At 38.9% G+C, this 144,179-nt stretch overlaps 1 protein-coding gene and 1 pseudogene across 7 annotated transcripts; both read right to left on the bottom strand.

The window, feature by feature from the left end:
* Positions 1-5,132: 5,132 nt before the first annotated feature.
* On the bottom strand, positions 5,133-14,527 carry LOC131275051 (protocadherin beta-9-like; annotated as a pseudogene).
* An 18,695-nt stretch (positions 14,528-33,222) lies between these two features.
* Positions 33,223-117,811, bottom strand: MAP3K1 (mitogen-activated protein kinase kinase kinase 1). 7 transcript variants are annotated; one of them, XM_071208134.1, is made up of 21 exons: positions 117,478-117,753; positions 68,226-68,376; positions 66,231-66,431; positions 64,447-64,647; positions 63,932-64,048; positions 63,417-63,565; positions 58,215-58,336; positions 57,563-57,644; positions 57,264-57,447; positions 54,989-55,267; positions 50,160-50,281; positions 48,172-48,263; positions 47,711-47,900; positions 46,137-47,418; positions 45,595-45,747; positions 44,219-44,381; positions 42,436-42,567; positions 41,130-41,272; positions 40,298-40,429; positions 35,987-36,024; positions 33,223-35,880 (listed from the first exon to the last, which is right to left on the bottom strand). In XM_071208134.1, the coding sequence occupies exons 2-20, from the start codon at positions 68,367-68,369 to the stop codon at positions 36,016-36,018; spliced, it is 3,897 nt and encodes a 1,298-aa protein (XP_071064235.1). In that variant the 5' UTR covers positions 68,370-68,376; positions 117,478-117,753; the 3' UTR covers positions 33,223-35,880; positions 35,987-36,015. The 7 variants fall into 7 exon arrangements, with proteins under 7 accessions (XP_071064235.1, XP_071064227.1, XP_071064236.1 ...); XM_071208126.1 differs by lacking the exon at positions 117,478-117,753 and adding an exon at positions 116,285-116,772; XM_071208135.1 differs by lacking the exon at positions 117,478-117,753 and adding an exon at positions 115,985-116,162.
* Between the last annotated feature and the right edge of the window lie 26,368 nt (positions 117,812-144,179).

Genomic DNA, 144,179 nt, shown 5'->3' with positions numbered 1-144,179 from the left:
GATGGTGGGCGATCTCTGTGAGGGTTCAGCCTTCCTCTTCCTCTTAAGGCTCTGTGAGCCCCACTTCTTCCAATCTCAGCTGTAGGCTGGAGGGCTCCTCTCTCTTCCAGGGGCCGATTTCTTTCCAGGCTCAGCTGCTCTGGTCTCTTCACAAGGTCCGCTGTGAACTATTTGGCAAATGTCTCATTTCTCTCTGGGGCTCCAGCATGGGAACTAAGTTCTCTCCTCTGCTGTGTCTTTTTCTGTATTCTCCTGTGCATTTACTTCCATGTGAGAGTCTGTTTTATAATTCCATCAAGGGAGCTGGGACTCATTGCTAAGTTCCACTCTAATGATGTGGTTGAATCAAGGCCCCAGTGTTAACATAATTTAATCAGATATCTCAGCCAAATCTAAAACAATGAAAGGGTTATCATGCCCAGAGGAACAGACCAGTTTACAAACATAATCTATACCTCTTTTTGGAATTCATAAATAACATCAAACAGTCACAGTAAGGAGGGTAAGGAGGGGGAAACAAGTATATACAGCCCTTTTATAAGTTTTACTAAAAGCAGGGCAGAGGGAGCAGCTGGACCTCAAGTGGTTGAGTGCCTGCTTCCTACGTACAAAGTCTTGGGTTTGTTCCCTGGTACCTCCTAAAAACAAAGAAAAAAACAAAACAAAGCAACAAAACAGCTTTCATTGGGAAGTGGATATAGCTCAGTGGTTGAGTGCCTACTTCCCATCTACGAAGTCTTGGGCTGAATACCAGGTACCTCCTAACAAAAAAATGTGTGGCAGGTAAAAGAAGTGAAAGGTGGAGAAGAATTTGGCAAGATGAAAGATTCTCTAGCAGATCTGTGTGTTTTGCTGAGAATGATCTAGTAGAGAAAAAGAAATTGATGTGTACGTGTGTGTGTGTGGGGGGGTCATTATTGAGAAGGTTGGAGCTGACCCAGAGCACAAGTGAATTTGTCCTCTGATAGGAGCAAGGATACATCTTAAACTGTAGAAAGAGGAAAGGCCAGGAGTGTGGGCTCAGTGGCATGTGTGTTAGTCGACTTGGCAGAAGAAAAGTGAGGGCTGAGCCTGACAGCAAGTTTCTCAGTGAATTATCAAGTAAAATCTTCAGGTGAGAAGGATTGTGGGGGAATGTTGAAAGTTTGAGGTGAAAAGATAAGATATAAAATAGCCCAGACCGGGAAAGCAAATTTAATAGGGAGATGCAGTAGGGAATTTGCTGAATTGTTTTGAATGAGCCCACCAGTGTTCATCTGCTCCTGGGTAAGCAAGGCAGAGTGTCCTCTCCTCACCTTCAGAGAAATTAGCTAAAGTTTCTTTTCTGTGGAGAATGAAAGAAAGACTGAGTTTATGTTGACAAATTAGCAAATACCCAAACATTTTATGAAATCCTGGTGGTATTTATCCACTTAAAACATAAGCTGTGCTTTTTGTGGGCAGAGTCAGTAAATAAGTTAGAGCTTTGACTTTGTCCAAGAAAGTGTTTTTCAGACTCTATGCTGGAGGACTGGGCTTCCTTTGCCTCAAATCAGATGGTATGTTTTCAGTCCCTTTCCCTGGTTCTGTGAGTGGAATTTTCTTGAGTGTGAGGGCGAAGGCAGAGAAAGTAGGCAGTCGAACTTTGCTTTCTTAGTTCTCAACTGGAAGGTAAATGATATTCAGTGATAGTGGACATTCTGCAGGTTATTTGATATTACGTCATCTAATAACATAACTGACAAATATTTATTCACTGACAACTGCATACCTAAATACAATTTCAAAATATTACAGTCTAGTTGGGAAAACATATTAACTTAGAAATATTAAATATTAATTACCACAGAATTTCATTGTGAGTTACTGGAGTTAGCGAGTGTTTCAAAGAGAAATAGGTAAAATTGAGGTGGAAGGAAAGGTTAACATAAGCCAGCAGCTTTCAAAGTGTGATCTGGGGATTTTTCAAGGGTCTGCAAGGTCAAAACCATTTTCAGAATGGTATTAAGATGTTATTTGCCTTTATTTACTTCCATTCTCTCATGAGGGTACAGTGGAATTTTCCAGAGGTTACATGATGTATGCTATCACAGCGGATTGAATACAGAAGTGATATGTGCTTCTTCTGTTAAGTCAGACATTAAAGAGATTTGCAAAAAAATAAATGCAGTGCCACTCTTCTCTCTCTTTGGAGGGGTATAGTCATTTTTCATAAATATGTGTTATCTATATTAACATGTAATAGGCTTATAATTGCTGTTTTTAACAAATTAATAAGTACAGATTTAAAATTTTATCAGTTTTAATATTGATAGAATAAATATCAATAGATATAGCCCGCATAAGCAAAGGTTCCTTAGAGCTGTCAATAATTTTAAAAAGTGTAATGGAATCCTGAGGCTAAAACATTCGAGAACTAAGTATAGAACCACATATTGTGATTCAAAATTTTGAGAAGCATGTGGCAGGGCATTTCCCTGGATGTTCAGGTTTATGCCAATTCTATGAATTAGTCATATATTGCATATTGATAAAATTAGACCCAAGTATTTTGAAGTCATTTTGTGCTATATTACCTAAAACAGTGCATAAGAAAGAAGAGAAAATATATAGTCCCTGCTAGTCTTTGTGTGAATTGGTAAGTCACCTATTTCTCCAGCTACACTACTGCCATCTACTGGAAAATAACTGTAATATATATACCAAACTATTACAACTCCAATGTTAATGATGGCCCATAGAGTTGAGAAGTATGCAGCTCGTGTGTCAGCCTCAAGTGTCAACTGGAAGATTCTAGGGTAGCAGTTCTCAACTGCTTATGAGACCAAAAAGTTTGAAAACCACTGAGCAAAGGTATGGTGGTGGGATCAAACACAAGAGCAAGAATGTAATGATCCAAGTAAACCAGAAATTATGTGTTAGGCATAAAAGGAAATAAATATTTCAGGCAAATAAGGTAAAATCACTGGAAAACTTTGAGCTTTGAGGTAATAGATTATAGATAGTCACTGAAGGTTGTTAAGCAGAGGATTAGCATAGAAATTAGGCTTGGGAAACCCAAGGAGCAGTGGTTGGCAGGATACATGGATGAATGGATGGGTGGATGGATGGATGATGGCTGGATTGCTGGGTGGGAGATGAATGGATGGCCAGCTGGCCTGGGAGCAGAGTGATCCTGAGAATAGAAGACCAGGAAAAGAGGTATCAAACGACTTGATACAGCCTCTCCTTGTTTGTAACTGTCTGTTGGAAGGGGTGGGGGGATAGGAACATCCTGATAAATAATGGATAAACACCAATTCTACATTTCAGACTGTAAAAATGGTATTGTCAGTGATTTCCTTGAATTTTTTCAATTTTCTTTGAGGAACACTGAGATTTCTGCTTTATTCTTGAGAAAGGGATGAGGTAAAGTATGATTTTTGTTTGTTTAAATAAACTTTCATTATGTGAGAACATGCTGATTACAGTTAAAATCAGACTGACTATTTTTCTTATAGAAAGATATTAGTAAGGGATCCAAACTCTTTATATGGACTTAAATGTCCAAGAAAATATGCCCTTCATGTAAATGTAGTTTTAATAGTCATGGGATCAAACTGGATCAAAGTTTCTTTCCACTCCCATATTTCATCTCTCAGAAAAAATGTTCTTTTTAAGATCACATTTTGAGAAGCAGATGTGGCTTAAGCAATTGGACTCCCATCTACCATACAGGAGGTCTAGGGTTCTATTCCCAGAGCCTCCTGGTGAAGGCATGCTGGCGTGCAAGGAGTGCTGGCCTGCACAGCAAGCTGGCCGGAGCAGAGAGCTGGCACAGCAAGATGAAAAAGAGACACAGAGGAGAGAAAATAAGAGACACGGCAGACTATGGAACTGAGGTAGTGCAAGAGATCGAGCACCTCTCTTTCACTCCGGAAGGTCCCAGGATTGGTTCCCAGTGCTGCCTAAAGAGAAGACAAGCAGACATGGAAGAACGCACAGTGAATGGACACAGAGAGCAGACAACACTGGGGATGGGGGGTGGGGGGGAGGATAAATAAATATTTTTTAAAAAGATCACATTTTAATTTTAGGAAGAAGCTTGAAATTTTTTTCATGACTTTCTAGTAACAGAATGTGTCAATTCAATAATATCACTAATATTGGAATCATAAATCAACTCATGATCTATAAATTAGGATTATATATATATCCAACAGATTTTATATTAAATGATAAAATAATCCTGTTAATACTGAAGTTAATAAACAATTTTAAAAGAAAATCTGTAAAGGAAGATAAGATGATTTTTAAAAAAACAAGTACAGACCCCCAAGAATAATTTCAATGTTACTTTACAAATATTCCTGGGGACACATAAAGTAATGAAGGGTAAACCAAATTGACAACACATCCCATAAAACCCTCTGTAGCACTTAACTGTTGAAAGTTCTCATAAATTGTTCACAAATTTAAATCTTGTAACTAAAGCCTCTAAATAATTAGTTTTCTCTAACCTTACATTTTTTATTCCATTCATTGACTAAGTCAATATTGAAAGCATGCATTATAAGACCTGGGTTTGATGGTATATAGTTTGAATATACAAAGCTCCATTTATAAGTCATGTCTCTTAGTTGCAAGAAATTTCCCTCCAAAATAGGTTAAATAAAAGTTTTATTATTAGGATACTGGAGTTTTACTATAGAATTCAAGGACTATTTATTACATATTGGGAACCTAGGAAGGGCTGGAATCAGATTATTTTAGTTGCAAATTCAGGGGCTGGGAGAATGATTACTCCAGCTTCCATCAGGAGTCCATTGAACCTATTGGAATGACCAGGAGAGGCAAAAAAAAAAAAAAGTAGTGTAAACCAAGCAATAGAGATCACCTTCCTTGGGCAGTACAGGGAAATTCTCAGACAAGGAAAGGGTGTGGGCTGGATAATATACTTCCCTAAGACTCCAAACAAGAATTTATTTTAGCAAAACATCTACCAGCAATCTGTATGCTCAGAAGATATTTACAAAGGGAAAGATCTAAGTGCAGAAAAAAATTTCTGCAATATTTGACAGAAAAGTAGAATGGAAAATTGGTTATACTAAAAAAGAAAAATAAATAAAAGCCCCACCTAAATTGTTAACATCTTAAAAACCAGCCTAACCAGATAACAAAACAAGTATGTTTTTATTCATGTCATGCATTTTCTCTATAATGTCAAACATATAAAAACTGTTTTGGCAGGAGGATCCAGGGCACAGAATACCCAGATATTATGACTGGGTCAAGTGTGCAATTAAGCTTGAAAGGAAAATCCTATATGTCTGAATAAATTATTTGAGGTTGCATTTTGGAGCAAAGACTAAGCAAATCCCAGCTCGCTTGATTTTTTCACAGTAAAATATAAAGAACAGCAGAAAATAAAGACACATATTTGAGGTTTTGAAAACTCCTAAGATGAAGTTACCCAACACCAAGAGTCTAGCACTACAATGAATAAAATTTCAAAGAAATATCACTCATTCTAAGAGTTCTGCGTCATAATCAGATCCCTAGTTGAACTCAAAACCGCTCAGGGATGGAGCTTCCCTCCGTTTCCTTTTCAGTACCCAGGGGTGCGAGGTAGGGGAAAACCGGCTTCGGAAACTTGAACTCACGGGTCTCTGAGCCTCCCGCCAGTTCTATCTCATACTGGTAGTTCCGGGACGGAATCCCGGTGCCGCTCACGAGCATCAAATGGCTCGGAAAGCGGCAGCGAGGTCCCTCTGTTCCTCCTGCATGGCCGCACAGCCCTGTTCCCACTGAACGGCAACACCGAGAACTGGAAGACGAGGAGACTGGAGCCAACGCAACCACTGAGTAGACGGTGAGGAGCTGGGCCTGGGGCCCGTCCGCGGCGGTCTCCGAGTGCGGCAGGCAAGGCTGGGAGAAGCCCACCAGCAGCACGGCAGCGTGACCCAGGCCGAGGCAGCGGCTCGCCGCGGCCCTGGACCAGCACCACGAGTCTGCGCTTGGGCGCGCCGCGGTCGCTCAGCAGCCTGGCGGTGCGCACCTCGCGCTCGGGCGCCACACGCCGGACAGCCCGGGCTCGGCGGCCTGCAGCAGGGCGCAGGACAGCCGGGCGTTCTGGCCCGAGCCGCCGTCCACCGCCATCACCTTGGTCACCAGGTGGGCACCGTGGGCACCAGCTCGGCGCAGAGCCGTTCTGCAGCGGGTACAGCACCGAGGACGGGTTGTCGTGGCACCAGCCGCTCGCTGCTCTGCGCCGGGAAGCCTGCGTCGGCCGCGACCACGCAGAACGCACCAAGGTCCAAGGACCTCAGAGCCATCAGGAGCCGGTTGTGGGCGTTGATGGACACCAAGGAGGCGAGGGGAAATCCGCGTCCTGGGGCGGCAGCAGCTAATAGGTGACTTGAAAGTATGATTTCCAGATATCCAGAAAAGTCAACACACTGTTAAAAAAAAGAACCTTTAAATTAAAGAAAAGCTTTACTGTGCTGCCCTCTTCTGGATGTTGTTTAATTGCCTAAGTAATTCTTGTGGTCAATTCACATAGGCCGAATTTCTATTGAAATACAGGAACTCAGCAGTACATAAAGGAAAGAAAAACCAAACCAACAAAAACGAAATCAAGGTAAAATATAAAAGGAAATTAAGCCAAACAAAAAATATGTCAACTTAGAAATATTTCCCATCGTTTTATTTTGAAAATTTCCTACCTGTAGAAAAGTACAATGAATGACCACGTATCTTTTATTTAGGTTCACCAATTGTTGGACTTCTTGCAACATTCTTTCCCTATATATACACAAACGAATACACATATATACACACATGCATACATGTATATACATATACTTATATCTACACACACTTATATGTAAGTATGGGTTTTTTACTTTTTCATTTGAACGTAAATTCTGGACATCAATTCCCCAAGAATAATCACATTCTTGTACATAGTCCCAACCCCATTTTCACACCTTTAATAATTAACTGTAATTCGCTATCATGACTACACAGTCTATATTCGAATTTCCACAATTGATCCAAAAATGTCATGTCTTTTATAACTGTTTTTCTTTTGTTATTTGTTTTTATAATCTAGGATCAAGGGTCTCACACTACATTCAGTCTATTTTAATCTAGAACAATATCCCCTGCTTTTATTTATCATGATATGAAACTTGCATGGAGAGATCAGGCCAGCTGTTTTGCATAATGTTCCATGTTCAAGACTTTTTTGATTGTTTCCTCATGATTCAATTCCGTTTAAACACTTTCGGCAAAAATATATACATGAGGTGTACTTCTTACTGCATCATATCAGCGGTCACAGGATGCCAGGTTGTTCCACTATTGGTGATGCTATATGTGGCCACTTTGTTAAAGTGGAAACTAACAGACTTACATTGAAAGTTACCTGCTTCCCTTGGTAATAAGTAATTTGTGGAAAGAGGCTCTAAGACCATGTGAATATCCTGTTTCCCACAACTTTTCACCCAATAATTTCAGCATCAGTTGTGATCATTGGTGAGTCAGTTATTACACTGGGGTTTACAAAATGATGAGTTTTTAATTCTACCCTTCCTTCCTTCAGTTGTTTTTGTTTTTGTTTTTTAGGTACTGGGGCCAGGAATTGAACCTGCGGCCTCGTATGTGGGAAACCAGTGTGCAACCACTGAGCCACATCAGCTCCCCGATTTGTTTTTCCATTTGTTTACTTGTTTGTGTGTTTGTTTGTTTTTAGGAGGCACCAGGAACCAAACCTCCCATGTGGAAAGCAGGCACTAAACTGCTTGAGCCACATCTCCTCTTCCTTGAGTTTTAAGTGAATCTTTGAGTAGCTGGCATTCTTCTGTAAAGAATAACCTTTCTTTTCCCGTCTACTTCCTCCTAGTAATCACTGTGGACTCAGATTTTTAAAATTCAGTATATTATAATTCATTACTATTATTATTTCTTTTGATGATTAAATTTTCCCATATTTGGCTTGTAGGAACTCTTTCAACTGTGTGCTTTTCACATGTCCCCAATAGTCTTTGAACATTTGTGCTTTTAAACAACAAAATATACTAGGCTTACTTTCTACCTTCCTGCTCCATAACTGGAACCATTTATTTATATGTTCTTTTTAGTTAGAGAGTGGGTTTTAGAAGCCAAGATCTAGGAGCTAGGTGTGCTCCTTGTTCCTAAAGACTTTGTACTTAAAAAATCACAAGTTCGTCTCCAACCATTTGATTCTTCCCCACCTTCCATTCATATTTGTATCTCCTTTCTCCCACAGTGAGAAACTTGATTCCTGATAACATCAGTACATTTACTTATTTCCTCTATCCTACAATACATAAAATACTTTCAGAATGCCATGGACTGAGTAGGAAGCTCTGACAATAAGCTCGTCCTGCAGGGCAACTAATAATCAACCAAGATCTGTCCAGATCAACTGTTTGGGGGACTCCAGAGACCAGAAGAACACAGCGCACCATCCAGGGAAGAACAGAAAGGGGAGCCTGACCATCTACGGTGAAGATTCATGAGAGGTTTCCTCCACCTTTCTTTTTTTTTTTTTTTTTTTTTTAAGATTTATTTTTATTTATTTAATTCCCCTCCCCCGGTTGTCTGTTTTCTGTGTCTTTTTGCTGCGTCTTGTTTCTTTGTCCGCTTCTGTTGTCGTCAGCAGCAGGGGAAGTGTGGGCGGCGCCATTCCTGGGCAGGCTGCTCCCTCCTTCGCGCTGGGCGGCTCTCCTTATGGGTGCACTCCTTGCGCGTGGGGCTCCCCTACGCGGGGGACACCCCTGTGTGGCAGGGCACTCCTTGCGCGCATCAGCACTGCGCATGCGCCAGCTCCACACGGGTCAAGGAGGCCCAGGGCTTGAACCGCGGGCCTCCCATGTGGTAGACGGACGACCTAACCACTGGGCCAAGGTCTGTTTCCCTCCTCCACCTTTCAGTGGTGGTTGCCCACCCCCCACCAGCAAGGCAGATCACCTCCTGACCCACTTCTTTGCTGGAAGCAGAAACTCTCTTTCCCAAAAGCAGGGGAGAGGTAGTGGCCTGGCACCAACTACAGTTGTTGACTGGCAAATTCGGCTACCTGGATTCCAGTCTTTTTTTTTTTTTTTAAGATTTTTTTTTCCCTTCCCCTGCCCGTGCCCCTGTCCCCACCCTGATGATTTTGCTGTCTGTGTCCATTCACTGTGTGATTTTCTGTATCTATTTCTCTTTTTGTCTTCTCATCTTTCTCCTCTAGGATTCAGAAGGATTTGATCCTGGGGACCTCTGATGTGGAGAGAGGGTCCCTGTCAATTGTGCCACCTCAGTTCCTGGTCTCTGCTGTGCTTCACTTTGACTCTCCCCTTCATCTCTTGTTGTATCATTATCTTGCTGTGTGGCTCACTTGCGTGAGCACTGGCTCACCGCACAGGCACTGGCTCACCATGTGGCATTCATGTGGGGACTCACATAGGCACGTGGCTTAGCACGTGGGTGCTGGCTCACTGCGCAGGCACACTTTCTCTTCTTCTTTATCACCAGGAGGTCCCGGGTATAGAACCTGGGTCCTCCCATATGGTAGGTGGAGGCCTTATCACTTGAGCCACATCCGCTTCCCTGGATTCCAATCTTGAGCACAGCTTAGGTTTAAACCTGCCCAAACCTCCAAGAAGACAGCAGCATCTGTGCTGTCTCCACCCTTGGCAGAAATGGAAGCAGGGATGACTGAAAAACACACTGGTCACCTGGGACAGTAGGGATCAGATCCAGTGTGCCCAGTTTGGAGAGCCTCTGATAATAGGTGACCACCCACCAGGAGTGGAAATTGGGTGCAATTTGAATATTTTCTCAGGGCTGAGCAGGCAGATTCACTCTGGGCCCCAACACCCCCTGGAAGGAGGGGAAGCATGCACTTTCTCCCAGGCAGTGCAGGCATATTCACCCAGCCCACCTTGAAGGGCTGCTGCACACTAGGCCCCAACATGCCCTGGACAGAGAGGAAGCACACACCCTTTAGTGGGCAGATCCACCCCACTGACCTTAAAAGGGCTGCTGCACACTTGGCCCCAATGTGCCCCTGGACAGACAGAAAGTGCACACTCTCTTGGGCAGTGCGGGCAGATTCACCATGCTCACCTTCAAGGACTGCTGCATACTTGGCATCCCTGGACAGAGGAAGTGTGCACTCTCTTGCAGGTAGGGTGGGAAGATTCACCCTCCCCACCTTGCATGGCTGCTGCACTTTCATACCCAAGGTGCCCCAGGAAGGAGAGAAACCAAGAACCATCTGATCATTCTCTCTTAACATAGTGCAGGCAGAGTCACCTGCCCACTGCGGGGAGGGTGGTGGTGGCAGCAGCACAGGGGGTGGTGGTTGATCGGAGAACTCTGATCTCAGGGGCTGGGAGCTGTGCAACAGTTTCACCCTGGGTAGGCTGGCAACCTGAGCCTCAGCCACACCCCCACCAGGGGCTAAGTCAGCTGGGAATTAAAGGCAGAATTACCTTAGGGCAGCAAGGAACAACTGGATAAATCGAGTGTTACCTGTTGGGTAGTTTGGAAAGTCTAGATTGGGGTGGATATAAAAAAAAAGTGGACGCCTTTAGGGTCTCTTCTCCAGAGCACACTGGACTCAATCTATACTCCCCTCATAATCCCCTGAGCCTTTTTTAACTGTGAAACCAGAGCTGGGAAAGTTGTCTCCAGGGGACACTTCTACCAAAATTAGCCCTCCAGGAAATCACAGTGAGAGAAGACAAAAAGAATGTTAAAAATATAGAGAGACAAATAAAAAAATAGAACGACTAACATTCAAAGAAGAGGAATAGAAGAAGCTTTAGTAAAAAGCCAATCAATAAGAAAGCCATAGGCTAAAGAGAAAAATTGAGCACAGAATAAACACATTAAAAAAACAGATGCCAAAGACATCAGCAAAAAATTACAAGCCATACTAAGAAACAGGAAGATATAGCTCAGCCAAAGGAACAAAGTAAATCTTCAGAAGAAATACAGGATTTGAGACAACTAATCACAGATACACAAACAAATTTCCTTACAAAATTCCATGAAATAACTAAAGACATTAATGGTATTAAGATGACACTAGTTGAACACAAAGAAGAATTTGAAAGTTTGCAAAAAAGTAAGAGATATGGGAATGAAAGACAATGGAAGAGATTAAAAATACAGTGGAGGAAGGGAAGTGGCTCAAGTGATTGGGCTTCCATCTACCACATGGAGGGTCCTGGGTTTGATTCCCAGGGCCTCCTGGTGAAAAGCAAGCTGGCCTGCACAGTTTGGAGAGCTGGCTGGCCCTCACAGCCTGGAGAGCTGGCACAACAAGATGACACAACAAAAAGAGAAACAGAGAGACAGTGAGAGACACAAACCAGGGAGCTGAGATGGCTCAGGTGATTGAATGCTTCTCTCCCATGTTGGAAGTTTCCAGGATCAGTTCCCAATGCCTCCTAAAGAGAAGACGAGAAGAGAAGACAAGTAGACACAGAAGAATGCACAATGAACAGACACAGAGAGCAGACAATAAGCACAAGCAGCGGGGGGGGGGGGGGGGAGTGAGGGGGAAATAGATTAAAAAAAATACATTGGAGGCATATAATAGCAGATTTGAATTGGTTGAGGACAGAATAAGGGGGTTGGGGGACAGAGCATCTGAATTTGAAAAGACAGGAGGACAGACAGAGAAAAGAATGGGAAAAATAGAAAAGGGTGGAGGGGATTAAATGGTAACATGAAACACACAAACATACATGTTATAGGTGTCCCAGAAGGAGAAGAGAATGGTAAGGGGCAGAAAAAAATATTTGAGAAAATAATGACCAAAAATTTCCCAACCCTTGTAAAAGACATAAACATTGATATCCAAGAAGGACAACACACCCCAAATAGAATAAATCCAAATAGACCTACCCCAAGACACCTACTGTTTAGAATAGCAAATGCCAGAGACAAAGAGAGAATTCTGAAAGCAGCAAGAGAAACAATTCATCCCATGCAAGTGATGTTCAATAAGACTAAGTACTGATTTCTCATCAGAATCCATGGAGGCGAGAAGGCAGTGGTATGATATATTAAAGGTTCTGAAAAAGAAAAACTGCCAGCCAAGAATTAGCAAAACTATCCTTCAAACTGAGGGTGAGTTTAAAGTCTTCATAGACAAGCAAAAACTAAAGAGTATGTCATCAAGTAACTGGTTCTACAAGAGATATTAAAGAGAGTGCTGTAACCTGAAAGGAAGACTAGAGAGAAAGGCCTGGAGAAGAATGTAGAAATGAAGATAATCAATAAGGGCAACAACAAAAAAAATAAAAAGACAGATAATAATAAGATAGGTCAGTAGAAAGTCAAAAGATGTAATGGATAAAGTAAGTAGTGCCTTTACAATAATAATGTTAAATGTTAATCAATTGAACTCCAATCAAAAGACACAGACTGGGGAGTGGATATGACTCAAGCAGTTGGGCACATGCTTACCACATGGGAGGTCTTGGGTTTGTTTCCTGTACCTCCTAAAGAAGATGAGCAAGACAGCAAGCTGACATGATGGGCTGACATGGTGAGTTGACACAATGAGATGATGCAACAAGATAATGCCTCAAGGCAACACAACAAGGAGACACAACAAGCAGGGAGCAGAGGTGGCTCAAGTAATTCGGTGCCTCCCTCCCATATGGGACATCCTGGGTTCAGTTCCTGGTGCCTCTTAAAAAGAAGATGAGGAGACACAGAGAGCACACAACAGACACAAAGAGTAGAGAGCAAGTGCAGAACAATGCGGGGGGGGGGCGGATAAATACATAAATATTAAAAAAAAAAGACTGGTAGAATGGATTAAAAAAATACAAGCCACCTATATGCTGTCTACAAGAGACTTACCTTACATGCAAGGACACAAATAGACTGAAAGTAAAAGGCTAGAAAGAGATATTCCACACAAACAATAATTGAAAAAGAGCTGGAGTAGCAATACTAATATTGGGGAAAAAATAGACTTTAAATACAAAACTGTTATAAGAGATGAAGAAGGATATTATAACTTAATAAAAGGAGCAATTCACCAAGAAGAAATAACTATAATAAATATTTATGCACCTAACCAGTGTGTCCCAAAATACATAAGGCACACATTTGCAAAACTGAAGGGAGAAATAGATGTCTCTACAATAATAGTTGGAGACTTCAATACAACACTGTCATTTTTGGTTAGAACAACTGGACAAAGGCTCAATAAGGAACCAGAGAACTTGAATAATAAGATAAATGAACTAGACATTATGGACATATATAGAACACTGCACCCCAAAACAGCAGGATATACATTCTTCTCAAGTGCTCATGGATCTTTCTCCAGGATAGACCATGTGTTGGGTCACAAATTAAGTCTCAATAAAATTTTAAAAGATTGAAATTATAGAAAGCACTATCTCTGATCATAATGGAATGAAGTTGGAAATCAACAATAGGTGGAGAAAGGGAAAACTCACAAATATATAGAAGTTAAACAACACACACTTAAACAATCAAAGAAGAAATCACAAGAAAAATCAGTAAATATCTCAAGACAAATGAAAATGAGAACACAACATATCAAAACTTATGGGATGCAGCAAAGGCAGTGCTGAGAGGGAAATTTATAACCCTCAATGCTTAAGTTGAAAAATAAGAAAGAGCTAAAATCAAAGACCTAACTGAACAGCTGCAGGAACTAGAACAAGAACAGCATACTAATCCCAAAATAAGCAGAAGAAAGAAATAACAAAGATTAGGGCAGAAATAAATAAAAGAAGAAGAAGAAGAACAATGACAAAAACAGAATCAACAAAATGAAGCGTTGGTTCTTTGAAAAAATCAACAAAATTGACAAATCCTTAGCTAGACTGACAAAAAGAGAGAAGATACAAATAAAATCCAAAATGAGAGAGTCATTACTACTGACCCCACACAAATAAAGAAGATCATAAGAAGATACTATGAACAATTGTACACCAACAAACTAGATAATGTAGACAAAATGGACAAATTCCTAGAAACACACCAAAAACTTACACTGACCCTAGAGGAAATAGAAGACTTTAACAAACCCTTCACAAGTAAGAAGGTTGAAACAGTCATCAAAAGCTCCCCAAAAGTCCTGCTACATTTTCTAATAGAGTAACAAGAATCTGCTGAGTACATGGCAGTGCCTAGCAAAGAGGGACAGGTCCCTGGTGTTAATGGTTGTACTTATGTTCTTGTGAAATTGTAACTTAGCCTAGTGATATATACTAAGAGTTACCTCCTGAAAGCCTCCCATTTGTTCAAATATGGCCTCTCTCTAAGCCAAACTCAGCATATAAACACACTACCTACCCTTCCTCTCCTGCCAGCAAAGGAAATGACTCCCAGGGATGAGCCTCCCTGACACTGAAGAATTATTACCAAGCACCAACTAATGATTCATTTTGAAAAAGACCTTGACCCAAAGGGGGAAATATTAAATACAAATGAGTTTTTATAGGTAAGAGATTTCAAAGTGACTCGGGAGGTCATTCCAGGGGTTACACTTACGCATATCTCATCAGGATCTCATTGACTGCCACAGTAAATAGTGCCTCAAGCAGCAGGGTTCCTGAGGGCTCCAGAGACATCTAGACACCATAAGCAGGGCAGACAATCATAGGAATTCAGCAACCTGTCAGTGGGCCTTACTTCGGAATATATGCTCACCAATATAACAGAGTTAGACTCATTTATAATTTCCCTACACAGGACTCCTCTGCCCCTTTAGTTTGAACCTATAATTAGTACTATATTTGTTAAATGTATGCCCCAAAGACTTAAATCTTCAGTCTGCTCATAAGCTGTTTGAGCCCTGAATCTCAGCAGAGTTCCAACACATACTTTTGAGTTCATTGGACTCGTGCAGGACAACTAACAAAAGGATGATGATGGACAATGCTCATCCCAAAGAGCAGAGAGTATCTACAACTGCAAGCAAGACAGTTCCATCCATCTCCCTCTCATTCAGAAACAGAGTGGGCATCACTATTTCCAAAACTTCAAGATTGAGGAATGAGCAAACATAAAGGGAGAATGCAACTATGGACTAAAGTAGACTCTAACAATGGAAGAATGTTGGGAGCAGTCAAAATAAAGTACACGCCGAACTCAGCAGAGCCAGCAGCACGGCTGCCAGAGAGGAGCCAACTTTCTCATTTGAGTAAACTATAATTAGTTCACCACAACATGGCGGGTCCCACATCATGGCAGAACTCAAATCTGCCCTGTCACTTCCTTGTTCTTCTCCCTCCCTGCTCCTTGTTCTCCGTTTCCCGCCACTGCCCAGACTGATAAGATAGTGTGCAGGTGCAAGACGTGAAACTGAAGTCCGCCTTCTACCTCAGCAACAGAAGTAGCCAATCCCTAGCTTCCACCTCCACCCACCGCCCTTCCCCTTCCCAAGAGTATATATGCTTTGTTCCCTCAATAAAATTCGCAGCTTGATCAGAACACTGTCTTGCTGTCATTCTTCGTGTCTCTTGGCCCACCATTCTTTCTTGGCAGGTTTCGAGCCCTCGTTGCCGTCCCGTGGGCCAGGACAGAAGAACATGTATCATTGAGATAGTGGACAACAAAGGTTCTGTGGAGAGGAAGAAGGAAGAATACATGTAAGATAGGACTTTTGGGGACATTGGAATTATCATGTATGACATTGGAATGATGGATACAGGCCATTATACATTTTTTCAAAACCTCTAAAATTGTGTGGTGCAAAGTATAAACTATGATGTAAACTATAGACTACAGTTAGTAACAATGCTTCAACATGTGTTTTTCAATTATAATAAATATACCACATTAATTAAAGATGTTAATGTGGGAAAGTGTGGGTGGGGAGGTAGTGGAATATATGGGAATCCCATATATTCTTGATGTAACATTTATGTAATCTAAATCTTTAAAAATAAAAATAACAACAACAACAAAAACCCCAAAACAACAACAACAACAAAACTCCCAAAGAGGGGAAAAAAAAAAACAGCAAAAAAATCTCCCAAAGAGATGCTTTACACCCAAAGCACAATTAATGAAAGAAAAAATAGATAAATGGGACCTCCTCAAACTGAAACACTTTTGTGAGTCAAATAACTTTGTCAAGAAAGTGAAAAGGCAGCTTACTCAATGGGAGAAATATTTGGAAACCACATATCCAATATGGGTTTGATATCCATGTTATACAAAGAGGTCATACAAGCCAACAATAAAAAGACAAGCAACCCATTTTAAAATGGGCAAGACTTCAATAGACATTTCTCCAAAGTGGAAATACAAATGGCCAAAAGCACATGAAAAAATGTTCAACATCATTAGCCAATATGGAAATGAGATCAAAACTACATTTAGATATCATTTCACACCTTATAGAATGCCCATTATTACAAAAATAGAAAGCTATAAATTCTGGAGAGGACATGGAGGAATAGGAACATTTCTTCACTGTTAGTGGGAATGTAGAATGGTATAGCCTTTTTGGAAGACAGTTTGGTGGTTCCTCAAGAAACTGAATTTAGAACTTCTGTATGATTCAGCAGTCCTGTTCCTAGAAATATATTCAGAAAAACTGAAAGCAAGGACATGAACTGGCATTTGCACACTGAAATTAATAGCAGCATTATTCACAATTGCTAAAATATGGAAACAACTCAAGTGTCCATCAATCAATGAGTGGATAAATAAAATGTGGTATATACATACAATGGAATACTATTCTGTAAGAAGAAATGAAAACAGGATACATATGACAACGTGGATGAATCTTGAGAACAAAATGTTGAGTGAGATAAGTCAGACACAAAAGAACAAATATTGTATGGTCTCACTAATATGAATTAAAATGATGAGTAAATTCATGGTGGTAAATTCTGTAGGTTACTAGGAAATTTAATGTGTTTTGAGAATGGCAGCTGATGATTAATCTATGTAGAATTTGTAATAAGGTTTATTATAAATGTGTGGAAATGAATAATGTTGACAGTAATTCAATATAGTGAGTATTACTGACACTGCTGGTTTATAAATGTGATTGTGGCTGAAAGGGGTAGTATGAAGATGTAATATTTCAATTGAAAGGAAGCTAGAGAATAAAGGAGGGACTGTGTAACATAGTGATTTTGGTGGTGCATGAAGATTGTGGTTGATAACATAAGAATGGTCTTCCCCAACAAAGTGTTAAGTATATGGTGATACATGGAGAAATTACAACTAATGTAACTTATAGATTATAATTAACAGTAATATTTTAATATTTTTACAGCAATGGCAAAGAAGATATATCAATTCTAAGGGACAAAAATGGGATAAAAAGAAGTATGGGGTTTTTCCTTTTGGAATAATAAAAAGGGTCTAAAATGGACTGAGGTGATGACAGCACAACTGTGATGAAAATGAGAGCCGCTTTGAATGGATTGTACAAAGCATGGGGCTGTATGACACAACGAATCCTGTGGTGGAAGAGGGACTGTGGTTAACAGAACAAATATGCAAACATTCTCTCATGAATTATAACGAGTATATAATACTAATACAAAGTGTCATTAACAGGGTAGGTTGGGGGAAAATACACCAAATGTAAGATACTGGCAATAGTTAGTAGTAATATTTGATGATGCTCTTTCATTGTTTATAACAATTGTTTCCCAACTGCAAGGTGTTGGTGGTGGGGTAAGGTATGGGTGTCCTGTATGATGGTATGATGTTTGTTTGTTTTGTAGGGTCACAATTTATACTATACATTTAGTGTTTATGGATGTTCATGTATGAATGATAAAATTTCAATATAAAAAGGTTAAAAAAACACCAATGCCATAACCAACACCAAATATTTTTGCATCTTTGCAAATTATTCTTTGCCTTATTTTTTCCTTTGAAAATATCCCACACTAAGAATTTGTCAGAAAACTGTATCATCAGTTACTTAATCTATAAGTATTTTAATGAAATTAGAAATCAACTGCAGTTTTTTATTCTATAGTTTCTCCATCTAGTTCAACAATTAACCTAAGTTAATTATGTTTCAGCCCATGTATTAGTCATGGAGAACACAGAAATAAATAAGACACTGTTCTTACAGGTGCAAAACTCACTGTCTCATAGCATAAAAGAAGTAAGTAACCCAAACATTATAGCATAGTGTGGGAAGGGCCAAAAGAAGTTGAGTCATGGGTGCTAAAGCATTCCAGGAGAGAATCATCTGACTCAGTCTGGGTGAGGTAACTTCCTAGTGGAATTAAGACAAAGTCTTGAAGAACAAGTAGGAGTGAGTCAAAGAGAGGGACAGGATATCCTTGTAGAGGAGTGTGATGGCAAAAAAGACCATACCCTATGCTGGGAAAAAGCAATGGGTGGTAAGTTATCTTGGTCATGCGAAAGTGATAGGTCGGGAGGTGAGCAGAGTAGGGAGGAGCCAGTCCATGCATAGAGCCTTGTAAGTCATGCTAAGCATATGTATTTCCTTATTTGGGACTATATCCCCCTCCAGACTACTTCCCTATGCCAAATTTACTCCTAGAAAACCTTCTTTACAAAATAGGCTATCATCATCTCTGTGTCTACAGGTTCCTTTTTTAAAAAGTTTTAAAAAAAATTTTTATTGAAGTATATCATTCATACATGAACACGCATAAACAATAAGTGCATAGTAAAGATTGTGAGCTTACAAAATAAACATGCATAACATCACACAGGGGTCTCATACATCACCCCTCCACCAATTCTTTGCATTGTTGTGAAATATTTGTTACAAACTATGCAAGAGCATCATCAAAATATTCCTATCAACTATAGTCCTTATCTTATATTTGGTGTATTTTTCCCCCAACCCATACTAGTTTTTAAAATATATTTTTGTTACAGATATCGTGGGCTTGCATAACAATCATTCAGATGTGTAGATTTCCCATACAACTCCACACCCTGGCGGAACATTTGTTACAGATTATGAGACAATAACATCAGACTATTACCACCAATCATGGTCCATAGCATACATTTGGCACACTTTTTACATACATCTCCATTATCACCACAGTACAGCTTTGGCATTTATGCAAGAATATTATAATATTGATGTTAACCACAGTCTATAGGTTGCACCAATTGTAGTGTTCCCATGCTTCTCCATATTCCCATCACCCTGCAAGAGAAGGACCCTCTTGCATTTGTACCCTTAACCACAATTCTCAACTGCCTCTGGGTTGCCTGTGTTATTCACTCCCTAGATTATTCTTCAGCTTTCTTTCTATTGACCTTTACTTTCCCAGACTACCTTTTTCAGCCACAATCCCACTGATAAACCAGTTGCTACTCACTATAATGTGTTACTATCAACTCCATCCATCTCCACACTTTCACAGTCAAGTTAATTAAAATTTCTACAAATATTCAGCATCCATAGTTCTTTTCAACCCTCCTCTTATCTCCTAAGAGCCTATACTCTAAGTTTTAATTCCATGTGTTTATTATTTGTATTTAGTTCATATTAATGAGACCACGTAATATATGTCTTTTTGTGTCTGTTTTACTTCACTTAGTATAATGTCTTCAAGACTCATTCATGTTATCCCATATGTCCCAACTTCATTTTTTCTTACTGCAGCATAGTATTCCATTGTATGTATATACCACATTTTGTTTATTCATTCATTTGTGGATAGACACTTGGGTTGTTTCCATCTTTTGGCAATTGTGAACAAAGCCGCTATGAACACTGGTGTTTAGTTGTCTGTTCGTGTCATAGTTTTTAGTTCTTCTGGATATATTCCTAGTAGAGGAATTGCTGGATCATATGGCAGTTCTGTGTTTAGCTTCCTGAGAAACTGCCAAACTGTCTTCCACAGAGGCTGCACCATTTTACACGCCCACCAACAGTGATGGAATGCTCCTATTTCTCCACATCTTCTCCACCACTCATTGTTGTCTGTTTTTTTAATAATGGTCATTCTATGTGGTGTTAAATGATATATCATTGTTTTAACTTCATTTCCCTAATAGCTAATGATATGGAGCATTTTTTCATGTGCTTTTTGGCCATTTGTATTTCCTCTTTGGAGAAATGGCTATTTAAATCTTTTGCCCTTTTTTAATTGGATTGCTTGCTCTTTTATTGTTGAGTTGTATGATCTCTTTATATAGAATGAAAATCAAACCCTTATCAAATAAGTGGTTTCCAAATATTTTCTGCCACTGACTGTGCTGTCTTTTTACCTTGATGAAGTCATTTGAATCACAGAAATGTTTAAGTTTGAGGAGGTCCCATTTATCCATATTTTCTTTCATTGCTTATGCCTTTGGTGTAAGGTTTAAGAATCCACCACCTCCCATCAGGTCTTGAAGATGTTTCCCTACATTTTCTTCTAGGAACTTTATTGTACTTCCCTTTATATTTAGGTCTTTGACACATTTTGAGTTAATTTTTGTATAAGGTGTGAGATAGAGGTCTGCTTTCTTTCCTGTGGCTATGGAATCCAGTTCTCCTGACACCATTTATTGAATAAATTGTTCTTCCCCAACTGGGAGGGCTTGACAGGCTTGTCAAAATCACTTGGCCATAGATGTGAGGGTCTGTTTCTGAACCGTGAATTCAGTTCCATTGGTCTATGTGTCTATCTTTATGCCAATACCATGCTGTTTTTACCACTGTAGGAAGGTAATATGATTTAAAGTCTGGAAGTAAGAGTCCTCCAACTTCACTCTTCCTTTTTAAGATGTTTCTGGCAATTCAGGACCTCTTACCCTTCCAGACAAATTTGATAATTGTGTTTTCCATTTGCTTGAAAAATGCTGGTGGAATTTTTATTGGGATTGCTTTGAATCTGTATATCAATTTTGGTAGAATTGGCATCTTAATGATATTTAGTCTTTCAATCCATGAGCATGGAATGTTATTCCAATTATTTAGGTCTTTTTAAAATTTCTTTTAACAATGCACTAAAGTTTTCTGAATACAAGTGCTTTGCATCCTTGGTTAGGTTTGTTACTAAATATTTGATTCTTTTAGTTGCTATTGTAAATGGAATGTTTTTCCTGACTTCCTCCTCAGATTATACATTATTAGTGTATAGAAACACCATTGATTTTTGCATATTGATCTTGTATCCTGACACTACTGAAATTATTTATTAGCTCTAGCAGCTTTGTTGTAGATTTTTTGAGAATTTCTAGTTATACAATCATATCATCTGTGAATAGTGAAAGCTTTATTTCTTCCTTTCCAATTTGGATGCCTTTTATTTCTTTTTCTTGCCTGTTTGCTCTAGCTAGAACCTCTAGCACTGTATTGAACAACAGTGGTTACAGTGGGCCTCCTTGTCTTGTCCCTGATCTCTTTGGGAATGCTTTAACTTTTCACCATTGACTGCAATGTTAGCTATAGGTTTTTCATATATGGCCTTAATCATGTTGAGAAAGTTTCCTTCAATTCTTATTTTTTGTAGTATTTTTATCAAGAAACAATGCTGGATTTTGTCAAATGCCTTTTCTGTGTCAATTGATAAGATCATGTGATTTTTCTTCTTTGATTTATTAATGTGGTGTATTATGCTGATTGATTTTCTTGTATTGAACCAGCCTTATATGCCTGGTATAAAACCCACTTGATCATGATGGATAATTCTTTTAATGTCTTGTTGGATTTGATTAGCAAGTATTTTATTGAGGATTTTTGCATCTGTATTCATTAGAGAAATGGGTCTATATATATATATATATATATATTTGTATTATCTTTATCTGGCTTTGGTATTAGGGTGATACTGGCTTCATAGAATGAGTTTGGTAGCATTCCTTCTTGTTGACTTTTTTGGAAGAGCTTTAGTAAGATTGGTATTAAATCTTCTTTGAATGCTTGGTAGTACTCACCTGTGAAACTGTCTGGTCCTGGGCTTTTCATTTTGGGGAGCTGTTTGATGATTGTTTCAATCTCTTTATTTGTGATTGGTTTGTTGAGATCTTCTATTTCTTCTAGCATCAGTGTAGGTCGTTTGTCCCTTCCTAGGAATTTTTCCATTTCGTCTACATTGTCTAGTTTTTTAGCATAAAGTTGTTCATAGTATCCTCTTATGATCTCTCTTATTTCTGTGGAGCCAGTAGTAAGGTTCCCCTTTTCATTTTTTATTTCATTTATTTGCATCTTCTCTCTTTTTTTCTTAGTCAGTCTAGCTAAGGGTTTGTCAATTTTGTTAATCTTCCCAAAGAACCAACTTTTAGTTTTGTTAATTTTCTTTATTGTTTTTTTTTGTTGTTGTTCTCAATTTCATTTATTTCTTCTCTGATCTTTGTTATTTCATTCCTTCCACTTGCTTTAAGATTAGCTTGCTGTTCTTTTTCTAGTTCCTCCAGGTGTGTAGTTAGGTCCTTGATTTTAGTTCTTTCTTCTTTTTTAATGTAAGCATTGAAGGTTGTAAATTTTCCTCTCAACACTGCTTTCACAGCATTCTATAGGTTCTGATACGTTGTATTCTCATTGTCATTCATCTCAAGATATTTATTGATTTCTCTTGAAATTTCTTCTTTGACACACTGATTATTTAAGAATGTGTTGTTTAATCTCCATATGTATGTGAATTTTCCCTTTATTTGCCCCTTGTGATTTCCAACTTTATTCCATTATGATCTGAGAAAGTGCTTTATATAATTTTTTTTAAAGATTTATTTATTTCTCTTCCCTCCCCCCCCCCACCCCAGTTGTCTGTTGTCTGTGTCTATTTGCTGCGTCTTCTTTGTCCGCTTCTGTTGTTGTCAGCGGCACTGGAATCTGTGTTTCTTTTTGTTGTGTCATTTGTTGTGTCAGTTCTCCGTGTGTGCGGCACCATTCCTGGGCAGGCTGCACTTTCTTTCGCGCTGGGCGGCTCTCCTTACAGGGCGCACTCCTTGCATGTGGGGCTCCCCTACGCGGGCAACACCCCTGCGTGGCAGGGCACTCCTTGCCACTGCACATGGGCCAGCTCCACATGGGTCAAGGAGGCCCGGTGTTTAAACCGTGGACCTCCCATGTAGTAGACAGATGCTCTAACCACTGGGCCAAGTCCGCCACCCCTATATAATTTTAATTTTGTGGAATTTATTGAGATCTGCTTTGTGACCCAACATATGGTCTATCCTGGAGAAAGATCCACGAGCACTTGAAAAGAATGTATATCTTGCTGTTTTGGGGTGCAGTGTTCTGTATATGTCTATTAGGTTTAGTCCATTTATCATTTTATTCAAGCTCTCTGTTTCTTTATTGATCTTCTGCCCAGATGTTCTATCCAATGCTTAGAGTGGTGTTTGAAGTCTCCAACTATTATTGTAGAGGTGTCTATTTCTCCCTTCAGTTTTGCCAGTGTTTGCCTCATGTATCTTGGGGCATCCTGGTTAAGCGTGCATATATTTATGATTGTTATTTCTTTCTAGTGAATCATCCCTTTTATTAATATGTAATATCCTTCCTTGTCTCTAATAACAGCTTTGCTTTTAAAGTCTATATCATCTGATATAAGTATAGCTACCCCAGCTTTTTTTGGCTACTGTATGTGTAGAATATTTTTTCCTAACTTTTCACTTTCTATTTATTGGTATCCTTGGGTCTAAGTTGAGTCTCTTATATTTTCTTTTTTTTTTTTTTTTTAAGACTTATTTATTTATTTCTCTCCCCTTCTCCCCAATCCAGTTGCCTGCTCTCTGTGTCCATTTGCTGTGTGTTCTTCTGTGACCGCTTCTAACCTTATCAGTGGCACCGGGTATCCGTGTTTCATCTTGTGTCAGCTCTCCCTGTGTGTGTGGTGCCATTCTTGGGCATGCTGTACTTTCTTTTGCACTGGACAGCTCTCCTTATGGGGCATACTCCTTGCACATGGGGCTCCCCTATGTGGGACACACCCCTGAGTGGCATGGCACTCCTTGCGTGCATCAGCACTGTGCATGGGCCAGCTCCACACGGGGTTTGAACCACAGACCTCTCATGTCCTATCCATTGGGCCAAGTCCACTTTCCTATATTTTCTAATCCATCTGCCAGTCTGTGTCTTTTGATTGGGGAGTTTAATCCACTAACATTCAATGTTATTACTGTAAAGGCAGTTCTTATTTCATCCATTTAGATCTTTGCATTTTATATTTGACACTTTTAGTTACTGTTACTAATGCAGTTGCCATTTCTAGACTCTCTTCCAGGCCTCTCTCTCCTGTCTTTTCTTTTCAGGCTGTACCACTCCTGTACCAATTTGATATGGTTATGAATTCCAAAAATAGATATTGGATTATGTTTGTAATCTGATCTGTACCTGGGCCTGTTTGAGTTATGATTAGGGCTTTAATTGGGCCATGTCATTAGGGCATTGAGTCCCTGCCCCTTGATGGGTGGGGATTCACAGATAAAAGGCATGGCAAAGGACAGAGTTGCAGGTTTCTGATGTTGGAGTTTTGATGTTTGAGTTTGATGCTGAAGTCTTAACCTGGAGCCCCAGGGAAAGAGACAGAGCCATTCACCTGATAGTCTACAGCTGAACTTGTGGAGAGAAGCAAAGCCTAGAGAGCCTCATAGACTACAGCTGACTTTGTGTAGGAAATAGAGGAGCTGAGCCCAGAGGAACCCAGGAAGCCTGCACCTGCACAAAATCAGCAGCCGTCTTGCTCCAAGATGTGGAAATAGACTTTGGTGAGGGAAATAACATGCTTTATGCCCTGGTAACTGTAAGCTCCTGCCTCAAATAAATACTCTTTATAAAAACCAACCAATTTCTGGTGTTTTGCATCAGCACCCCTTTGGCTAACTAATACAACTCCCTTTATTATTTCCTGCAAATCTGGTCTTTGTTTTAAACTCTCTCAGTTTCTGTTTATCTGTGAATATTCTAATCTTACCCTCATTTTTAAAAGATAATCTTGCTGGGTATAAAATTCTTGGCTGGAAGTTTTTCTCCTGCAGTATCTTAAATATATCATACCACTACTGTCTTGCCTCCATGGTTTCTGATGAGAAATTGGCACTTAATCTTATTGGGTATCCCTTATATGTTATGCATTACTTTTCTCTTGCTGCTTTCAAAATTCTCTCTTTGTCTCTGGCATTTGACATTCTGATTAGCATGTGTCTCAGAGATGGTCTCTTTGGATTTATTTGGATGTGTGTACGTTGTGCTTCTTGGACATGGATATCTATATCCTTCAATAGGGTTGGAAAATTTTCCACCTTTATTTCTTTAAATATTCCTTCTGCCCTTTTTCCCTACTCTTCTCCCTCTAGGACACCCATTATACATATGCTTGCACATCTCTTGGTGTCATTTAATTCCCTGAGACCCTGTTCAATTTTTTCCATTCTTTTCTTCATCTGTTCTTTTGTTTGTTTGCTTTTGGAGGCCATGTCTTCGAGCTTGCCAATTATTTCTTCTGCTTCCTCAAATCGGCTGTTTTATACCTCCAGTGTCAGTGTATTTTTAATTTCATTTATTGCACCTTTCATTCCCATAAGGTCTGCTATTTTTCTATGTATGCTTTCAAATTCTTCTTTGTGCTCATTTAATGTCTTCTTAATATCCTTAATCTCTTTAGCCATCTCATTGAATTTATTAAGGAGATTTGTTTGAACATCTAAGATTAGTTGTCTCAACTCCTTTATGTCAGCTGCAGGCTTAATTGGGCCATCTCTTCCTGTTTCTTGGTATGGATTGTAATTTTTTGTTGGTGTTTACGCATCTGGCTTGCTAGATTTTTTTTTTTCTGGGAGCAGTTTCTCCCTTTAGTTTAGGGATTTCTTTCTTTTAAAAAAAAATCATTTATTTATTTATTTATTTCTCCCGTTCCCCCCCTCCCCCAGTTTTCTGCTCTCTGTGTCCATTCACTGTGTATTCTTCTTTGTTTGCTTTTTTATTTTTGTCAGTGACACTGGGAATCTGTGTCTCTTTTTGTTGCATCATCTTCCTGCATCAGCTCTCCATGTGTGTGGCACCACTCCTGGGCAGGCTGCATTTTTTCACATGGGGCGGCTCTCCTTACAGGGTACACTCCTTGCACATGGGGCTCCCCTATGTGGGGGACTCTTTGCGTGCATCAGCATTGCACATTGGCCAGCTTACCACACAGGTCGGGAGGCCCTGGGTTTGAACCCTGGACCTCACATGTGGTAGGTGGATGCTCTATCCACTGAGCCAAATCCACTTCCTGAGTTTAGGGATTTCTTATCTTTTCTCCCTTGCTGGTGGTGTAGTAGGAGCCAAGGATGTAGTTGATGCTGTAAGCTATGGAGGCTGAATCTGCCACGTTGCCCAGGAAATGATGAAGCTTCTCTCACCTTTCCCCTCTGTCAGGGGTAGGGAAAGAGCTGCAGCCATGTATAATAATCCAAGTTGGGCACAACAGGACTGTCTGTAGTCACCCAGAGACACTCATGAAGCTTCACACCCCTTCCTCCCCTACCTTAGGCAGGGATGGAGCTTTGGTTTTGGTCAGCAATCTATGCTATGTGGGTCCAAAATTACCACAATTGCTCAGGTAAACTGATGTAGCACCAGGCTCTCTCCCTGCTGGGGGTGGGAATGGACCCTTTGGAGTGCCCAACAATCTAATTTCTGGGGGCCAAATATGCTTGCAGTTGCCCTGGGAGGCTGAGGGTGTACTGTCCCTTCTGCCCTTTAGGGGTGGGAACAGAACCACAAATGCTCAACAGTTCAGTTCTGTTGCCTGGAGAGGTTGAGGAAGCACTAGCCCCCTCCTACCCTATTGGGTGGTAGTGGTGGTTCTATGGGTACTCAACAGTTTAGTCCCTTTAGGCCGAGAATACCTGCCATTGCCTGGAGGGGCTGAGGAAACAGCAGCCCCCTTCTATCCTCTTAAGTCATGGGGTTGGATCCACAGGCACCCAACAGTTTAGTCCCTATTGGCTGAAAGTACCCACCATTGTCCAGAGATACTGTGGACACACCAGACCCTCCTATCCTATTGGGGGTAAGGGTGGATTCATAGGCATCCAATAGTCCATGCAGGCTGAAGGTCCGCTGTTGCCCAAAAAAGGCTGTCGACAGACCAGTCGCCTTCTTTCCTATTGGGGGGGGTCAGGGTGGGTCCACAAGTATCCACCAGACCAGGCTGTATGGCCCAAAAGCACCTGCAGTTACCCAGAGAGGCTGGGCAAACACAGTCCATCTCTTCTCCTATGGGGGATAGAGGTGGAGCCACAGGTGCCCAACAGTCAGGCTTGTACAGCCCAAAACTGTCTGAAACTGCCCTGAGAGGTTGAGGCAACACCAGCCCCCGCCTATCCTGTGTGGGAACAGAGGTGGAGATGGGCTCATAAGCACCCAACAGATCTGTTAGTGTGGGTTGAAAACTCCTGCCATTGCCTGGAGAGGCTGAGGATGCCCAGCTCCTCTCCTATTCTCTTGGGGTGCAGAGAAGCAGCCCCAGGTGTCCAACTATTCAGCCTGTGCCAGCAGAGAGGACTTGAAGTTGCCTGGAGAGCTTGGTGCAGGTCCCACTAGCTGCCTCTCTGCTGGAGGTGGGGTTGGAGTCTAGGCAAGGGCTGCAGTCAGATCTTGGTGGAAAGAAGCTAGTCCCTAACTTCACTGGATTTCAGTCAGCCAGTCTTCCCCTCATGCCGGGGGCAGAGTCAAAATGGTGGCTACCAGACTCTTTCCTGCTTGGACATGCTCAGACCCTTGCTGTCTCTAAGATTATACTTTAGCCAGCTGAGTCCACTAATCAGTAGCCGAAGTCAGTGGACAACTCTCTCTTCCTCCACCATTTATGGGAAAAGGAGCTTCCAACGCCAGCCATGGAATAGCTCCTGAGGTGGCTTATGCCCCTAAAGTAGGATGGGCACCAGCCTCTGTGGTGTGGCTTGCAGCTTCCCAGAGAGGTGGTGCAGGTTCACCCAGCTTCCTCCCTGCTGAAGGTGGGACTGGGGTTTAGGCTAGACCTGCAATCAAACCTGGGTGGAAGGCAGCCGGTCCTTACAAGTACTATGATTTTCAGTCAGTGCTGCTTCCCCTCATGTCTGGGGCACAGTCAAAATGACAGCCACCAGCTTCCCTCTGACCTGGACAAGCTCAAAGTTTAGTTGTTACTAGGATTCTGCTTCAACCCGCTGAATCCACTGATCAGTAGCTGAAGTTGGTGCCACACCGTGTTTTCCTCCCATTTTTATTGGGGGAAATGGAACTTCCAACTCCAGCCACAGAATAGCTCCCGAGGCTGCTTGCATGCCACGGGCACCAACCTCCGCAGTGTGGCGTGCTCTACTCACGATTCCTCTCTGCAGATGGGTGTCTCCTTCCACACTGTCAAGGATGTTGCAGGATACTCCTCTGGTCTCCTGAGTCCTCCAAACAGGTGCTTTAAGTAGCTCTGGGTGACCACCAACTGTCCTGTTTCATGAGTAGACTCCAGAAGCTCCTTACTCTGCTGCCATCTTGGCTCCACCCTGGTTTACATTCTCTACACGTCCCTTTTACTTCTCATCCAACACAATCTTGCTTCTTTTCAATCTGCTCCACTAGAATCATCCTTGCCATTCAGCTTCTGAGACTTGAGTCCTTATTTTCTCTGATATTTGTGGTTTTTGAAATTCCTGATTTTTAAAAAAACTCTCTCCTGACTTGATTTCCATGACCCCACGCTCTCCTGGTCCTCCTAACGTTGCCTCTTGTCCCCTTCATCTGGTCTGCTACCCCTCTGCCTATGCGTTAAATCTTTGTCTTCATCAGGGTTCTGGTCTTGGCCTTTTCTTCTCATGGACCGTATTCCCCTTGAGTAATCTTACCCATGCCCACTGTGGTAGACACTTTTAGTTGCCTACATGATATGCAGTTCTGGCAGACTCCCTTGCAGCTAGGGAGTTCTGGTCAAATGAGATGCTACTGAAAATCTGCTAAGGGTATTATGGAAAATTTGTATTTTCCTTATACAGATGCTGTCTTTTTTCTCCCTTTTCTTTCTTGGATTATTGATTGGAGACTGGAGGTGGAACCTAAGGATGCAAGCCTCATACTAAGAGTGGTGCTGAAAGATAAAAGTCAGAAAGACCGATGACATCGTGGGGCTAACACAGCAGCTGTGGGCACCCTATTGCTATCCACTTTACCATCAACTCATCTAAGAGAAGACAAAAGTTGGGGGTTCAATTTACCAAAGCTAAAAATTTACCAAAGTTACCAAACTCAATTTACCAAAGTTAAAATTGGCCAGCCAGAGCCAATGTGACTCAGTGGTTGAGTGCTGGCTTCCAGCATGTGAGATCCCAGGTTCAATCCCCAGCCCTGATACCTCAAAAAGAAAAAATAAAGGCCAGCCACAGGCCAAATCCAATTCATTCATTCATTCATTCATTCATTCATTCATTCATTCATTCATTTATTTCTCTCCCCTTACATACCCCCATCCACCCCATTGTCTGTTCTCTGTGTCTATTTGCTGCGTGTTCTTTCTTTGTCCGCTTCTGTTGTTGTCAGCGGCATGGGAATCTGTGTCTCTTTGTTGTTGGGTCATCTTGCTGCGTCAGCTCTCTGTGTGTGTGGTGCCATTCTTGGGCAGGCTGCTCTTTCTTTTGCGCTGGGTGGCTCTCCTTACGGGGCGCACTCCTTGCGCGTGGGGCTCCCCTACGCGGGGGACACCCCTGCGTGGCACAGCACTCCTTCGTGCATCAGCACCGCGTGTGCACCAGCTCCACATGGGTCAAGGAGGCCCGGGGTTTGAACTGCGGACCTCCCATGTGGTAGATGGATACCCTAACCACTGGGCAAAGTCCACTTCCCCACAAATGTGTTTAGTTTAGCCTACTGTTCTTCCTAACATTTTTGAATGTTTCTAATGTCCAAATACAAGGAAAATGCACTTAAAATCCAGATTACAGATTCCTAGCTTCTCTTGAAAATTTAGAGGCTCTGGCAACATTGGATTTTCATTCCCATAAGGCAATCATAGCTTCCCTGGACGTGAACATGGCGTGAACCTTCGGCTCAGCCACAGGCCCCTCCAGGTACACTTCCAGCCTCACAGGCATTTGAATCTGTGACCTTTGAGGCACACATTCATTAATACAAACATATTATGCATCCACTATGAGTCAGGCACTCACTATTCTAAGCCACTTCCATAGGTTTGCTTATTTTTTTTGACTCTGTCACTTTCATTTTATAGAGGTGAAATGGAGGTTCAGAAAATTGAATGGGGATTACATAGCTCAAAAGTTGCAAAGCCAGATTTGATCTTGGTTTTACCTCAGGTTCTGTAGTCACTTGGGGGTCCCATCAACACCTACTTTAAAAGGCTCTTCCTTATACTAATGCAACCTCTGAGATTTATGCTTGCAGCATGCATTTAAAATTGACTAACCTAAACTATGTCGACATAAAAAGATGGCCAGTTGGCTAAGTATCTACTAGTTATACTGTTTTCCCCAATGGCTGCTGAATTTCATACATTTAAAAAAATAGCAATTACTGTAAATGTATCAGTTCACATATGCAGTCACTGGTATTTCCAGTTGGGAGCAACACCCCCAGTTTTTCTAGATTCTAACCTGAAGATCTAGTAATTTTATAAAATTATTGGTACCATTTAATTAGAATCAAAGAGCAATAGAATAAACAATTTCTCAGAGACTAAAAAAGCCTTTCTCAAAGTTAATATTCTTCTGAAGTGACAGTGTGCCTTTTAGCAAAAATATCCAAAACCTCTTTAAAAGATGTACATTTAAAATCAAATTGTACAGAAACTTTAAAACAAATAGAAGACATGAAATGACTTCTGAACTCAACAGTTAAATATTCAGTGATTCTACCTTGGGGAGGTTGCAACATTTAGTTTCTGATTGTTTATGTGAGAAATGACTACAGTTTTAGTCTGCTAGGCTACCAAAATGCAAAATACCAGGAATGGGTTGGTTTTTACAATGGGGATTTATTAGCTTACAAGCGTACAGTTCTGAGGCTGTGAAAATGTCCAAACCAAGGCATCATCAGGTGATGCTCTCTCCGAAGACATGCTGGCAATCCTGGACTCCTGTCACATGGCAAGGCACATGGGAGCATGTGCAGATTTTCCCTTTCTTCCAGGTTTCCTCACTTTCAGCCTCTGGCTTCCATGGCCTTTTCTCTCTCTTTCTCTCCGAATTACATCCCCTCATAAAGGACCACAGTAAGAGGACTAAGACCCACCTAGGACCACGCTAACTGAAGTAACCTAATAGGTTTACACTCACAGCAAGGGATTTGCTTTAAGAACACGATTTTCTGGGGTCCATACAACTTCAAACCATCACAAGTACTGAACAGAAATATGAAGAGTGAAAAGTGGAGGACAACACACACAAGGCAAAATAAGACCAAAACCATGGGAGCAGACCAGGTGAGTTCCTGGTGTAGCTCAAACTGCAGAATGACTCAAATTAATTACCTCCATTCCTCATTTGTAAAATGGAGTATAATCACCATGCCCCAAATTATGTCTGAAAAATAGTAACTGGTGAATAAATCATCATTCTCCTTCCCAATAGTTTAATACAGAAGACAGTTTTTATGCTTTTTACACCAAATGATATAAAGAGCCAAGAAGCAATTAAATTTAATCTATGGTATCAGGGAACAGAAGTATTTACATAGACGTATTTAACATGTCAAATCACGTAAGAGTTTGTTAAAAAGAGGTAAATTATTGTCTAGGATTTTTTTAAAATGTTAATTTAAAAGAAAAAAACTTTCCTTCTTTTTGCCAAAAAGCCACTAGCAGGCTGGAGAGAGGGTGGTTTGGCAGGGATAGGGCCCACAGAAGATAAAACAGCTAGGAAGGGCGGCTGCCTGTGGGGAAAACCGATTACACACAGGAGGAACTGAGCAAGTCAGTTAATATATTGAAGATAATGGGAGCCAGGTTTCTCAGAGAAGGGAGTTACAAATACGTGGAGAAAAGCTTCATGAATGAGGTCTCTTGGTGTTAGATTGGACATGGCAAATTGGTGTGAACTCATGGTTTTATGTATGTATATGAATATTTTGCATATATTCAAGTGGGTATATACCAAGAGGTTCTGGAAACAGTGACACTCAGTAGCAATAAGCATAGCTGGCACCCATATCTTGGGTTTTAAAGTACAGTTCTGGGAAGCAGATGTGGCTCAACCAGTTGGGTGCCTGCCTACCACAAGGAGGTCCCAGGTTCAGGCCCCAGTGCCTCCTAAAGACATGCAGATGCTCGCATCCACCACAGCAAGCTAGATGCCACACCACACCACAACAAGCTAGACGCTCAGGTTCAGTTCCCAGTGACTCCAGAAAGTGATGAAACAATGAGCAAACAGTCAAGAGAACCATCTGGAGGAGGGTGTGGATAAATAAACAAATCTTTTTTAAAAAATGGAAAAATGGCTGATTCCAGGGCTAATGCAGGGAAAGAAGATGGGTCTGAAAGCAAGAAAGTGCTCAAAGAATAGTGGCAACTTGTCAAAGGATAAGAGAAGCCAGTTTGAAGAGGATTCCACTGGTCAAATCTGGGACAATTTGAGCAAAGCAGTAGTAACAGTAACAGCTTATTATCTCAATGAATAAAACAGGACTTCATACCTCCATTTCGATAGAAACGAATAAATGAATAGAAACCACTTCCTTACAGTAAAATGCCAATTAATATAGAAAGAACCCAAGAACTAAGAAAGCACCATTTGGCGACCATCAGAACAATAATTCAGGCAGGAAAGCTAACAGCAAAGAGCTAATGTTGGATGAGGACCAGGGTATTGCCCCCATGAAATATTTATAAAGGGGAAAAGAGTAGTTTAATAGTGGAGAAGCCTACTCAAATGATTATGGTTAATGTCCTCGCCGACAGCACAAAACGACCTCATGTGCCCCCTGGCATGAGGCCTGAGAAGGGCACAGCCTCGCCTCTGTGCTAGTCCTCTTGGTTTGTACTCTCCTGCTACAGAGAAGCGTACTGGCAGTTGGTGAAACCTGAATGGGGGTCTTTGGATGAAAGCTGTATGAGAGCTGTTTTTTTAGATTTATTTATCCTTCCCCCACCCTGTTGTTTTTGCGCTTGCTGTCTGTGCTCTGTGTCTGTTCATTGCGTGCGTCTTCTTTTTAGCAGGCACCGGGAACTGAACCCAGGACCTCCCATGTGGGAAGGAGGTGCACAATGGCTTGAGCCACTTCCGCTCCCATATGGGAGTGCTTTGTAATGTTCTCGCAACTGTTTTGTGAGTTTGAAAATTATTTCAACATTTAAAAAAAGTTAACAAGTAACCTTTGTTCAAAAACTTTTATTTACTATAAAGACAAAACACCCAAATAGGTACAAATACTATAAAATTGGTTCAATGGGGTAAAAATTTTAATTAAAAATATTTTGATATACTTAAAATAACAAAGGATACATTTAAGCCAAATTTTCTTAACCCAGAGATTTTTTTTTTAACATTTGCTTACATAGTAAGGTGCTAATAGAAGTTAGCCCTTAAGCCCTGGAAGTCTTAGGAATCATAGTCACACAGCAAATATAATTTCATTGTGAAAGTGAACTTTGGTAGAAGAAAAATCTATAGGACACCTGAGGTAGTAGAAACTGGAATAAACAGCAGTAGACATTATTTACAACTTGAGTACCAAATAACATTAAGAACACAAAAATAATTACACAATACAATTTTCAGTCCAGCTTTGATCCAAAGAAAATAAGAATATTACATCACATTTGCATTGAAAATAAAAAAAAACAAAAAAAAAAAACAAAAAATACCACAATTACCAGCAAGCTGAGGGAACTGCAAACAAACTCAAACACAATGGATTTTGATATCTAGAGGCAGTTTGAGTTTGAAATGTGGTGGGCATGGTGATCTACAAAGTAATACTGATTAGCTGAGGTTCCTCAGTTTATACAGTTTACATTTCTGCCAGATACTGTATTAATCTGACAAATGATCTTCCAGTACACAAAATGGCAAGAGTGCATCCTTTAAAGCTTGCACATGACAGACTTGGAAACAATCTTAGTAGAACTGTGAAAATTCTAAGTAGTCAAAAAATAAAGAAAATAAAAAGACAGTCAAGTTCAACACATTTAGAACTACCAAACTTCACATTTCGGTACTAGTTTTCTTTTAACTCTTCAAATATTGCCAATCTTTCAAAACAAAGGAATGTAAAATTTCACGGAGAAACACATTCACATAAAAAGAAAAACTGCCTTTTAAAAATTACAAGCAATATATCCCTGTAAACTTATCTTGTAACTTATTTTAATTCCAATTTGTGTTGTACATTTAAACTGTACTCTATATAGCTTATTTAGTTTATCCTGAGTCTTTGAGAATAACCAATTTTATTTTACTCTGCAACAATTCAACAGGCTTCTGAAGAGTTAAAACTTAACATTTCAAAAAGTTGTATATTAAATACTTAATCAGTACTTGATTTAAAAGACTCACAGACACACACAAAAGGATAACAGAGCTGCCATTTTCCTTCAGGATTCCATGCATTTGAATTCAACTCTAGACTAAAACCATTAGGTAATTGTGCAAAATCCAAGGAAATGGTAAACGAAAGCCAATTTCACTTTTCTTCCTGAACACATTTTCCAAGTTCAAAGCAAATTATTTGTTTAAAAACACCATTACTCATTGGTAGTTGAGGAAGTTAATTTTCCTTTTCTATCCAGTAGGCCAGACCTACTGTAAAGAGATGATGCACGGCAGAAGGAAAATAGCAGTTAAATGTTATCAGTGGTGATGGTGAACAATGGATTGTTACAAACAGAGTAAGACTTAAATGGTGTGAAGTTTCCTAATATTTGACAAAAGAAATGGATACATTAAAAAAGTTCAAATAAATTTCATAGTAATCTTGATCTTGGTTAGGAGTTGTATCACAGAGAACAGCTGATTTTCACTTACTGTATATTTAACCTGCACAATAAGAGCAGTAACTGACTCAATGAAGGTAGTATTTTATTATATTCCAATTTAAAAAACAAACAAAATTAAACCTGTGTTTTAAAAACTCTTGCAATAGCAAGATACTTATTGAAATCTACTTCACACCTAGTTCTATTTTTTTTTTCTTGTTTGAAAAGATCACCTTTCCCTGAATATTAAACAAAAATGAAGGTAAAATGAAAATACAGAACCATAATCTCCAAAAACGAAATGAATGGGCCAACAGTAAAATGCACAATGAACCACAATTGCCTGGATATTAAAAAAACATAAAGGTCAATGTGGATCATAAAGAAGTTATCAACTTAAAAATATATATGTATTTACTGCTATTCATAGCATACTCTGACCTAAAAGAGGCAGATATTGATTTTTATAGCCAGTGACAAAAAACTGAACGGAATTGCAGAACCCCCTGCTTGTGATCACAATATGAAATGGAAGAGTAACTGAAACATCAAAATAGATCCTGAGCCCCTCAGCTGCTAATATTGCTGAAAAAGTGCTCCAAAAAATAATAATAAAATTATGCTTCTGTTATTTTGTCATGCAAACTTCATTGCTTTCCTGTTCACCTAGGGCCAGTTCTTTGAAAGGCACAGTTTACAGTTTCTGCACAAGTTGTGGACTTTTGCATACTGAGCTTAGGTACAGATCATGATTTGTCAATCACATACTTAGGTAAGGGTTCCCCACAGGCCTCCTTCTTAGCTGCTTAGTGGCATGAAGGCCAGCAGATTATCAACGTGGTTCCCCACAAAAGTTTTTTTCTCTTGTTGAGCATCCTGTCGCCATTATAGTTTATTTGTAAATTGGCTACCATGTAGTACGGAAGACTGGATGCTTCAGTAGCTCTCGCGATGGAGGTCTGTCCTGAGGTTGAAGTTCTAAGCAACGAAGAGCCACATCTCGTAAACCAGGAGATAGATGTGAAGGGATCGATGGAGCAGTAGTTGCACTAGCAATCTGCAGGAAAAAAACAACAACAAAATAGTTTGAAACTTTCCACATTGGAACTTTTGATATTTAGAAGTACATGTGCATATATTCCATATTCTCTATACAGACTTACTGAAGTAGAAGTGGGTGGACTTTCTGCCATCAGGGAGTCTATGGGAAAAAAAACACATACTAGGTGGGAGGTTTCCTCTAAGAACCCTTCGAATTTTAGGATTTTAGAATTTGAGCAAATATATCCTCCTCAGAGGCATCTACGGTTTTCTGTATTGTCTAAAATGAACAAGGCTAAGTGCATCAAAATGATCAGGTAGGAAAAGTATTTACTACATGAATTCTATTTTCCTCCCTCCTTGCTTCACTGTACATTTTCTTTTTTTCCAGCACAGAGGGCTATTCAGAGTAAGAAAGATTAAACTTGGTCAGTCTATTTAGTATACCAAAAACATAACTGCATTGAGTTTTTTTCTTTCAGTGTTGGATAAATCCTAATTCTTATATCAAATACACTAGAAAGAACTGACTTTTTGATAAAGAGGTTAAGACGAAACTAAACATAATGATTGGAGTGTTGAATGCACAATTATGTGATTATACCAAATACTACTGATTGTATAATACACTCTGGATGGATTTGTTACAAAAAAAAAAAAAGAAATGAAGCTAAATAATTTAAACCCACATATTCATTCCTAATCACAAGGAAGTTCACCCCCTCTTAGCACTCCAGTAACCACTCACACACACGAATGCTTAGATTTAAAAAATGCAAAAGATTACAGGTTAAAATCACCTAAAAAACGCTAGTCTCCATTTTTCCTTATTTATTTATTTTTAAGGAAAAGGCAAGGAGATTGATAATTCGTTAATGTAAAATGGTGGTGTTGCTAATAATTCATATTCCAAACATCAGATAAGCTCAATTTAGTAGATGCAGCAGTTTGATTTACTCACAGTTGCCTATGAATATGGGTTTCAAAACAAAGTCTTAACTTATTCTGTCATCATGTTTTAGAATCATCACTGCCTTAATGTTTAAACATCTATTTAAGCCCTTCTAATAAAGGAGAAATACAAATTTATTAATGGCTTTTTGTAAATATAAATTCAGTGATTTATGGCTTTAAAAAAAACCACACATCATTTCTGTGACAGTGTTTGTTAATCCAACCAATAGAGTTATTTGCAGAAAAATGGAGCATGTAATAGAGTTCTTCTTGTACAAAAACCCCAAAACCTTAGTTACCCGGATTATTCTAAGAGTACTTGTAAAATCTGAAATTAAGTGATTAAAAAGAATGAATTTACAAAAATGCAAAGGGAATATAAAGAAAAAAATTAAAAGGCCCATAATCCTATCCAAGATATACTTATTTGGCAATATACATCTTACACACCCACAAAAAGGAAAAATAAAAATACAAAACTAAAAATGAAACCCCTTCCTTTCCCTCTCCCCAAATGTAATCACTGATAAAATTTCTTGTGTTTCCTTCCATGGGAAAGAAAAAAATATCAACACATATTTGACTTATATTTTCTTTACAAAATGTTTACAAAAGGCATCACTTTATATAACCTACTATTTTTACTTCTTACTATATCTTAGAACACCTTCTAAATCAATACCAATAGATTTACATTACTCTCAAATTTCTGTATAGTTTTACAGCATATGGATAATTTAATGATTCATTGCTGGACACTCTGTTAGTTCAGGTTTTTGGTATATCAAATAATGGTGCAATGGATATCCCTGAACTTCGGAAACTTCTACAGATAAATCTAGAGTAAATTCCTAACAATGGGTACAGCTGGGTCAAAGACACATGCATTTAATTTTTTGACCGATATTGCTAAATCACTCTTGAAAAATAGGTGCCACAGCAATTTACTACAAATGGGGTATTAAAGTGTTTGAGAAAGCTGCTTTTCTATTTATGGTGCTTCCAAAGAAACTCAAGTATTTACTGGAAGTGAAGGAAACTGAAAATGCTGCAGTACAATTCTCTCTAGACTCTACCTATGAACCAAAAGTGCAATGAAATCTGTAAAATTACTGACTGTGCCAATTTGAAACTTAATTCCATTTGTTTTCAGATTTCACCCAAACTCTGAAAATAACTGCAAACTTTCAAAATGATCTTGGCCATGGTTATTTATTGAGCAACCTCTGTGCAAGACTCAGCAGAAGGAACAAAAATGAGTCTGGTCAGAAGCGACCTCAGAGAAACAGAGTTTGAAAAAGGAGGTATGATAAGAACATAGATAACCATGAGACCAGAAAAGAAGATGCCAGACACTGGCCCATCCTGAAGCAATGGGAGTCTGGGGAAGGCACTGACGGGGACTCCAGGAAGGAAGCCTAGACAAGGGAGCAGTAGGCATGGGTCTTGTGAGAATCAAACTTTGAACCCCCTAAAAATAAGGGAGGGGAAGCATGGCAGAGAAGAGGAAAAGAGTGAAAATACAAAAGTGATAATATAAAAGAGATGAGAGAGGCGATTAAGGAAGGTATATAAGTCTGGGGAGGAGGGGGGGTGGGGGAGAGGTCACAGCAGGTGAGACGTACCAAAGGCCCACCTACAGCGCTAAGACTGGCTGCCTTGCACTGGAGATGACTGTGTGCCAAGTGCTTTATTCAGATCCAGGGGCAATTCTGCTTAATCCTCACAACAATCCTATGAAGTAGGTGCTATTATTAGACACATTTTCAAATGAAAAAATGGAGGGTAAAATACATGAAGTAATTTTCCCACAGTCACATGGCCATCAAGGGGATGGGTCAGGATTTGAAACCAGCTAAAAATCTCAACTGTGGTAGAAATGGAGAGAATGGACTTGAGTGATGTCAATAAGGTCAGAGAAGGAATCTGGCAACTAATTTGGGTGTGAGTTTCTACATATAGGAAACAGTAAATTTCATTTAAAAATCTGTGTATTGTGTACAATAAATGAAGGCCTTCAGGTATTTAAGTTTTTCTTTTTAGGAGGTACCAGTGATTGAATCCAGGACCTTGTACATGGGAAGCAGGTGCTCAACCACTGAGCTACATCGGTTCCCCAAAGAGTTGGTTTTCTCTTGTGTTGTTTGTTTTGTTTTTAGGAGGTACCAGGGATGGAACCTGGGACCTGGTACATGGGAAGTAGGCACTCAAACACTTGAGCTACATCTGCTCCCATGAAGATTTTTTTTTTTTTTAATCTTCTCGTCTTTCTCCTCTAGGATTCACTGGGATTCAATCCTGGGGACCTCTGATGTGGAGAGAGGTTCCCTGTCAATTAAGCCACCTCAGTTCCTGGTCTCTGCTGCCCTTCACCTTGACTCTTCCCTTCGTCTCTCTTTTGTTGTGTCATCATCTTGTTGCGTGACTCACTTGTGCCGGCACTGGCTCACTGTGTGGGCACTAGACTTGCTGCGCAGGTACTCAGCTCACCATGTGGGCATTGGCTCGCTGTGCAGGCACTGGCTCACTGCATGGGCACTCACGTGGGCACCGGCTCACCATGCGGGCACGCAGCTCGCTGTGCGGGCACCCATATGGACACTTGGCTTGCCACGTGGGTATTTAGCTAACTGTGTGAGCACCTGGCTTACCACATGGGCACTGGCTTGCTGCACAGGCAGGCTTTCTCTTCTTTTTCACCAGGAGGTCCCAGGGATCGAACTTAAGTCCTTCCACATGGTAGGTGGAGGGCTTTTCACTTGAGCCACATATGCTCCCCCACTTAAAGTTTTAATTTGGTAAATTACATAAGACTGAAGACAAACAAGTCAAATAAAAAAATCTGGGTGGTGGACTTGGCCCAGTGGTTAGGGCGTCTGTCTACCACATGGGAGGTCCACGGTTCAAACCCTGGGCCTCCCTGACCCGTGTACAGTTGGCCCATGCACAGTGCTGACGCGCGCAAGGAGTGCCATGCTATGCAGGGGTGTCCCCCGCGTAGGAGAGCCCTACGTGCAAGGAGTGCACCACGTAAGGAGAGCTACCCAGAGCGAAAGAAAGTGCAGCCTGCCCAGGAATGGCGCCGCACACACGGAGAGCTGATGCAGCAAGATGACGCAACAAAAAGAAACACAGATTCCCGTGCCGCTGACAACAGAGGCAGACAAAGATGACGCAGCAAATAGACACAGAGAACAGACAACTGGGGTGGGGGGCGGAGGGGAGAGAAATAAATAAATAAATCTTTAAAAAAGAATCTGAAGCTTAAATTACGAAAATTTATATACAAAAGTGCTATTTCCATTAAAGTAAATGCTGCCAATGCTCACCACACCATATACACTCTTGGGAGATATATACATATATATTTATTTCAAGGAAGAAACATCTTCATGTTAGATCGATAATTAAAAGGAACCCATGAAAACTTTCCTTCTTTCAATTTTAGTAGAAAGAAGTAATTTTTATCTCATAATCACCTTAAATATCAAAGCAAGATGATTCGAGTGTTTTTCGGCATTCCAGGGTGGTTTAGCACAAGCCATTTCTATGATAGCACAACCAACACTCCATACATCACAGCTCCTACCATACTGCTGACCTCTTAGTACCTAAAACAAAGAAGAAAGTTAATCTGGAAATAAGTCCCATTAAAAAAAGGTAATTCCCTTTTGTAGTAGCTATGGATTTGCAATTATGTGGATTATGTGATGTCTCACTTATTTCATTAAGTTTAACCTCCTACCTGGCACAAAAATATTTTTGGAGAATTGTGAGGTTCTAAGGAAAAATCACATCACAGAATTTCAAAGCAGCCCCTGTGGTCATAGTAAACTCTGGGGCAATACAACATAACCACACTATGTATTATGTGAAGAGCTAAGAACACAACAGAAGAGGCCAGGTTCAGAAGAGCTACACTAAATTAAACTTAGTCAACTATGGGTAAGACCCACTTCTGTGCGGTTCTCTCTCTTTGAAATAAAGACAGCCATTGAATTTTTAAAAAGTTTTATTACATGCACTTTGAGTTTAGTACAATATGACTACTGTAAATTACTCAACAATTCTTTGTTTAGAAACAGATTTTAAGCAAATCTACTAAAATCCACCTTCCTGAATTTTGTCAAGACAAACATAGAAAGGGTGGTATTTAGGGGCTGAAATCTGGGATATTATTAAGAACTTATTTTTAGGATCATGGGTTTCTAACTGGTAAGCACATAATGCATACTACTACAAAAATAATTTGGTATAATGCTATCACACAGAATCAAAATATTTTCTCCCAAACTCAAAGCTGCTTCTTACCTCCGGTGCCATAAATGCAATTGTCCCCAATAACTGTCCCTGAAACTCTCCTGCACCAGTTCCTTTTGATGCCAACCTGGCTGCAGCTCCAAAATCTGCAATTCTCAGTCTCTGACCTGTGCTGTCAATTAGCAAATTGGCACCTGTCAACAAAAACAGCAGATGACCTTGTATGTTAAAAACAAAAGTATGCACATATTAAAAAAAAAAACCAATAAACTACTAATGAAATGAGACAACACAAAACAAAGAAGTGGATTACATATTAGAGGTTCAAAGACATATATTCTCCATCTCATTTCACTTCATTATTGCTTCAAGCACACAGGTCTCTACAGTGTTAAATAAAGAAATCTAAAGCCCTAGAGAGAAATTCTAAAAAAAAAGTATTAAGACATAAGGAGATAAGGTAGAGACTTAGTGAAACTTGAAAGTGTTGAAAATGTCAATATAATAATTCTCAACAAAATCTTTCCCCAAAGTCCAAATTTGAGGGTAGTTTACCTTTCAAGACGAAGTTCTGTTGAAACATCCCAACCTAAACTAATTCAAACTATATACTATGATTTCATAAGTATAGGTAATAAAAATTAATTTTATAAAAGTACTTAAATACATTAAATCAGATACTAACTGAAAAGATTCATGCCAGAAATTCAAAGGTGCTTTCTACTTCTTCCCACATTGGAGGTCCTGGGTTCAGTTCTCAGTGCCTCCTCAAGAAGCAAAAACAAACAACAAGCAAATAAACAAAAAAACCAACTTAGGGGAGCCGATGTAGCTCAGTGGTTGAACGTTGGCTTCCCATACCAGAGGTTGCAGGTTTGGTCCAGTACCAAAAACAACAACAACAACAACAACAAAAAACACATCAAAATAAACCTCCACAAAGGTGCTCTTAAAAATTAAATTGCAAAAAATTTCAAAAGATTTTTCTTTAGAGAAAAGTTTATGGTATCTTAATTTTTCCAAATAAAACTGGCAACAGGAACTTTTGGGTAGGCAACACATGAGAAAGAGATGGGGAATCAGGAGATCTGATTTGTACACTTGGTTCTGCCATTAACTAGCAGTAAGACTATAGAAAAGTCATAGCCGATCTGCAGTCAATATCCTTTTCCAGAAGATGAGAAAGGCGGATTATTTAACTGCTAAGGGTCCCTTCAGTTCTAATTTTATAATAATTTGATTTATTCAGGAGAAACAATCCCCCAGTTGATCTCAAGTTAGAAACTATCAACAAAAGTCCAAGTTTAAAAATTATATTGTTCTTTTGTAGTCACTTGATGGTAATTAAAATTCCTACCTTTGACATCTCTGTGAATGATCTGATTTTCATGGAGATACGAAAGGCCACGAAGTAACTGTTCAGTATAGTTAATAACTACTGATTCCTTGAAGGCTCCATATTTACTCAGCAAATGAGCCACAGATCCCCCTGTAAAACAAATATAAAATAGCAATAATTACCATAAACCTAAGTCATAATTAAAACTGTTTATCACATTTTGGTTACTTAAGCTTACACTGTATGAGAGATTTACATTTACATTTAAAATGCTAAATTCATACCTTACTTCAAAAGTGAAACATTTAAAAATGAACACAATCCTGTATCATCTTAAAAATCTATTAAATAGGAGACATTTTCACAGGACAAATGGAACTAGTTTTCTGGACAGCCAAGATTTCAGAAAGCTTTAAAAGTTAGCAATTTTAGATGGAGCAATTTCTGAAATGTACAATGTCTTTTCAGCCAAAATACATAAAATGTCTTCCTTAATGACTTATATAAACAGTGCTGTAGCAGTTTGATATAACTGATGAATTTCAAAATGAAATACTAGAATACTAGATTATGCTTGTAATCTGATATGTACCTGGGCATGACTGAGTTAAGATTAGGGCATGAGGACTCACAGATAAAAGGCATGGCGAAGAACAGAACTGAAGGCTTTTAATGTTGGAGTTTTGATTTTGGATTTTGATGCTGAGACTTAAATTGGAGCCCTGGGAAGTCAGCACGCAGAGGAAAGAGAAGGCAGCCCCAGGAAGGAAGGAATCTTGAAGCCAGAGTAAAGCAAGTCCCAGGAATGTAGGAACCCAGGAAACCTGAACCCTCGCAGATATCGGCAGCCATCTTGCTCCAAATTAACTTTGGTGAGGGAAGTAACGTATGCTTTATGGCCCAGTATCTATAAGCTCTTACCCCAAATAAATACTCTTTACAAAACTCAACCAATTTCTGGTATTTTGCATCAGCACCCCTTTGGCTGACTAATACGAGTGCTAAGAGTCATTTAGCAGACAGTAAAGAGAAGGGGAGAAGGGATGGAAGATGCAGAGTCAGGCTCCACATCCACTATTTATTATAAAGCTCTGACCCTGGGCAAGTCACAATAAGGCCCATGAGCCTCATTTAAAAACAGTGTTTGCAATAGCCTATCAACTCTGTATATCCTTATGAACAATGACACCAGATAACATGCTGAAGAACTGGTTTGCACATATTAATGTACTAATCAAAAACAAAAAATTTAAGTAAGACATTAAACCAAGCACTTCAACCATGCATCACATCACAAGTCATTGAATTTACTGTATATATTGTATAATACAAAATAAAATTTGGTGTTTGAGAAGATGACAAGGTCAACTTTATACTTCAGCACTAGTTATTTTTAATGTTTTTCAGGTTATATTGTAATCAGCACTTAAATTTTTATATTGCCACATTAAAAAAAAATCTCAATATGCCCAATTAATGATGGCCTGGATAAATAATCGACAATAACTATCAGGTTTGTTTTTGTTTTTTTAAAAATAATTACTCATTAAAAAAACCCACAATGCTATGTAATCACTTTAAAAGAAACAGCAGAAAAATCTAGAAGGTAAAGAATATTGTATTTATATTTAAATGAAAGAAAAAGTATTTATAATTCATACTAATATGTTAGGGACTATTTTTAAGAAACCCAAATTTTTAATAAAAACAAATCTTTGTTAAACTGTTTCTTCTAAATTTAATAACAGAAAGGTAACTCCATGTACCTATTATTTATAAGCTAAATAAAGTATGAACATACCTGCCATCCACTCGATGAAGAGATTATAATTGCTCTTCTCACATGTGGCTCCCAACATCCTAATGATGTTTGGGTGATTCAGGTGACTCATCATTCTTATCTCTTCTCTTAATGCTTCTACTACTTCCTCTTGTTCAGAAGATGTGTTTCTGACATATGTCACCTGTTTCAAATAAATACATTTACAGAAGTTTTGAATTTAATGAGTTTATAATTTATTAACAATCTGATCTAAAACGGGCAAATCCAAATTCGCTTACACATTAATAGCAGTTAGCATTTATGCTCATGGATGCAGTGTAGACATCTACTTTACAAACCAAATCAGACTCTTAAGACAATAATAATAAAGCTTAAAAAAATGATAAACATCTGGGACACAGCCAATATTCCAACTATCTGATGACAGAACATGTGGCAGTTTGATATTATTTATGAATTCCCAAAAGAAGTATTGTTTGTAAACTGGTCTGTTCCTTGGGGTGTGATACCCTTTGTATTAGATTCAGCTGAGATGCCTTTGATTAAATTATGTTAAGATTAGGGCTTTGATTTGACCACATCATTAGGGCAACTCAGTTTGAGTCCTCACCCCCTTAATGGAATAAAACAGACTCACACAGGAGCAGATAGCAGGAATAGAGTGCTCCATAGACATGGCCCGGAAAAAGAGATGAGCCTGATAGTCTACAGCTGACCTTGTGGAGGACTAGAGCAGCTGATAACAGAAAGAAGCTGGACACATGGAGCTTAAGAGGGAAGAGGAAGGTTGAACCCTCGCAGATGTCACCCGCCATCTTGCTCCAACATGTGGATACATAGTTTGGAAAGGAAGTAACCTTGAGTTGGACTCTTTAGGGCCTTGTAACTATAATACCCCAAATAAATACCGTCTTTAAAAGCCAACAGATTTTTGGCACTTTTCAACAGTACCCCTTTGGCTAATACAGAACAAAATGAGAAAAAAACCCAATCATGGGAAAAGAAGGAACATGATTTGAAAAAGCAACTTTTATCATTTTTGTATCCTGCTAAATACACTCATTATAAAAACTAAACCACAGAAATCCTAAGATGGCACTGTACCAGTAATAGGTTGCTAAATGGAGTATGAAACCTTATCTCTATTAACTATAAAAGAGGGAGAAAATCTTTTCTAAGTCCATTCTGATACTGTATCTTAGAATAATCAGGCTTCCAACTTCTAATAATAGAATGTATGATGCTTCCGGTGCTTTGGCAACATCTACTTTGAAATTCAGGCACATCAAACCTGGAAAAACTAAAGTATACACACATGGACCTATCCTATTTACTTGTTCACGTTTCATTTTATAATTTGAATCATTTCATCTATATGCTCACTAGACACTTACCTGTTTAACAGCCATTAAAGTTCCAGTCCCCACATCTTGAGCCTGATAACAAGAAGAGAATGCTCCAAGGCCTATCTGCTGACCTTTCAGCCATTCTGTGTCTTCTCTATAAGGTTGTTTCGCTTTGGTATGTCCTGGTAGAGTCTCTGGTGTCTACATATTAAATGAAAGCAATCTTTTTACTGTTAAGTTAGAATAGTTAAGATTTGGTGAAATTAGCCTGGCAAAACAGTACACTTAGTCCACCTGGCTTTCCAAACCTCCCACAAACTTGACCTGAGTGGACGGTGTTGGTGAACAATGCCAAAGGCAGAGGTATCACCATTAAAGTATCAACTGAAAATGACTTCAAAATAGTCAAGGACCATTTCTTTTCAAACAATAATACAAACACTATTAATGCATGGCTAATAATTTTATTGCTGTATAATAAAGCAGTTGAAAACCTTGCTTGTAACAATTAACTCTGATTAACAGCATTTTAAAAATTAGATTTAGCATAGTCCAAGGAAATTCTTTAACCTTTTAAAGACTGTACTTACATCCTGTTGAATAATGATGATATCTTCTCCATTTTCCACCTGTAGTTGAGGAACCATAGGTAGGGCATCCTGAGATGCTGACATTGCCATGGCAATTGCTAAAGCTGCTTCTTCTTCAGCTTCCATCTTTTCTTTGCACTTCTGATTATGGTTCACATCATCTTTGTAGGTATCGTCATTTTCAGCCTTTTCAGGAGAGAGGACAGCAACTTCTGACTTAAATGTTACTGTTGTGTCACTTGAAGGCATAGATGCTTCAAGAAGGTCCTCAATACTGGAGTTGAGCTCTGTATTTACATCTAACCTGCATTTCTCTTCTACTGGGGTGAACACCGTCTCATCGCTGGGTATAACAGCATTACTACTATTGTTGCTAGTGCCAAAGCTGTCGTCACATTTGGAAGTACTGTTCAGATCAAGTGTCATGCTAGTTTTTGAGGCATCTCCCTGTTTACTTGTATTTCCTGGGGTAGGGCGAGATGGCTTTGGCCTGTGTATATTACTGGAGGGCGGGGGTCTTGACTGAGTAAAGATTGGAGAAAGTTTATCTGAGTCTTTGTTTTCAGAGCAGTTTCTCTGGAACTGTAGAGAAAACTTGCGCTGTGTTTGAGGAGATGCTGAAGGTATTTTGCAGGGAACAAATCCCTGAGGTCTATGCTTAGAGACATCTGTTACAGTGCCAGCTGGTACAGATGGGGCAGATGAAGAAGGGCTTGACAAGGCTGGGAACATTAACTGGGAATGATGAGATAAAGGAGAGGAGTTCAAACACTGACTGTGGGGTCTACCTTTTGTTTGAACCATTGGCTTTGGTTGCTCCGTTGTTGCTGAATTAGGAAGTCCTACTGAAATGCCGGCCAGTCGGTCAGAAATGTCCTCTGAACTGGCACTCAATCTGGTAGCACACAGTCTTTTTCCAGTTTTCTCTAAACGGGCTGTGCGCTCAAGGGAAGAGTTTGCTGTGGCCTCTGGATAGCTGTTAGGAACGGATGCTTGCAAAAAGCCGTCATGTCGACCACCCAAAATGTCTTCTATGCCCAGCTGGATGGCCTCTGCGATCTCAACCTCATCTGCAATAGCCATCAAACGACGACGCATTCTGGTGAAGTGAGTAGAACTGGAAACACTCAACATTTCTAACAGTTTTGAAAACACATGGGGTACTGCAGTAACCATTCTTGCAGAACTCAAATATATCCTTCGGGAGAGTTTACCAACCATTGAGTGGGAATTATCAATGGACTGCAAAGCAAAGGTTAAGAGGGACAGCAGCTTCTTATACCTGAAAGAAAAAAATACATTCGATTATCAGACACATTCAAATTGCTGCAAAATATATGCAAATAAAGAAAATGGTACTAGTTTACAGTTTGTACACTTCAAAAATCATTTCTGTATAAAGGGCCTATAAAATTTTAATTAAATAAAGTAGACTGCAGGTTTTTATTTCAATACCATATTTTAAGTACCTTATTATGCTCTGTAATGTTTGAGTCTTTCATAAATTTGAAGGTACCCTGCTTGGGGGAGTATATAAGAAGAGGAAAGCAATGTATTTTCAGAGGAAAACTTACCTGACTTCAACAGGTTCGGCTTGAGAAACATCAGTACTGACAATATGAGGGTAAAATTCAGCAGGAAATTCCAACAACAGTCTATCTATAAGGCAAAGGCGGCCCAGGAGTTCTTGCCAGTTGTTTGATTCGGTTTGGTTTCCAAGAATACAATTTAAGACATAATCAACACCACCGATACCAATGGATCCTACACAGAGGAAAGTAAAATGACTGAAAAATAGTGACATTTAAATCTAAAACAAAATATGACCAAATGCCCAAGGCCAACAAAAATACTCTGAATTATATTAGTTTTAACAATTTCTCTCAGATGAATTCATATTTCTAATATTAAGTGAATGAGTTTACAAAATTACTTTAAAACCATGTAAACTGACGCATGATAGATTATGACATTAGACAGGCTGCTAGAGGAAATGAGAAAATAGGCTATATTAATTTTAAGTAAAAGTCATTACCAGCTTTAAGTATTTCTCTACCAACTGCCAACTCTCCTGCTTGGCCTTTGCACAATTCCAACAGTGTTGATATGGACAGCTGACTTGTGCGGCTAAAAATAAAAGGAAGGCAACATCAGTCCTGGGATTTTGGATAAACTACACATCAACAGGACGCAAGTAATGTCTTGTGAGACAATGGGGAAAAATGTTTTCAGGAGTGTTTACTCTTCCTTTAATAAAATCACATTGGGGTAGTGGATGTGGCTCAGGCAGTTGAGTGCCTGCTTCCCACATGGGAGTTCCCAGGTCAGGTTTCTGGTGCCTCCTTAAAAAAAACAACAAAAAACCCATAAAAACACCAACAAAAAGTAAACATGAAAAAACTAACTTAGGGGAGCCAATGTGGCTCAGTGGTTGAGTGCTGGTTTCCCATATAAGAGGCCCTGAGGTCTCAGGTTCAATCCCTAGCCCCAGTACCACAAAAAAAAAAAAAAAAAAAAAAAAGGAAAGAAAGAAAGAAAGAAAAAAGCACATTAATGATGTCACTATAAATAGTAATATTATTAGGTTTAATTTCAAAATTTCTACCTTATACTCTATGCTAAGCACAGAATTTTTACTACTAGTCTTAGCAAGTATAGACTTAAATATCAAACTAATCACACCAGATAAAATGCTTATTTCCATTACTATATCTTCATACCATTTTGATTTCTTAATTTTCACAAGAATCTCTTCAACGAAAATATCTAAAACCCTTATTCTCTTATATAGCCAGAGTGAATCAGAAATCATAAATAAAATCTCCATCCAGTATTTCTTATGGTGTTCATCATTCAAGGGGCCAGGGAAGCAACCTAACGTCATAATTTCAGAGAGTGGACAACATAACAAATGCCACAAAAGCACTGAAATGCTCAGAAAAATCAATACTCTAATACTGAAAAATGAAATGATTTTTGCTATGCATTTTGCAGGGTATTTGTGAAGTTTCCTAATGTTTTCCAGTCATTACATTGTTTCCCCCCTAAGCAACAAGAAAAAGTCGAACACTTTCATTTTGCAGGCTTGTATAGAGAAAATAAGAGAGGCAAAAGAGACTTCATGGTGAGAAAGAATAAGTCAATGCTAAGTACCTAATTTCTAAGACTCTCTACGTGCTCCCCTCTACATGCGGAGGAAGAGAAAGACTGGACTGAAGAGCTCTGAATGGGTGTAATGGCAGAGGCACAACAAGGGGTATTCAACTCTTGTTACCAAGATCTGTGGGACATAAAGAGACAGGACTTGCCAAACAACTGTTTATTAATAGTTACTCTTAATGAAAGTGGTCTTTCCTCTTATTTCATGGAAGGAGAAAATAAAAAAGAACCACTGGTCTAATAAAAGCATGGCTGTGCTCATTTTTACTACCATCATATCTCACTTCTGTACCAGAAATCTTTCCTCCAATTAGGGATATTCTTGTTCCTTGCAAATTTTCAAGGATATTGCAAGGATGTAGGCAATTTTTTTTTTAATTAGACAAAAGCTGTCATTTAGAGTAAAACTCTATTGCAAAGAAAACTGGAATGGAGTTGAGGTTTTTTGTTATTGTGGCTATTCTGGTAATAAGGCTTAAGTAGGTATAACAATTTTACTAATTTCTATTCTGTGTAATTCAATCTCTAAAATGAGATTACAATTTATAGATATGTATGTTGCCTACTGCTCTTATCAATTGGATTTCAGATTAAGAATAATATTTTCAAATAAAAAAAGAGTCAGTCACAATACAATAACGTGGAGGTCCACGCAGTTTGTTAATGTGACTTTTATTTGCCATTAGTTCCTTTCTCTATTTCTGAAGATCCTGAAGTGCTACATTTTAATATCAAACCTCACATTAGAGAACAATATTCAAAGACCTCTGAATAAACATGTATTAAATACTCATTAGGTGTGAGGCCTGTGCCAGGCACTTTTAATACAAGATGGTTTGAAGCTGTTCATCAATAAATCCTTACCTATTGGCGTCTGCACACTTCACTAGAATGGTGTCTACAACCGGTCGGAGAAGTCTCTGAAGTTTGATCCTTTCCGCCAAACTATGGCAAGGAGTATATACCAGCATGGCTCTTAATGTTTTCTAGGGGAAAAAACTGGAGGTCAGTTTAACTGCATTTACAAAACATCTGACACAATGGCCTAAAATCTGGGACAATCTGAGCAATAAAATAATGATAGGAAATGGAATATAACCCATAGAATAAAATAAGAATCTATGAATCCATACTGATACAAATAAATAATTGACTAAATAAACAGAGTAAAAAGCAAAGAATTCTTCCATACAGTAGCATACGAACTAATCAACATTTGGCAAACACCATAGTAATAACTCTTTACAGGCAAAAATGAGTCATCAATATATGCTAAAGTTAGTGGGAAAAATTATGATGAGAAACTGGGTATTTACAAAGTCTCATGGTATCTACTCACAGGACAGTCTTTAATTAAAAGGGGCAAAAGAGTAACATTACAGTGGTAAAACTTGAGAGACAATACTTAAACCAAATGATTAAAGTTAACATCATTAGTAATAAGGCAAATCAATCTCATGTGCCTCCTGATATGATACTCTGCATATACACCAATTCTGATATTCTTAAGAAAATAATACATATGCTGAGTATAATCATGAGGAAGCATCAGACAAGCTAAACTGAGGGACATTCTACAAAACAACTGGCCAGTACTCTTCAAAAGTATCAAGTTCAATAAAACAAAGAAAGACTGAGGAACTACTCTAGATTAAAGAAGATTATGGAGACACAGCAATTAATGCAATGTATGATCCTGAATTGGATTCTGGACCAGAAAAAGAACATTAGTGGGACAAATAGTAAAATTTGAACAATGTCTATATATTAGACTGTATCAACGGTCATTGTATTGTGGCTATCTAAGATACATGTGGGGATTCTAAATGAAGGGTATAAGGATTCTCTGAACTATATCCCCAATTTTTAAAAACCTGAAATCATTTTAAAGGAAAAGTTAAAAAAAAACCTCAATTTTTAAAAAAGGAAATGAAGAAAAGGAACCAACTAAAGGGCTCACAATGACCAAGATTATAATAATTTGAGCAAGAAAATAAATTATAGTAATTCTAGATTATTACCCATAGGATAAAATAAATAATCATGAGTACACATAGAATAAATAAATAACTGAATAAATACATAAATGGGAGAGAAGGGACAACTCTTTAGAGAAGAATTCCAAATAATAAAATGTAGAAGTAGGAGTGGGTATAGTTCAGTGGTTGAGCTCTTGCTTTGCATGTATGAGGCCCCGGGTTCAATCCCCGGTACCTCCCCCCAAAAAATGAAATAAAAATGTAGAAGTAATGAGGCTAACAGAAAAGCACAATTAGAACACCACAGTAACTGAAGAATGCTAAAATCAGCAGGCAAAATTTTGAGGAGAAACAGGATATTTGCACAGCTTCAAAGTATCACCCAAAATATTAATAGTAATTTTACACTGTAAACAAAACTACCTGAACAGACACTACCATAACCAAGTGATGACGGATCACACATCACCAGTACTAAGACAATCAGATGTCACTGTGAAGGGCATACTGCCTCTGTATTAATCCTGCAAACAAACACATAACCTCAACCTAATCATGAGAGAACATCAGATAAGCCATACTACAAAAATAATTGATCACTCTTCTTCAAAAGCAGCAAGGTCATGGCAGACAAGTAAAGAAGGAGGAATTGTCACAGATTGGAAGAGGTTAAGGGGACACAATCACTAAATGGAATGTGATATCCTGGAATGGATCCTGGAACAGAAAATGGACATCAGTGGAAAAACTTCAAGTGAAATCTGAATAAAATCTGTGGTTTATCTACAAAGGACATCGCTGGGAAAACTGGAGATATGTATCAACTTTATAGTACATAACACCTTGGTAAATGTTAAATTTTCCAAGTATGTAGATCGTGCTGTGATTTTTTAGAAGAATATATTTGTTCTTAAAAATTACAGGTCCAAGTATTTGATGGTAAAGTCTCATGATGCCTTCAAATAACTCTCAAATGGTTCAGCAAAATATTAAATATGGGAACCGTGTCTCTCTCATTCTGTGTTCCTGTGCCTGGCATGCTAAGTCATTAGAGAGGGGTCACAATCTAGGTTTCTTCACATGGTCCCTGTGCTCTAACTGCTCATAAGCTGCCTGAGAGACAGACTGAACTCTGTATAAGTAATCAGACAGTGAGTCAGCATTTGGTGCATGCAAAAAGAACAACACCACAGAGAAAGGCCATTTCTGGTTGGGAAGATCAGGGAAGGCTTTAAAGAAGAAGGACTGGCAAAAAGAGGATTATTGCACAGGCAAATGTGTCTAAAGGTTTATGTTAGAAAATAGTAAGAAGTGAGAGGGGAAATGTTGGGCAAAGAGCATTGGTCTTTGTAGGCTGGTATTTATTACATAATATTCTACGGTATGCTGGTCTCTCATGAAAAAAATAGGCCACAGTCGAATGAATTTGGGAAATAACATACCCTACCCCCTGAGCTTATAAATTTGCAATGCATATTAGATTACTGAAGGCTCCTAAAAATCTTAAGTGAACAGGTGCATAACCTCATGGAATCCAGCATTCACCAATCTTAAGCTGAAAAGAGAAGTCTTTCTTCAGGAAACTTTTTATAATCCTGCTAAACTTCCACAAACATGCTTTAGGAAATGTTTCTGCAGCAACAGAAACCTCTAAAGATTTCTGAACTATGGAATAATCAGAGTAGTGTTTAAAAACAATGATGGTTAATATATATGAAATGTTCTTACAATGTGCCAGACATTAAGGTAAGAGACTTTTATACAATCTCATTTCAAGCTTCAGAGGTATTTTCATTATTTTACAGTTGGAGAAACTAAAGTTAAAAAGAGGTTAAGTAGCTTTGTTAAAGTCACAGTTAGCAAATGGCAGAACCAGAATTTGAATTAAGGTCCCTATAGTTATGACCACATTTCCAGATTGCCTGCACCTGCTTTCCAGTTTAACCAGAAGATCACTCAGGTGTTTCAGTTAAGATGATAGATTTTAAGGTCACCCAATTCTGACCCCAAACGACCATGCTATATGTGGCAGTCTGAGATTTTATGAATCCCAAAAAGAAAAATATTATGCTTGTAAACTAATCCATTCCTCTGGGTGTGATACCATCTGATTGTATCAAATTCAGCAGAGGGGGCTTTGATTAGATTATTGATAAGATCCCTTTAGGGCTTTTGATTGTCAGTGAGGCGTGACTCAAGTTGAGCCTCTGCCCCTTTGCTGGGTCTGATATAAACAAAAACACCGAGAAAGACTTTGATAGACAAGAGGAAAAAAGAGCTCTGCTATTTTGGTTCTGCATATGACAGAAAGGAGAGGCTCAAGCAGCTGAGGCCTTAGGGAGAGATGAACCATTTTGCCTGACACCTTACAGCTGAACTTGGGAAGAGAGTGAAACAATCAAGACCGGTATAGGAAGCCTGGAAAGAAACAGGCCCTATGCCAGGAGAGAGAGGGCTACAGGTTCACTTAAGCAGAAGCCCCAAGAGGCTGCCCACAGAGTAGCTTCAGAGGAAAGGGTGAGCCTGGAGGGGAGGGCTGAAACTTGGGCAGAGATCAGGAACCATCTAGCTTCACCACGTGGCAACACACCAGGATCAGCAGTAGCCGACTCTGGTGAGAAAACACCTCTGATAGTGCCTTGGTTTGGACATTTCATGGCCTTGGAACTATAAGTTTTTACCCCAAATAAATCTCCTTTTTAAAAGTCAAGAGATTTCTGGTACTTGGCATCAGCAGCCCTTTGGCAAGCTAAAATAATACTTCACAAGAAGATTCAGTAGGTACAGTGTCATAGGATGGATTAGAAAAAGACTGAGTAGAAGCAGAGAAACTAATAAGTTATTAGAACAGACTTGATTTTAGAATTATTCTGAAGGAGTGGTTCTGAACTAGGTCAATTCTGAGTCCCAGGGGACACCTGGCAATGCCTGGAGATATTCTTCATTTTCACAACTGCGGGTAGCTTGCTACTACCCATTAAGAGGGTAGAGGACAGGGGTTCTGCTAAACATCCTACAATGAACAATCTTTTCTTCCCCTTGCCCAACCCCCCACCCCACCCCCAAAAAACACCAAGTAAGTATCTGGCCCAATGGCAACAGTGACGAAGTTGAGAACCCTATTCTAAAGAGATATACACTCAGAAAGGAGAAAGTGGAGGATTACAAACAGAACAGTCTTCTTGGTATTCCATCCCAATTAAGGCAAATTCTAACAGTTAAACTGGAAAAAGAGTTCAGCAGTTTATATCATGGAATCTTCTTTTATGAAAAGCCCCCTGAATTTCCAAGAAGAATGTTTACTAAAAATGGAGCAAAATCTTTATTAAAAAGTCAATTCTCCTTAATGTCTACTGATTAAAAAAAAAATTAGACTAACTTTTATCACTTTGTTATCCCATACAGAGTTTTAAATTTGGTCATGCATAAGGTATCAGCTCAAGAAAATGTAAAGGTATGAACAGTAAGACATTGCTACTTTAAAAGGAAAAATAAATGGCACAAATGGACACTTTGAACAGATAAAATCAATAAAATCCAAATGAACAGATTAAATGGGAAACTGCAATTTACTGGCATTATGGAATAAAAAGAGATGGGATTTTTCAAAATTAAATTAGGTTAAGTAATTTTACTGTATCTTAAAAATATCTATAAAACATTAAAAAAAACAACACTAACAGTAATACGTTTATGGAATAAAACTATACTTACCAAAGCAGCAACGTACACTTTGTAGACAGGGTCAGCACAGACCATTGACAGAATGTTGCAGCACGCTTCCACCACGTCTCCTGAGATACTGGTCTGGGAAGACCCATTGGTGGCTCCAGCACTTGGGCTGCTTCCACTGCTGCCCCCAGAATTTCCAGTGCTCTCCCCATTTGCCAACAGCAGGGCCCCGCTAACATCATGGGAAAGACGCCTGAGGGCCATTTCTCTTACATTCCAGTTTCTGGAAAACAAGCAGCCAACGAGTTCCATTCCAAACACCTACATCAAACAAACAATGAATTCAATGTGAAGAAAAACTAATGAACTCTGAGTATTTTGAGTTAAGCATGATTTTTGATTACTAAAGAAAAACGTTTCATTTCTTAAATCTTCAAATTACACAACTACAAATATATCCAGCTGCTTAAAATGCATAAGGAAGGATTTTATACTCAAGTTTCACGGGTAATTATCAAAAGCCACTAACATTTATTCATCCAAATAAAATGAAGTACAAACTCCATTAAGTAATTAGATGGATATATATACATTTCCATGCCTAACTGCTGACTATATCCCCATGCTTATGGAAATAAAATAAAACAAAACTGTGAAGAACCGCTGCCTTGTATTTATATTAAGATGGTTTAAAACAAAAAACAAAAAACAACCTGGATCAGGATCAAGAAAAGTGACATCAAGAAAGGCACCAAAAGCACAGATGACAGTAGTGAGTTAAAGAAAGAACAAACAAATGAACAAAAAAAAAACACTTGAAAAAAATAGTTGGGACTACAATGAACAGAGAAGTAAAAGTAAAAGACTAAAGGAAAAATTTCCTGTGTTCAAATCAGCAAAGGATAATGCTATACCTATAATTAGCATGCATGTTGTTACAGTCATCATTACCATGCCGGTAAAGTCACAGGGTCCCTGAAGAAAGGAAAGGGTAAACGGTCCTTACATTATTGGCCAATTAACTAAAAGTACATTTAATACCTAAGATAATTTATTATATAAGTATTAGAGATGAATAAAACAATTTCGGAGAAAACAAATTATGCTATATTTATGTGTGTTCTCTTATAAAGTGATAGTAAAGGAGAATAAATCAGTAGAACAAACTGGATATATGCCTGGAACTGTTAAATAGCATACCATTATCTAAGTCTTAATTCTAAGTTACATAAAAACTCAGAACATACAGCCTAATCCAACCTAATGCTTAAGCAAGACAAACTATAGAGCTGTCTTGAAAGCGTGGCATCCCACAGCTCATTACCAACTTGAGAATTCTTTTTAAGAGGTGTCAGGAAAGCAAAGATAAGGGCCTATGTGAAAAATCATTAACAAACTGCATGAAAGAAATGAGACATGCTTATTAAGTTTGCAGATTTTATTAGCTTTGCCATGGGTTGCTAACATGCTCAGAGAAAAGAATTCAAAAGTAAACATTTAAAGAAAAACTTAAGACTAAAATTAACAGAAATAACTGCAAAGACTATAGTGGTCACAAAAAGAAAAAGGAAATAAATCCTACGAATACATGAGTCTAATAAGTTAATGTTTACAAATTTAACAGTACTAGTAAGCAAGATTCTCAAAATAATTATTTTACTTCACAGTGTATACAACAGACATAGTCTGGTTTTACATTCTACATTTTCTAAATAATGGACTAAAAGCAGGTGATGACAAAAGAAATCATTAGAAAAAAACAAACCAAAAACCTATTTAGGATGAAAAAGCATCTAATCAAAAGAAAAGGTAAAAGTAAGGGCAACTATCCATACAAATGAAATGACAAGGTAGATACCACGTATTTTATATAATGGATTTTATATAAATAAATTCCATTCAGTAATTAAAGTACCTATTATATGCCATCAGTATATAAAAAGGAGAAACTGAGTTTAAGTGGCAGCAACCAGAAAAATGACAGAAAAATTCTTAGCAGGAATGGGAATTTAACATTGGAACAATTTAGCATTAAAGGATTCCAGTATCTATCCTTGGATGAACTTTTATGTCTGTAAGGTCAGGAAGAGATATTTCTAGAGATGGGAGTTTAGGCTACAAAGAATTTTTGATGTTTACTTCCAGCTCTATAATAAGTGGCAGGGTAGTTGTAACAAAATAAAATTAAAATTTTCAATAGAGTAAGCATCATGATGGAGGCAAGCCAAAATATTAAATTGTAAATAAAAAGGAGGGGAAAATTCCATTAATGCCTATAAATATTTCCTTGTGAACTGAAGAACAAAGAATTACTTACCTGAATCCATGGCTCAGCTAAATCTTTATAAGCAGGAGGGATCTGCTGAGTTCCATAATGAGTAAGGTTAAAATTGCTCTCTTGAGTCCTTCTTTGTGATCCAGCTAAAGATTGCTGTTGTATGGTTTGTTGCTGTGCAGCTCGGAGAGAAGAAGAGGAATCTACAGGGCTTGACAACTCGTGGCTAAAATGAGAAACGAACAAAGCTTGCTAAAAAAGAAAGTAACAAATATAAATACCACTTTGAGACAACTTTTAAAAAATTAAACACATACGAATCAGTAATTCAAATTGGTTACCTGTAGAAATCATGAGATCTCCACTTAGACCTACAAAGGGGACATATTAGAGGTTCTCTATTTCTTCTACATTCTTCTGCCCCTGCAAAATTAAACAAACAAAAAAACTTACAAGACTGCAAATGCTTAACAAAAGGTATGTAATAACCGTTTATAATTGCTAGTATAGGATTTATATGGAGGGGATCTCAAAAAATAATCTGACGTAACATTTATGCCAAAGAGGCAAACAGCAGGTTAAATTATTCTGATGCTTGTACCTTTTGTGAGTACCATCTGTTAGTTATGATAATCTGTACCTTGCTTGTAATTTTCGATATGTTCTACCCCACTTGTTTATCTGGCAACGTCATTCCAAACCTTACTTTGATGGACCCTCTCTGTCATGTCTGCTTAGCCCTTCTCCCTCCATCCCTCCACGCACTCCTTCTATTACACGTACCTTACTGTACTGCATTTCTTTGCTGAGGTCTCATCTCCTAAAAGGTCTCAAACTCAAATTTGTTGAAAGTTTCACTTAGGGCCTACGTGTAATTTTTTTTCTCTTTTCTCACCAACCTCCCCACAAGCCATGTTAAATTCTTAAGTAATATTAAGTTAACTCATAGAGTAAGTGTGCTGAGTCAGCATAGGGAAAGCAACAGTCACATACAAATTGACATGCAGTGGTGGTGCAGCTTGTTCCTGCAGCCATCTTCACACACGGTAAGGCTTTCTTCATCAAGCATGCCCAGCAAGCAAATAGGACACATCTGTTCCTCTTCGTCTTTTATACTATGAGGAAGGGGAAGCAAAAGCATTAAGCACAAAAATACGTAACACAAAAAATAATGCCATATGCTAAAAACAATTTCTGCTTGTTTAGAAAAAGAACAAATTAACTAGATATTCTTGATTAATAAAGTCTTACCTAACTAACACACAACCGTTAACTACACGGTACCAGATTCAATATTTCAAGTGCTGGAAGGCACTTTAGAACTTATCTATTCAATGTTCTAGATTTGAAGGCCCATCCCAGACACGTTTGGTGTATAAACACCAAACTGTGTCTGGAGTATAAACAAGTACAACTTCCTACCAACAAGTCTAGAAACATGTCACATCTTAAATGTATACATCTTTGATGAAGAAACTACACTTCTAGCAACATAAGGACACAAATATATAAAGATATACATTTAAGAATGTTCACTACAATATTATCTAGCATAACAAAAAATGGAAAACCAAATGAACATCAAAAGGTGGTCAATAAAGAAATTGTGATATACCCATAGCCACCATGATGTCTTTAAAAAAGGATTAAACAGATCCATAAATAATGACAAAGAATGATGTTCCCAAAATACTGCAGGGTGGGGAAAAAGCAAGTAACGGTTTAATATGTACATATAGTGAATGATTCCATTTATAGCAAAATACGGAAAGATATAATAGGTAATGACATTGTATGCGTCTGTATATACCTAATACACAAAACGCTTTTGAAATCAGTAAGAAAAATATTTAGCTCAATAGTAAAATGAGCAAAGCAGATAAAAAGTCCATTGGAATAAAAAAAAATACGAATACCCTATAAACATGAAAAGAGATCTAATTTTACTAAGTACAAAACATTAACAAAGCTCTACCTTATTCAATTTTTTTTCTTTTACTTGTTTGGATAAACTGGCAAAAAGTAAATAGATTGGTAACATTTGGCACTGATAATGGTATAGGAAAATTAGTTCTCATATATATACTGTTGGTAGAAGCAAAAAATGAAAATTTTGGAAGGTAATTTGCTAGTATTTCTTAAAAGAGAAAAGTATAAACCCATGTCCTAAAAAATCCTATTTTCTTGGATGCTATCTTACAGAAATATTATAAGTATGGAAAAAATTAGAAATTTTTTTTCATTTAATGGGCAAACAAAAAACTAGTGATGTACCATATGTCCCTTAATTGAAAAATGGCAAAATTAAACTGTGGCACATCAAAATGATTTTATACCGCCTTGAAAAGAAATGTGTGACTTTTGTATAGCGTTGGGAAAATGTTCTTGATAAAGTTAAAAAAAAAAAAGCAAGTTGCAGACCAGACTTCCTATCTGTTTAAAAAATAAAGACACAAAAAGTACTTGAGTTTTTGGGTGGGCATGTGTGCCTGTGTGTGTATATGTGATGTGTGCCAGCATAAGCATAGAATGACCAAGAGGAGAGTTTATTTCCTTGCTTCATACAATTTTTTAAAGTTTTTTCAAATTGTTAAAGAGTAGTTATTTTGTGTGCATCAGTCTGGATAGGGTTTTTGTTTTCTATTTTATTTTTTGTCTGAACTTTTATGATATAATGAATAGCTTATTTCTATTAAAACATAAAGACAAGGCTCTGAGATGTTAAGTAAATTTCTCCAAATCATAAAATCAGTTTGTGGCAGAGTTGTCATTAGACTATACGATTTGAGAAGAACATGCCATGACCTACATATCCAAAATCCAGATTCTCTGCTAAGCTCAGGCTTTCCCCTGGCCCAATACTGCACTTCTATTACTTAAGCTATAATTCCTGAAAAACAGGTCTGAGTGACTAAAAGCAAAATAATCAGTTCTCCAAGTATACAAAAAGCTGAACAAGTAGGTCAGCAAAGTCACAGCATGGTTCTTGAGATGATGGCACACTTACTAGTTTCTTTGCCTCCTGATTTATCTGCCCTCTTTACATAATTATGGAATTACGAAGAGTAGGGAAAAGCTGACAAAATATACATGTATTAATGACAAAGTGTTAAGAGCAGCATTTCAGAAACAGTTCATACAATAATACATAATAAAAATATTAATGGCAAAAATGATTCAAGGTCAACTAAGTTTTCAAATAATTACACCAAAATTAGCATATTCAAAAGACTTGGGTAGAAGAAAAATAAATTGAAAACTTAGTAAAATTTCATGTGCAAATTATTACTTAAATGCTACATGTGCTAATTATTACTAAAATAATAATAATCTGGGTTATTTTCTGCCCATGTTTTTTCCAAATACTTATTTAACATTCTTCAGATAATTTATCTATATCCATGCAATTTCATACTCCTAAAAAAGTTTATCATATAAGCTCCACTTGTCATTAAATCCTTTATATAATTTTTAATAGCTGCTTAATTTCCCACCAACCACAAAGATCTTAACTACCTAAGTATCCACTTATTGTTGGAAACTTGATTTGTTTCCATATTTTCACATTTTGAGAAACGATTATAAATATCTTTGTGCCCATTTTTTCTATATTTCAGATTGCTTTTTTTTTTAGCTGTTTCTTCGGCAAACTACGAAAGAAGTTGTAGTTTGTCTGCTTTTGTATCATGTCTTATTGGAACACAGCCACCCCCATTCACTCAAATACTGACTAAGGCTGTTTTCAGGCTACCAGGGCAGAGTAGAGAAGCTGGAGCACAGCCATGATGGCCCACAAATTCATTTGCTGTTGGATGTTTAAGTTGGTCCCAATTTCCCCCTATAGTACTGTGAGAAAAAGCCATGTATATCAGTCTTTCAAATACCTGATTAAATCATTTTTTTCTTAAACATTTATTATATTAAAGAATATAAATGTTTTAAAAAGCCACACTGCATATTTTCAGAAAGGTTACACCACTTTATATACAGTGGATCACACCCTTATAAGAACTGAATCTCTCATCATAAAAGTCTCCACAAATCCTGTAAATAAAAACCGGTAATTCTTTTTTAAGTTGACTGGAGAGTTTTCAGATGTTTGCTAGGCCCCTGAAATTCTTCTTTTATAAGGAGTAGTCTCTTCAGGCTCTTTGCCTATTAGTATTGGGACCCTAAGTCCCTGTGTGCAAGGCTTTTTGTGTTTTTTTAATTTGTCTTAATTCTGATTTTATTGTTTCTGACATTCCATTTAAATTTATATGTCATCAGATCTTTAGATAAATTTCTCTTGCTGTCTTTTTACTGGTTTTCATCTTTAGATAGAAAAGCCTGTGATTACATGAAACAAAACCTACCCACCTATACATTACAATCTCCGTATACCAAGACCATGAATTCTGTGGTTTTCATCCATGGACACAGCAATCCAAAGAAATTAATGAAAACCGCACACTCTGGCCAGCCCATATTTGGAAGGTGCCTTTCTTCATCTGAGAGAGAAACTTTCCATTTTAACTTTGGCTACCTGGTTTTAAACATTTATTATTTTTCTCTAGAATAAGTCTGGGTCAGAGAACTGAGAAATAAAGCTCAATTTTTTTCATTCTCTTTAGAGGAGATAAGGTGTAAGAGAAGGAGCCCTGCCCTAGAAGGCCAGATCTACCTTGGTTTAGGTGCTGCCTTCACTCAATGAGCAGCATGACCTCTTTTGGCTTCAGTTACCATCGAGGCATGCTGTGTCCCAAACAACTTACAAAACTCCATGATTCTAAAATCAATTAATTTAACCGAAAATATAAGAATTCAAAGATTTACTTCTTATATACTCCACTCCCCCTTCCCCATTAGCAACATCTTTCATTAGTGTGGTACATTTGTTACACTTGATAAGTATATAACTGAAGCATTAACAGCTCCTTTTTAATTACAATTTCCTCTATTAAGGAGAAAATGCTTAGATTCTCATAGGAGAAAAAGCCTGGTGTGGCAGTTTGAGATTATTTATGAATTCCAAAAAGAGAGATTATGTTTGTAAACTGGTCTGTTCCTCTGGGCATAATAACCTATGACTGATTTAAATTCACAGGCTTTCCATTCACTTGATTAAATTATGTTAAGATCTGGGCTTTGATTCAGCCACGTTATTAGGGCAACTCTGTTTGAGTCCCCACCCCCTCTGTGGGCTATATAAAGGGATAGTCAATCAAGGAGACATGCAGAAGTAGATACACAGAAGAAGATACACGGGAATAGTGAGAGTTCCACAGACACGGCAGAGAAGAGAACTTGATCCTGGGCCCCAGAGAGATGAGCCATTCGCCTGACAGTTTGCAGCTGAAGAGCTAAGAAGGCCCCCAAAAGAAATGAGCCCTCCAGCCTAGAGTTGAGATCTGAAGAAGCTGGGCCCCTGGAGCCTTAAGAGAGGGAGGAAGGCTGAACCCTCACAAACACTGCTCGCCATCTTTCTTCAACTTGTGGCAACGGACTTTGATGAGAAAAGTAACCTTGAGTTGGACTCTTTAGGGCCTTGTAACTGTAAGCTTTTATGCCAAATAAATACCCTTTTTATAAAAGCCAACAGATTTCTGGTACTTTGCTCCAGCACCCCTTTGGCTAATATACCTGGAATGTGAGAATCCCCTGAAGAACTAGGAAAAAAGCACTGATATCATACAATTTAAAAATATGAAATTTGAAAATGATTTTTGGTAAATGGTTTTACCTTATATAGAATTTATTTATGAAATAACTATAGCATTTCCTTCTAACACACAGTGCTTCAGTGTTATAATTTTTAAAGTAGTCATCAAAGTTACCGAATGAGGTTGTTCTAAGAATGGAATGAAACAACATTATCAAGTTCCTGGCATATAATAATGACTGACTGGAAACCACTTATTATTACTAGGAATTTTATACCTGCCACCTGGTTTTTCTTATGAATTATGACAAAAATGAACATTTATTATATTTTGATATTTAATGTGCTATTTTCCAACACCATAGTTTTCAGGCCAAAAATGTCCATTTTATACTCAGAGGATCTTTAATATTCTTTAACTTTGATTTCAACTTGAAAGTCAAGATCCAATAATAAACCATTTGAGTAATTTAACAAAAAGATATATAAAAATTGCCCTAAGATTAAAAAGTTAACACTAAATTAATGCTTTTAATTCCTTAAAAAGTACTAACCTGTTTTCTGAACTAGATGTAGAAGTACTAGATGATGACAATGTATGAGAATTTGACATGCGTGAAACAAACTTCTGGATGGTGTTACGAGATGGAGCTTTGATCCTTGAGCTACGCCTACTGTGATATTTCTGGAACAAACTTTCAACCTAACATTGAAAAAAGACAGTAACAATGATATCTGTGCCATAAGTATACATACGAAGGAGTTTCAGAGGTTGAATTATTTGTAATTTTCATACGTTTTTCACAAAATTTCAAAAATAACACACAGCTTACTAAGGACGACATTTTTATAGCATGTCAGAGCTTATTTTTTTTCAGTCTAGAAGAAAAAATTTATTAGTCAATAAATAATAAGAGAACTACTTATAAAGACCCAAATAATTCTTATATTCCTTTACACCTTTTAAATGACCACCGTCTATTTAAATTTAAGAGTCCATGGAAATGTGGGTGAATATACCATGAACATTTGATGGCAATTTTACTCTAAAGCATTTATCAAGAATTACCTCAAAATTCTTTAAAGTTTTTCTCCATAACATTGGGTCCGAAGGTTCTAGTTGAAACACTCGGAGCATAACAAACAGTAGATGTATACAAAATGTTCCACGCCCACAGCTGCAGTTCTAAAGAGTTAAAAGAGAACCCATGGGTAAATAATCTGTGGGTCTATCAGAGTTTCTAGGTTTATCACATTTTCATATTTCCAAGTTTAATATATCTTTTATTAATTCATGTTCTTCATTGTCCTATATATAAAGCAAGAAAAGTCTATAGGTGTCTCCATGAATTAATCTATTTTCAATGAATTTCTTAAATAGAGCAAATTCATATTCTAAAGTATACTGAAGTCATAGTAAATCTTCACAAATACATTAAACACAAATGTCTACTAGCACATACTCCTTAAACTCACTTTCATTTGCTAAAGGAAATTAACTCACCTAAATTTAAGAACATAATAGAGTAGAAATTTGAGTTAGCACCAGATACTAATAAAATACCAAATGGTGACAAATCCTACCTGAGGCCCAATAAACACCCGGTATTTATTGTCTGGGCTATCACCTCCAATCAGAAAAGAGTTGGGTCCTATTTGCTGCAGTAAATACAGCCTGGCCCGCATCACTTTGTTTACACGGCGGTTTGTTTCCTCAGGGCTATACGGTGAGAAGCCATCTGGAGAAGGGGCTCTTCTAGGTGGTGTGATTCTCCCGCTCTGAAACTTCACAACAAGATTTCTTAATTAGGCAAATGTCTCACTTCTCCTTAAGAAACTATTACCCCTCAAAAAGGACATACCAGGCTATGTAACAAGACTATATTCAGAAGAAACGTTTCAATATAGAAAATACAATGGAACAAAGTTAGAAAAAAATGCTTTTGTCTGACAGGTTTGTTTTGGTCAACTTTCTCAGTCACCCCTAAAAGTGATGATACATCTTTGGCTATGAGAGATAACCATGTACTTTTTCAAATTATGCTATAAACGCTAGTTCCTTAAAAAGTTTTATGTAAACCAAAATAAAAAGCTAAAAAATACACATCATAAATGCAAATGATATGTCTAGTTATAAACCTGAAATACCCAGTTTCCTGGTTCCACTGAAAGCTTTACTAAATACTCTTCTATAACTGGTAATTTACAAACATTGACATGGAACCCCTTCCATGGCACACTCTATAGGGAACTAATGCATGTAGACATTAGCTGGAAAAGGATGGAATATTTTAACAGCTTTCAAAAAATTATGAATATTCCTCTTATGCTAACAAAAGCTCCACAAGTGGTTTCCTAAAGGCAATTGTAATGTAGCATCGAAACCATATCCATAAACTTTTCCTACTCTATTAAATTAAAATCCAAATGGTATATGCTAAACTTTAAATGGATCTTTTATTCATGCATGATTTTGCATTATTATGCACTAGCCATTTGGAAAATATAGGTCTACTATGTTATGTAGATCTTCCAAATGTTGACACACTTCCTTATACAATATTTAAAAAAAACTTATGTGGTATCATCACTGATCTCATCTGAAAAGTCCAAGTACTGGGAAGCTGTCAACTCGCAGTGGTGTATATAAGTTTTCCAAAATTCTAATATTTGCTTGACATCTCAAATTTTATCACTAATTAAAAAAAAATACCATTAGTTATTTTTCTCTAAGTGATAGTCTCTGTTTATTTTCAGGAAAATGTCTGCCAAATACCCATGTTTGAATATCATCATTTGTCAGTTATTCTTTCAAATAAAAATGTTGCTCCATGAAAAAGCCACTGGTTCAATGTACAACTATAACAACCACACAAAGGTTTTTCCTCGACATAACTATCATACTTTGGTGTGTAGCAGAAGTGCTGTATGCCTGTTTTCCATTTCATCACACAGATTATTTAAAAGGAATGCATCAAGAGATGAGATTTAATAAAATTGATTTCTACTGCTTCATTAAAGGCATTCTTACGTGTAACTGGCATTTTTTCTTTAACTGCCAGCATGACAATAAAGAATACATTTTCTATTTTAATAGCCTTGATTTGGGTGAAGGCACCAGCAAGCTTTATTCACCATTGCTTTTGTCCCATCAGTGCATATATCAATGCAAAGAAAAAGACAAAGCATGTTGGTTTTATTAAAAAAAAGTTTTGATTAATGGGACCCTGCCCCACTGCCCCCTGGGATCTGAAGACTTCACTCTGAGAATCACTGCTCTAACCCACGACTGGCCAATCACTTCTGCATTAATTATAATGTAGTCTAAAACTTGTAGAAACAACATATTTCTTGGAACATTAACTTACAGGCACCGGAGATACTCTTTTCCTTCTTACTCCAGGAGATTCTGATTTCACTGTGCGACCTGAAGGGGAGCTGCCAGGTGATGGACTGCGCCGGCCTTTGGGAGCAGATGAAGCGGTGCTTGCCTGGCCCTCTGCCTGAGACTCAGTTGGCAAGTTATTCATTTCAGTTCCATCTCCTTTAATTGGGATTGGTTTTACTACCTGAAACAAAAGTATTGCGATATTTTGATTACTTAAAAATACAAATAAGTAAATTTGGGGATAAGAGAATAGGAAATGAACTCCATGAGTTTTTATTATGAAATAATACACAAATATGCCAGATGATATTCAACTTTAATTTTGCACAACTTTAGGCCATTAATTTAAAAAAGCATTTTTACCTATACAACCTTAGTCGTTTAGGCTTCATCACTAATGAAAATGCCATTGTACATAAAATTTTAGAATTGGTGTTATCTTTTATTAGATACCATCACTCATCTTATCCCCTGAGGCTTTTGCAAATGATTCAGACTCTGAACACCTCCTCCAGCTCAAGGAGCACAGAAAGCAGCACATTCAAACTTCAGATGGCGTTTAAATGTCCAAAGTGCTTCCTTATATTGACTGAACAGATACCTGCCTCTCTAACAGCCAATTTTTGAGGTAGTTCAACAGAACCTTCTCTTCTCCAAGATAAACCCTTAATTTCTTCATCTTCATCCTCTGACCTAGCTTAAATGATGAAGGTTTACATCATACTACCTCTTATCAGGAACAAATGCAAGAACTGGAGAAGCTTAGTTGGAAAGGAGAGGACTCACGTGTTCCAAGGTAGCTAAACAGCCGATATGTAGAGGAACAATTAGATTTATTCTGTATAGCTCCAAGGGTTACAAATACAACCAGTGGGTACAGTGCGCAAATTGCTGCTCTCAATGTTAAAGGAAGTCCAAAGCCTCAGGGGCTATGGAGATATTTAAGTAAGAGGCTAGTCAGTGCTAACAGAACTTTCTGAGATGATGGAAATGTTCTATGTCTCTGCTGACCAATAAACAGCCACTAGCCACATGTGGCTCCTGAGCCTTTGAAATGTAGTGAGTGTGACTGAAGAACTAAAATTTTACTTCTAATTAGTTTAAATTTAAACTTAAATAGGTGCACAGGGTAAGAAGTTACTGTACTAGATAGTACAGGACTACGTGATCGTGGGCAGGACTGTCATGCAGAAGTTTCAAATGTCAAACAAGTGGTTAGTTCAGTAACTTTTAGAATTACTCTTCCTCCTCCCATCACCTCCCCCTACCAAAACCTGAGAGACTTATGCTGCCATCTCTGCATAAAAATAACAAAATAAAGCAAATAAACAAAGAAATACTTGATGGTACAGATTGGTATTGAGCCACTATAACAAATGGAATATATTTATTTCTTCCTTTGAAAGAATGAAGAAGCACATTTCATAATATTCTTACACTTTAAAAGAGAATCATGGCAAAGGACTGAATATGCCTGACTTTCCAAATTCAGGAATCTAAGTTTTCTTTCCTCAAACCCTAAGTGTCTTTTTAATTTATCTCAAACAATCATGGATCTATTTAATTTTAACTGTTTCCCTGGAAGATTTCTGGAAATTAGACCCTTGCATCTTAACTTAAAGAGACAATAAAGACAAAACATCAAAAATAAATGGGAAATTTGCTTTTATTTTAAAGTTAGAAAGAACAATATAAAACCTGAGTAAAATGATTTTAGATGTTGGCATTAGAGGGCAGTGTTGTTTAAGCATTAACCCCACTACAAAACACAGTTCCTTGATCATTTCAGTAAGGGCTATTAGTTGCCTAATGCACATAGTTTTAGCTATGTTTTGTCCCAAGTGGCCAGAATATCAAGCAAATAAAACTATTGCATTTAAAATGAAGAAAAAGAGCTTACAAGGGGACCATATATATGCTTAGTTCTTCACCCCATGCTTTTTTCCTTACAGGAGGTGACCCGCTTACCACTTACCACTGGGCCTCTCCTGTTCCTCCTCTCCAGCCACTCGTGCTTCCAGGCTGGCATACAGGTCGCCTTCAGTTTCTCCCTGATCATTCGTTCTTCTGGGCGATCGTCCATCTTGTGCAACCCCTTGAGAGTTTCTTTATTCTCCATCTCTCGCCTAAACGGAAGGAAAAGAAAGGAGATTGAAAAATTAATACATGAAAAATAATTTCCGAGAACAAAGAGAACAGTACGCTTCAATTTTATACTTCCACAGGGCATATAACTAAAAACAACAAATGGTTTAAGTAAGTAAGAAAACATCATTGTGAATTATATACTACTCTACTGTTGAATTCCACCATACTAACATACTCAAGTATACAAGAGACAAATGTTCAGAAGGGTTTCTTATTACTTTTTGTCCCAGTATTTCCAAGACTCTATTTAAATTAATATAGACAGAATCCAGAGGATATGCTCATTTTCGGAAATGAGCTAATTAAATATTTAACAAGCTACATAAAAAACCTAATTACATCTTCTATGATCCTACAATATTTTTCTAAAGTCAAAATGAGTAAATTGTATTCTCATAGAAGAGTAATTCCGTGATGAAGCAGTTAGGTTCTCCATATCTAATAAGTAAGAATTATCTGGTACAAACATTTTTTAAAAAAGATTTATTTTTATTTCTTTCTCTCCTCTTATCACTGCCTCCCCTTGTCTGCTGTCTGTGTCTGCCTGTATTCTTGCCAGCAGCACCGGGAATCTGTGTCTCTTTTTGTTGGGTCATCTTGCTGCATCAACTCTCTGTGTGTGCGGCGCCACTTCTGGGAAGGCCATGCTTTTTTCACACGGGGTGGCTCTCCTTGAGGGGCACACTCCTTGCGTGTGGGGCTCCCCTACACGGGGGACACCCCTGTGTGGCAGGGCACTCCTTGCATGCATCAGCACTGCACATGGGCCAGCTCCACATGGGTCAAGGAGGCCCTGGGTTTGAACCCTGGATCTCCTATGTGGTAGGCAGATGCTCTATCAGTTGAGCCAAATCCGCTTCCCTGGTACAAACATTTTTGACCTATACTCCATAGTATAGTGTAGAGTCATCAGAATAAAATAATCTGAGCTAATAACTTTTGAGAATTAATTCTACAAAGCCTAATAATAGGTAAAAGCATCAAGCTCAGATATTTCAAAATATATTCCTTTCTGTAAATATGTATATACATGGATTTTAAGACCTAGTTAGTAAGGAAACAGTTAAAGCAACTGCTCTATAAGGTAAGTAACAACTTTAAAAATACTAAGTTAAGGGGAAGCAGCTGTGATTCAATCAGCTGGGCTCCCGTCTACCATATGGGAGGCCCTGGGTTTGCATGCCGGGGCCTCCTTGTGAAGGCAAGTTCACCCACACGCCACGGAGCGCCACCCGGCCCACAGATACCAAAGAGGACTGACTCAACAAGGTGATGCAACAAAAAAGGAGATAAGTAAAAACACAGAAGAGCATGCAGCAAATGGACACAGAGAGCAGACAGCAAGCAAGCCGCAAAGAGGGGAAAGGAAATAAAATTAATAATAAAATACAGACACAGAAGAACGCAAAGCAAATGGACACAGAGTGCAGACAGCACGCAAAAAAAGCCACAAGGGGAGGGTAAAAAAAATACCAAGTTAACATCAATCACTATTTTGGAAAATCTGTAAAGCCATATAGTACAGTGATTTTTCCACATTGATAGGAAAAGGAAATACTCAAGGAAACAGCAGAGATGATAACCTTAAGCTTAATAAAATGTCAAATGCAAACTCCTCTAGGAATTTTCCAGCTAATCATAACTATGAAGCAGTATCTTCAGAGAACTAGCAAAAAACTCTACTCAAAAAAATGAACAAACTAGAAAGGAAACTGAACTAGTTTCACTGTAGGATCAATATTGTGAAGAAAATGGAAATCAGTGTCTCTGTGTCTGAGACATATTTTCAGGAATGCAAAAAATGCATAATATTTTATGTGACTGGATACTTGCAAATGGGCATTAAGACCAAATACTAAAATATTGCTGCCACACAGGTATAAAAAACTGTCACACTGAAGGAAGAGGGTATCGCCGTCAACAAAGGTAAAAAGAGAAAGAAAAAAAAACCCACCCAGATTAACTTACTTAGAAGTGTTTGTTTTTTCCTGCTCTGATTATACTCTAAATTATAAATGTTTAGGGTGTGTGTGTGTGCAGGAGGAAGAAGAAGAAGGGGGAGAGAGAGAGGAAGGAGGGAGGGAGGAAGGAAAGGAAGAGAGACTGAGGGAGGGGAGAACGATAAAGGAGAGAAACAGGGAGAAGGGAAGGAGGGGAGGATTGGAGGGCAGAGAACAAGGAAAAGGGGAGAGGAAGAGTGGGGTGGGTATGGAGAATATGGGAGTAGAGAGGGGGAGGTGGGGAGAGAAATGTTTTCTCAAAAACTCATTGGGCTCAGTTAAAACTTAGTCCAGGAAGTTCAGACTTACAGGCAACAGAATTTATGGCCTGACTGCATACCAAAAATGCACTTACAAGAGTCTTTGAAAGCAAACACATTTCCCCTTCAGAAACAATGTTGCCAGGTATGGTTAGGTTCCCAGACTAGTTCTCAAAAAGTAAGTTACTCAGAGGAACTGCAGAACTGTGCATTTTCACACCAGCAGCTCCTGCCCTTCCTAACAGTGGGGCTTCTTCCCTGGGGTAAGTAACAGAAAATGGCCACTTGCCGGGGGCCTTGCAGGGAGAGCCCTTTCTGAGAAGGGCTTGTCCTGAAGACTAAAACAGCTGGCCTGCAGGGGTTTTCCTAGAAGGTGGAACATATCCTAAGGGGTTGCTGCTAAGCAACACTAGTTAATTAACTAGTTTCTCTCTCTCCGCAAGAGTAGAGGCAGTGTATCAGAATGGGCAAGCATACCATACTAATCAATATATAATTGCTACCCACTTTGCAAGAGTCCCCTACATAAAGTGGAAATTTAAAGTCAGCCAATCGGAACATTCTCTCATTGGCTTCTGCCCTCACCCCTATAGCCCTAGATGAACTTCTTCTTTCCACTGACTTGGGGAGCTCCCTGGGAGGCTGCCCGGTACCTGAATCCTTCAACAAAGCTGTTAGATTCTAAGTTGCATGAAAAGCTTTTCTTTCATCAGTTATCTCTCCCACATTTGCTTCTTTTCTTGTTCTGTATTTCCAAAGTCTCTTTCCCTAGCACCCATACAAACAAGGAGAAGACTCCCCTTGTCTAAACAAATATTCTTGGATGATGTGGCTTCCTTAAAGTCTGCCTGATTTGCCTCTATTCTTTCCCTTGTTTGAAAATACTATAATCTTTTAAACTGCTTTATTTTAATAAATGATATGGGGATAAGCATATGAGTACCTGAACTTTAGTGCACAATCCAAGCTTATCGCTTGAAAAAGTGCCCAGAAGTGGAACTGCCTGGTCAAAAGAGAAGAAAACTTCCATTCACGACCCCCCAGAGATCAAGTTGCCAATTTATTTGGTCTGAAACAGCAACAGACTTTCAATCTTACTCCTATCCAACCCAAGCTTCACAGAGTAGTAAAAGGTCACTTCCCTTCCAGACTAAAATCCAAAATTTCTAATGGTCTATGAGGCTGGCATCAGCAGGTCTCGCCTCAATGCATGTCAACCCGACCTCCCACCCCATTCCCATTCTTCAGCTTCTTTCACTGCCTCAACAACGCAAGATTTTTCCTGCTCAGGGCTGTAGCACAGGCTGGTTCCTACTCTGCTTACTTTTCACCTAGTCAATTTCTACCCATTCTTCTGGTGTTAGTTTAAATCTCGACTTCTCAGACCTTCCCAATCTCAATTAGAAACTTCCATTTTGGTTCTTTCACAGTGCTTGCACTTTTCCTTCAAAGTGTTCACTGTAATTTGCAAATTCATTTTCATTTGTTGTGTGACTATTTAAGACTTACTTCCCCTCATAAACTGTACAGCTCCACTGAGTAGGCACCACACGTTTTATCCACTATATACCCAACATCCAGCAATGTCTGCGTCGTAATAGGTACATAATAAATACAGTAAATGAATGAATGATCAGCTATTAGCATTTCTGACAGCCCTAAGGGTCTTGCTCTTTTAAAAATTTAACTATTCATGTTAATCTTTTTAATAACTTTCTATTTAAATGAAACAATTTAGATGTTATTTAGAACAGGTTTTATGGTTTCTAAATCTGCAACTAGAAATCATAGTGTTCTATTGTCTTCATAAGTAATAAATTATTATACACCAATACTTTAATATTAAAATGTACATTTCTCCCCACATTTTTGTATCTCTGAAATCTGAATTCCTTGTACAATCAAATGTTGTCATTTAATTGGCAGGGTTTTTTTCTTTCTTAGTGGTATATAAAATAATGTTGTAACTTACAATTCATGGGATCTTAGATTCAAAGAAATATACAGTAAATCTTATTCTGCTTGCCAGGAAGAAATAATACCTACTCATTTCATTTGTCTCTGAAATGGAAACCAAATAGGGAAGAAAAAAACAAATTTTTCCTACATACTTTAATTGTTTTGCACATAGTTTTAGCTATTAATCCTAATACAGTCTTCAGAGACCAGACTAGGGTTTTTATTTTTACCTAATGTGTTTGTGGCAATGGTTTGTCATCTTATCCAATTAATATCACAGCTATCGTAGAAAACATCTGTTTATGTTTATTATTACTGTTAACTAAACAGATAGCTGCAAAGTCACTGGGAGATATGAGCCACTTCTAATTCATGCTAAACATGAGTGTTTGGGGGAGATATTTTTGTCATATTTGTTACCTAGAAATAACCTGTTATTTTAACTAAAGTAATAGCGTGTGTATTTCTCAGTGTGGGGCACTACTTTGAAGACTTAAAAAAATAAAATTTTAGCCAAATAAATATGAGAAAAAAGATTGTTACAGATGAAGCTTTACCTTCCTTTCCTGTTGATGCTTTAGAAAACGAAGTTCCTTGCTCTTTTGGTTTCTAAACATTTCCCTAGAATGAATTTGATTTTCCTTGAATTTCAAATACTCTTACTCACCCAAGGTTAGGTTTCTAGTCCTAATCTCTTTCTGTAATGACAGAATTTACCTACTAAAAATAAGATGCCTCAATGGTCCCTTCTTGGTGAAGCCAGTTAGTCTCTCCTTTGACCCACGTGGTGCTCGACACTGGTGACTGTGCTGTCCCTCTGGGAGCTCTCCATTCCCTTGGCTTCTACAAGGTCACTTTTCTCCTAGCTCTGCTTCTAGTTCTGATTAACCCCATCAGTATAGCAAGCTAGACTCTTCCTGGGGCCTTTTAAATTTTCATCACTGCCCTCTTCTCATGGAATTAGAACAGTCCCATCCTGAGGATACCTAAGAGATATTTCACATCTCTCTGCCTTTGCAGATGATTCTGTCCTCCTGCTAGGAATACCCTCTGCCTTCTCATATGCCTTTAGTAAAGAACTTCCTACAGCCACTTCATGGCGGCCAACCAGTCTCTCCTGGGATGCTAAATATGTATTATAATAAAACATAAAATAGTCTCTTTGTTTAAGTATCTGTCTCCTTCACTACATGGAGAGCTCTTTTGTGGCAGGTTAGTAAATCAAACTCATTTTTCTACCATCAGAGCCAAAAGTCCTGCACAGGTCACAATAGGCACCTGATAGGCTGCTCTCTTCTGGGAAGCCCAGAGGCCTCCCCAGCTACAGCCACCTCTCCTTCTGAGGGTTGTGTCTGATGCTCAGAGTGGCATGCTTTATACATCTGAACCCAACCATCAGGTCAGGGCTGGCTGGTCCAGGAATGTGCCCTGGGCCCAAGACTCTCTGTATAGGATGATAATGTACATCTTAATCAGATCTTCTCTCTCTGGGAGTCCACATGCAAGATACCCAAATAGGGTCATTGCAGGGAGAATGGTACTGAAGGAGAGAAACAGAGAAAGGTAGTAAGTAGAAGCACTGAGACAGAAATAAAGGAGAAAGCAGTCAGAAGGAAGATGGTATTAGACTGTGGGATGGGTAGGTGGTGAAGCAATAAAAGTAAACTTTAAGAGTTAAACCTGGGTCCTCTGACATGCTGTTAGATGATTAGACCACGTGGGTGAGGAATGACCAAGTTCTCCGGAGAACGCCTGTGCTACAATGGAGGAAACCCTAACATGTCTTTGTTCTCTGCAGCCCCAAAGAAACAGATTGAAACATCAATTCAGCACAATGCCTGGCAAAAAGACATTAAAAAACAGAATTCTGCCCAGTTCACTGTACGAAAGAAGTATTTCCTAAATGGTTCATCTTTACCAAGGAAATGTTACAATAGTCAACAACTAGTAATATGGAGAAGTAATTGCCAGACTCATGTTCTAATAGAAAACGTTAAGGTTATGCCAGGCAAGGTGTTAGGTGCTTTCTGTGTATTAATTTATTTTACCTTCCCAACAACCCTGTCAGATCATTGCTATCTAAGGCCTGGAGAAGTCAGCTCACATGCCCAGGGCCACACAGTTAGTATGTAAGTAGCAGGACCAGGATTCAAAACCCTTGCTTGACTCTAAAGCTTGTGCTCTTCTCATTGGTATGGTAGGTCACTGCCAACTCTGACTCTGTTTTAACAACAACTAAGGATTGCTGATATCTATATGATGCCAATACAAGGAAGTTTTATGAGTTTTGCATAATTAACTTCTAAAATAAGTTAATTTTATTATAAGAATTAAAGAAGTACATGAATTCTACTCATTAGTAGAGTCCTCCCTCCCTCACTTTCTTCCTTCCGAGGTACCAGTGCCCAGGGATGGAACCCAGGAACTCACATGTGGGAAGCCAGCACTCAACCACTGAGCCACATCAGCTCCCCTGTGTGGGGTTTTTCATCGGCTTGTTGTTTTTTTGTTTTTAGGAGGCACCAGGAACCGAACCCAGGACCTCCCATGTGGGAAGCATGGGTGGCTCAACCACTTGAGCCACATCTACTCCCCAGCACTTCATTTCTAAAAGGAGAAATGACGGCTATAAAGATCATATAAAATCTTTTTGGAAATTAATGGAATTTAACCAAAGTATGAAGACTTCCAGAACAATTTAGCTTATGGGTAATTCTACACAGAGGATCTCAAGGAACGCTGGAAAAGACAATGAATTCTTTGGGATAGGCCACCCAAATGAAGTCCACTGTGAAGTTCACAAACCAGCAGATTCCATGTACTACAAACTCATAAGCTTTGTTACTCAGGGAGGGGAGAGGAACAGGGGAGGAACTGCCTTTTCAAAACAAAACTGGTCCATTGTATAAGTCTTAAAACTTAAGTTTTCAGGTATAAGGCAAAAAAGGGCTGACTTGGATAAAGATGGGGGGTAGGGGGTATGGTGTTAACAGAAAGGCTGACAAGAGAAATTGAGGCCAGGCAATGTGCTAACAGCTTCATGTGGGTTAGCTTGGTCAACTCCCCTGAGACAGGGACTCCTGCTCTCTACTCTCTCTTGTGGATGAGAAAACAGATGGGAAGGTTATATTACATGTTCAAGGGGATAAAGTCTAAATGAAAAGTACAGGATTTAAACTCAGATGTGTGACTCTGGAGTCTGTTACCTACAGAATATGAGCAAAATGAACATTTACAAGTGTTTAATATGTGCCTAGATATGAGGCACTTGAAAATAATAACAGCACCAAAAAACCTATATATCTCATTACTGGAACAGATCTATTCTCCAGTAAAGTAGTCTCTCCAGAGATCGTTATTATTGGCAACTGATGGCCTTTTCTCTATTCTGAGCAAGGACGAGTGAGTAAATCAAACTACTGGAAGCTTTCCATCTTTACATAATGCACCATTTACTACATATATAAAGTTTATATAGGAAGTAACAGTACATAAAAATGGCTCACATTACAAAAATGGGTCCCAAAGGTTATTTTAAGTTACACTCAGTAAAGTTTGACCCTGAGAACTAAAGATGGCACAACTCTTTATTTAAAACAAGACATAGGCAACTACTTTCTTTTCCCAAATAGAGTAAACATCCTCTCTTGAGCACAAAAAAGGGCTGCTGATTTCCTCATATGAGCATGGCCATGGTATAAATCTGTTCTCATAATATGCTGACTCTCTATCAGTAAGCTTTATGGGAGAAGGGAATTATTTCTAGTATTGTGTGCAATCCCCTTTAGGCAGTCCTTGAAGGGATACAGGTACAGCATTCACCCTCAAAAAGCTCACACTCTGGCTGACTATATCAAAAGCTATGGCAGTCAAATATCTCAACAATCAGCAACAATGAATATAAGCAGTTTAATACCACCTTAGTGATTCTGACTGACTCATTTATAAATTGCTCTGAACCGTCATGTGCAGCCTATACATCAATTTCTAAAATCACTGAATAGTTTCTATGAAAATATCATCCCAGGAGTGGATATGGCTCAAGTGGGGCACCTCTCCACATAGGAGGTACCGGGTTCAGTCCCTGGTGCCTCCTAAAAACAAACAACAAGCAAAACAAGTGAAAAACAAAACCAACTCAGGGGAGCCGCTGTGGCTCAGTGGTTGAGTGCTGGCTTTCCACATCCTAAGTCCCAGGTTCAATGCCCAACATCAGTACCTCGAAACAAAAAAACACAAAACAAACCAAAAGGACACATCCTATTTGTTTTTTTGTTTTTTGTTTTTTAAAGATTTATTTATTTATTTAATATCCCCCCCTCCCCTGGTTGTCTGTTCTTGGTGTCTATTTGCTGCGTCTTGTTTCTTTGTCCACTTCTGTTGTCGTCAGCGGCACGGGAAGTGTGGGCGGCACCATTCCTGGGCAGGCTGCTCTTTCTTTTCACGCTGGGCAGCTCTCCTCACGGGCGCACTCCTTGCGCGTGGGGCTCCCCCACGCGGGGGACACCCTTGCGTGGCACGGCACTCCTTGCGCACATCAGCACTGCGCATGGCCAGCTCCACACGGGTCAAGGAGGCCCCGGGTTTGAACCGCGGACCTCCCATATGGTAGACAGACGCCCTAACCACTGGGCCAAAGTCCGTTTCTATTTGTGTTTTAAAATTAAAAGTATTCTTCAAGTAGGATTTGACAAGCAAACTATGGTTTGGAAAATGTTGTATGAATATGAATGAAATTAACCAAAATTAAATCCAAACAAAGCATTTCTAGATAATCACACACAAATGTCCGCTCATTTGTGAACTAGGCTGGTGTAGACAAGGAAAGTATAAGTTCTTGGAAGGCAGCTCAACGCTCACTCACTGACCCCACGTCTGAGTAGTTGGTCATCACTTCTATTCAACTGAGATCAGAAGTACCACTGTGCAGTTGTTTGTACCCATCACACATAATGAACACACACAGACCTTAACAACCCCTAACTTCTACCACAAATTAGTACCTTCTGGAATGTGCTAACAATTTCAAAAAGAAAAAAAGACTATTCAAAGTTTTTCCTACTTCTAAATCAGTAATGTGTAAAAGTTATTTAAACACTCACTGTTCAAACATAATAACAGGGAATTTACAAAAGGCATAAGAGCTACTTGTCAGTATCAAACCTGACATTCTTAAAAGCAGCAATTCCATATGGACTTTGTGTGTGTGTGCAGTCAATTACTTTTGACCTAGTCTAAGAGTAAATTACATGCCCCAAACTCTCCCTTTAGAGAAGAAAAGTTAATCAAAAGAAAACGATTTTAACTGAATACTTCTACCCTATACATTTTTAAATGTACAGTAGAAATGTATGGATATATTTAAAGCAACTGCTATTCTACGGGATACTGAATAAACTCTTAAGAGATTGCTAAATAAAACATTAGTGGCAAGTAGAATTCCATGTGCTACAAATTTCAGGTAACATTAAAAACTTATGAAATAATGTGTGCTTACAATATTGGCAACTGCTGTGTAGGGCACTATTATGCGTAGAAGATATATTATTAAGTAAAGAAATAAAAAAGATTCCTGGTTTTTTCCTTTTTGAACTGCATTTAAGATTATTGTGTGGTTAAAGGCATCTTTGATTTGATTCCTATCAAATGTGAATATCTGACAAAACTGCCTTGGAGGAAAAGTATAATAATAACAAACACTTTAGATGTATTTTTCTGAGAGCTGGTTCCTGGAATGATGAAAGTAATTATTACAGGGAAGTTGGGTGGTAGCTGCTACTGACATTCTTAAGCATGTTTAAGAAATGATGCAGACAGATATAAGGACTGCAAAAGGTGCTTGGGAGGAAATAATTCCAAAGCCAATAGCCTCCGAAGTGTTGAAGGCAAAACACCAAGGCTAGACTTTCAGGAAGACATACTTACTTAGGAGTTCCCTGAGGCTGAGACTCAGATAAGCAAGAAAAAGATAAAACACAAAAAGATTTCCTAAGTTGCCTTTTTACACCTGCCTGGTCCCAGAAGAATATAAAGAAGCAATGAAAAACATGGTTAAGATTTTTCCTTGGTACACCCAAGTATCTCAGAAATGTAGCAGGTAGATTCCATTGAAAGTCATCACATTCAAGTTATTAATGAACCACAAACAAATCAGTCTTTTATGTATTACTGATGCCATCACTCATATTGGAACTAAGATGTTCTTTCCCAATCTAGAAAACTTATTTGCTTCCTACAACAGAAATGAGAAATTAAATATCAATCACTAAAGAATGTGCTATTGACAGGTCAAGAAAATGTCAAACTGCAATTGAAGTTAAAACCTACCAGGAAGGAAAGATAAAGTCAAATACAGGCAGATTTGGGGGTGGGGGGGGGGGGGGAGGTAGGTAGCTGTGTAGAGAAAATCAAGAATATGAAACTATTAACATTGATAATTTTAAAGAAAACAAAAAGATATAAAAGAAATTGAGTTAGTAATCAAATTAGATTGGTGAAAAATACCCTAGAAGACTAGCAATTTGAAATAAAAAAAATAATATTTTAAACAAAAGGAGCCAAGGAGAAAAAGCAGAGAAAGAGAGAGCAGATATCTCTTCAAGTTAACAACCCTTTCATGTGGACATAAAAAAGAAAAGCAAAACAAGTATGTTGTCAGTTCTATAATGACTCAATACTCAAGTTTAATGAAATTCACTGATACGTCACAAATGATGAACTAAATTTTGTTGGTAATATTTATGTAGATATGTGGAAACTGGAAAAAAACGGTCAAAACTGAAGAGAAATCAACTTTGTGATTTTGTAAGATTCATCCTCTCACAAAATATCTGAAAACCCTAATGACAAAACAATTAATGCTGTTCTGCTACCAATGAGCTACTAAATTACTGGCTATCACTGCAACGTTTACCACTTAAAGTATTTTTCAAAAAAACACTTTCTCACTCAGGAGAGGAATCACCTTTGTAACAGTATCTCTAAATACTATTATTAGCCAGAGTGGGTGGTACCATTGGGTAGAGACCCAAGTAGTGAGAGTGGGGGTAGACCCACATCCTGGGGAGGACGAATGCCATCAAATAGAGGGAACTGTATCTCCCGAGAGAAAAAGGGTGGCTCCCAGGGCATTGGGGCAGTTGAGCAAGTCAGGCCCTGAACACTGTTGCAAGTATCTCTGGACGTGGCTCCTCGGGAAACGGAGGTTGGATGTCACTGTGGGCAGCAAGGGGATGGGAAAATGGATGTTAAATGTGTGGAACCAAGGTAAATGTGGGGTAAGAGAGGAGTTTCGCGAGAGTGCACAAGGATGGATATAAAACATGTAATATTACACCATAAACATATAAGGGACGACAGACTGAGAATGTAAACCATAATGTAAACCATAGGATAACTAAAAATTTAGAAAACTGTGTGTCCTAAAGTATGCACCACAATGTAAGCACAGATGTCACCTTGTTTGAAAGCTATTGTCTCAGACTCTGTACATCACTGTAAGTAAATACGATGTGAATAGGTTGTAAGAGTATCGCTGTGGAAGGGAAAAGGTTTTGTGGTGGATGTGTGGGAGTGCTATATATTGTATATATGAATTGCTGTGGTCTAGGGCTCTTGTGAAGAGAAGTTCAATAATTAGGGGGGAAAAAAAAAAAGAAAAAAATAGGATGTAGAATTTTTCCAAGTCAACACATATTCTATGTCTAACCTTTAAACCCATCGCTATATGCCATTTTGCTAGTAAGGGATCCTGACATTATATTGGACTTCAATTTTCAGGAAGTTCTGGATCACAGAGTGGTTCAACAATGGCAGCAGAGGAATACTGGTATAGGATACTATTGACAGGTGATATATGGCTGACAGGGAGCTATGCAGGGCATATGTCCAGGGTGCATGGTAATGTTTGGATATACTCATAGTGGCAACAATTAAAAACTACAGCTGGGGGGGTACTGGGTTCCTGGCCGGGGGTGCTCTGTCGTGGTCCCTAGGGGAGCAGCGGCAGTCCTCCAGGTGCAGCGGCAAGGACTGGGAAGGAATGAGGGTCCAACAGTGAGCCCCTGATACTAATGACTATGCTTGTGAGCCTATATGCCTGAAATAAGAACAAGGCCTAGAGCAGCACTGTGCCTGGAAATTTCCTCCCGACAGCCTTCATGTTACTCAAATGTGGCCAGTCTCGAAACCAAACTCCGCATGTAAATGCAATGCCTTCCCCCCAGTGTGGGACATGACACCCGGGGATGAGCCTCCCCGGCACCGAGGGATCACTATCAACTACCAACTGATGATGCAACTGGAAAATGACCTTGAATTGAAGGTTCGATGCGGATCAGCAGAATATCCCTGTCTACATACAATAACATGACTTTAAAATGCTGTTTGACCTAATGTAAGGGGGAAAAGGAAAGGAGAAATGAGTTTATATGGCTACGAGTCTCTAAAAAAGAGTCTGGAGGCTGTCAGAAGGATTGCCCTTATGCACAACTGAGCAGAGTCTAAGAGACAGATAAAGTAGATACAATCCCCAGGTATTGGTTCCTTGGAGGGCTAAAGAGACCCACGGGTTCTATGGTCATGGCAGATGGGGTTCACTGCCATGTCAAATGGCCCTTCTTTGGAGCTGGTGTTTCTGCGTGATGAAACTGGACTCAGATGGGATCTCTTTTCATAAGACTTTCATGCTACTTTACTGGAATTGTAGTTGGTGTTGGGGTTTAAGATATATTTAGGGGATTTGAATCTCTGGACTCTCAATATGATAGCCAGGCCCTGAGCCTCAACAGACTCCAGCTCCTACAATCTGATTTACTGGACTCACCTCACTCAGCTAAGATGGAGTTGAAGAAGGACAACCACCACACCATGGAGCCTAGAGTGCCTACAGCTGAAAGCAGGAGGATTGCATCCACTATCCATGTGGAATCTGAGCCTCCTCTTGACATAGAGGTGCAATGGACACAACCAATCCAAGGTCCACAGAGAAAAGGTGGCATTGGAGTGGGAAAAGTGGACATGGTGGCTGATGGGTATGGGGAATGGCAGGAAGAAATGAGATGTGGAGGTGCCTTTGGGACTTGGGAGTTGCCCTGGATGGTGCTTCAGGGGCAATCACTGGACATTGTAAATCCTCCCAGGGCCCACTGGATGGAATGGGGGAGATTATGGGCCATGATGTGGACCATTGACCATGAGGTGCAGAGATGCCCAGAGATGTACTTACCAAATGCAATGGATGTGTCATGATGATGGGAGTGAATTTTGTTGGGGGGGGAGTGGAGGGGTGGGGGTGGTGGGGTTGAATGGGACCGCATATTTTTTTTTAATGTAATATTTTTACAAAATCAATAAAAAATAAATAAATACTATTATTACATTTCCATCCATTCTCCTAGGACAGGGAAGGATTCTCGCACTACAGTTTTTCTCATACCCCAGATCTCAGAAAATCTATCAGGTTTAATGCAGACTATTTTCTGAGATCCATGTTTACTGTTCAGGACCTAGATCCCATTTGTTCCTTGCTGACAAAAACTCATGAAAAGCTTCCAATATTTTTAATCCCATAGGCTTATACTCTTTTGATATTCGGTGCTAAAAATTCCAGTGTTTATTCCTTCCTTTGTTGTGTCCTTGATACTTGAAAAAGAACCTTTAGAAGCCTTTGAAAATAAATGACATGTTGTGAGCATCCTCTTCCTTAAATGTTGAATGCAGACCACTAACCAAGGAAAAGGAAGCTTTTTTTTTTTTTTTATTAACAGTATTTAGTTAAATGTGTATTTCCTTTAAAGAATTCCCCTTTTGTGCTAATGATAAATTAGGGTTGGGATGTCTAAAAGACAACTGATGTGTAAACCTCGTATATGTTTTCCTTTGGAACTTTCTCCAAATGGGTGTGTGACTAGATTAAAGCAATTATCTTTGAGGCACTGTGGTGGTTCAGTCTGAGTATTCTTCTAGGAGAGCACATGGACAAAGCTAGACTTGAAGAAGGGTGTCACTGCAGGTATTCCCCTCTCAACATTTTAAGAAAAGCAGTTTAAATACGTAACATTTCAAGTGAGTACTGTCTATAGTAATAAAACCCTTCTTGGATTATTGTTAATGATTTGAGATTAACAAGAAAAGGGTACAGCACTGAATTAGAACACAAAGCCTTACTGCAGCCTTTGCTAGAATACCTTCTTTTAAACACTGTTCAACAACTATACTATTTGTATAGTACTTCCTTCTAGCTGATAGAAAGGCATGTTAACTGGGATGCTTAGAAAGAGGAAGGATGACTTCCTGACAAATGTAGCTTTTCTTCTCTATGCTTCCAATGCTAGAAAACAGCTCTCTTTTCAATGAATGTTGGCGTGTCTACTAAGTGTTGAACACTGGGTTAGGCAACACAGATATAAAGTGGATAAAGAAAAAAGACAAATAAGACAAGGGTCTCTAATCCTCCAGGCACTTAACCTAGCAAAAGAGAATATACAATGCCATCATGCTTAAGAGAAGTATTTAATGCTCCATAAATACTTGCAAGGGTAGAGTAATTTCCATCCTTAATTTTATCTAGAGGAGTCATGGAAAGTGTCACAAAGGGAAGTGATACCCAAATAATTTTAAAGGGAAGAAAAGGACTGGCAGGCATGGAGCTAGTAAATGCTGAATGAGCGTCTAGATGAAGAAACAGCTTTGGCGAAAATAATGTTTTATAAAATATAAAACACCTTATGATTGATTCTGCAGTTTAGGAAACACTAGATAAAGTGAAGTTAAGCAGGTTTGTTTATTGTAGGAATTCTCAGAGCCTCCAATAAAGACCTCTGTGTGCATTATGATTCTCCCAGAAAGTTGCAGAAATCCCTATACTTTTTTTAGCATGGAAGTCCTTTTTAGCAGAACACCTTTGATAGAACAGAGGTCCTTGGAACACATTGTGAGTAATCTGTAATGGACCATCTCTACAGTCTTTTCCGGCTCCAGAAAGTAAAGAAAAATCCAGACAAGAAACCCTCACCAGCTGTCTTAAATATTTTCCTAGATATCACATATTTTAGCATGTGTTCAGTATACTTAAGGGTCCAAGCTCAGGAATCAATAAAAGATATTCAAATACAGGGAAAAAGATTATTTGATAGTCAGAAAGATGGGTAAATCTCCTGGTATGGACCCATCCTAAAGTGGATATCAGATAGTCGAGCTTGGTCCAATCCAACTACTAGCAGAGGTCAGAGTTCTATCACTTGATTTGTCCTTGGCACAGTGTACTCATTCTCTGCCCAGGTCTTAGGTCCGGAGAAAAGACAAAGAAGTCATGGGCAAAAAACACTGGACAAAGCTTTTTCTAAAAATCCCTATATGGCAGAGACTTGGAAAGCTCCAGAATATGAAATAAAAAAGGGACCTGGGGCAAGGTCCTTACTTCACTGCAAGACTCCTGAGCTCTGGCACAGTGGGAACACCTGTGCCTCTTCAGCACCGATGGAAGTAGCACTGGCAGAACATGGCCGGGAAGCAAGTCAGAGCAGATGCAGCATCACTGCCCAGCAGTGGCTGAAAGAGGTGGAGGCCATGTCCAGCAAGGCAGGGCTCTGTAGAGAAAGTTACGGGGAAGCTGCCAATTTATTCACCAGCACATGCAAGACCCATGCCAGGGAGTTTAGGAAGTACTGGAAGGGAGAGGGGACACTGTTGGAGTACTGATAGGGCAACAGCCACCGAAATCATTAAAACCTGAGTAGCTTCCATGAAAGTGGCCTCATTTTAACAGCTAGGGTGAGATGAGGAAACATGAGTTGTATATACAACAAAACCAAAAGGACTTCTTGGTCATCAGAGATCACACACCTTAAGGACACATTCCTAGGATAGGCAGATGAGATAAGAAGTCATACCACACACACAATCAAGAATTACGGCACAGTGATTACGGGTTTGAGCTCTGAGGCTAGACTACCTGGGTTCAAATCCAAGGTCTGCCACTTACTAGCAATGTAGTCCCAAGTTCTTTAACCTCTCCATGTCTCCGTTTTCTCTCTATAAAATAGGATAACAGTACCTTCCATACAGAGTGGCTATTTTAATTGAGTTAGTAGTAAGTGAAGGAAAAGTTAGCTTCCTTAATTTCCTCCCATCTTCTGCAAAACGGAGATAATAACAAGAGGGGATATTTATGATGTGCTTCCTATGTATCACATACTGTTCTAAGCCCTTTGCATACAATTCTTACCTCACAGTTTTGAAATGAAATGAACATGGATAACGGGGTTACAATAGGGCCATGTACATACCAAGCATACAATAAATGTTGCTGTTGTTATTAAAGCTACCCCTTTCTGCAGCCTATCCTCTGTACTAGTTTCACAAAAGGCTACAAGGTAATGCTCATAAGCCCCTTTAAGTGGACGAGAAATAATCGTCAGAAGGTTAAGTATCTTGATTAAGAAATCAGAGTTGGTGAGAATTCTGGTCTTCAAAGCGAGGTGTTTCTGGCTTTTCCCCCTCCTTCTGTACTATGTGCTTCCTAATTTCTTTAAAAATATGTTCTTTAAAGACAGCTCTAAGTAGCAAAATGCAACTATTTCTACTAGTTTCAGGAGGTAACAAAGTTGACTAGAGGTATCTACAGCGAAAACTGCTGTGCAAAGCTCCTATGTGGTCTGTTACCTCTGGGTAGTGGGGAAGAGGAAGGGAGAGGACGGAGGGGAGAGGAACTCGGCAGAGGACAGAGGCTCCAACTGTTTCTCCAATATTCCTTTCTTTAAACATCCACAGGGGAGCACACATACACTCCTGCAGCAAATACGATACAATGTTAACATCTGTTAAATACAGGGGATGGTTTTATGGCTGTTCATTATACTATTCTCTAATATTTTCCCTCTGTATTTTTCTGCAGGGTTGAAGTATTTCTTTGAAAGCAAACACATCCCATAGAACTACTACTCCACTTTGTGGGAGGTCTCATGGAACCAAAGAGAAGCAATAGGATTAGGAGGTTTGGAAAGTCAGAGTCAAGGCCTGACTATGCCATCAGTCAGCTACATGATCTTAAATTAATTCACAACCTTTCTAGAACTCAAGAACCTCATCTGCGAAATCAGATGACACTACTATGAGATGATACTCTTTGTCACTCCTAAATGCTGGTGGCTCTTAGTATCTTCAAACATGAGAATTCTTTCTTAATGTTTCTGCTACCACCTGCTTGGTACCTATGTGAATCTGTAGACCCCTTGTGGGGGCTGGGGAACACTGTTACAAACATTGAGACTCGGTACCCATGACATTAATATTTACTAAAATAAAAGCAATCCAAACTTATTTATTAAAAGGAACAGATATTATGTACAAGGAACTCTATCAAAGCTCTCAGAAAGATCAACTGTCATGATGAACATCTGAGAAAGTAGAGACCATAAAACATGGACTTTTAGGTTGTTTTACACCAAATATATGCCTAGTCTCTTTTTTTTTCATTTCTCTTCCTTGAAAGACAGAACCATTTTGCATATTAAGTCTATGAGTCAAAGAGATGTGAAGTAGCAGCTCAAAACATGAAATGAACCTGGGGGCTCTCTGGCCCATCCATGTCTCGGTTCCAATCAAAATTCTAACTCCCAGTCCAGTGCTCTCTACAGCCATACGGCCTACTTTTTAAACAATCCTCTATAACATGTCCGAAATGCTCACAGGAATTATGGTTTGCTTTACTGGAGAAATGCTGGGATACAATGTTAATATTTAATGAATCACACTAGTCTCGAGGGCTTAATCTGAAAACACAATTATAGCTCAAAAATATTGCTTTTGAATGTAGCATACTAATGCAAGGTCTTAATAAGAGGGTGGCACATGGGAACTCTATTTTATGCATGCTTTTTTCTGTAAACCTACAACTTCTCTGATAAAAACCCCCAAAACTATAAAAAAATTTGCATTTGTATTATTAAAATCTATGTTTTCTGAGAATATTTACCAATCAGTCAATACTCATTATCTAAGGAGCACAGGCGTCAATGCAATTTATACTTAAACTGAAGAAAAAATGACTAACCTTTGGTTAATTATATCTGGTGTTTAGGGCACAACCTCGATATCATTTGGTTTAGAAAAAATAAACACTTGATATAGAATTAATTCTAAAAACTTATATATATATATATATTTTTTTAACTTCAGGATCTTAATGCAAAACTTCATCCCTCAGTGTGCTGTACTGTTAACATGTTTACATCAGCAGATAGAGTCAATCTAGTATATAGTATCATCTTTAAAAGATCTCTTTCCACTTGCATAGGTCAATGAACAAATAGAAGAAGCTGAAGATGACTGATACCAGCAATAAAGTAAGCCAAAACATCAAAAACATGCCAATATACCACCAACGACGGCTACATAAAATCCTCAAACAAAATCCCAGGTTCCTGAATCCTTCTAGTCTGGGGGGCTAGGAAGGATGCACCTGGCAGATACATCTGAAATGACAGCACATGAATGCAAAATTGAGCACCTATTCTAGAGTGTCAATTTTATTCCAAGATTTACAATGATAGCTTTAGATTAAAAAGATAAATGTGACTAAAATATAAAATTCAAATGAACTAAGGTAAAATGAACGTGAAACTTCAATCTGTCCCAAGAAAGCCTTGCCAGGATTGTGGTGGGTTGCACAAGAAGGCAACTGGGTCTTTTCCCTCTTCAGTTTGAACAGAAGTTTGTTGAATGGATGATCCAAATTTTCAACAATAAGTTACATATAGCAGCTGCTTCAAGTTTTCCATTATAGTATGATATTCAAACACACAGGATTTGACAAAACTTCAAAATTTTGTTTGGGAGAAATAATTTATCAATTAGTCACGGGTAAGTAACAGGTCACCCCCTACCTGAGGCACAGAGAAGAGAAACTGCACAAATGCTAAAGTATTGGTCATATTGGTATCATTTTCTACCCAAGAAGGCCCATCAGTTTGTAAAAAAACAAGCAATGGTTACAGGCTACTTTTTTTTTTTAACAAATCAATTTTGATACATATTAATAAAGCATACAATTTATTCAAAGTGTACAATCAATGGTATTTGGTAGATAATCATATAATTGTGCATTCATCCCTTCAATCATTATTAAAGCATTTTCATTATTTCATAAAACAAAAACCAGACAAAGAAAGAAAGAAAGAAAAATTCCTCACCTCTCAATCTCTGTGTTTCCCCTGCTATTCATAGCTGCCATTTCTGGCTATTCTTGCACACTTATTTATTTGTTTATTAAACATTTTTATTGAGATATATTTGTATACCGTATGATCTATCCAAAGTGTATAATCAATGGCTTCTCTTTTTTTAGCTGTTAAAAAGTCCTTTATTACAAAATTGTAAAATAAATAAAAAAATAGATCAAAAATTACAATTTCAAAAGAGTGCAAGGTTGGGTTAGATTTAATATAATCAATTATAAAATATAGAGACCATACTTAAAAATGTAAAATAGAACATTTATAAATGTAAATAATAACAAACATAAGAGAAATTAATCATAATGTAATTCTAATTTTTATCTTACAGGTCTAACTACTGGACATAATAATCTCCAAAAATGAAAGAAATTATTGGTTTAGTTATTTAATTTCCATTTAGGTCATAATTCTTTCTATTTTTTTATTTTATTTTATTTTTATTTATTTTTATTTTTTTAATTTTTTATTTTTTATTGACTTTGTAATAATATTACATTAAAAATATATATGTGAGGTCCCATTCAAATAATTCTTTCTAGATAACCAAATTCCTATTTGGGAATTTTACACATCTTATTGAAATGAATTAAAGCAGATAATAATTGGCCAACTTATAATTTTATGAGGAAGAAAAACTCAAAATCTTGTTCAATAGTAGTCACGCTAAATCATTATTAACCCAGATAGATTATTTTAATTAAAGAGTTAGCAATAAGAAAGGGTTAAAGAAAAATGAAGTATCCAAAAATATATATCTTCTCCAATTAAAAGCAAGTGTTTATTTTGTACGAAAAAAAGTTACAGAATACTGATCACAGGAACAATTTGCCAGTTGCACTGAGTATTCTTCATATATGATAATGTTATTTTATATTTATATGGTCTACTCCAGCTCTTTTTTGGTTATTATTTGCATGGAATACCTTTTTCCAACCTTTCACTTTTAACCTGGTTGTGTCCTTATGTCTGAGGTGGGTCTCTTGTAGACAACATATAGCCAGCTCATATTTTTTTAATCTATCAGCCAATGTCTTTTGATTGGGGTGTTCAATCTATTAACATTCAGCATTATTACTGTAAAGGCATACTTACTTCATCCTTTTTGTCCTTCAGCTTTCTGTTGTCATATCGATATGTTCCACTGTCTATCTTCTTATCCTTTAGTTTACACTTCCTAATAATCTTCAGTTCGAAACTCTTCTCCAAATCTCTCACCCTTGTTTTTTCCTTTCACGCTGCAGCACCACCTTTAGTACCGCTTGTAAATCTGGTCTTTTGGCAACATAGTCTTATCAGTTTTCATCTGTGAAGACTCTGAACTCACCCTCATTTGTGAAGGCAGCTTTGCTGGATACTGAATTCTTGGCTGGCAGTTTTTCTCTTTCACTAACTTGAATAGATGATACCATTTTCTTCTCTTCTCCATGGTTTCTTATGAGAGGTTGGCACTTAATCTTAACTGAGTTTCCCTTGTATGTGATGTTTTGCTTTTCTCTTGCTGCTTTCAGTATCCTCTTTATCTCTGATATCTGTCATTCTAAATAGTAGGTGTATTGGGGTAGGTCTATTCAGATTTATTCTGTTTGTGGTGCGTTGTCCTTGGATATTGATATTTATGTCCTTCACAAGGGTTGGGAAGTTTTCAGTCATTATTTTCCAAATAATCTTTCTGCCCCCTTTCCATTTCCTTCTCCTTCTGGAACACCAATAATGAGAATGTTTGCACGTTTCACATGGTGAAATTAATTCCTGAGACTCTATTCCATTTTTTCCATTCTCTTCTCTTTCTGTTGTCTTTTCCTGTCCAGGTGTTCTGTCTTTGAAATCACTAATTCTGTCCTCAAGTAATTCAGATCTGCTCTTTTGTGCCTCTTAAGTATTTTTAATCTTATCCATCATGTCTTCCATTCCCATAAGGTCTGTTAGTTTTCTTTGCAGGCTTTTAAATTGTTCTTTATGCTATCTCAGTGTCTTCTTAATTTCCTTTATTTTTTTAGTCATATGTTCTGTAAATTCTTTGAAGTAATTTAGGAGAATTGTGTGATTATCAATGATTATCTTAAACCCTGTATCTCTTAAGGATATTTCATTAGTTCTTTTGACTGTGTCATCTCTTCCTGTATCTTAGTATGTCTTGTAATTTTTTGTTGATGTCTAGGCATCTAAATATGTTGGTGAATTTCCTCTGATGGTCAATTTCACTCGTCTATTTTTTTTCTCCCAAAGGTCTTTTTTGATTATCTGGTTCAACTTGTTAGTCTTTAAAATTTCCCAGCTTAAGTTTTCAAAATCAGGCCAGGGACTCTAGGGGGCACAGCTTTTCTCCCAGGGGCTGGATATAGTGTGAATAGTTTTTGTCCATGCAATTTCCAGACAATCCAGCAGATGGCGTTAGTCAGCACACCGTTCCACAGAGGTGTTTCAGTCTCAGCTTTCTGGTGTTTCAGTGTTGAATCTCCAGAACAGAGGTCCAGAGTGGGCTCTGCTGGTCAAATTCATTGAAGAAAAGCCTCCCCTCCAAGCCTCCCCTCCCTTTTCCCTTACAACAGCTTACAGGGAGGGAGAAGGGCTACTTTAAAATATGTCTAAATGATTTTTTGAAAAATGTATTTTAGAACTTTGAAACTTTATTATTACCAAGAAAGAAAATTCTGGATCACTTCAACAGGTGCAGCACTACACCTATGCCTCAGCACCAAAAATAGACTGGTTACCATCAGGTACACACGCAGGCCAAGTTAATGCAGTCAGTGTCAGTATTTTAAAAAGACCATTGGGAACAGAACAGAGAAATGCAACAGATACCCATAGGACTTAGACAGAAACTCATCTTCTGAGTACTGTGGGGCAGGAAAAATCACTTCAAAGGAAGTGTCCATGTAATCCTTATGGCAAAGTGCACAAAACATGGTTAGAAATCATGAAATGGGTTCAGGGTGTATAGGGCCATGCTTTTATTAGAAAGTCATCTCCAGGAGAGCAGGGATTTTTGCTGGTTTTATTCACTGCTGTATGCCTAGTGACTAGAATGGTATCTGGCATATACCCAGCCCTTAATAAATGTGCTGAATGAATATTTTGTTATATCAATAGCTGCACCAATTTAAGTAAAGCAGAAACTCTTGACTATATATTTTATTCTTCATAAGGCAAGCTTTCAATCTCAGATTTGCTTTCATTGACCATCCAATCAACTGGTCTCTAAGACTCCTCAGTGTTTTGGAAATACATGCTCCCTACTTTTGCATAATACAGCCTCTTCCTCCTCTGCTCCATCTTCTCAGCACAAAAGCATTCTGCCCTCTTCTTGTCTTAAAACAAAAACCAATTATACAAAACCCCAAAACACTTCTTTACCTTTGTAAACCCTCTGGCTTCTACGTCTCCCCCATCTCCCTCCTCTGCCCTGCCTCCTTACCTTCCTTCACCCCTTATCCATGGTCACTGGCTCCCCACTCCCTTCACTCCACTAACTCTTTTTTTCCCCCACTAACTCTTGAGATAGTCACTGGTACCCTCTGCATTCCCACCCAGAGGCATCTGCTCCTGCTGCTCACTTTCTCCTTGGAAATGGCCTCTTCCCTGACATACCTGCTTCTTTTATTCTGCAATGCCTCAGGCTTTGCTGGATCCTCTCTGCTCTTTTCTAGAAAACACAAGCACTGCTCAGAGAAAAACCTGAGCAAGAACTCTTGCATCATTCTTTCACGTGTGGATATGAGCCTGGAATGACCCACCATGGAATTAAAGTTGCCAAGAGGAACAATCCTGTCATTCCTCAATTCTCAACATTTGTGCAAGATTCTGAGCAACTCAGAGAGCTCAAATGTGCAAAGTCAGAGAGAAATACTTGTGGCAATCATAAACTTAAATCCTGAAGGCAGAATTATTAATAATGTAATATGATATAAAATTAAATATATCTTACTTTACCTAATTTTTTTTTCAAAGCTGTATATAAATAAAATACACAAAGTAAAAATTATTTTCAAGACTTGATCTTAAAATCATCCTTTCTTGGGGGTGGGTCAATTCATATATTTATTAAAAAGGCTTTCTTAAAGCACAACAGTATTTTCTTTCTTTCTACTCTTCATTTTTTCTTTATTGCCTACATCATTTGTATGCTGAAAAAAGTACAATCACTACTGTTTGTGTTTCCTTTTTGTGTCTTTTTCTTGTGTCATCTTGTTATATTGTCATTGTGTCAGTTCGCCAACTTGCTCATCTTCTTTGGGAGGCACTGGGAACGAAACCTGGGATCTCCCATGTGGTAGGTGGGTACCCAACTGCTTGAGTCACATCCACCTCCTGGAGCACCTACTTTTTGGAGCTATTTGACACCTACCTCACAGGGTGATGGGGAGACAAAGTCTGTGAAATCACTCTCTAAAAACTGAAGCACTCCACACTGATAACAACAACTGTTGTTCTTAATGCTTGTTCCCCCCAAGCACATTTCTGTTTATGCTGGTGAAAATGTGATATTAAGGAAATCTCATATTTGTAACCCAGAGCCTGGTCTCTCTCCTGACCCAGTAAACATACTAAAGCCTAAATTTCTTTATGTTTACACTTCACTTTGATAAGAGCTTCATGTAATATCAGAAACAGTTAAAATTCTTCACTGATGCTCTCTGTACTTTTGGAAAATCTAAACTGATCAATTAAAAAGTTACGACCAGAAATGAATTTTACTTCATCATACACTGCGTAAGGTAGAAATGATAAAAGCCAAGACAAGAAAGTGAATAATAATGAAATCTGTCTTATTGCATAATGCAAATATCCCCTAAGTTAAAAGAAGAACAAAAATCTGCTTAAAAGATAAAGGTTAAAACCACAAGCTTAGAGTCAAACCACCAGGGTTCACATTCTGCCCCCTAGCTCTGTTGCCATTTTGCCCAGTTACTTTACCTCTCAAAGCCTCTGCTTTCTTATTTGTGAAACAGGTATAAAAACAGCACATACATCATAAGGAGGTGTTAGGCTTAAATGAGAATCTATATAATGCACCTTGTGTGACAGATGCAGAGAAAGTGCACATTCAATTATAACTATTACTGTCATTTCAACATAAGGCGTGTTCAGTGGTTTTCAGATGAACCAGGCATGGTCCATTCCAGATCCAGCACTGCACTTGCACGTGCAACCATCCAGCAATGGATGGACCTCTCTAACGCTTACTTCCATTACTTACAGAGTCAAGAGACTTTCCTTTAGAATTCTAAAATGCTGTGACCATAAATGCTACTATTTTGTATTTACCCTTCTGAAAGCACTTTCATATCCATCAGCTCATTTGATCTTCCCGAATTCTACAAGTGGGAGAGGTAGCATTATTTCTATTTCACAGAAGAGATCAGACTCAAAGAGGCTGAAGTTACTTTATTCAACACACTGCAAAGGTGGTAAGACAGTAGTGGGTAGAGGTCTCACAGGCCTAACTCAGCACCAACACCACAAGGAGTCAGAAAGCAGGGTTAAAGATCTTCCCAATGAAAGACACCTGGCATCCCCTAGCCAACAACTAAGAGAGAGAAGAGGAAATCAAATATGTACCCAAGGTAAGTCTTAATTTCTTGAACTTGAAATGGAATTTGATTAGGCCTTTAGTTTTATCTGAAACAGCAAAGGAAACGGGAATTTTATGTCAGAATAATTTTGATTTTTAAAGTATTGTCTACAATGACTTACTTTCACATAAAATAGGGCTACTTGACCCTTGAGAAATCAAAGATTTGTTTCTAATTTTTTTCATTAGTCCTAAAAAGCGATCATGGATGTCTTGAAATAAACTAAAATGCTCAAAAGGGTTTCAAAAAGTATTTGAAATTCTCTAAGAATTTTAAATTATTACGAATATCATTTAATAAGTGCAGAAGTTAATAAGCTAGCAATTTTTAAAACCAGCAGCCTCATTGTCCACCAGAGTAGATGGTCTGAAAAAGACCTGAATGACAAAAATGAACAATTAGGAAAACATGAAAAAAAAATTTAGGCATAGGTTCTTTGTGGTCATTCTTCCTTTCCTTTGAATTGGAGCCTGCCTGATTTTTAGTTCACTGATTCTAGCCACCACAGCCACCCTGCCACCCTGCTCTCCATTCCATTTCTGAACTGGTCTACCTAAAAAAGTTCCACTGACTCCTTCCACCAACCAGGCAGTGAAAACAGGTCAAGACCATTCTGAGAAAGTCTTATCCAGGAGGGACTGTGAGAGGTATTTGAAGTCTGTCTGGGCTTCAGCTGCAGCACAGCACCACTCCCTTTGTTGCCTAGAATCCAAGATGAGCCCGGGTGATATTTTCACTTCCTGCAGTTGCAAGAGACGGCAAAAATAGTAACTGGGCTGTGGAGAGAATCTGAAAGTCACAGCGGCTACAAGCACCGCCTGTGCCATTCCCCATCCTCTGCAGTTGCAGGCGACATTCACAATTCTGGAGGAAAGTCAGTGTATTAGGTCTCCACAGAGACCACAGAATCCGAACCCCTAATTCACATACCTGATCCTTATAAAAATGAGAATTTAACCCACTTCATAAGGTAAAAGGGTTATGGAAGATAGAGCTGGAATGTCAAAATGATGTACTTTCCACGACATTTTAATGATTTTTTAGAAAGAACAAGACAATATTGTATCTGGAAAGTTTATGGAAAAGAAGCACTATTCCAGCTTTCATTGTAGGTAATCTCCCACAGTACATTAAACAAATAATCATAGATTAGGTATTAGAAATTCCATAATTGATAATAAAATTTTCTGCTCTGTATTTGGACTTTTTAAAACAGATTTTAAAGCTCTCTGGCTGTGACTAATATAAATGTTAGCTCATGTGCTCTAAATACACAAAAAATAATGTAGGTGGGACAGAGGTTATGCAACAGTACAAGGAAAGGAAGTCCTCTAAGAATAAAAGTACAATATAGGTAATCTGAAGTGCAAAGCAGATGGGTCACATCTGATTGCAAATATAAACCTATCAGTGCTTAATGAACATTTGTAAAATGAGATTTGTTTTTAATAAAACACTGAGATAATACAGAGCAAAGTTTCAGTGCACTGGAAGCTTGCTATAGCACAGAATTCACTATAGGCAGCTCATCAAAGTACCAGAACAACTTGCTTGGTAGCATGGTGTGAAAGCGTAATACTTTAGTAAAACACACACGCCTGTGTTTTGTGCAGGGGGGTTATGTGCTTGTATTTAAGAGAGAGAGAGACAGAGAGAAGAGAGAGAGAGAGAAAGAAAGAAATAAGAAAAAGAAGATACAAAAACTTGAAAAGAAATTCATGTTGCTTCAGGCTGTGACCAATCATATTCTCTACCTGGATCAGAAATTTATATTAATTTGTTTTAATAATTACCATCTGTGACATTCAGTATTTTGGGGGAACCCTCAACAAGAATCAAGCATTATATTACACATTGTAATTCTGAACAGCTTTCTTTAGCAAGGTGCTGGATTCAGAGATAGGCTGAGACTTTAGATACTGATGGTTTTATATCTTACAACCAAAATTTGGCCCAGAAAGAAGGAGAAGAGAAAGCAAGAAGTTCTTGAACACAAACTTTTTCTCTTTGATACCAAAAATGCATTTACAAACCTAAGTCCAAAAAGGGAAGGCTTTGTTCTCATGTGTCTTTGGCACTATTTAGATTCTCTAAAAGAAGCTAATCTTCTTGTAATGGAAGGAATACTTTATTATCCACTTAGAAAACTGCAGGAATTAAGTTCGCAATGTACAGATGAGTGTCTAGCTGCCTTATTTATAGGTGACAAAACCTATAGCTAGTTATCACATTCAGTCCCCATCAGCTAGAAGGGTGATAAGGAGACCAAGATGATGGATTCAAAAGGACTTTGTTCTATTCCTTACCATACTCTTATCTTGAAATTGTATGCAGATAGCAATAGTAAGTGCCCCAAAGTATCTGAATAACTAAACACAACAATGACAAGCAGGGAACTGCATGGGTTGTGACCAGAGTAGGAAGGGTCAAGAGTTCTTCATTAACAGGAATCTAAAACAAATAGAAATTAAAGGTGGATGTTCATGTGGGCAGCAAATTGTGAGCAGCTTCAGATCTCACAGCCATGGGATGTTTCAAGGTCATGTAATGATAATAACTGAACCACTTAAATAGTTCTATTTTAAATCTATCTGAAAACCATAATCTTCTAGAATTTTAGGGCAAATTTACTAGATTAAAAAAAAGGATTCATACTGAAATTCATACTTCGCAATAATTACCAACTCTGTCTAAATTATGAGTCAAGAACCTGAAAAATATAATAAAGTCTGAATTCTTATGACTAGGAAACACAGCAACCAAGAATCACTGAAAATTGCATTTTCCTAAAGTTTTCCAAAAAAAAGAGAGATTTTGTATGTATATATGTATTTACAGAAAAGTCTTTCTCAACATAGAAAACAGCCAAAAGACAGTTTAGAGGTTATCCCTAGGTAACGTTCCTTATTCATACAATTATAAATTGTATGCTGAGGAAAAAATACAGCTTTTAATAGCAAAGTTACCACAAATTAAATTTAAAATTATTTTCAAAACTGTTCTCTAAGTAGGTAGTATTTGTGAAACACAAACATGCTACTTTGCCCTAATTTATTTTCTCTACTTTGTAAAATAATATTCTCCCAATATAGTTATGTTTCTTTTTCAAAAAAATTTTTTTTCTCATCAATTAATATCATTTAGCAATCTAAACCTTGATGACTTTTCATGTGTAGTACTCTAAATTTATAGTTTGACGCCCAGGTTTAAAGTTCCAAAGGTTTTTTATAAGTTTAAAAAACTAACTGCTGTTTCAATATTAGCTAAATTAAGCCACAAGAAATAATTTTCAAATAAAATTTTAGGAAAGCTAGAGTAGAGGTAGACAGTCTCTTCACAGATGAGAAAATGAGACCCAGGAAACCTGCCTTAGGTCACAAATTTGATAAGAATCCTGATCTAACTACTATTTATGAGATACTTTATTCCATATCACAGAATTTTGAAAATGAGTTTTCCATTATTCTATTATTTAATTTTAAAATAGGGAAAATAAAATGCTATCAAGATGATGCATAATCTAAACAAAGTGGCTTTGCTAAACTAATGGTAACTAGAGGGTAACCTTGAGCAAGGCTCAACCTTATCCTCATCTGCACAGTCACAGGTTAAAGTACAAATCCTCATAGATAGTTGCATAGTACTGGCGATTCTTAATATTTACTTTTCTGGATCAAGAACCATATTTTATTATCGCATCCAATTGCCACCACTAACCCCTTTTTAGAGATGAGAAATTTGAGTTTCGGAGAAGTTAAGAGACTTTCACAGACACTAATGGTAGTAAGTAGCTAACAGGTCTGATTCCTAGGGCTAAGGTTCTTTTCTTTTAAAATTTTTTATTTTGAAATAATTTCAAATTCACAGGACAGTTACAAAAATAACATATACCCCAAATAGTAGAAACCCAACATACCCCAGCTCCCTGTACACCCAAGATCTACCAATTTAAACATTTTGCCATTTTTGTCATGTCATTCCATCCATCCATTTATCTATTTTCTGAACATTGGAGAGCAGATTGCCAATATAACAGTCCCTGAACACATAATACTTTCCTGTACATTTCCAATGAACAAGGATATTTACTAAACACCTTAAGTACAGTTACCAAGTTAAAGAAATTTAACAATGATATAAAGTTTAGTCTATATTCCAATTTTTTTCTTATGCCCCAAACAATGTCCTTTTTGACAAAGCCTCTTGTCCTTCATTCTTTATTTTTAATTGGGCAGTTGTAGGTTTACAGAAACAACATGCAGAAAGTACATCCTTAGATCTTCATTCTTAGATCCCATCCAATATCATGTATTGCATTTAACTGTCACTATCTTTTTAGTTTCTCCTTTTTTCTTAAATTCTGGGAACATATACAACATAAATCTTCCCATCTCAACCCTTCCCAAGCATATCTTTCATGATGTGCAGTACCCTCACCACCATCCATTATTAGAACTTTCTCTTCCCCCCAAACAGAAATCCCACACTCATTTTGCATTAACTCACCATTGCCCTGGTAACCTGTACTCTACATTCACACCTGGTAACCTGTACTCTACATTCTCTACGAGTTTGCATATTCTCTTATATTTCTTTCTGGTTACCACGGGCTTATATTTAACATCCTGAATCTGTAACAATCTTACTTGCTTTGATACCAACTTAACTTTAACAGCATACAAAAACCATGTTCCTGTACTCCTCTATACCCTGCTTTTGTGGAGTTGTCACAAATGACATATTTATACATGACGAGTCCAAACCATTGACTAATCGTTACATTACTGTTATTGTTTTTGAGGTACCAGAGATGAAGATTGAAACGAGGACCTCATATGTGGGAAACCGGTGCTCAATGACTGAGTCACAATGGCTCCCAAGTTGTTTTGTTCCTTTGTTTGCTTGTTTTTTGTTTTTTTTTAAGAGGCACCAGGGGCTGAACCTGGGACCTACCATGTGGGAAGGAGGCGCTCAACTGCTTGAGCCACATCCACTCCTCATCATCACATTTTATGCATTTGCCTTTTAGACCCTGTAAGAAGTAAAAAGTAGAGTTATAAATGAAAAATACAATGGTACTAACATTTATATATATTCACCCGATGTCTTTACTGGAGAATATTTCTTCATGTGGTTTCAGTCAATTGTCTAGCGTCCTTTCCTTTCAACCTACAAAACTTCCTTCAGCTTTTCTTATATGGCCAGCTTAGGGACAAGTACCTCTTAATCCCTCCCCTATTTTAAAAGGATAGTTTTGTCAGATACAGAATTCTTTGTTAGCAACTTTTTTGCTTTCAGCATTTTAAATATGTCTTCCTCACTGCCTTCCTGCTTTTCCATGGTTTCTGATGAGAAATTGGCATTTAATCTTTTTTAAAGATTTATTTCATTCCCCCCACCCCGCCATTATTTGTGTTTGCTGTCAGTTCTCCGTGTCTGTTTGTTGTGGGCTTGTCTTCTTTTTAGGAGGCACTGGGAACCAAACCTGGGACCTCCCATGTGGGAGGAAGGCACCCAATGGCTTGAACTACCTCTGCTCCCTATTTGTTGTTTCTCATTGTGTTTCCTTGTTGTATCTCTTTGTTGCATCATCTTATTGTGTCAGCTCACAATAAGTGCCAGCCTGTTGCATCAGCTTTATGCAATATTGTGCCAGCCTGTTGCATCAGCTTGCTGTCTTGTTTGTTTTCCTTAGGAGGAACTGGGAACCAATGCCAGGACCTCCTGTATGGTAGGCAGGAGCCCAACCGCTCTAGCCACACCTGCTTCCCATTGACATGTTGCATCTGTCTTATGGCTTTCAGAATTCTCTTTATCTTTGGCATTCAACAGTTTGATTATAATATGGTATGGTGTGAGTCTACTTGGACTTATTCTGTTTGGACTTCATTGAGCATCCTCGATGTGCATATTTATGCCTTTCATTAAATTTAGGAAGTTTTTAGCCATTATTTCTTTGAGTATTTTCTCTTCTCCTTTCTCTTTCTTCTCCTTCTGGAACTCCTACAATGTGAATATTGCTGTGCTTGGTAGTGTCCAACAGGTTCCTCAGGCAGTTCACTTTTCTTCATTCTTTCTGCTCCTCAGATTGGATGATTTTGACTGTCCTATCTTTAGGTTCACAGATTCTTATGCCAGCTCCAATCTGCTGTTGAACTCCTTGACTTTTTAACTTCTGTTACTGTGTTCTTCTTCATAATTTTCCTATCTCTACTGAATATTCTCTGTGTTCAACTATCATTTCCTTGACTTCCTTTTATTATTTGTCCATGTTTTCCTTTAACTCTTTGAGCATGATTAATATGATGTTTTAAAAGTCTTTGTCTAGAATGCCCTATGTCTAATCCTCCTTATTAATGGTTTCTCGTGCTTTAATTTTCTCCTTTGCCTGGGCCACTGCTTCCTGTTTCTTTGTATGTTTTGTAATCTTTTCTTGAAACATGGGCATTTTGATATTTTAATGTGTTATTGCTGGAATTTAGAGGCACCTGTTCCTTAAGCTTGTATCCATCTAGTGTTATGTCAGAGCTTTTCCTTGAATGCCAGGAGCTAATTTTAAAGAAGAGGAGGAGGAAATAAAGAAACACCTTTCCCAGTCTTTGCAGATGTACCTGTGCAAGTGTTCTCCTTCAGGGCTTATCTATACTCTGAAGTTGGAGAATAGCTACAGGTAAAAGGGTAGGGGCATACCTGATCCTCTCTGCATGTGTCTTGTCTTTAGCATGAGCATGTGGCCCTAGGAATTCCCTCATTTACAGGTTAGAATGTTCTTTCTTCCCTAGGAAGCAGTTTCCTTAAGGTCCCAGGCACTGCACAGTATGTCTTACAGCCAGCAATCCCTTGCCCCAAGCAGCACAACTTAACTGCTCTCCCACAACATTCTGTAGGGGAGCTCTGTGAGCTGCCTTCTACATGTAAGGCAAGTTCTGGGACAGTGAGTCCCTCAGGCCATTACCAAACAGATTGCACCAGATATACCTTACCCCAGTATGTGCATGAGGGTTACTCTACTCCCTCTGGAACTGGGACCAGGGATCTCACTGTGAGCATGGGCTGGCTGTGCTCCAAACCAGTAAGGAAATGGGAGAGGGACCAGAAAGTGCCATAAGATCCTAATGCTTTAAAATAGCCAAATCTTGACTGATTTCGCACTCGCCCTATTACTGCAGTCCTTTCATTGATTTTGGAGCTTTGGGAAGGATGTTTCTACCAGTTCTTCCTGGTTGTTCAAAGCTTCTGTGGGGGGATAGAGCCCTGAGGCCTCTTATTCTGCCATCTTGATCGGGATGGGTTTGGGTACAGGTTCTTAATCACTATACCACGTTGCCTCTGAAGTGTAAATGTGAAATTTCAAAAGCAAATTCAGGGACCAGAGGGGATAGAACTTTGCATGAGAAAATGTCCTTGTCCGTGAATCTCTGAAACTATGGGAATCCATCAGTGCATGAGCCGCTCCCCAGGGATAACCTCAAATAAGACTTGTGACTTCAGACTCTGTCTTGCACCAGCTCTGACGTAACTCCTTTCTTGGGCCCCCTGAACCACTTACTAGTACACATAGTTACCTGTCAAACTACAAAGGCTTTCCAGCCCTGAGATCTAAGGGTTGGCTAGCAGGAGCAATAATGAGGCAGAGTGTTCTGCTTGGTTCACTCTATGGCCAGAGCCAGGAATTCTACCCTCATCTTGGTTCCTGATCCCCATCTGTATCCTGCTCTCCACCCAAACCAAGCTCCTGGAATTATATTTGCAGTTCTCCATACGGTTATACAACCACCACCATCTGGGCCTCTGTGTATTCTGCACCTTCCAAACCATCACTAAGACCACAAAGCTGACCTGGAGGCCCCTTTCACCTGTTTGACTCCTGAACTTGCAGGACTAGAAGTGGCCCTCCCATTTCCCAAAAAACCCTCCCTGACATCTCCCCCACTCTCAGCTGACTGATGGCCAGCACTGTCCTTGCCATCAGGTAAACCATTACCTTGTTAAACAACTCCACAGATTATGTGACGTCAGGATAGACACTTTCTCTGTTGGGTCTCCAGTATCTCGGTGCCTGGCTCACAGCAGCCACTAACAAGGGTTTTCTGAAGGCATGGCCATTCCCTGGGTCAGCAGTGATGACAGCACTGATGATGGACATTTGCCCTGGCATGTTTACTATTATGCCCTTTCATTTCTCTAGAAAGAGGATAGAGTCCACATAAACAGGGTTTTGAAGTCACCCCATACCTGATGTGCTTGTTTCCCTACAACCCATCAGCTACCTGGGACCCTGCACAGGGAAGCGTGGCAGATGACATGAACCTCACCATGTTCAGTTGTTTTACTTGAAGCATTTGAGCATATTGGGTGTCTGACATGTGATGGTCTTTTATTCTAGGGGTAACCAATAGTTTCCTTGGTACCCCAAATTCTTCCCCAAATGAGATTGCACCTCTGAAATTTAACACAAACGGGTAGGGAAAATCTGATTCACTTTAAAGTAATGTGAGCTTCAAAACTACTCTTTGTAAAAAACAGTGTTGTTCAGTAAGACACGACTGCATATACAATAATAGAAGGATAACTGAAAAGGTTTAAAAATGACAAATCTAACTCAGATATTAAGGAACTTTAAAGAGTTCAGCAGAACTCACAGTTCTGATCTCTGCAAATAGCTGTATTTGTTTTTATAATACTAATTCTTTATTATAATTGGAATAAAACACATAAAAATATCTTGTAGAGGCGAAGGAATGAGGATCCTAGATAGAGGAAAGAGCATTCAGCAGACTGAAAGTAAAGAAAGACCAGGAAGGGGAATATGAATATGGGCATGGAACAGAATGAGTGGGAATTCTGCACGGGGAAGCCAAGAGATCAGCTTCTTAGCTACATTACAGAGTCTGTACTTGATTCTGACAATGAAGAGGAAGCAGTGAAACAGTTTCATGCAGGGAAGTGTCAAGATCAGACCTGCATTTTAGAAGGCTCACCCTGACTGCAGTATAGAAAAAGGCCTGGAGAAGGACAGGTCCAAAAGCAGGAGGCTGGTTAGGAATGAGGCTTTGTAAAAATTGGGATGTGGCGACAGTGGCCTGACCCTGGGTAGCAGCCCTGGGGGTGGAAAGAAGTAGGTGGGGTTTTACAGCTACCAGACTATCAAAGCACTGGCAGCAGCAGAGTGGCTCTCTGTGGAGAGAATGAGAAAGTCAGGAGTAAGAACACAGCCTTTACCCAAATGTGCACGTAAGATGACAAGGAGATCTGAGCTGGGCGGGCAGCGAGGCTGGGAGGACAACAGGGATTCAGTTTGGACATGTGGTATCTGCAGTGCCTGGCAGAGCTGTCCCTCCTATTCCGGAAGCAGTTGGATGCAGGGTTCCATCACTGAAGCCAAGATATTTTAGGCACCGAAATATCCAACAAGAACAAGCCAACAAAAATGTAGTTGATAATCTCCTGAGATAGCATTTTCTCTCCAGTCAATGACTGGCTTTGAGTGTACAAAACTTTAACTCTGGTTATTTAGGAATCGAGACCTTTGGAAAAAGAAAAACGATCTGAAATAAAGATATATATTTGGGAATTTCCAAGTAGATTGAAAACTTAATATATGATAAAGGGATACTTCCCATCAATAGATTGCTGGGACACTGAACCAGCCATTTGGAGCAAATAAACCTAGAGGTCTAGTTTACTCCTTAAACTTCAGACAGGTCAGAAATTACAGTGTCTTTAAAAATCCATAAAAATGCTATTAGAAAACATTGGTGAGTTTTTATAATCTTGCCATAGGGAATAATAACTGCTATTATTCTCACAGTGTTTACTATGTACCAAGCAAGCAATGCTTAAGACCTACAAAAATAATTAAGTCTTTCAGTACTCACAACAACTCTTATTATCCCCATTTTACAGGAGGGAAAAGTGTGGTGCAAAGAAGTTAAGTGAGTTCCCTGTCACACTGATAATGGTGAAACACTGACAAGAACCCAGGCATCTGTACTCTTAACCATTACACAGCACCGCCTCTCTGAAAGGTCTTTTAAAGTGACTTAAGGAGGAGGGACAGCGCTGCCACCGCTTCACCTGCAACACCTGCCCTTACGTGCACAACATCACCCGCAAGGTAACAAGTCGGAAGTATCCAAAGCTGAAAGAGGTGGATGATGTGCTGGGGGGAGCAGCGGCCTGGGAGAATGTTGACTCTACTGCAGAGCCGTGTCCCAAATGTGAGCATCCTCGTGCCTACTTCATGCAACTCCAGACCCGCTCTGCAGATGAGCCGATGACCACCTTCTACAAGTGCTGCAGCGCCCAGTGTGGACACCGCTGGAGGGACTAGGGCCGGGCCTGCCTGTCGGCCTCCTGCGCCCAGCTGGGGGCGTGGCCTGTGCCCTGAGGGCCGTGGAAATAAGTGGCCATGCGCCTTGATTGGTGTGCTGGAAAGCTAACCCTGGTGGGGTGGAGGGCCAGGGTGTCTGGAAATGGGGCCCATCTGCCGGTTAGTGTGTATAAACTCACCACTGTGCGGGGAGGAGCGCTTACCGCATGTACTCGACTTACAGCCCCGTTCATTTACTGCCCCATGTACTGAGGCACTGGCATTCCCTTGCCATCAGCCAGCACTCTGAAATGCTAATGCTGTTTGCACAGCTGATGAAGTAAAGCTTATTCAGCTAGTACATTACATGCCTCTAATATTTAAGTGGTAACTGCAAACTTATTTAATTACAATTTATTCTGAATAGTTAAAATGAAAATTCTCATATTCCCTTCTCCATGTTTTAAATACCTTAAGAGGGGAGCAGGCATAGCTCAGTGGTTGAGCGCCTACTTCCCTTCTTCCCATGTACTAGGTCTCAGGTTCAATCCCTGGTGGCTCCTCAAAAAAAAAAAAAAAAGGCAGCATACCCCAAGTCACAATGATTCTAAAATGTACTCTTAGACTGAGGTTAAAACTGGTGACAAAAGCGCTAATGAGATGGATTTACATGTCTTTCTTATTTTCATATTCCACTTTTTAAAGCTTCCCCAATTTGCTTCCTAGGGTTGACTTATTAAATATAAATACTTATTAGATGCTGATTTTATTGGCTTTTTTAGATAGGGTGTTTTTACTGTCTCCCCTGCTCAGACCAGTGCATTGGTTCTTGCTCAGAGCACTGTGTTCACTTGTTTTTCAGAAGGTGGGTCTCTTGGTGACACGAAGTCTCATCTTGCTTATCAGATCACCGGCTTAAGTCTCAGCCTTTGATGCTGGCTTTACCTTTTTTGAAACTTGGTATCTTTTCCAGAAAAGCTGTAATCTGTAAGTTTCACACGATACCCTATTGTTTCGAAATGTGTGGAACAGGTCTTGAGCCTGTTAGCTCTAATTGGCTTGTTTTCAAATTAGTTTTTTCTGGTTTTGGAAATGTAATTTTAGCATGTGGGTATTTTATGTCTCAGTGAGGTTAGTTTTACTTCCTCAGGTGCCAGCTCTTCTAATGGGCTTTTTTTGCCGTCTGACCTTGGTCAAGCTGCTTAAGCTCTGCCTTTGTTTCCTTCACAGTAAAAATGGAAATATTCTGTCTCAGGGATTGGCAGACTTTTTCTACAAAGGATCAGAAAAAGAAATATTTTCAGCTTTGCGAGACAAGAGGCAGAATTGAGAAAATAAACTTTTTATTGCCAAAAAATAAAAAATAAAGTGACTTAACACAGAAGCCATAAAAGAAGTAAAATTTGAGCAAAAAAATGTAGACTCTTAATGGAAAAATACTATAAACAAATTCCTAAGTCATAAGAAAAAAGTGGAAGAAAACCTTAGTAACAAATGTCAGATGGCTAATCTTCCTAATATGCAAAGAATGCTCAGAAATCAATAAGAAAAAGACGAACAATTCTCTTTAATGGTTCAAAGAAAATATATAAAATAAATACTAAATTGTCAATAAATATGATAATATGCACAAGGACACTGAAAAGCTTAGAAATGTACATTGAAATGAGAAACCATTCACCAAATTGGCAGAAATAAAAGACTGATAATATCCAATGTAGGCAAGAATGTGGGGCAATGAGAACTCTCACGACCTGTGAGGTAAATGTATACTGGCACAATGTTTTATAGGGCAATTTGACTATAAAATTAAATTTTAAAATATGTATAGCCTTTGACTCAGCAATTCCACTTCTGACTATTTTCTTACAGAACTAAATGCACATCTAGACAAATGAGAGTAGTCACTGAAGCTGAGTATCACAACAAAAAACCAGACAATATAAATCCTAAAAATAGGAAACTGGTTAATTAACCCATATGATGAAATAATATACAGCCATTAAAAAGATGAGTCCATCTTCACCATAACTAAAATAAATTATAAAAATACTACTAAGATAAAAATAAATTATGTAACAGTATGCACAGCATGACCCTTTTCGATAAACCACAAAGATATACCTATTATTAAAAATAAATTGTTCTGTTGCTTTCAAAAAGGCTGTCTTATCAGTTTACTGATGAAGTTTAACGTTCTTATAAACTACAAAGCCTAGAAATACCATAACGACCTTGTTGTAAGAGCCAAATAACATGGAGGTGCCCATATACTGAAATTATTGAAATATATTTTAAAATTCAAAATAAATTTAGATTAAAATAGTAAAAGTATTTCAGGAACATTTGTATCTATAGCAACCTGCCATATATATATTTTTTCTTTCTTTGTTCACCATTTGTTCATTTCTTCTTTAGGAGGCACTGGGAACTGAACCCAGGACTTCCCATGTGGGAGGCAGGCACCCAACTGCCTGAGCCATATCCACTCTCTGTCACATCCTTTTAAATTTCTAAGGCTCAATGAAAATAATATAATTTATTATTGTGGCAGTCTGAGATTATTTTATCAATCCCCAAGAGAGAAAGATTACGTTAGTAAACTAATCTATTCCTCCGGGTATGACACCCTTTTATGGAATTAAACTCAGTTAAGGGAACTTTGATTGATTACTTGATAAGATCATCTATTTAAAGCTTTTTACTGGACCACATTAGTGAGGTATAACTCACGTTGAGTCTCAGCCCCCTTGCTGGGTCTGATATAAACGGAAACACAGAAAGAGACTGACTCAGACAGACACAGGAAAAGGAAGCCACTAGTTTGATCCTGCCACGTAAGAGGGAGAACTACAGGATTGCTTAAGGACAAAGCCTCAAGAGGTTGGGCCCATAGGGCAGCTTTAGAGGAGACAATGAGCCCAGAAGAGAAGGCTGAGACTTTGGCAGAGATCGGCGGCCATCTTGCTTCAGGATCAACAGTAGCTTACTTTGGTGAGAAAGCATATCTTACTGTGCCTTAATCTGCATATCTCACAGCCTCGGAATAAAGTAAATAAACTCCCTTTATAAAAGCTAACACATTTTCTGGTACTTTGCTTTGGTGGGCCTTTGGCAAACTAAAACAATTATCCAAGAAGAATTTGAGTACCAACAGAAAATCAGAAAATAAACAACAGATATAGCCAATTGATTAGAAGTATTTTGAAGGAGAAACCTTTCCCTCTCCTCCAAATAAAGAAAGAGAAAAAAAGAAAAGAAAAAGGAGAAAGAAGGGACTAATATAAAACACAAGTAAATATCATCTTAGAGCTAATTAGATATTAAGAATGCTTAACAAGTAGTCCAAGTAGTCATCTCATTAGAGCCTTGTGAAGAAGGAATCTTATTTATTTAAAACCCAAATAAAATAACTTAATCAATGTTACAAATCTGGAGTTTACTGCCTGACTTTCAAGTCTGGGATTTTCCTAAGAGAAAGGCGAGGATACATGGGGGTGGGGGTGGGGGGTGGGGGGTTAATTATTACATATTTTAAAGAAAGCACAAGATGAAAATTCACTCAGGCCAAAAAATAAAGCAAAAGAGTTTTCCATACAGACAATCCACAAGATATTTGTAATGAGCAGCAACCAATTTTATGTTATTCTAAAGTACACTTCATTCATTCAGTATCATCAAGGCTATAAGACTATGCCTTTTACGTAAGTTAGTGGTCTCACACTTCAAGGCTCAAAATACTTTCTACAACTTTTCTGGATGGAAATGTCCCTAAAATATTTTAAAAGCTTTCTAACTTTAATTCACTGAGTATATACACCCTTTTAATAATGAGCCACAGTTGCCATTATAAATAAAAATGATCATATGTAATCTTGATCAAACTCATTTTACGAACCAAAAATGCAGGTCCAAGAAGTAATGTTGAATAGTGCTGTGACTTAATACATTTATAATCTGAGGGACTACAAGGATATGTGGAACTAACTGTCCCAACACCAGGTGGCCCTCGATTGCCATGTTTTAATGATCTCTCTCTCTCTAATAAGTCTATTTTCCTCCTCTCTTGCTGCCAGGTCTCTGCCAACACTACTGCCTTCAGGGAACCTGTCTCTTACAGTAATCACACTGCTATCCCTTCTAATTGGCTGCTCTTAATTGCTGCATGTTAAGGCCACCAAATAGACAGTACTGTAAGAATAATGTCAAGTAAGCGTCAACAAAACCTGAGTGAATGCCCTTGGAATGCCTCTAAGTTTAAAATCAAAAAACTTTAAAACACAGATTTTTGTTACAGGCCCTATGGAGGATCAGAGATTTTTCTCCTTACTTCTTAGAGCTAAACCATGTTTTAGATAAGAGAGGCTGTGGAGTTCAGTTATCACCAGTAAACTTTAAAATGTTTTCTGTTTATGGGTTCTAGTTTCCTGAAATCTCATATAGTACTTGTCTAGCAAATCTTTTCTTTAATGCAAATGTGAACTTTTATTTGTCCCAAGTTGAATTATTACCAATAACAAATTAATGAATTTTGAATGTGGTAGGGTCATTAAACAAAAATCCTAAAAGAGGTATCTTAAGTTTAGATAAGATACTAAGACTTTGAAAAAAGGAAAAATTATATTAATGCATGATCTTTATGTATATATTTATACATATATACACATTCTAAACTCCATAGTAGCTACAGAAGAAATAAACAGATAGCCAACTCTTCTTACCTATAACAGATTATCAATGCAGTATAGCTAGTTCCTCTGGACCACATTAAGCTCTCTTACTTGACTCCAGGCGCTCAGCGTGTACAATGGTCCATATACCTCCCACTGAATCCATCACAAGCCTACAATTTGGAAACACCAATAGAATGGACATTTGTAGCATAACCCCTTCTCAGGTGGGTCCTAGACTGTTTGATAAAAGAGAAAGAACAGATGGATCCACTAGTTTGAACATGTCACATCATTATTTCCCTCATTCGTTTATTTATCAAATATTTACCAAGTATCTACTCTGTGCCAGGTATTTTGCTAGGTGCTGGGTCCTCAGATCTTACAGAGAAGGCAGCCATTCACTAAATGGGATAACACAAATACAAAAGCACAACACTGATGGTAGAAGACTCTGCAACAAAAGCCAGTAGTCCAAGCATGACCTAGTCTGGGGGATCAGGGAAGGTTTCCTGAGGAAGCTTCAATGAGCTAAGAGCTGAACAATAAGGAGTTAGAGTGGGGGAATTTCCCCAGAAGAGAAAGCATGTGTGCAAAGGATCTATGGCAGGAGGCAGTGCCCTGAGTTTGAGGATATGAAATAAGACAATTCCACAAAGAAGGGTGAATTTGATCTGAGATGAGACTAGAAAGGCAGGCAGAGGCCAGACCAGCATTCTCTGGTCTTTACTCAAACAGAAAACATATGAAAGTTTATTGACTTAATTTTACTTACTTTTCTGGAGGAAGTTGTTATGATCAGATTTACATTTTGAAATGACTGCTCTGAGCACATATATGGAGAACAGACTGGAAGAATAAAAGGAGCAAATTAGGAGGCTACTAAAGTGGTCGCAATGTAAGATGATGGCAGCCTGGGCAAGGGGTGTGGTAACAGATAAGGAGACAGAGTTAAGACTCCAGATGTCAACTCAGGAGGACCTGATGCTGAACTAAACAGAGCCAGTGAGGACAGAAGGTGGCAAGGACGACTCCTCCGTTCTGGTTCTGCTGGATCAGCAGAACACTCCATGTTAGGAGAAGGATAAGATTTAGGAAAGAAAGTCATGAATTTGGTTTCAAATATCTGAGTGCGGGATACTTTTGAGATATTCAAGTTGGAAGTGTCACACAGGAAGTTAGGTTTATAGGTCTGGAGTTTAAGGGCAGTCAAAACTAGGGAAATAAACTCTGGAATCATTTGTGAGTGTTGATAACTGACTGAAGGGTTTGAACGAGACTAGGGTGGGATGGAGGAAAGAGAATGAGAGAAGGCCAGGACCAACCTGAGAACCTTCTAACATTCATGTTCAAAAGGTTGCTGATGGGCCATCAAGGAAGAACTGCCATGTGTAAGAAGAAAATCGAAGAGCTTGTCCATTAAACCAAACAACTAGATGTTTTCAAATACCAGGAATTCTGTTTTCTCAATATTTGACAAGTTTGAGCATGCTCCAGTTATTCTGCAACATACCCTTAGCCATTAAAAACAAACTAATTACTATAAGGTTTATATTATATAAAATTGGCCAAAACCATCAATGACTGCTTGGTAAGTACCAAGCAATGTACCCAAACTCTTGCTTCAAGTTGGAAGATCATGTTAGAGTAAGTTAGTGTGATTGCTGGATACATAAATTTTAAAAGAACTGCTTTGGGAAAATTAACTTATCCTAACATTCATGAGTGTCAGACACTAGGGCTGGGAGATGGAACAAACAATAATACAGAGTTCCTGGTCTGTTAAAAACTGATATTTTGGGAAGCAGATTTGGCTCAACCAATAGAATGTCTGCCTACCACATGGGAGGACCAGGGTTCAAACATAGGGCCTCCTGATCCATGTGGTGATCTGGCCCACACGCACCGCTGATGCACCCAAGGAGTGCCGGGCCTTGCAGAGGTGTCCCCCAAGAAGTGCGACCCTCAAGGGTGCATCCCTTAAGGAGAGCCCCACCCTGGGGTGAAAAAAGCGCAGCCTGCCCAGGAGTGGTGCCGCACACGCAGAGAGCTGATGCAGCAAGATGACACAACAAAATGCAGCACAGATTCCCAGCGCCGCTGACAAGACTGCCAGTGGACAAAGAAGAATACACAGCAAATGGACACAGAGAGCAGACAATGCGGGGAAGGGGCGGAGGGGAGAGAAAAAATAAATCTTAAAAAAACAAAACAAAACAAAAAAAACACCCCCAAAACAAAAAACTGGTATGTAGTATTAAGAATGCTGTAAGACCAGTTTGAAGCTTATTTGATAACATATCAGTTAAATGATTACTTACACAAGAAAAAAAAATACTGATAATGCCTTCTTGTCAAGAGTAAAGCTTCAACCTACCGTCCAATATCTATCTTCTCCTTACTCCACATACCCTCCATCATCGTTGTGCTAACATGTGATAAACTTAAGTTAATGCACTGGGTACACTGTACCACAGGGCTCCATTTTCGAGTAGTCCAATGGTCTCACTAAAAATTCCCAGGTGAGGAGGTATACTTTCACTTGGTGGACTTTTAAGAACTTAAAAATCTTCCTGACCACTCCCTGACATCTCACTTACTGAATCAAACTAATCAGCCTGGTATTCCAAAGGACTCAGTCATTAACAATATAGAATTCCCTTCCATACCTAAATCAACTGTGACATGCCATAGAGTAAGTGAAACAAGGACATCTTCTTGATCATCTTACACCCTAGAACATATTTTACATTTCATTACATTGTTTTCTTAACTAGTGGAGGTGCTGATACTACTAATATTGAATTTTAAAACGAGTGAGGGATATACTGAATTTCTTGCTCCCCACACCCCCATTTTAATTTTCTCTTGCAAGAAAAAACATGCCTGAACTTGCAGATCTGTATATACTCCTCTGAGGAGCACAGGCAGCAATAGTTTGAAACTAATTTGTATCTAGAGTCCTTTTTCCATTACTGTGACTCAAAACTATAGCATTTATCTGTTCTACGAAAAGAGAAAGATGCCAAAGGAAAAGAGCAAAGCTCTATCAGACCAAATGTACAAGCAGATGGTAAAACAAAATCCACCACTCTAAATTACCAACCTAGATCAATTAACTTCTCAGAAAGTTGGAAAGATAACATTTCATTCACCACAGAAATACAGAGTGGAATGTTGTGGATGAAATTCAGAGCAATGATTTTAATCTGGATGCTCCTCCATATCCCCACCTCTTAGAGCACTTACCATGGCACTGTGAAACAGGTTCATACTACTATCTACCAACAGAAACAGGAACTGTGCACTGTTGACCTTTTTCTCTGCCACCTAAACCACCACCTTATGTTGAATGAATGAAATCTGAAAAAGTAACGAAGGGGAAGGGTCTATCAATATTTTTCTCTACGTGTGTTGATTAAGATGAAAAAGTGATATTAAGTCTAACTGCTTTATATCTTTCCATTTATCAGCTAATACAGCACAAATCAATACATCTAAAAAGACTGTTCATCCTTTCTGCGTAACACCATAGAGTGATCTAAGTACTGCTCACTTGTATTACATTTACATGCAGGAGCCCAGATTACAGAAAGGTATGCATTATATACATATCAGCGAACAAATGTATTGAGGCAGTGGTCCACGTTGTGACCTCTATTATGACTCCTACAGAACTTCCTCCTTAAAAATCATCAATTACTTTGACTATTAATTTGAAAAGAAAAATGGAGGCTGCAGAGTGGTAAAAAGAAATGGATTGTGGAGTCAGACCAACTTGGGTCTGAATCCTAGCTTTGTTGTTCTAGTTGCGTGATCATGGGGCTTTCGTATCACAGAAGAGTTTCCTCATTTTGAAAACTGAAATTATAGTGCCTTCCTCTTAGAGAGCTGTAGTGATGATGAAATGAGATAATGTATATAATTTGCTTGGCATGCAGAAGACAAGTGAGCTCACTATATAAAAGGTATTCTAAGCATATCTATACACACAATGAACAGGTTTTAAGCTATAGCTAAAATCCTTATATTTTTATAATATGAAAAGGCTACCTGGCTAAACCTCACTGTTTTGCAACAAATCATTTATTTTAACACTGGTTCTGATTATTTCTTTTGTGTTTAAAAAAATTTTTTTAATCATTTCTTTATAATATTGACAACTTGGATTTTATTTCTAATACTACATATTTCTTCATGTTAATCTTGTACCTATTTACATTTTCAAGCCACACTGACTTTTTACTTTGGATCTACAAGAGGCCAGGACTAAGGAAAATAGCCATGTCAAAGGAATATACTTGGTATACCTGATATAAGCAAAACAACCCAACATAAGAAGTGCAATATCACCTCTTAAACAGCCTCTGGAGATGACTGCTTTTCTGTGGCACATTTTTCTATTCCCCTCTTCACCAGGAGGTCCCCACAATGACTGGAGTATAAAATTCAAATATCATGCTTTCTAACTCAGAGCACTTCTGAACACCCCATATTTTATCCATTCCTCATTAAGTATTTCGCCACCCCATCATTTCTTCTTTTGGAATGCTCACAGCCAGTGTTAAGAACTGATCAGGAGACTCAGCCTAGGCAAGCTGTAGCTGGTTCTTCTGCCCTGGTGAAAGCAAAAGAACACTCCTTTCTTTCCATATTTTGAAATCTTCCAGTCTACAAGTCAGTGACTATTTCTAAAAAATGCAACGCATTATGTTTGGGGTGGTATAGAAGATGTGAAAGAATATCAACGAACAGGGCTACTTCCTGCTTTTTGTATCTAACAAAATGGAGTTATTATAGTGTATTGGAAATCATATATTAAGGAATGTTGGTTAACCAGTCACCCTTGCCAAAATCAGATATGAAAAGAAAACAAAAGTTGGCAACAATTCCAGCTCTGATATTTCTCTTTCAGAATTATTTTTAATAAGGTTAATCTTTGAAGAATGTATTAGTTTTCTTACCTAATTTTAAATGGGACCTGGAGACAATTCATAACTACAAAACTTAAAATACACCTAAGACTACCTTATGTAACTATCTCTATGTTATATCACCAACTTAATTTGAGAAAAATCTTATATTTAGGTAATAATGTAGATATAACCTCTTCTAGTAAAAGGTCACTAAGAATCATATTTTCAGGCTAACAGCTTCTAAAAGGAAGTGAAAACTGGGGGCTATATGAGGAGATAAAAGTAGCCAATGAAATATCTTTAGTTTTAAACAAACACTGACATTAACAAGTACAGCATATCTTGTTCTTTCATAGGGCCAGCAAATTGATAGTTTTTTTTTTAAGTTACAAAAATAGGATGGAGTAATTATATCTACTAAACTCACAAAAGCCTGGTTCAATGGAGAGTAACACTGTAATTTTTCTTCAAATACAGTAAATAGGAAGAAAAAGCCCCTAATTCTGTAATATAAGGAAAAATTGCAAACCCTTGGGCGCCACTTACAGGCACAATATTTTCACTGATTTCACTTTTTATTATTAAGATTTAAAATCTTCAATTTATATCTTACAAATTTATTTTCTACTTTCTATTTCTACGTCCAAGATGAAAACTAAAGAAAATTCTGAAATCAAAATCACAGAATTCTCTTAAACAACAGACCTTTAGACAGAAGAGCTCTTCTCAAATAAAAATATTTCTGAATCTCAATGTTAGATTTTCCTCCTAAAAGTATGAAAGTAACTACTGTCAAAAAAATATAATGCAAAGTTCAACTGAAAGTCATTAAACTTCTTATAATCAGTGTTTATACCAAGAGATACTCAAATGAATTTCAACTCCACTGCCAAGGAAATTGGAAAAAAATCACTATACTTTAAAAAGATCAACATTTTACTATAAATGAAATCTTTAGATATGATATTTGGAATAAACCAATAGCGTTATAGCTAATGAAACTCATTTTAAAAAGATTATGGTAACTAGTCCAGTATAGCACAGACTGGCAATTTGTAACCCAATCCTTAAACAAAGAAAAGAAAATACCTAACTTATAAAACACAGCAATTAAGCCTAAATAACTCTCTCTCAATTCGACCTGCCTCTACCTTAGTTCTTTTATTTTGTGTCAAGGGACTACAAAAAAAAACTTCTGTGAATTATTTTTACAGTGGTTACTTTTATATTGTATTCCTAACTCACTTAACTAGAATGTTGAACATTTACTAAAGAATTATTGTATCCAAAGAGTTAAGTATAATGAGAAAAGAAAAAAATTAATCTCTCAAATTTGGAGTTTACAATTTTTATCTAGAATTCATTTGTAGTGACAATCTGCCTTCAAAGAATAATTCCCATCAAGTTTTAGTCCGATCTGCATGGAAACAGCAAACTGTAGTGGAATATAACTCTTATAAGACCGAGTTACATGTACAAGTGAACACAGAAAACTACTGCAGCCACAAATCTTCCAATATAGCCATGGTAGAGTCCTGAGTATATTTTTTAGCTTTGCTTTTTTTTTTGTGGGGTAGGGTGGGGAGAGCGCTTGCAAGTAATAAACGAACAGTGATTTTAAACAAATAAGTTCACAAAAAAGTGCCAAATCACTTTAGGCAATCGATCAAAACCATGGATTCCAACTGTCAAAAGTCATCTCACGACAAACGCAAAGCTAAGACACACAGTCTCGGAACTACTCAGAATTAGGGCCTGGGACTTCTATAGGGCAACGAGTGACCATCACAAAAAACATTTCCAGCAACTCCAAATACCCCACCGAAACTTTGTGCTCTGCATATACCAGATGGATTTTTTCAAGAACAGAGATTATGGCTGGCACATTTCCTTTAACGTAAAAAAATGTCCAGTTGCCAAAAAAGGCTCAGGCCCCGAATCGCCTATCTGAATTGCACTGCACAGAACGCACTTGCAACGCACCCGGGGGGCTTCTCTGAGCCGAAGCTCTCGGTCCTGCGGCCCCTGGAATTCGGCAGTCGGCGCCCGGCCCGCGCAGCTGCACGGAGCAGGAAGCACCGCAACCGCGCCGCGCTGTCCCGACCACGCCGGAGCGACGGTGGGGAGCAGCCACCAGCGCTTGGAAACTGAATGGCTGACACATCCGGTCCCGGCTCTTAACACACCACTCAGTCAAATGCAAACTTCAAAGGCCAAATTCAAATTCGAACAGATCTTGGGCAGTTCGCATTCCCAGGCACACTCAGGGCCCTTGGGGGTGGCGATTGGAAAAATCCCAAGTCATAAAAGACTGTTAGTCCAGCGAGTTTTGACAGGCGTTAGCGACCGGCCACCGGGAGTCCCCGGCGGCCGCGGCTCGCAGCGCGCCGCCCTCGTCCCCGCCCGCCCCGGGTACCTGCCTGCGTCCCGGGCACCCCGCCCCTTTTCCGATCGCCACCCGCCTGAAGGCTCCGGCCTCGCCCCTGGGACCCCTTCCCCGCCCCCGGGACACCAGTCCGGGGCCACCGCCGGGCTGCTCCGCCGCCCCGCGGCCCGAGCCCCGGAGCCACCCCGAGGGCAGCGCCGGGGACTCGCGCCTGGGCTCGTCGGAGAGTCCCGGTTCCCGGAGCCCAGGGAGCCAGCCGGGGCCCCCGCACCTTATCGCCACGGGTCCCCCCGGCGCCGTTCGCACGCCTGTCACATGTCTGCAAACAATAACAAACTCTCCCGCACGTCCCCGCCCCGGGCCCCTGTCCAGTTGCCCAGGCCGGGTCCAGGGCGCCGCCCGACCCCGGAGGGCTCAGGGGGTGTGTGTCCGGGGGCGCAAAAGGCTCTGCGCCCGGCAAGAGGCACGCAGCCTCCCAGCGAGCGCCCCGGGACGCCGTGCCGTGTCCGCGGTTCATTCATTGCCCTCCGCCCGCCCCCCAGGCTCGACGCGCCCCGGCCGCGCTGCTCACCCGGCAGGGACCGCTGCAGGCGGCGGCTCGGCGGCGGGTGCCCGCTTCTCCCCGGGCTCGGCCCCCGCGGGGCTCAGGCAGCCGCTGTCCGGCGCGGCCGCCGGCTCCGCAGGGTGGGCGCCGCCGCGGCTCGCGGCTCCGTGCAGCGGCACTGCCACCGGCTGGAAGCCGCTCCCGCCCGCTGCCGCGTCCGCGGGCTCCGGCGACGGGGACGTGGAGGAGGACGGCGGCGAGGCGGCGAGGAAGAGCGGCGGGTCGGGTAGCTGGTCCAGCTCTACACTCCGCACTTTGCGCAGCTGCCGTCGCCGCCAGTCAGCCCGCTCGCGGCCCCCGCTGCCCGCCTCCCGCAGGAGTCCCGCGGCCGCCGCGGGCCCGCTGTTAGCCTTGAGGACCCCTCCGCCGCCGCCCGCCTCGGGGCTCGCCGCCCCGGCGCCCGGGAATCCCGACGACGAGGCGCGATTCCCCGCCGCCGCCGCCATTTTCTCTCGCGGGCTACATTCGCTGGGCCCCTGCGAGGGAGGGAGGGGGCGGGGAGAGCGCAGGGGGCGGGCGGACGGGCGGGCACTGCGCCGCCGGCGTAGGGCCGCCTACGCCAACTGCGTGAGCGCGGCCCGCCGAGCGCTCGGCCGGCGGCCTGGGCCGGCATGCGCGCGGGGTGCGCGCTGCAGTGGAGGGAGCGGGCTGGGCGCCGACCACCGCGGGGGAGCTCCGGATTCTGCCCGCTGCGCCCCCTGCCCGCTGCGCCCCCTGCGCGGCCAGGTAGTCCCGGGCCGCCCCGGCAAGAGGAGGAGCTTCGGCGGCTGCATCGCGCCGCTTCCTCCCCGCCGCAATCTCGGGCGGGCTCTTTCGTAGTTAGTCCAGCAGCAGCAGCTTCCTAAATAAATAATTGGTTTAGAATATGCGTTTGTGGTGCACGAAGAGGACGAAGGCAAGCGGGCTGGCAGTCGTTCGCGCTGCCCTTCGCAGTGGGCGTCGGGGGACCCGAGCGCGGCTCCCCCCGCCCCCGGCTCCGTGCGCGACGTGCAGGTGGCGCCAGGGCTGTCGCCTGCCGCACGGCGAGAGAAGACCAGCGTCCGGCGGGCGTGCTGCCGTGGGCCAAAAAATAAAGTTGGTCTAGAACAAAACCAACTTTTCCTCTTTTGTCCCCACCACTCGTGCTACAAATAACACAACTTTACAGTCTCCGGGAATACCTTGTTCACATCCTGCAGTCACTGGTGTGAGAGCCCCAACGCGGCTGGCGTGGAAGGGCAGGTTCCCTGCCGGTCTTTGATTTTCCCTCGGCTCTGTCTTTGGGAAAGGCAGCCGAGGACAAGACCACGTAGAGCACGTTTGGAGAAGGCGCTAACGCTGTGCCAGGAAGTGCTCGATCATGCCATCCTCAGCCGAGCCCGGCCCTCCCCGAATCCGACGCCCCTCGCGGCGCGTACCCCTTCCTGGCCGGCTCGGGTGGCCGGCGGTGGGCACCCCCTCCCTCCGCGGCGCGGGAGTTGCCGAAAGCGGCGTTGTGAACCACTCCAGTCCCTTGAAGAATCCCTGCGATAAGGTGCTTTGGAATGGAGAAAGCACCCTTTACGTGTTAATGGTTTTCGACTCGCTGGGTAGAGCTTTTGTTTTTCTTTTTCTTTTTTTTCTCTTTTTGTAGCATTTGTTTCTTTTTGTCCTTAAACGGGTATGTCTGTGATGGGAAATCTTCCAAAAGACAGGAGGAATGTCCCTAGATTTATTTTGTGAAACATTAATTAAATAGACATGGGGGAGTTCTCACGCAGAGAGCGAACTATCTTGTCAGTCTTCACGTTTATAGACAAAAGCCTGAACTGTATATAATAATTCCTTTGACATCTTGAGCTTAGGTACGAAAGTTCCCTCTCCAGAAATAAATATGACCTGAGGAGCAAGGTGTTACCGGAGCTGATTTTTTTAAGGGTCTTGATTTCACACTAGCTCGGTGTTTTGAATACTGCTACACCAGCTGCTGTGAGTTTTACGCACTCACATCCATGGGCACAAATTTTGAAAGTTTAGATAAATCTGTTAAAATTTCAAGTCTACATTTAGGCTATAATTATATGCTCTTTTAATGGTAGCCAAGCGTACCACCCAAACCAAACAGTAGTTATTTCCCAGGTCTTCCCGGATTGCCACACCCACAAACCCCTACATTGAAAAGGATAAACTTTCCACAAAACTATTTAGCCCTAAAAACCTTTAAATTTACACACACATATTCAGGTAAGTGAGAAAAGTAAGTGGAAACGTGGGGCCTTTCAAAATTGTTCCAATTTTGAAGTTCGGCCACAGTAACAAAGGTAAAAACTGGATTCTAGCAAAACATTTACCTTTGTGTCTTTATATGTACTTGGAACAAAGAGAGAAGAGTACCAATGCAACGCTAGCTCCTACTTTCTCTGACCACCTCCATCCACCACACACCACCACTGAGAAATTGAGTGATGATCTTCCCATAGTTTTTGGTATTTTGAATCCTTTTTCCCTTAATACTTTGTGTAAGTATTCTGGTTGACATTTTGCATCTACATACCTTTTTTTTTTTTTTTTAAGAGAAAAACAAGTAAAGGCTATGCTTGACTGAAAAGGGCGTTCTCCCTCTGCCATATGTTAAATACAACAATTTCTTTGCAGAGAATTTAACTCCATAGTTACCATAGTTTCTGTCTTAAGCATGGTTAAGACTTCTGGTTTGGATGCTGTTGGATCTGCTCTAAATGACTTCACAGAGGCATAGGTCAATTATCAAGCGACTGTATGCTTTGAATCGCTTTAAATTGGTTTCTTTAATGACATTAGGAAGACTTCTTCAAAGATTGCTTCTGAAGCTGAAAACTCCAGTACTATTTCCAAGCTCTTTATTTCCACCCTTACTCGAGGATACAAACCTTCCAGTGATTGCATTTAGGCTACAACAATTTCTATAACCTATATGCAAGGCTTTACAGATCACTGCTTCCACATAGTGCTTCTGGGAATTGCCTAAGACACTCTTCAGTTGCTACATCACATTCATTTACAGGATCTAGTTTAACATTGGTGCATTTCATTATGCATGAGTATTGCTGATATTAGAATGCACAGACTTAATGTGCAGTGGTGGAAATGGTTCAGCCTGTACATCATTCATCATGTATTTATCAAGCATGTACTATATGCATGCAAAGAGTTTTTTTTTTCCTTCTCTGGGGATATTGTTTGTTGCTTTTCATATTTGCAAAAGTAGATAAAATATTCTCATCTACCTCGAGTCACCGAGAAAATCTGTCAAATTAGTTGTGGGTGTGATAAGTGTAAATGATTGGAAGAATGACTGGGAAAAAAGTACTCAACTCTAGAAGAACTTACTTGTATCTGTCAGTTCTCACATGACTTCAAAGAAAGTAAAACTGGAAATTGTAGGCATGAAGAAAGACAAGGCAAAAGACAAAGTCCCCACAGTCAAATACTGGCAAAAAAAAATAAAATAAAATCCCAATCATCCCCAAACAAAACATTGTTATTTATGTGTTTTAAGCTAAAGTAAAATATTTAAGCTATTTTATGATTCCATTTTCATAACTAACCATTTAAACATTTTGCATGTGTTTGCATGTACTTAAAATAAAAAACCAAATCTCATACTAAATAATAAAAAACAATTGGATTGTAATTTTATACTTAAAAATAAAACTACAGCTTGTTAAATTTGACCTATCTCATCGCAGAATCTTACAATTCTGCCCTGATACTTTCAATTCTTTGAATGAGCCATGTTAGTATCTGGTTTTTGATGTATGGTGAGATATTCATTGTCCATTTCTGACTTATCGGCTTAATCAGAACTATCATTTTTGGAAAAATAGTCAAAGACCTTCTACATTGTCTAAGGACCTCCTGAAATAATCAAATTAAATTTTTTTGGATTGGAATCCTTGTCAGTTTTCTCTTCCTTTGTGGACCACTGTTCCAACCATGGCAAATCCTGTTTTAACCAGGCTTTGCATGTCATCTGAGAAGGTCAGGACTACTTCCATTGGCTTTGAGAACTTCTGCATCTTTGTAATGTTTACACTTTCACGTTGCAATTGATTTGAATTGTTTTGGGGCCGAAGCTGCTAAAACAGGTGTACAAAATTGGCATCCACTGGAGCAGCACTGTCAAATAGAAATATATTGCCAGACACAAATACAATCTGATTTGTAATTTTAAATTTTCTAATAGGCACAGTAAAAACCTAAAAACAGGTGTTTATTAGCCAGCCAAGGGGGTGCTGATGCAAAATACCAGAAATTAGTTGGTTTTTATAAATGGTATTTATTTGGGGTAGGAGCTTACAGATATCAGACCGTAAAGCAGAAGTTACTTCCCTCATCAAAGTCTATTTGGAGCAAGACGGCTGGCGATGTCCGCGAGGGTTCAGGTTTCCTGGGTTCCTATGTTCCTGGGGCTTGCTTTTCTCTGGGTTCAAGGTTTCTTTCTTCCTGGGACTGGCTTCTCTTTCCTTTGGGGGCTTACTTCCCTGGGCTCTAGCTTAAGTCTTCAGCATCAGGCTCCAAAATCAAAATTCGAACATCAGAAACTCTCAACTCTGTTCTTTGCCATGCCTTGTATCCATGAGTCCCCACTCACCATAGGGTGGGGACTCAATGCCCTAATCATAACACAATCATGCCCAGGTACAGATCAGATTACAAGCATAATCCAATATCTAGTTTTGGAATTTATAACCAGACCAAATTGCTACAAGGTGAAGTTAATTTTAATAATATATTTTGTTTTACATAATATATTCAAAATATTTTCAATATGTAATCAAAATAAAATATTACTGAGATATTTTACATTCTTTGTTTTTGCACTAAGTCATTGAAATCTGGTGTGTATTTTACTTACGGCACATTTCAATTCTCACAGCCGTGTATAGACAGTGGCTGGTGTATTGGACAGCACTAGTACCAAAGACCTATGCATTTTATGTGCTGCAAAATGCCTCATTAGGCCAGATTAGTGTATAATAAAAAAAACCTACATGTGCATGTTCAGGAAATACAGAAGAAACACAATAGATATAAATTAGGCACACAGCAGTGAATAAATTGATGAATTTCTATTTCCAGCAGTTAATCTTTCAAATAAATTTTAGCCACCATTGGCAGTTATCTTTCTGAGCCAATAGAGTATAGAATCCAAATTCTTTTATTAATTCAACAAATGTATTTTAACTCTTCTAGGATGGGTGCAAGGCAAGACCCAGGAGCATCATAGAGACCAAAGTAGGCATGCTTTGTGCCCTCATGAAGCATCCAGGCTATCACGTCCTCTTCCTTCCACCATTGATTTTTTTTTTGCTTGTTTATTTTTAAAGATTTATTTTATTTATTTCTCTTCCCTTCCCCCGTTGTCTGCTCTCTGTGTCCATTCGCTGTGTGTTTTTCTGTGTCTGCTTGCATTCTCCACGGCACTGGCAATCTGTCTCTTTTTTTTGTTGCATCATCTTGCTGTGTCAGCTCTCCGTGTGTATGCCGTGGGAGTGCTGGGTGGGCTGTGCTTTTGTCACATGGGGGGGCTCAATGCGGGGTGCACTCCTTGCACATGGGGCTCCCCTAAACAGGGGACATCCCTGCGTGGCACAGCACTCCTTGCACGCTTCAGGGCTGAGCATGGGCCAGCTCACCACACGGGCCTGGGTTCGAACTCTGGACCTCCCATATGGTAGTCGGATGCTCTGTCAGTTGAGCCATGTCTGTTTCCCTCCACCATTGATTGTTTAGCTCTCACCATGGTTCATCCTTTGCTCAGGTCAGTGGCCCAGCCACAAATATCTAGTCCCCAGGTCAGGAATATACCATACTCTTATTCTTCCATGCCTGCACCTGGGGACTCTTTCCTCCTGAAAACACTTCCTTAAATCTACTCCCCTACAACCCTCACCATCACACACCGCCCCTCAGCCAGCCCTAACATTTACAGGGCTCAGGGCAGGAGCACATACAGGGGACCCATACAATATTTTTAATTATTTAAAAGTTAAATTTAAGCCAAAATCAAATAAAATGTATTTTAGCCTCTTAGCAAGGACAATAATAAAGACAAAATCAAATACCATGCATAAAGCTGTATTTTTTATATGACTGACATTACAAATTAACAAAGAAAAGTAATTTTGTTTTAAGGAGGTACCAGGGGTTGAACCCAGGACCTTGTACATGGGAAGCAAGTGCTCAACCACTGAGCTACATTACATCTGCTTCCCCAGTTATATTTATTTATTTATTTATTTTTAAGATTTATTTATTTATTTATTTCTCTCCCCTTCCACCCCCCACCCTGGTTGTCTGTTCTCTGTGTCTATTTGCTGCATCTTCTTTGTCCGCTTCTGTTGTTGTCAGAGGCACAGGAATCTGTGTTTCTTTCTGTTGCATCATCTTGTTGTGTCAGTTCTCCGTGTGTGCAGCACCACTCCTGGGCAGGCTGCACCTTCTTTCACGCTGGGCGGCTCTCCTTACGGGGCGCACTCCTTGTGTGTGGGGTTCCCCTACGCGGGGGACACCCCTCCGTGGCAGGACGCTCCTTGCGCGCATCAGCACTGTGCGTGGGCCAGCTCCACACGGGTCAAGGAGGCTCGGGGTTTGAACCACGGACCTCCCATGTGGTAGACGGACGCCCTAACCACTGGACCAAGTCCGCCGTCCCCCAATTATATTTAATTGGAAATATCTGGGTGTTCTAGTGATGGACTGATAATGTTTGGATGAGGAAAAAAATAAAAACATGGGTAATTCATAAATAATTTTCATGACATTAATTCTCTAGCTCTTATTGCAACAGTTGCTAATTATGGTGTTAGCATTCTGATTTTCACATAATTTGTGTTCTATCACTTGAAACTACCCAATTATCTATTATAATTGAAGTCAACATTCAATTTAAAATGTAAATCTGATAAACATCAAAATTTTTTAAATTATTTGAATAAAGCTGAAATTGTTTACCTTTTGGAAATTTAATTCTCTGTATATTTATTTAATTCCCCCCGCCCCCCCCCCCCCGTTTGTCTGTTCTTGGTGTCTATTTGCTGCGTCTTATTTCTTTGTCCGCTTCTGTTGTCGTCAGCCGCATGGGAAGTGTGGGCGGCGCCACTCCTCGGCAGGCTGCTCTTTCTTTTCACGCTGGGCGGCTTTCCTCACGGGCGCACTCCTTGCGCGTGGGGCTCCCCCACGCGGGGGACACCCTTGCGTGGCACAGCACTCCTTGCGCGCATCAGCACTGCACATGGCCAGCTCCACACGGGTCAAGAAGGCCCAGGGTTTGAACCGCGGACCTCCCATATGGTAGATGGACGCCCTAACCACTGGGCCAAAGTCCATTTCCCGAGAGCAGACTTTTATGGTTCATGCTGAGTCAGCACCGCTCACCAGATTTGTGTGACCAGGGTTAGCTCTGTATTTTTTAATAACTTTGTTTTTCCCAACTTTGTGACACATGGTACACTGTAAAATGCAGGGTCAGGGCAGAGCCCCCTCCTGCCCAGGTCTAGAGGAGGTACTGCTAAGCACCTGCTGACGGGGACAGACCCTCTTCAGGTGCTGGGAGCAGAGAAAACGAAAGAATGCTCTTTTCCTTGACCAACTTAGAGTCTGCCTTGCATTTGGGCTACTTGTGTCCATGTCCTTATTGTCCACCAGCTTATGAGATCCTGGCGGGGACAGGTAGTCATTTCCTCTTCATCGATTTTGCCTCTTTAGGGCCCATCGTTTAGTGCCTCACAAGTACAATAAACAAGATGCCTAATAAACAAGATTTGGCATAGGTGGTTATAAAACACCAAATGTCTGAGATACCTGAGGATCTGACCTTTGGTCACAACATTCCCTCCTTAACAGGGAGTTCCCTTTCCTGGAAATTATCCTACTTCGTTTGCAAATGTAATTGTGCATTCCCTTTAGAAAAAGGTGAGAATATTATTCTTATATACATAAATTTGAATTGTCCCTTGTTGGGGATAAGTAGAAGAGAGGGAAAGAGAGAGAGAGAACAAGACAGAGAGAACTGGAGAGTGGGAATCTAAAACCCAGGAGAAGAGTTTGGCAGAAAAGGAGCAGATATTTTTGAATGAAGCCTCAGGAAAGTTCAAGGAAGGTGAGGGATGGTAAACTCGGGCATTAGAACTACACTGCAGGGACCTCTGAGAGGAAGAAAGGACTTTTGGGAAGGGAGACAGGAGGCAGAACCCTGAGAAGTAGCCTAGAGTAGAAGTGGGGATGGATGTTGTATTAGTCAGCTAAAGGGGTGCTGAGGCAAAATACCAGAAATCAGTTGGTTTTTATAAAGGGTATTTATTTGGAGTAGAAGTTTACAGTTACCAGGCCATAAAGCATAAGTTACTTACCTCACCAAAGTTTTCTGCCTTGTGTTGGAGCAAGATGGCTGCCCATATCTGCCAGGGTTCAGGCTTCCTGGGTTCCTGTCTTCCTGGGGCTTGCTTCTCTTCCTCACAACCAAGCTCCTCTGTGTGCTTACTTCCTGGGGCTCCAGCTCAAGACTCCAGTTTCTCTTCCCTGTGATGCAGTTTCTCTGTGAGTCCCTGCCCACCAAGGGCACAGGGACTCAACGTAACATTGCTGTTGCCCAATCAAAGCCCCAATCATCATTTAATTAATTCAGAGAAACCTCTGAATCCAATATACTCTAATATGCCCAGAGGTACAGACCTGTTTACAAACATAATCCATTATCTATTTTTGGAAATCATAAACCAAATCAAACCACTACAGAAGTCATAAAATCAAAGGGCATTGAATATTTGGATGGATGGAATGGAAGAAAGAAGAGTGTCTCTAAGTGTGTGTGTTATCTGCAATACATAAAACAGATCTGCAATTTGTAGGAAGAGGATCTTAGACAGTTACTAGGCTATAAAAGGTGTTAAAATTAATAATAATAATTATAAACATTTATTGAGCATTTACTATGTGCCAGTACAGTGATAAGTGCTTTATGTATTAGTTTATTCAATCCACATAATAATCCTATGAGGTAGGTGCTATGAAGAAACTGAAGCACAGAGAGGTAAAGGCACCTAACCTCTCCATTTTCTGAAAAGCCTATACATACACACATATTATTTTATATATTTATATTATATGTAATATTACTTTAAATTTTATATTTCAGGTATATATTTAATGGCTAATAAATGTACCTTTAGGGAAACGGACTTTGGCCCGGTGGTTAGGGCGTCCGTCTACCACATGGGAGGTCCGCGGTTCAAACCCCGGGCCTCCTTGACCCGTGTGGGGCTGGCCCATGTGCAGTGCTGATGTGCGCAAGGAGTGCTGTGCCACGCAAGGGTGTCCCCCGCGTAGGGGAGCCCCACGCGCAAGGAGTGCACCCATAAGGAGAGCCGCCCAGCGCGAAGGAGGGAGCAGCCTGCCGAGGAATGGCGCTGCCCACACTTCCCGTGCCGCTGACGACAACAGAAGCGGACAAAAGAAAACAAGACGCAGCAAAAAGACACAGAGAACAGACAACCAGGGGAGGGGAGGGGAATTAAATAAATAAATAAATAAATCTTTAAAAAAAAATAAATAAATAAAAATAAAATTAAAAATAAATAAATAAATAAATGTACCTTTAGGGAGTTGGATAGGGGAATTTTCACTTCTTACTTATTCATCATTCGTTCCTCTTAAACATGTATCTTCTTTTAAAGAATAATTTACTTAAGTAAGGATGTTCTTTAAAAAATGAGTCTTATTATCAACGATTTTATTTTGGCTGAGTTTTAGTTAGACTCATATAACTTACCTAACTTTTGAAAATAAAAGTGTTTCTATAAGAAACCCACCAATTTATGTAGGTTATGAAGTTTATATTTTGGGTGAGGTAATGATCTGAGTGGACATTAAATGCCAGGTTCTCATTTGGAAACACAAAACTTCATAATAGATTTTATTTACTTATTTTTCCTAAGCTTTAGAGGTGAAACTTTAAATTGGTTATGAAATAACAATTTTTGCACTTCAGCCTGAGATTAGAATCCTACACACAGAGAAAAAAATATGCTTATAGGGGTTGAAAACTAAAATATTGAAAAGACTGCTCCTTGCAATATATTTGGCACATTCCATGGACACAAAGCATGATTTTCAGTACGTTACATAATTAAATGCAGTGCTTTTGCTATGCTTAAAACACAAACTAAAAAAGAAATACAAATTATGAAATGCAAGTAACTATCTTGATTTTTTGAGTTAGGTTAGTATTGCTCTGCATTTCCCAAGAAAACACAGATCATTGACTTCCATCTCTTAATTAGATTACAAAGAAAAACTATTTCTAAGACAAAAAGTAAAAGTATCATTGCAGCAACAGCTCCAAATTATGGGAAATCTCTGCAGAGTCCCTCCTCCTTCACACTATTACTGGCAATTGTGGGATGCACCTGTTGCTTGAGATGATTTAAGGGGCAGAGTCTGCTGGGTCAGGTGGTAGGAAAATACGGCAATATGGGGAAGTTTAAACAGAAGCATTTACTTGCTTCAATTTTGTGGACTGCAAAGCAAGTCCTACCCTACCCCACTATGACACAGGCAAAGGTAAGAACGGCTTCTCTTTGAGAAGTGCTCAAAATGCTGGGAAAAATCGCAAGACTATCTATTCTTTATTGCTAAATGGATTAGTGTAACATGGATGAGTATGGTTGTTATAGCTCATTAGTATCTATGAAAACATTGAAACTAATTTTAAGGTAAGAAAACCTTGAACTAAGCAGATGAAGATTGCGGAAATAAGCTTTTCATGTAAATTTAAGTGCTTTGGTAAATCAGAGGCACTCAAATTCCTGTTTCAAAGGTTCACATCTTTCTTTAGAAACAGGATATTGATAAAATGAGTTGAATCTAATTTGACAGAGATTTTTTCCCCCAATATTAAAATGTTTGGCAATGAAAATCATATAGGAATATCATGGGAAATCAAAATCTTCTTAAATAAAAGAACATTTGTAAGAGGATATTAAAATTGCCGTCCCTTTTTCTTAAAAGCAATTCTTTATCTTGAAACAGTCAACCAAATAGTTTAAATACATGCTTTAAACAGCCAACGAGGGCTCAGATTCCACACTGCTGACTGAGAAGACTCAGGTCATTTGCATTTTTCTCTTCTCCCACCAGCTTTGCAAGTTTGTTGGCTGAGACCCATGTGCCTCGCTGCAGTTGCAGGCCCAGGCCCAGGCTCACTGTTCATATTACACTGGCTGCTCAGCATCTGGTCTGGTGAAAGAGAGGGGGCAGCTCCCAAACTGGCCTGTCACATCCTGGAGCTGTCAGGCTTCTAAGAGGCCTGAGCATCTGTTCAGAGTAGCCCTTTAATTTATTTCTCTTATTATTGTCTTTTTTTTTTGTGGTAAAACACGTAAAACTCACCATTTCACCATTTTAAAGTGTACAACTCAGCTATCTCTGTACCTTTAAAATTTTGTACAACCATCACCACTATCTAGTTCCAGACCATTTCCATCACTCCAAAAGGAAACCCCATACCCACTAAGCAGTCACGTCCCCATTCCCCCCACCTGCTGCCAGCCCCTGGCAGCCACTAAGCTGCTTTCTGTCTCTATGGATTTGCCTATTTCAGATGTTGCATATAAATGGAATTGTACAGTATGTTGGCCCCTTACGTTTTATCTTTTCCTTTTTCTTGGATGTTATTTTATTTGAATGGAAGCACCTCCACATCTGGGGTAACTTTCCAAATTAATCTAATCAAGAATGATAATGTTAATGTAGGTAACTGCCAAGAGGCTCTTCTTGAGAGGATGGCATAAAATTGCCGTGAGTTAGATTTTTTGTGAAAGGCTGCAGTTGCTATTGGGGCCATTGTCTCCCTTACCAATGCACTCCCACAAAACTGGGGCTGCCCTGTGAGCTTATTAACACCCAGAGAGGATCTTAATCCTTTTTATTGGCATTGTAATATTTAATATTCCTATTATTAACACTTGCTTCGGTACTTTGCTAAACACGAGTCGATTTTTTTGAAGGGAGGAAGAATACTAGAGAACAAAATAAATACATCAAAATTGTTGGTGGGAAGACTAAAACTGCACAACAATGAATACTTTAGAATCTAATTCGATCAACATTTGTTAAAGGCTCCCTGTGTGTCAGATATTTTTGTAAACTGTTACCCCATTTAATCCTCACAGAACTCTGGGAGGCAGACATAATTATTACTGTTTTACAGAATTGGAAATGGAGCCTTTGAAAAGTCTTTATCTTGCACCAAGTCACATAGCTGGAAAATTGGCAGGGCAAGCTTCTAGCTCTAAATTCAGTGTTTTTCCAGGGTACTTCACTGCTTCCAGGAAGAATAAATGTATTCTTTATGTTACAATCAGTCAACAGCAATTTACTGAGTGCCTTTTGGGAACTATGCACTTAAGGGTTTTTTGGGTATATTGTAGTATCCACCCACACCCCTCAACCAGTCCTATTTAGAGCTATAAAGCGAAATCTCCCAGCAGATCGCTGGGGTAGAGTTTAGTAGGTGTCAAGAGTAACAGAATTTCTTCAACTGATGCCGAATAGCACAAATGGGGACCAAACACGCCATCTTGCCTCATTAGCGTTATGTTTTAACTCACTTGGTATCTAGTCCAAGTTAGGGAACATGGGACTGGAATTTCATAATGGATTATACCCATTTCACTAGAATTATCCATGATGTACAGGCCATCGGGGCACTCAAGTACAAATTCAGTTAACATTTTCGATTTTGTGTTTTCTCAGCTTGCAAATCGCGTACTTCACATTCACATTCTCAGTAAAGTCTGTTTCAAAGTTTAGCTCTTTCTTCTCCTCTTTTTCCTTAAGATACTTGCACGGATAAAGAAGGAAAAAAAATCTAACAGAGGTGCCAAAAAAACACTTTTGCTTCATAGAGGACTCATAATTGAAAGAATGTTAATCAAACTTTTGCCCTAAATTAAGTTTTGGGCTGACTCCAATATGGAAGGCTCCAGCTGCAAAGGAGATAATCCCAGAAAATTTGAATTCCTGAAAATTGGCAGTGTTTTACTTCTTTATCGTTGACATTATTCTCTGGTATCATCATCCAGTAGACCTGACATAAGTCCGTTGGAGATGGACAAATGGAGATGTTCAAAACTGAAAAAAAAGTGAACCAAATAAGCTCATAAAAAAGCATTGGCGCATTGCCAGTGAACAATGGCAGATAAAAATCTCATTGGTCTTCAACTCAACTTCAGAAAATTCCTTGGGTAAAATGTCACCTCTTCTTCCTAGTGTGCTTCCTTTTATCAAGTAATTAAAATTTTAATTGACCTCAAAAGGGCAGAATAGGCCCTCAGCATTTTGCACAAAGTGAAATCAAAGTCCCTTTTGTTTGAATGCATGGCAAAATGAAGAGACATTGTAGCACATGTGCATATATATATATATATATATATATTTTTTTTTTAAATCACTTTTCCCTCTGAAATGCATATGTTCCTGAATTAGACATAAATCATAAAATGGTGGTTTCAGCCAGATGTCCGGAAAGCCACAGAGCTCTGTCCCTCTTTGCAATGCTCTTGCTTCCTTGTACCTTCTCTTCTGATCTGCTGCTTTCTGGGACTACTCCTTCCTCTCTTCTTATTTCACCTGGTCCTGAAGTGAATTACCTTTGCAATGACACAAACGGGAAAGAGGAGAAATTCCCCTAACTCCTCCCACTATGATCTCTCCTGCTAGCCTGCCTTCCGCACAAAGGCCTTGTGTGGTCAGTGCCTCTGGTCCTGACCGTACGTCCTCTCACCTCTACACCTTGGCTTCATACTGCCCTTCACGCTAGCTAGCACACTCAGTGCAGACCAAGCCGGGTGTATTTTGACAATGAAGATGAAGCAACCTTGCACCTAAAAACCCACCACCAGGATCTATGTACAATTTTGCTTTTTTCTCTAGGGTCCAAGGAAAAATGAAAAGGGGTGAGGCTAATAGAACAGAGAATTTTTATCTCAGCTGTACCTTCTTATTACCAGATTTATACCCCCTAGGAAACCGATGACTTGATCCAGGGCAGCAGAGGAAGTGAAAAGTTTATGATGGTATTTGGTTGATCAGCAGAACAAGGAAAAGAGCAATTCCCATGGGTAGCAGACAGCAAGTTGTAACAGTGGAAAGAGAAAGAAGTAGGTTTGGTAGAGGAAAAGGAAAGGTGCAATTAGTGAGGCATCTTTGGATCAAGGCATGTCCCTCCCAGCTCCTTAAACAGCTCTTCAGCAAGACATCAGGACGTGGTAGCCACACTGCCGTTTGGGGCTGTAGGTCTCTCTATAATCCCACAGCAAGACTTAGACCAGATAGAATGTTCCCAATTCCACTGCAGTGGGATTATATCCTGGAACACCAAGTTGGAATTATATCCATCATTTTCTTTCAGTTTGGTTCTATAGGACCATTAGCCTTGTGCCATATAATCAAGGTCTAAACTACAGGTCACAACCCACTGAAGAATTAAGAAATCATGTTAGTGGGTGGTAACCAGTATTTAAAAAAAAGAAATAGGACAGAAAATAAAATATCTGGGTGCACTGCCTGAAGTAAGGGTGAGTATTTTGTGTTCCATTTTACGTGTGTGTGTGTGTGTGTATAGCCACACCATAGGTGGTATTTCTTACTATAGGTTGCAGTAAAAGGAATTGTAGGTCACCGTATTGAAGAGATTGTAGAACCTAACCAACAATAATACATTCCGGTTCCAAATATCAAAGCAGGCCCATGCAGCAAAAACCAATGTATTGATCATCAATTTGCCCCAAGCCAGTTCACCAAAAATAAATTCCACAAATGATCTGTTTGCTGAACGTTCACATTACTGTGATCATTTCACATTACTGGGGACTTTTTCTACATTTTAGTTTCCCTGAAGCTTTGCGATGGCCCTGTAGCTGGAGATTTGTTAGACTTGCTCAAATGATTCAAATTGGTTTTGGCTATCAATTTACATTTTAGATACCTCTGTCCCTCTCTGTCCCCAGTCCCATTGACATCTTTTGAAGTGAAAAAGCTGTGATGAATTGTCTGACAAAATTCCCCAGATTTGTTATTTGGCAAACTGATCATTTGGTAAATTACCTTACAGCCAAAACTTACCCTATGGCTGTCTCATATCCTCTCTTTAGCAAATTCTTTCCCAATCATGTCCATATACAGTGACCTCTCTCTTCTCTGACACTTTTTACATTTTCTCCCTGAACCACATTGTACATTATGATGTGCTATGCTATTCTCTGTCTACACCACACAATAGAATCATACTAGGTTGATAAGAACGTATGATGTATATGAGTGGACTTTGGAGCCAGGCTGCCTGGGGTTGAATCCTGGCTCTGAAACTTACTAGCTGTGTAACTTTAAACACATTACTTAATCTTCTCATGCCTCAGTCTCCTCATCTCTAAAATGCGCATAATAATAGTACCTGCCTTATGGGGTCAGTGTGAGGAGTAAATAAGTTAAAATATGTGAAGCACTTTAAAATATACATGAAATACAGAAAGTACTTTAAACTGTGTAGTTATTATACTTTTATAAAAAGTAACTTCTATATAAAGTACTTATAAATAATAAAGTACCTTTAGAAGTTATAGATCTGTGTCTTTTTAATCTTTTTTTTTTTTTTAAGGGTTTGTGTGCCTGGGAAGTAAGCACTCAAACCTGATTAATACTAATCAGCTATTAACATTTGCAGGCTGCTTTTTCTACTTAAAGAATTCAATTAACCATGATTATTTATAGATTGCATCTGTTAGATCCCTGGCTATGTGAAAGTAAGAGGGCATTCATATGTGCTATAAAACAGGAGGCTTACAGTATAATTAATGATATGCATATGAAGCAGTTAGTGAGAATACAGTCCTGTACAAACAAAGTGCTAAATTCTAGTTACATAACTAGAAAACACCTCAGTATATAATGATGCACTAAGTTCGTGAGGTAGACAATATATGCTATATAATGTTAGTTTATTTTTTCTAAGTAGAGTCTATTCTCCCATTAAAATGGCTTGAAATTTCATCCATCTCAATATTTCTCCTCCACCTTCAGGCATTAAACATTTTCCATGTTTCTTAAGAAACTTCTTTTAATTCTATCTCTATTCTCTCTCCCCTCCCCCTTCCTGTTTCCATCCTTCTTACCTTAGTTCAACTGTTTCTGGATTAATTTATTTTTCCAGCTCCAGTTCTTCCTCCTCTCCCTACTCCTCCTTCTTTATTTTATTTTTATCAATAAAAATAATTTTAAGAGTAAAATAGGGGAAGTGGTTGTGGCTCAACTGATAAGAGCGTCTGCCTACTGTATAGAGGGTCCAGGGTTCTATACCCAGGGCCTCATGACCTGTGTGGTGAGCTGACCCACAGGCAGTGCTGCCATGGGCAAGGAATGCCATGCCACACAGGGGTGTGCCCCACATAGGGGAGCCCCATGCAGAAAGAGTGCACCCCGCAAGGAGAGCCGCTCCCATGAAAAAAGCTCAGCCCACCCAGGAATGATGCTGCACACACGGAGAGCTGTCGCAGCAAGATGACGCAACAAAAAAGCGACACAGTTTCCCAGTGCCACATGACAAGAATGCAAGCAGACACAGAAGAACACACAGCAAATGGACACAAAGAGCAGACAACAGGGGGGATGGGGAGATAAATAAATAAAATAAATCTTTAAAAAAAGTCAAATAGTTCTATAAGCTGTGATATGAAAAATAGTAGTTTTCTGCCTCCCTTCTCACTATTTCCCCCTCCTCAGGGGTAACTACTGCCACCTCTTAGAGCTGTTTATGTTTATGGTTAACTTCATGTATCTTCTAACATGTTATATTGCTACTTCTTCATTATTTCATTTCAGGCAATCTCTTCCCATTAGGGTAGAGCAGAATTTAGTTTCTTTCCCTCCCTATAGCCTCACCATGCATCCAGTAGAGTTAAATTGTTATTTGGGTCAGATGAAAAGTCACTTTTTACATTATTATGACCATCCAAACACTGTTAATAGTTAATCCATGAAAAATAATTGTTGCTTTTCCTGGAGTTAATGTTAGCTGTTATTATTTTCATTATAGTCATTTTCATTTTTTTAGTCTTCTAAAGGTCTTAATTCAGCTCTGCTTCTTAGAAGTTGTTACTAATTCACTATTTAGAAGTCGAGAATTTACTCCCAACCCCTATGTACACAGCACGAGTTTCGTTCCCAGGATCACGTATTTATCAAGATTATCTCTGTGTTGTAACCTTTCATTTCAAATCTTACCACCTGGTGCCTCCAACTCTTCTGAAGGGTTAGGTAAGCAAACAACTTCTTCCATGCATATATGTACTTGGAATTCCCAGGTGGTCTGTGCCTGAAAATGTCCTCCTTTGTCCACAGGTGAAACCCAATGGATGCTTGTAATGCAGGTCCCACAATAAGCCTTTCATTGGAGAACCCCATCGAATGTGTCTTGTTGATCCTTTCCATAAACCCTTTACATCTATCTGCTGGGGACAATGACTACAATGTGATCTGTTATAGTGGCCATCTTCTGAAAATTTCTGGTCATAGTCTCCTCATTGAACATTTCTTCAGAACCTTTGACAATTTCTCTGGTGAGAGATAAAATTTGTTTTTTTGGATGTTGTCCTGGACTGAGATTCGTGGGATCCCAAGGCAGGCTAATATATCAGCATCTTTCCAAGAAATATTATTTAAATGTCATCTATCAAGAGTATAGAAAACTAATAATCTATGAATAAAAACTGAATATCTCAATTTATTTTCAAAACACAAATAGGGCATTCAAAATTAACATAAAACAAAGTATTTATTATTATATGCATAAATAGCATGTGATCTTATTTGAACTTGTCATTCATGTCACAGATTTCTGTCACTCCTACCTGAATGATTCTAATTACACATATTCACTAAGGATAGTGGTGACTTGCATGAATATCACTCCGAAGTCTGTTCAAAATAGGTGGATGAGTCCCCTACACACACCATGATTTTTATGTTAGCAAAGTGTTTCCCACTGTTTCTGACCTCTTGTCAGCTTTCTGGAAAGTCTTTGTTGCTTTTTTCAGAACAGACAATATCTTAAAATAAACCAGTTACTCATTCAGGTAAACCCACTCACCATGCATTATTTGCTTTCAGAATTTCAGCTTATGGCCATAGCTGATGTCAGACAACAGCCAGCCTGCTGATCTCCAACTGAGAAGTACACCAGGAAACCTGTACTTCTCAAGACACAAAAAAACAGTCAATGAAGAGCCTCATGCTTAGTGAAAGAGAGGATTTGTTTGTTTGTTTTATTACACTCTAGAAGAAATAATAAAATTATATATCCGCAATATCTTTTGCTTAAATTATAAATATATGTGCACAGCTGCACCCTTATGATTTGTGCTTGTTTTTTTGTGCATGCTTTTTATGCACATAATAAAACAATTTACCCTCTGAAACAGCCTTTTATTAAGACATTCAGTTTCAGTTTGAGCAGTTCAGCTGGAATTATCAGAGATGGAGTGATTGTTCTAAAGGCCTCAAGAGTTTAAAAAAACAATGCAAAGAGAAAAGACCTGGTCTAAGACCAGACTTTGAGGAAGAAGGAAGAACTGCTCCATCACAGAAAGGGCTTTGTTTAGGAGAGTTGTCTCAGTTAATTCTAATAAGAGGAAATGTGATATTTACATAAACTTCAAGCAAAGAATGTCTAGGTTACCTCCACAAAGAAGAAAAAGTAATTTTTATAAGAATTATTACTAGATCTGTTTCAAAATCAAATTTTGGTAAGGGATGGTGATAATGGTAGAACAACATTTTGTGAATGTCAATAGCACACTGAATAATATATTTGAGCATGGTTAAAGGGAGAAATTTTAGGTTGCACATGTTGGAATTGAAATTTTTAAAAAAACCAACAAAACCATAGGACTACAACACAGTGTACCCTGATGTAAACTATGGACTGTACTTTATAGTGTACTTATAATAATATTGTTTCATAACTTATAGCAAAGGAACCACACTAATGTAAAGCGTTAGTAATAGGGAAATCTGTATATGTGAGGGAGGATGTATGGGAACTCTGTACTTTCCACTTGATTTTTCTGTAATACTACAACACCAATAAAAAATTAAGTAAAAAAAATCAACTGTGAAAAATATACATGAAAAGGAATTATGTTATAAATAAAAAATATATGCACTAAAACAATCTTGAAAAAGAAGAACAAATTGGAGGACTCACACTTTCTGATTTTATAAGTTACTACAAAGCTACAACCAATCAAGACAGTGTGGTACCAGCATAAGAAAAGACATGTAGATCAAGGGAATGAATTGAGAATTCAGAAGTGAAACTTCACATCTATGGTGAACCAATTTTCAACCAGAGTGTCAAAACAATTCAATGAGAAAATAATAGTCTTTTCAACAAATGGTACTTGGACAACTGGATATCCACATGCAAAAAAGTGAAGCTCTTCATATCTACCTTATACCATAGACAAACATTAGCTCTAAATGGATCAAAGACTTAAATGCAAAAGCAAAAACTGTAAAACTCTTAGAAAAGATTATAGGGGTAAATCTTTGTGGCCTTGGATTTGCTAATGACACCTAAGGCACAGCAACAAAAGAAAAAATGGATAAATTCGACTTCATCAAAATTAAAAACTGCTGTGGTTTAAAATACACTATCAGGAAGCAGATGTGGTTCAAGCAATTGGGCTCCCATCTACCATAGGGGAGGTCCAGGGTTTGATGTTCAGGGCCTCCTGGTGAAGGCATGGAGTGCTTCACACAGAGTGCTGGCCTGCGTGGAGTATGCACAGGAATGCTGGCCCACGCAGAGAGTTGGCGCAGCAAGAGGAAAGATAATAAGAGATGCAGCAGACCAGGGAGCTGAGGTGGCACAAGAGAATGGTCTCCTCTCTCCCACTCCCAGGATCGGTTGCCAGAGCCGCCTAATGAGAATACAAGCAGACACAGGAGAACACATAGCGAATGGACACAGAGAGAAGACAATGGAGGGAGGGGGGAGAAATAAATAAATAAGAGAGTCTGGGCTATGATGTGGACCATTGACTATGGGGTGCAGTGATGCTCAGAGATGAACTTACCAGGTGCAATGGATGTATCACGATGATGCGAGAGAGTGTTGCTGTGGGGGGAGTGGGGGGCGAGGGCGGTGGGGTTGAATGGGACCTCATATATTTTTTTTAATGTAATTAAAAAAAAAATAAATAAATATTTAAAATAAATAAATAAATAAATACAAGACACTACTGAGAAAGTGAAAAGAGAATCCATAGATTGGGCGAACATTTTTTTTTTGCAAATCATAATCTGATAAGGGACTTGTATGTAGAATATATAAACAACATTTATAACTCATTAATAAAAAGACAATGTAGCTTAAAAATAGGCAAAAGATCTGAATATTTCATATACCCACCTGCAGCATGTGAGACAAAGTTCGTAGGTATGGCCCCACTTCCCTCTCCCAGCACTGTTAATTTTGAGTAACTGTGTATTGTCAGGAAAGTGGTCAGTTCTAGTTTTTGTCCTAGTGTTCCAAAAATTTTTTTTTGTTCAAAACAATGTATGCTTGTGATGATTCTGTAACAGACTAAATTGAATTGTTTAAACTGTTCTTTGGTTCCACTCTGGAAAGCAGTCTGGGACATCTTAGTATCTTGTTTTCCTTTTTTCTTTTTCTTTTCTGGTGTGTGTATGTGAGTTATGTTTTTAGATTCATTAACCAGGGGACAAACCTTGAGGGGAGGAGGAAGGACCGATTCCACATTCTACTTCCTGGTTCTAGAAAATATGCTCCACACCTGATGTTCTTAGAAAGGCACATAGTAAATGCCTCATTTCATAACATATTCCTTTTTGAAAGCTGCCTTTTCTCTCCAATGCTGAGTAGGACTTGATGACACTCGTGAAAGTGGGTGGAGCCTGTCTTGCCTCTCCTCTTTTCTAGGACATACTATATATATGACTTTGGTTTTTAAGGAAATTTGTTTGCCATTTGCTGATTATTCTTTGAGGTTAATTTCTAACTTATTTCACTGATAAATGAAGAAAAGTGTTGCCTCTTTTGAAATATATCAAATGGACTGAGTTTATCATTAAAAAATTTTCTTCCTGTCATTCATTGTCTGATGTGCAGTTTAATAGTATAAGTGAGGGAAGTGGATGTGGCTCAGGAAACTGGGCTCCCACCTACCAAATGGGAGGTTGCTGGTTTGGATCCTGGTGCCTCCTAAAGAAGACAGTGAGGTGATGTGACAGGGAGGTGTGGCAAGCTGCCACAAGAAGATGACACAACAAGAGATGCAGGGAGGAAAAAACATAATGAGATACACAACAAAAAGCAGGGAGCAGAGGTGGCTCAAGTGATTAGGCATTTCCCTCCCACATCAGAGGTCTGGGGTTCAGCTCCTGGTGCCTCCTAAAGAAACGAGGAAGACGAACAGACACAGCAAGTGAAAAACAACAAGGGGGAGGAGAGAAATAAATAAATAAAATAAATCTAAAAAAAAAATAGTGATAGAATGTTCCTAGAACAGAACTGAAGACCTGGTATATAGAGGAAATATGGGGGGGTCCGTGCTGGAAGACATGTCTATGGCATGATTCACATACTCTTTCAAGTGACGAGATGGAAGCCTGCTTCATTAAGGGGCTGGAGGTGAGGAGGGTAGGGATGGGGTAGGGAGATGACTAACAACATGGGGACCAGTCAGGGGAATCCCTTTATTTCTGTTTTGCATGTGCAAAACCCTAGAGCAACCAGTTGAGGCTCTCTAGTCTAATAAAAATCATGGAAAGATTTGGAGACTCTTCATGTTAACAGATATTTTACCAGCTTATATTGATTGTAATTGCCAATTAAAAACAAATGTTTAGGTAATATTTTGCACCTTTCCCAAATCCTAATCCTTGCAGATTCATTAGTGTTGAACCAATGCTTTCTCATGTCTTAATTATAAATGCATTATTTATGGATGTCTTAAACAAACAGAAAACCCTTTAAAATATCCAGACATTTCAAAGTTTTGCAAATGGCCAGTAAGCACATGAAAAGATGCATAACATCATTAGCCATTAGGAAAATGTAAATAAAAATCACAATGAAATAGAAACTCATACCACTAGGATGACTATAATTAAAAAGTCGGATAATAACAAGGGTTGGGGATGATGTGGAGAAATTGGAAGCCTCATACATTGCTGGTGGGAATGTAAAATGGTATAGCATTTTAGAAAACAGTTTGGCAGTTCCTCAAAAAGTTAAATAGAGAGTTATTACATGACCCAGTAATTCCACTCTTAGGTATATATTCAAGAGAATTGAAAATGTATGTCCACCCAAAATCTTGTCCTTGAATGTTCATAACAGTGCTATTCGTAATTGCGAAACAACCCAAATGTCCATCAGCTGACGAATGTATAAACAAAATATAGTAAATCTGTAAAATGGAATATTATTCAGTGACAAAAAGGAAGTATTGATACATGCTACAACATGACTGAATCTTGAAATCATTAAGCTAAGTGAAAGATACCAGTCACAAAAAAACACATATTACATGATTTCGTTCATATGAAATGTCCAAAGTAGGCAAATCTGGAAGTAGATTAGTAGTGCCTTGGGCTTGGGGTAGGGAGATTCAAGGGGGCTATGATGGTTTACAGTTTTAGGGTTTCTTTTTGGGGTGATGAGACTGTTCTAAGATAGATTATAGTAATGGCTGTACAACTGTGAACATACAGGAATCTATTGACTTACTCACTTTAAGTGAACAAATAAAATGGTATGTGAAATAGTGCAATAAAATGAGTATGATTAACTCAGCCTTCTACACCTGACTTAAAAAAAGAGAAAAATACAATTTAAAAAATGAGTTGAAAGGTAGCATATTTACAATATTTCCAAGTGGTAGATGGTTTAGGTTTCCCCAGGGGTTGATTCCCCAGCTGCTGCTGGACTGGCCCACGCCAAGGTCGAGACCTGTGTTGTTCTTCCATCACTTTCGATTCTCCCCAGAGCCACTTTGCGTTCCCAGGAGGATGTATGTGCATGGGATGCCCTGCAACTTGGTCCTGCAACCACAGTTCCCCACAGCACTGGATTCAGAACCTTACTCTTTTAAGACATTTAAATGCCCTAATAGTTTTGACCCACCAGTTTGGTTTTAAAAATTGAAGCAAGGGCAACTTCGTGCCCAGCTAGGCTATGATCCTGGATTTGCCTGTATTTCAGTGTTTCTTGGTTGAATCATGAAATTTTCATGTACCCAATTTTGTTCTAAAGTGATTTCTTTCCTCTTTAAAAGAGTACATTTGTTTTTTATATGATTTGACATTTATTTGTATATGTTTTGACCATAATCATGAATTGCCTTATGTCTAATTTTGTATTGTGTTTTTATGCTACAATTTAAGTTCTAGTGCATGTAAGCCTTTTCTTCCTGGCTAAGTTATAAATCTTTTGAGGGAAAAACATGCTTTTTGCTTATTTGTATTCCTCACAGTGACTATTACTATGTTTTTCACATGACAGGGATTAAATAAACATTTATTGATTGAGTGATTGATTGACCGGATCCTTGAATTCACCAAACTGGTTCAGAGCCTCAAAAAATGTACTTTCTTAAAATAAGCCTCAGACTGGAAGTTTCCTATTCCAGTATTGTGCATAAATCATTTGATGTTTTTTGTTCTTTGGTCTTGTAAACCAGAATATTGACCTTCTTAGATTTATGTGATTTTTAATTCACATATTAATATTTTCTAGTCTCTACATAACTGAAAACAAGTGAATTTTTATGACTTGCAATATAACAACTAGTTTCATTTACCTTCTCATTGTGTACCATACACAATATCACAGAGAGACAGTGTTGACCTTTAGCAAGTTTGTCAAAGCTAGTTTATAAAAATATAAAGCCTTTTGATAATATATCATGGGCTTACGATTAATTGGCTTAAAGCCATAACAAATGGTAGAATTATCCTTGCTTTTGAACTGTGAATGTACATATTTCCACAAGAACATCGTTTGCAGGGAAATACGTAGTATTGGATAGGGAAGGCATTTCAGCCGTTTTATTTAGTAATTGTACCATATCAAAAACAACAAAAGCAGCCCTGCAGCTGAAGAGCTCAGCCCTTTCAGAAAGGGTTCATCTAGCCTATTCAGAAGGTCATCGGTCCAAATTCCACTGATATCTTACATTCTCATCTTGTGGCAGAGGATGGGAAAGTGGGAATGACAATTTCAACTCTAGGCTCTGGTCCTGTGGAACTACTCACTAAATTACTTGCGTGTTTGCAGTTTCAAACTAGAATCTGAGTCCTGAACCTGGTGAGAAAATTTAAACTTCTAATATCTTTCACTAGTCACATAGGAGGCTTAAAGAATGTGTTACCTAAAAGAGACCTTTATTAAGTGGTGTGGAACTCCCCGACAGTCTGTGCCTGCCTTTAGGGTGCCATGAAGCAAGGGTACCCTCTTCCTAAAAAGTAACGTTAGCTTTGACAGACTTACTCAGAATGTGGCACTTACAAATGTAGAAAAGAGCTCTTTTAATGTCAGCAGCCATGAAAGTTTTGTACTATTTTGAAAGAGAAAATCGTGAATTACAAACGGAGTGGTGACAAGACTCCATCCTCTTCGATGTTTCGGGAACCCTAAGGCCTTAATCAGCTCTGGCTGCAAGAAGCCACAAGCCTAGATGTGCAGTCAAGTGAAGATTCTTTAACTTCTCATGTATAAATTGGATAATCTAATTTTTGCAGGAGAAATTGAGGTAACATTTTAGAAGCTGAAGGGAACCGGAGACTGTATCAATCAAAAGCAGAACATGTGAAAACTTCATGCTACCAGCGGTGAGTCAATTGAAATTAAGCCCAAGGTGTGCCCCCAAAATGGTTCTCCTGTTTGGAATATCTAAATAAGATGGTCCAGTCTGCCTGAAGAAAAAAAAAAAAGTCCCAAGCTTTGGAAAACTACTTCTGTCTTCCTTGGAGCAATGTATTCTACATTATGGTCCTCTTTCTTCTTCTAGGAATTTTTTCTGATTTTATTAAGTCCATTTTTGCACTCGATAAAGATAAAGAAAATGCTCTTTGCTGTTCACCCTTTTCTAAAACCAACCAAAGAGGTTTTACTTTTCTTTGTTTAAGAGCCCCTTAACAATTTTCTAGATATTTTATATCATAGTGACCATTGAGAAAAATAGTTTGTTACTTTTTTATTGTTAGTTTTTAAAGAAAGCTTTTTCCTCATGTGCTTTACGAGATGTAAATGCAGCTATCACGACTTTGGTGGTTGGAACAAAATTTTAGGAACACAGAAATAAATGAAGCTTGTAACATTTTACTTTTAAAAATAATTAAATGATAGAAAATTTTTTAGAAGTACTGACAATGACAGAATTATATACTCACTAACCAGTTTTGATATGTGTTGTTTTGCCACTCTTGCTTCAAATATTTTTTTAAAGAAATAAAATGTTACAGCTATAAACAAAGGCCTCCCTTTTCTCTTCCATTCCCTGCTCCCAGAGATTATCACTATCCTGCCCTTGGTGTCTAGGCTTCTTGTCCATACTTGGATGTTCTTACTATGTTTGCAACCATATTATATTGTTCTATGGTTTGTAAAAATTTATATAAACCTACCTTGAAACACTGTTGTTGAGATCTAATCAGGCTGATGCGTGTAGAAAGCTTTCAAATGTTCTAACACTGTATGAATAGACTTCAATTAATTATCTGTTAGCCCATCAGCAAACATTTCAATTACTTCCAATTTTTCCTTATGATGATACTGGGAATCCTAATATCGCTTTCCTGTGAAGATGTAGGAGAGGCACTCAAGAACAATTCCTAGCAGTGGAATTGCTAGATAGTAGGGCATATGCATTTTCAATTTTACTGGATATTGCCACATTTTATCAATTTACACTGAGGGTTCTCACTTTTCACCCATTTTCTCTAATTGTTTATATTGTTAGTCTTTGAATTTTTTGGCCAACATTTTGGGTATGAAGTAGTGTTTCACTGTTGTTTTTCTTTGCATTTCCCTGATTGCTGATGAGAAAGACAATTTTTTCATATATTTATTTACCATTCTTAAGTGAATTAACAGTTCTTATCCTTTGTCCATTAAAAAAAAAGTCTTTTTCTAGGTAATTTGTAGGATTTAAAACTTTAATTAGGGATACTGGGTTCTAAGAAATTTACACTACACATATCTTCTCCTAGTTTGTGATTTGTCTTTTAACTTTGTGTTGTCTCTTATGGCCTAGAAATTTTTATTTAAATGTGGTCAATATATTTAAGTTTTAAAATTTTGTTTTTCACACATATCTTTAAACAGCATAGAATTTGTATCTGTGATGTTGTGAGGCCTAATTTTTTTTTTTTTTTTTTTTTTTTTCTGTATGGAAACCACGCTCTTCCACTGATTTGTGAAGACTCCTCTGACATACAACACACAGTTTTCATAGATACTGGCTCTGTTTCTGGACTTGTTACTCTGTTCCACCGATGTATATATCTATCTTTAAGTCGAATAATTGCAGGATGAAATTCCCTCGTTCTTCTTAGAAATCTCCTTGGATATTTTTACTTCTACTCTTCTTTTTTGTTTAAAAAAAATTTTTTTTAATTTATTGAAGTATATCCCTCATACATAAACATATATAAACAATAAGTATACAGTCAGAGTTGTGAGCTTAAAACAAACATACATAACATCATACAGGACTCTCATAACTCACCCTACCACTAATACCTTACATTGTTGTTAAACCATTTCACATAATGATTAAAGAGAATTGTCAAAATAGTACTACTAACCAATGTATTTTACCCAAGCCTGCTCTATTATATTATTATTATCTTAATATCATTTATATAAGAACATACATAAACACTAGGGAATAGGAAAAGTTGTGAACTACAAAGCAAACATGCATAACATCATACAGGGGTCCCATACATAAACCCTCCACGAATACCTTGCATAGTTGTGAGATGTTTGCTACAAATTATGAAAGAATATTGTCAAAATCTTACTACTAATTGTAGTCCTTGTCTTATATTTGGTGTATTTCCCCCCTCAACCCACCCTATTATTTTTTAAATATATTTTTTATGACAAAAGTTGTAATCTTATAAAACAATTATGCACATGTGCATAATTCCCAAACAATACCCCTCTATCAACACACTACACTGTGGTAGAACATTTGTTACAAATAAGATAATATCATCTGATTGTTACCATTTCCATAGTGTACATTTGGCACACATTTTCCATACTGCCCCATTATCAGCACAGTACATCTTTGTCATAGATGCAAGAATATTATATTATTACTGCTAACCACAGTCCATAGGTTATTCCAGTTGTATCTTTCCCATGCTTCTCCACATTCCCAACACCCTGAAATAGTGATGTACGTTTCCTCTAGCTAACAAAGGACACTCTTACATCTATACCATCAACCACAATTCTCATCCATCTTTTAGTTTACTGTGCTATTCTGTTCTTGAATATTCTTTAGCATTCTGTTAATTGGCATTTACATACCTAGACTACCATTTTCAGCCACATCCCCATTTATAAACCATCCACTGCATGCATTTCCACACTTTTACAATAAAGCTAATTAAAACTGCTACATACATTAAACATAAGTAGTCCATCTCAGTCCTCCTCTTATCTCCTTTAGAAATCCATCACCTACTATCTGGTCTTAAAGCAGTTTTCCTACAATTTCTTCTAGAACCTTGAAGGTTATTGCTTTTATTTTTAGGTTTTTGATCC

This window comes from Dasypus novemcinctus, chromosome 2 (genome assembly GCF_030445035.2).
Source record: "Dasypus novemcinctus isolate mDasNov1 chromosome 2, mDasNov1.1.hap2, whole genome shotgun sequence".
NCBI lineage: Eukaryota > Metazoa > Chordata > Mammalia > Cingulata > Dasypodidae > Dasypus > Dasypus novemcinctus.
The sequence above is the reverse complement of the archived record's forward strand: the minus strand, read 5'-3'. Positions and strand labels throughout refer to the sequence as shown.

Coding starts and splice junctions, on each gene's coding strand:
- MAP3K1 (XM_058309116.2), bottom strand. CDS start 116,763: ATGGCGGCGGCGGCGGGGAATCGCGCCTCGTCGTCGGGATTCCCGGGC. Junction 57,645..58,214: donor CCACCACTGCATGTCAATTT/GTATGTGACTGT, acceptor TTAATTTTGCAG/GGGCAGAAGAATGTAGAAGA. Junction 47,419..47,710: donor GCCGAACCTGTTGAAGTCAG/GTAAGTTTTCCT, acceptor TTTTTCTTTCAG/GTATAAGAAGCTGCTGTCCC.